At 38.5% G+C, this 144,179-nt stretch overlaps 10 protein-coding genes across 13 annotated transcripts in view; 6 read left to right on the forward strand and 4 right to left on the reverse strand.

The window, feature by feature from the left end:
* Positions 1–6,298: 6,298 nt before the first annotated feature.
* On the forward strand, positions 6,299–18,856 carry LOC114366295 (carcinine transporter). Of its 3 annotated transcripts, none has more exons than XM_028323126.1 (13): positions 6,299–6,389; positions 10,361–10,526; positions 11,565–11,784; positions 12,505–12,688; positions 13,274–13,403; positions 13,905–14,033; positions 14,511–14,703; positions 14,960–15,065; positions 15,828–16,075; positions 16,502–16,581; positions 17,566–17,741; positions 18,149–18,321; positions 18,822–18,856. In XM_028323126.1, exons 2-13 carry the CDS (start codon positions 10,442–10,444, stop codon positions 18,844–18,846), a joined length of 1,749 nt encoding a protein of 582 aa, XP_028178927.1. In that variant the 5' UTR covers positions 6,299–6,389; positions 10,361–10,441; the 3' UTR covers positions 18,847–18,856. The 3 variants fall into 3 exon arrangements, with proteins under 3 accessions (XP_028178927.1, XP_028178929.1, XP_028178928.1); XM_028323127.1 differs by lacking the exon at positions 6,299–6,389 and adding an exon at positions 9,451–9,482; XM_028323128.1 differs by lacking the exon at positions 18,822–18,856 and having other exon boundaries at positions 18,149–18,325.
* A 1,454-nt stretch (positions 18,857–20,310) lies between these two features.
* LOC114366301 (uncharacterized) lies at positions 20,311–26,600 on the forward strand. The gene is made up of 7 exons (XM_028323134.1): positions 20,311–20,620; positions 21,859–23,568; positions 24,027–24,131; positions 24,737–24,838; positions 25,457–25,519; positions 25,912–26,038; positions 26,452–26,600. Exons 1-7 carry the CDS (start codon positions 20,311–20,313, stop codon positions 26,489–26,491), a joined length of 2,457 nt encoding a protein of 818 aa, XP_028178935.1. The 3' UTR covers positions 26,492–26,600.
* A 16,152-nt stretch (positions 26,601–42,752) lies between these two features.
* On the forward strand, positions 42,753–50,188 carry LOC114366285 (uncharacterized). Its single transcript, XM_028323114.1, has 10 exons — positions 42,753–42,823; positions 44,462–44,524; positions 45,004–45,150; positions 46,376–46,459; positions 47,002–47,118; positions 48,557–48,622; positions 48,703–48,789; positions 49,112–49,150; positions 49,562–49,630; positions 50,126–50,188. The coding sequence occupies exons 1-10, from the start codon at positions 42,809–42,811 to the stop codon at positions 50,186–50,188; spliced, it is 750 nt and encodes a 249-aa protein (XP_028178915.1). The 5' UTR covers positions 42,753–42,808.
* Positions 50,189–50,945: 757 nt separating this feature from the next.
* On the forward strand, positions 50,946–60,904 carry LOC114366286 (nucleolin 2-like). Its single transcript, XM_028323115.1, has 9 exons — positions 50,946–51,061; positions 52,034–52,213; positions 54,847–54,903; positions 55,372–55,428; positions 55,595–55,660; positions 56,836–56,920; positions 57,972–58,175; positions 58,293–58,730; positions 60,897–60,904. The coding sequence occupies exons 2-9, from the start codon at positions 52,073–52,075 to the stop codon at positions 60,902–60,904; spliced, it is 1,056 nt and encodes a 351-aa protein (XP_028178916.1). The 5' UTR covers positions 50,946–51,061; positions 52,034–52,072.
* A 792-nt stretch (positions 60,905–61,696) lies between these two features.
* On the reverse strand, positions 61,697–96,265 carry GlyS (glycogen [starch] synthase). Its single transcript, XM_028323116.1, has 26 exons — positions 96,045–96,265; positions 88,510–88,654; positions 85,123–85,200; positions 84,333–84,439; positions 83,700–83,891; positions 82,627–82,721; positions 81,707–81,809; positions 81,134–81,242; positions 79,131–79,284; positions 76,834–76,840; positions 75,681–75,815; positions 75,015–75,149; positions 74,296–74,430; positions 73,712–73,873; positions 73,073–73,207; positions 72,376–72,510; positions 71,843–71,977; positions 71,286–71,420; positions 70,435–70,601; positions 68,266–68,380; positions 67,365–67,442; positions 66,550–66,724; positions 65,433–65,562; positions 64,614–64,695; positions 63,889–64,021; positions 61,697–62,194 (listed from the first exon to the last, which is right to left on the reverse strand). Exons 2-26 carry the CDS (start codon positions 88,646–88,648, stop codon positions 62,100–62,102), a joined length of 3,066 nt encoding a protein of 1,021 aa, XP_028178917.1. The 5' UTR covers positions 88,649–88,654; positions 96,045–96,265; the 3' UTR covers positions 61,697–62,099.
* Positions 96,266–97,329: 1,064 nt separating this feature from the next.
* Positions 97,330–108,952, reverse strand: LOC114366291 (BRCA2, DNA repair associated). The gene is made up of 9 exons (XM_028323122.1): positions 108,465–108,952; positions 103,099–108,023; positions 102,363–102,543; positions 101,232–101,439; positions 100,600–100,709; positions 99,657–99,716; positions 99,233–99,413; positions 98,653–98,749; positions 97,330–98,385 (listed from the first exon to the last, which is right to left on the reverse strand). The coding sequence occupies exons 1-9, from the start codon at positions 108,747–108,749 to the stop codon at positions 97,335–97,337; spliced, it is 7,098 nt and encodes a 2,365-aa protein (XP_028178923.1). The 5' UTR covers positions 108,750–108,952; the 3' UTR covers positions 97,330–97,334.
* Positions 108,953–109,430: 478 nt separating this feature from the next.
* On the forward strand, positions 109,431–110,888 carry e(r) (enhancer of rudimentary). The gene is made up of 3 exons (XM_028323121.1): positions 109,431–109,581; positions 109,664–109,849; positions 110,475–110,888. Exons 1-3 carry the CDS (start codon positions 109,579–109,581, stop codon positions 110,595–110,597), a joined length of 312 nt encoding a protein of 103 aa, XP_028178922.1. The 5' UTR covers positions 109,431–109,578; the 3' UTR covers positions 110,598–110,888.
* Positions 110,889–120,072: 9,184 nt separating this feature from the next.
* Positions 120,073–132,553, reverse strand: LOC114366299 (zinc finger protein 333). Its single transcript, XM_028323133.1, has 8 exons — positions 131,312–132,553; positions 130,889–131,033; positions 129,700–129,819; positions 128,269–128,443; positions 125,624–125,776; positions 124,370–124,468; positions 121,633–121,772; positions 120,073–120,268 (listed from the first exon to the last, which is right to left on the reverse strand). Exons 1-8 carry the CDS (start codon positions 132,441–132,443, stop codon positions 120,163–120,165), a joined length of 2,070 nt encoding a protein of 689 aa, XP_028178934.1. The 5' UTR covers positions 132,444–132,553; the 3' UTR covers positions 120,073–120,162.
* Positions 132,554–133,788: 1,235 nt separating this feature from the next.
* Positions 133,789–141,336, forward strand: LOC114366297 (uncharacterized protein C1orf198 homolog). Its single transcript, XM_028323131.1, has 4 exons — positions 133,789–134,067; positions 136,344–136,516; positions 137,769–138,169; positions 141,051–141,336. Exons 1-4 carry the CDS (start codon positions 133,936–133,938, stop codon positions 141,182–141,184), a joined length of 840 nt encoding a protein of 279 aa, XP_028178932.1. The 5' UTR covers positions 133,789–133,935; the 3' UTR covers positions 141,185–141,336.
* Positions 141,337–143,598: 2,262 nt separating this feature from the next.
* BmDJ-1beta (DJ-1 beta) overlaps positions 143,599–144,179 on the reverse strand; it is a 6,356-nt gene continuing 5,775 nt past the window's right edge. For both annotated transcript variants that reach the window (XM_028323119.1, XM_028323120.1), the window contains exon 6: positions 143,599–143,706. In XM_028323119.1, coding sequence (XP_028178920.1) covers positions 143,602–143,706 — 105 coding nt within the window. In that variant the 3' untranslated portion in view covers positions 143,599–143,601. The remainder of the gene's footprint in view (positions 143,707–144,179) is intronic.

Here is a 144,179-nt window from a genome sequence, read left to right on the forward strand (position 1 = left end):
AAAGGGCTTCTAACAAAAAGAGCATTTTTAAGGCACGCAACGTCACTGCTGAATTCGAGCTTGGCTTATAATTTTTGTTTCAATCGCGTCTCTTCCACTAGACGAATCTTTAAACCGTGTTGATCTAAACGTGCTCGTTCAATAAAAACCGATTGGATGTCTACCACAGATGCACATTTAATAAATGTGCGGTCATTTCAAAGCGAACCTCTGACCTAACAATTGCTTCGTATCATGGACATTTTTATTGCCTGTTCTATTTTTGGTACAGATCATAAATTGTGGTGTCAAGTCATTCTTTTGTTTATCTGACAGTACCTATATTTTTAATTGTTACTAAGTGTCACAACACACAAAAAATTGGTATGTCCAAATTGTAACTTTCTCGTGAGATTATTTTCAAGTTTAGGACTTAAATTAACTAAATTTCATCTTTTTGATTGGTGAATTCATCAAACATCTTTTTCGAAAAATCTAATGACGATGGGAAATAATTAAAATTGCAAATTCCAATGACATCTTCCTTGTAGAGAACACTTGAAAAAACTAGAATTTTGGCTAAATTGATAAAAATTGTGATAATAACGTAAAGTACAATTTGATGGTAGAATCGTCCTGCTTGAGTGAAGCAAAAATGCATAGTTAATGACATCATTAATCATTGCAATTACGAATTTGCATAATGACAAATTGCAATTGTTAATGATTTTAAATTAATAATGGACACGACCAGAGACAATTAATTGTAAGTGATAGTAATAGTAAGTTATTGTACTTAAGTTTTACTATATTTAATTATAAGTTACCTAATAATGTAAATATTTGAAAATTTTAAATTTGTAAAAAATTAAATTCAAGATTACAATTGCAAATGGGATTTGAATTATTATTAAATTTGTGTGCCTCACTTGAGAATCGAGTTCAGTACTTCATAGTCAAGATATTATTTTTAAATTCACCTTTATATGTTTTCAAAATCGTAGCGGTTTGCAATCTGAAACTGTGATATTATTACAAAAATTAATGATATTTATTTGTGTTGGTCCTTCATTAATTAAATCCCATAGTTGTAATTTTACATGTTACCATATTTTATATTATGGAAAATTCGTTTGAAAATTGTAAGTGTATTTTTGTATGTTGCCATTCTGCGAGAGCGTGTGCAAATTTAATATTAAATTATTATGTTGTGATCATTCCATTCTCTGTGATAGGTAATAATAAATATGTTCACTAATGTATATTTTTTTTAATTTCTTTGTCTATTTTTGTTTTTTTTTTCTAACTGTGCCCACAGTTCGTATTACTTCGTATACGCGTGAAAATAGTTTGAATATTTTTTCCCGTTTTTGCAACATTTTTCATTGCTGCTACCGATAAGAGGGGATCGGTTGTAGCGTGATAGTATAAATCGTTTCATCCGCGAAGACGCGCCCCACCATTCTTCCGCTAATGTTTGAGTGTCATTTATCGGTACACGCTAAATGATCCATGAGTGCACACGCCACACTATAATCATGATGCTCGGATTGCTCGGATCAAACTCCCCGCACCCCGCGCTTCCCTCAACCAAAAATTGGTGGGGCGCGTCTTCGTGCATAAAGCCTTCCTCGATAAATGAGTTAATAATAAGAGGGTTGTGAGTTCTGACATCATTACTACTTACGGGACTGTCATCCATCATCATCAAGTCATTTAGTCTCCACTGCAGGAGCACGACCCTCTCCAATTTACTAAAGACAAATGGACGATTTGGCCTACACTATTAGATAATTATAATATACTAGCTTTCCGCCCGCGGCTTCGCCCGCGTGGAATTTTGTCTGTCACAGAAAAACTTTATCGCGCGCGTCCCTGTTTCAAAATCCGGGATAAAAACTATCCCGGGACTCAAACTATCTCTATGCCAAATTTCATCAAAATCGGTTGCGAGGTTTAAGCGGGAAAGCGTAACAGACAGACAGATAGACAGACAGACAGACAGACAGACACACAGACAGACAGACAGACAGAGTTACTTTCGCATTTATAATATTAGTTGGGATGATGATTGTCATTAAAACTGTTTCATCATCATTGGTTCAAATCAGTAATCAAACCGGGACCGTTCTGCGGCATCTAGTTGGGGCAGGATCTCTCTCGAATGGGCTTGAGGCTAACAAGCTATAGGGACAATTTCATACAGTAGCCGTTTAAACAGTCATCAACAGTAGAATACATTTAACGAAAGTGGAACGTTCGCTAGCGCTAGAATGTATTATACATTTTAAACACCCCTGTATGTCTCTCTCTCTCTCTCTCTGTCTGTAGAGACGTTTAGTTTGCCAATGGTTAGGTCGGCTTCCGATTTGTACGAGGAATCGGCCGATACCAAATCGGTGTAATGTGCGCACTTCCATACATGTTCATACTGATCAACAGCCTGACTAAACTATCGGCCGATAAAAAATCTGTAGTCTGCGGGTAGGCTGATATTCTAATTAAGGTATGAACTTTCATATTACGTAGTACTGGAATTTGTAATTCATATTTCATAGTCCGGTATTGTGTGTTCACACGACAGTCCAGTTTTGTATTACTAGAACCCTAAAAACTGGATTGCTGTGGGAACAATCCCAGATTAGCCCTTCTCTCAAATTCAGAAACCGGGTCTGAGCATAGAATTTTTAAGCGTCCAATAATAAGTGTAGGTAGGTATGCCTAACGCTATTTTCTTAACGCAGTCATTCAACGGGTATGAATTCGCCCTTAATTATACAAGAACCATCTAGATAATTGCTGTCTGCACAGCGTCTGATTTAACTCAATCGTATTGTGACATCATACATTCTCTGCAATAGGGTGCTTGACACCACGAGTCAATTGATGTACTTTTTATTTTGGTACTAGAAACCGCCCGCGACTTTGTACGCGTGGATCCCGTTTTACAAAATCCCGTCTTAGTGAGCACCTAGGTACTTACGTTCTAAAAGAAATCCCATGCAAAATTTGAGATTCCTAGCACTTGTAGTTTCTGAGATTTCGTGATGAGGAGTGAGTCAGTCAATCAGTGACCTTTCGCTTTTATCCTAGATGTAACAGAGCGATATGCCTATGTCACTCAGAACCAGAACTAATACCAGTTTCAGGAGTTCCAGAAATCAATTTTCTATCCACAACGAGGGCTCTGGCCTGCATCTTACTTGATGGAAAGTGATGATCAAGCCAAAGGTTAGAAGCCACGATAGCCGAACGGTGAAGGGGTCGGACTGGCCAACTCGTGATCCGGGGAACGCGGGTTCGGTCCCCGCCGCCGCTCGACTATTGTGGTGAGCTCACTCGTGACACAAGCATATTTAGCTTAGTACGAGGGGCTAACGGGAATATTAGTAATTTGTGTAATAACAAATTACTAATAATCTTTAAAAAAAAAAAAAATAGGTGGAAGCGAGCTTCACCCGGAATCCTCAGCCACAGAGGAACTGGCTATCTTACCTCTAACTGCCGGAACACAACAATGCTGATAACATTGTTGTTATGACGACAGACTTAGGTAAGATGGTGGTAGCTACCTTTTTTTAGGTGGACTTAGAACATGACCTACAACCAATCCAAACCAAGCAAATACAAGTATAAGTGTAATATTAATAGGGTACTTCTCATTTACACTCAAATTTGATGGTCACACAATAATAGTTCATAAACGGTATAAGTTAGAACAATAACTTTGAAATCAGATGATAAAATATCTATTTAGCTACATATAAAATAAATTTTATCGTAATAGAAGCAAAACTAATACGAAAAAATCACATGAAACGATAAAAAACGGGGTCATTTTTCGCGTTCTCATCGTGTCACACCTTCGGTTGCAATGAAACATTTGGTTACTGCATTCACAATTTTCATTCAATTTGTGTGCAGCATATACTAAAATCATCGTAATTAAATATGCTTTCCACACAATAGTCAAAAAAATATCTTCTTATAATTATTTTGAATTGGGAAAGCGAAATACGTTGGTCACACGATTTTAGGTACCTAAAATTTTGAGTTATAATACAAGATTGCCGTTAAACCGAACACCAGCAACCAATCACAGCATTCTATTCGGTTAACGTAAGTCGCGCTTCGACCATTGGGGAGGTGAGATAGGTCGATCGTCGCTCCGCGAAAAAAATACGTAACTTTTTGTGATTATCCATAGACATACCGTCGCTTGCTTGAACAATATTTTCTACCTCTAAAATTTAAACAATTTAATTGAAACTTTGCCATTGAAAACTTAACATGTTAGACTTATTTGTGTAGTATTCAACTTGAACCGTTAAATTCAAATTTAAGGATAATTCATAAAAAACTAAAATTTTCGTCACCTTCGTGGCATCACCTTCGTGGTGTTTTATACACGAAGGTGATTTTAGGCCACGAAAGTGATTTCTTGCTTTGGTTTATTTTAAAATATAGTGACTGGTGTTTATGTTTTTACAATATTTTAATAACTAATAAATTATACGTGGTAAGTAGAGATCAGTACATCAATAAATAAATAAGGGCCTCGTATTTTTGTTGTCTGTTTGTCTGTGTGACTGTATGCATGTCTGTATATGTGACTGTGTGTGTATCTGTTTGTAAGATAAATTTAATCTGAAGTTTGACTTAAAAGTTGTATAACAAAAATACGAGGCCCTCTGGCCTAAATAAAAAATATATTTTTGTTGAGGGACTGATAATCAGTTAGAGTTCTTTTTTATTGAGGTACTGATAATCCGTTTTTTGCTTCTTTAGCATTTCAGAATGCCACCAGTGTCACCCTTAAAACCAATTGCGTAGAATCTTGTAACTTAGTAGGTGGCGTAATCGGTAAAATTTTATCTTGTATTTAAGTAGGTACCTATTTATATTATGTTATTACTATTTATCTATGAAAATAAGACAAAATATATGTTTTATAAACACTTAAGAGTCATTTACAGTAGTAAAGTTTGAAAAAATTATTGCTGTGAATCACTTTCGTGGCATCAAAAAATTCAAAACGTTAAAGCTTCCAAACGAGACTCACTATTTGCCTGATTTACTGAGAATACAATCTTCACATCAAGCGCTACAATTTTTGTTTACAAAAAGTTGAAATAAGTTAGAAATAAAATTCGCCACGAAGGTGACGATGAGAACCGTGGCGATGAGAAATAGCCAATAACAGTAGTGTCTTTTATCAACCAATGATTCACACCGAGAAGGTCGACTATTTTCGATAGCACAAATAGATAATGTGTCTCAGTAATATCAATATTTATTATGTCACTGGCGACGCTCTTTCCAACTTTAGTATTTAGCTATTTGTTGCTATCGTTGCAATTTTGGTTCATAAAACGAAGTCAAATTAAAAAGCTAGTATTCCATAAAACTCATTTATTTTTGCAAATAGGCGAAGCACTTTTATCGTCCCAGTATTAACCCTACCACTGCACTGCTTCGGGACAATAAATGGGCCAGTGCTGAGAAGAAGCAGCGCAAGAAACTCAGTCACTATTGTCATAACGAAAATGCATCGCGTTTGCATCAAAACTATTTACTTAATATCTTTCTGTGCTGTTGAATTATGGTGTATGTGTGTCAGTAAATAGAGTTCAACGTCCAATAACACGTGTAAATTAGTAGTGATGTGCTGAGATTCGAACTACAAGTACGAGTAGGTATATTTCGTAGTAAAGCGAGTTCTGATTTGAGTATCGTATTGATTCGAGTCGGCCTACAGTGGCAGGGTTGTATGCTATGACAATAATAAATTATTACCTTTACTTTAGTTGTTGATACAAAAATTAAGTAGGTAAGTACCTTTCGTACCCACCGCTGCAACTCCTGTGTAGCCATGATCTACAGCTTGACCGCCAATAACCCAACCAGTGAAAACTAAGTTTGTCCCTGGAAAAAGTTAAACTGTCATTGGACCCGCAACGAAATTAATCAGAAGACTATAAGAGAAGTTAAGGATCGACTTCCCTTTCTTGCGACTGGAGAATGCATTGAATTGCATACCCAATGGCCCGGGGTGACCAATGGATTATGTGGAGCTCTCCCTGTTAGGAGAACAGGGTCTACCCACTAAAAACAAGTCGTGTCCCTCTATTCAAAACAAGCGGTGACTCCGCGCGTACTTCGAACCTCAACATTAGGAGGTTTTCCTTCAGTAAGCGAGACAGCGAAGCAAAAATACTCGAGTATCGTACTCTACATCGCACATCACTATCGTATATTGTTAGTAATTGGTACATCACACATAATCAATGGATCGTATAAGAACACTTGTAGTATTTGTTCCGTACACAACGCACGCGCATCTGTTTAGTTACAATTTGCAGTGATATTTAAAGTCATAGAGTCTTTGGTGCAACAAACGGACAAACGAGGTAAGTAAATATATGTATACAGGGTGGAAACGATAAGTGATCTCTCACGTCCACTGCTGGACAAAGGCCTCCCCCAAGGATTTTCACAAAGACCGGTCCTGCGCCGCTCGCATCAATGCACCTCCCGCGACCTTCACCAGATCGTCGGTCCACCTTGTGAGAGGCCTACCCACGCTACGTCTTCCGGCTCGTGGTCGCCACTCGAGAACTTTTCTGCCCCAACGGCCATCGGTTCTACGAGCTATGTGCCCCGCCCACTGCCACTTGATTTTAGCAATTCTGCGAGCTTTGTCGGTAATTTTGTTTCTCCTGCCCTTTGATCTTACTCAATCATTTCTAAACTATACAAGATATCGAAAAACTGGTTACTGGTCCGGAAAGTGCTTCGCGAGCTTTTTTAAACGATATCAATAATAGCTTACAGAATAAACTAGACCTATCCGAAAAGTCAATGTTTCCAGCTTCCGAATAAGCTTTTTTTGTACTTTTGGCCAAATCGGAATGTTCCAAGCTTAGCACCACTTCTATGCACGTGTGCCATGGAGCTTATCTAGTATCAAGTGACTTAGGGTATTTTACGGTCCCCTCTCGTACAATGGAAGTACGCAAGTGACGTAGCCGACGTAGGGTATCTCTCGTACTATGTAAGTACGCACATTATACCGACCAAATCGGTATATTATATAATCGGCCGATTCCTCATACGAATTGGAAGTTGACCTAACTATCGCTTGATTAAAACGTCTGCGAGGAATCTGTACTAGCAGTCAATTGATACTTTTAGCACTTAAGGCTGGGTTGCACCATCTTACTTTAACAAACGTCAAAAATCTGTCAAACTCCATACAAAAACACCGGTTATCGGTAAAGTTTCCGTTAAATTTAGGCGGCGCAACTCAGCCTTAAGAACTGTCAAAACGTGACTTTCTCATGGATTTCTAGCAAATGGATCCTGTGTCGACGCTAATTTTAACACCACTCCAATCTTCCAGAGGATGTCGTAAGAGGCGATTAAGGGACAAACATGCGAACATCAGGCCTCCCCAGCCCGTCTGGCCAGCGTGGGGAGTGTAGGACAAATCCTCTTGCCTCTGGTCAATTAGAGACGTGCTCCTGCAGTGGAGACTAAATGATTTGATGATGATGATTAGAATGGTTATGATTTGAAGGTCCTGCATTACTGGATCCCGCAAAACTGGATTGGTAAGGCAAAGGGCATTAGATTGTGAATTAGAGATGCTAAAACATAACCCACCGATAAGCGCAGTTGGGTGAATTCGAGTACTAATTGGCACTGATGAAATAACTAATTATTTATCATCATAATTAAGTACGAGTTAAAAAATAACTAAAAACAGACCTTTCTTATCAATTACACAATGTTGCAAATACTGGTATTAACCAGTTAAAACCGGTTGACGTCAACAAGTGGGTAAATATTTACCTTGCTATTTGCTTATGTGCGCAAATGTCTTTTTGTGATATGACCAAGCCTTCTGCAAATATGGTTTTTCTAGACTACTGTAGAGAAGTTTTATTTTACAATCTCTTTATAAAAACACTTTATTCTATCTTCCATACTGACCTAGTTTCCAAATTGCTGTAAAAATAGGTTTTACATCGTCATCAGGTCATTTAGTCTCCACTGCAGGAACACGACTCTTTCTCATTGACCAGAGGCAAATGGAGGATTTGTCCTACACTCCCCACGCTGGCCAGACGGGTTGGGGAGGCCTGATGCTCGCATATTTGTCCCTCAGTCGCCTCTTACGACATCCACGGGAAGAGTGGGGGTGTTGTCTATTCTGCCGGAATTATACAACTATGTTTCTAATCTAATAAATAAATAGGATCCCCTTAACAAGCTCAGATAAATACCTAAATATGTACATAACAACCAATATGTTGATTTGGTAATGCGTGAAAAATTCCATGTTTTATTAACCTTGGATGTTTGGGTTTGTTAGCATGGTGGGCTTCCAAAAATAGTCCGAGTTGTTAGCAGAAAATTAACATTTCTAAAAATGGACGTGACTCCTTCAATAGTTTCAATTCGAACTATAGGACTAGCTTAAGTTAGTCAGTGCCTGAGGTATGTGAGCGGCACGGAAAGGTGTTTTTGAGAAGTCAGACATCAGCTAGACCTCAGATATACTTCAGATTTATGTTCAGAATTGTATTCTCTGTCACGTCATAATATGTCATTGTCGCTCATACCTCACAACTAGACCTATTTAATCCTGCCGTGTAGGGCAGGACGTCCGCGGAAGGCGCCTTGGTCGTTTCTAGTATCTACCCAAGGCGCCGACCACTATGCGGCAGAGGGAACACCCCAGGTTTTTAGTGGGTTCCAGCCCCACATAACCTGCCGTCTCCCGGTGGTAGATATGGATAGACATTTTCCTGGGCAAAAAAAAGGTGGACCTAATAATATATTGTAGTGTCTGGTCGAAGATCCGAGTTACTTCGGTTAAAAAGGACTGAAGTTTTAGCCGAAAAATGGAGTCAAAATTTTATACAAATAGGGTTTTAAAGGAGTAGAGTTAAAACTTATATGTTGACTCTACATAAGATGATGAATTTTCGTCTTGGCAATAATTTCCATGAAAATGTTTTTGGTAGGATAGGTTTATGAAGGAGGCATCTAATAATTTAAATTGACAATAGGCCAATGATGGCATGGCTTGTTGGACTGCCGATCCAAGGGTTGGTAGTTCGAACCCCATTAAAAATAAATTTGCTGTAGTAACAAAAAAATACCGGCCAACCTTTGTGGAAATCGTTGGGGGAGGCCTATGTTCAGCAGTGGACGTCCTATGGCTGAAATGATGATGATGAACAAAAAATTACACACTTGTCCTTGTCAGGATAAAATATTTATAAAAACAAATTAATAACAGAAGTTTATCATATCAAAATGGATCTCAATTATCTAAGCGCGTTAAACTAAAAGTCAAATAAAATTATCTGCCTCTATAACTCGGTAAATACTTAAGTAAATATACAGAACTTGTATAAAATGAACAGATGGTAACGTAGGACTCATTAACCAAATAGTTATTACGCGTTACTATACAACTGAAATTTCGACGTGTAAGTTTAAATTTAATATTTTTGAGAGAATACTAAATTAATAGTTTTATTTTTTATTTTAATCAAAAATGTTTTGTTTTAATCAATTCATTTAAATTTTTTTAGTTCCTTTTTCTGTACCTCTAGCATGAACAACTTTCGTCTTCGAATCGTTTGCGTATTCGATAAAATTCGATACTCAATCTTCGAATTAAACGATAACGTGACAATTTTAATTCTCAAAATAAGTTTCTTGCAACCACATCTCATACTAAGTTCACTTTACGATACGTTCACGAGGGCGCTGTTGTAGTTTTCTTACTAAGTAAATCTTTTGATGGCGATTCGAGTAGGTACGCAAACGATTTGAACTCGAAAGTATTTTGTGCTAGCCGTACTGGTATATCCTTCCTTATCACTTTTTTTTTAAATGATATGTTTTTTTAAGTCTCACTCTTTGCAAATTACGTCATTTAGAAAACATTTTTAGAACAGTTATTACTATGATAGTGCACATCAAATAAACACAGTTTCATTGATAAGTACCTACCTACAATGTCATAACTCTTAAAAACTATGCACATAGTTAAAATATTTGCTTAATTTTTATGAGTGAGTAGATAAGCTATAAGCCACCTTCGGCCATCAGGTGAGATGCAGGCCAAGAGCTTACTCGTGAATAAAATATGGTCATATTCCTAGAGCTTGTTCAACATCATCATCATCATCATTTCAGCCATGGGACGTCCACTGCTAACCAGAGGCCTCCCCCAATGATTACCACAATGACCAGTTGGTAGCGGCCTGCATCCAGCGCCTTCCTGCTACCTCTATAAGGTCGTCGGTCCACCTTATGGACTCTGAAGGGCTTGTTAATGATATTTATTTGTTTATTCCAGTCGACCACTCCCCACTTCCGTCTCCCGTAACCGGAAACACGTCGGAAAAAGTGTCTTTTAAAGGAAAGGCAGAGTTCGAGAATGGAATCACATGAGAAGAAGGCTGAGGTCGCTGGCGACGCCGGTGGCCATGGAAAGATCACTGTACTCTTTGGTGAACCCAAAGGTAAGGACATCTACTGTATAAAAGCGAAAGATGACCACACTATGACCTAATAAAAGTGTGTCAAAAAGCGAAAGGTGACTCACTCATCACGAAATCTCAAAAACTATAAGGAGTCTCAAATTTTGCATGGGGGTTCCTAGTGATTCTGTTCTTAGTGAGCACCTACGTTCTAATGAACGTAGGTGCTCACTAAGAACAGATTTACGAAACTCCGCCCCTATAAAACGGGATGCACGCGTACGCACGCAGCCGCTAGTAATTATAAAAAAAATAGCCTTTGCCCGCGGCTTCACCCGCGTGAAATTTAGTGTCACAGATCGGCATAAATTATAGCCTATATGTTATTCTGGGTTTTAAACAATAATGCTGTAAAGTTTCATCAAAATCCGTTCAGCAGTTTTTGCGTGAAAGAGTAACAAACATCCAGACATATAGACATCCAGCCTTTCGCATTTATTAGTAGGGTTAAAAAAAACGTATCGCCTAATGCGGGATTCGAAAGCGACTACTCTTCAATCTGAGGTACACACACACGGCCACACTGTTAACTATCCATTTCCGATTTTCTCTCGCTCTCATCAAATGGTGTTTCTTTGCGATAGAACGAGACGACATGACAGGCAATGGATAGTTAACACTGTTGCCGATGGTACTTAGACACTGGATGAACCCGTCGAAATTTTGAAGTGTAATACACTGTTACGAGACATAATAAGGACAGCGTTGCGAGTCCAATAACAGTTTAAAACTTACCCCCGGGACAATGAATGATACCTACATGAAGTGGCTGCAGTCTTTGACACCATACAGAGACTCGGTATATCCAGTGCTGTCCCGTCGGTAACAAAAGTGTCTACGTGTGCACAGATCTACAGCTTGACCGCCAATAACCCAACCAGTGAAGGCCAAGTTTGTCCCAAGGAAAGTTAAACTGTCATTTGACCCGCAACGAAAGTAATCAGAAGAACACAGGAAGAATTAGAAGTTATCGTTAAACTAAACTATTGACCAAAATATCTTTTCCAAATCTTTTTCCAGAGAACGGCAGCCCCGTACCCAAACGACGCCTGGAGAATCTCGACGACCTCTTCCCATACATCGGCCAGTTCGGCTGGTACCAACGAGCTCTGTTCCTACTGATGATACCCTATGCCTTCTTCTTCGCGTTTGTGTACTTCGCGCAGATCTTCATGACCGTGGTGCCTGAACAGCACTGGTGCTTTGTGGAGGAGCTGGCCAATTTGACGGTGGAGGAACGGTGAGCCATTCGATTCCTGACCTTTAAAAGGTTTAGATACCTGTTAACGATACGTTTTGATGAATGGTACAAAGAGACAGATTTGGTGGTAAAATACGTAAGAAATCAAAATACTTCAGAATTGAAGGTATACGAGTAGCAGCTGGAGCAGAATAACTAGAAAAAGACCGTTTTAAATACACCCAAAAGATGGCGCTGGATGCAGGCTGCTATCAGCCGGCCAATCTGGAAATCATTGGGGGATGCTTATGTTCAGCAGTGGACGTCCTGTGGCTGAAATGATTATGATGATGAATCAAAAGATTGTCCACTGGACCGGGACACAAGACTGATCTCAGTGGAAATCCTTGGGGGACCAAGGATTTTCACTGAGATCAGTCTTGTATTGCTCGCATCCAGACATCCACAACTCTCACCAAAATTGTCGGTCCATCTACGTTACATCTTCCGTGATAACTCGAGTACCTCTCTGTCTCAATAGCCATCAGTTCTTTGAGCCTAATACGTTTAGTGATTCTGTGTGCTCTAAGGCTGGGTTGCATCATCTTACTTTACTTTACATCAAACATCAAAAATAATGTCAAACTCCATACAAAAAACACATCTAGTTACGGTAAAAGGCTGCTGGTGCAACTCAGCCTTAAGTATCATTAAATTAAAATATCATTTAATGATATATGTAAGTAGGTAATTGTTTGTTTGTTTTTATTTTCGTTTTAGACGACACCTCTCCATACCCCTGTCTGCCAGCGGCTACGACAAATGCATCGTATACGACGTTGACTGGACAAAACTATTACAAGATGGCATCCGCGAGCCCAACGCAAAATGGCCGACGAGGAAGTGTGAGGAGAAATGGGAGTTCAACTTCACTGATGTGCCTTATGAGACTATTGCTTCACAGGTAATTTTAAATTAAAACAAGAAATAGTTCTCATGGACAAACACCTGTTTACACAAACGATGCTTGCTTAAGTGACCCAGCAAATCAAACGCACAGCGTTGATTAGAGCTCTGTGATTGGTTCGTGTGTGACCCTGTGCGTTCACGCGCACTGTGAAACCTGTGTGTGTATACGGGCGTAAGAGCCAGTGGACGCCAGACTTTACGTTATTTTATAAAAGCTGAAAGTTCGTCAGCGCATGCTCTCAATATAAGTAAGAACGTTGGACTAGGTCATCGTGGATTTGGCAGCTACACTAAAATGCTTGTTTGGCAAGGGGATGGATTGGTCAAAAACAAAACTGGATTCCGTAGGAAAGGGCCCTAAGCGTTACATTACATGAAAATGTTTTTGGTATTTTGATTTTTTTTAATGCATAAGGAGGCAGGTAGGTATTTGACCTCAATCGCACCTGGTGTTAAGAGAGATACTGTCTAGGATGATACATAATTATCTGCCTTGTCAGTGCCTATTCACTCTCGAAAAGGCCCGGATTATCCTGTAATAATATATCATCAAATAACTAAAGCCTATTTTCCTTTTCAGCTTGGCTGGGTTTGTGAAAGAGACAACTACGCGACCACAGCTCAGGCCGTCTTTTTCTGCGGCGCCATTGTGGGCGGACTCATCTTTGGATGGATCGCCGACAAATATGGACGAGTTCCAGCTCTGCTCGGTAAATAATTTCATTCTTACAGTCCAGTCGAGGATATACAGTTTGACCGCCAATAACCCAACCAGTAAAGGTCAAGTTTGTCTCATCATCATCATTATCATTTCAGTCACAGGACGTCCACTGCTGAACATAGGCCTCCTCCAATGATTTCCATATCGCCCGATTGGTAGCGGCCTGCATCCAGCACCTTCCTGTTACCTTATGAGGTAGACCACCTTGAACGTCCTACGCTGCGTTTCCCTCATAGATAGTTTCTTCATAGATCTTTGATAAAGGATTCAAATTAACTCTAAAGGTCATAGCAGACTTATCAACTCGGAAAGGGATCAACACCGTATCACTTTTCGCGCTGTCAACCGCGAGGCGAGGCGTTTACGTTACGGTGCGGAAAAGTGTGCGTTGCAGTATGGAGTTTCATACAAAAAATACTGCCTCGAGTTGATACGGTTACCATCCCTTTTCGGGTTGAAAGTGCTAACATCATTTAAACTTTTTCCTCAGGCACAAACATGGCGGGTTTTCTAGCTGGAGTTGGAACTGCCTTCTCCAATAGCTTCTGGTCATTCTGTCTCTGCCGGTTCCTGGTGGGATTGGCCTATGACAACTGCTTCGTCATCATGTACATCATTGGTAAGTAGGTGTAGTAGCTAGCTACTTTAATAACTGCAATAAAGCTAGGTTTCTCGTAGAGAACAATGTGTATAGTCGAATCTAATTTAAAAATTTTCGAGAAATGTAAAGTAAGTAGAGTTAGTGAAAAACTAATAAAATAAAATAAAACAATGTTAGCTGTCAATTATTTATTTACTTTGTTTTATTAAGCGACTTCAAAAATGGAGGAGGTTTTGTTTTTCAGCTAAGAACTCCGTCATTTTTACATCGCTTAGAATTTTGAAATTGTCGAATGGAGATATTTGTACCCTGATTCCAGATTAACCTATAAAAATCTTATCAATATCGGTTCACTAGCCTATTAAAATTAAAACCAACTTCAATGTAACTTTATGTATGTACACAAATAAAAGGTACAATGACTGTATGGCCGTCTCACTTTTAGAAAGTTGAAGTATAATTCATGGCCTATCTAAACAATCCTCTTCTTTCCAGTGCTAGAATACGTGGGCCCCAAATGGCGAACGTTCGTCGCGAACATGTCCATCGCCGTATACTTCACGTTCGCCGCATGTCTTCTACCCTGGATAGCCTTAGGCGTGGCTGATTGGAAGGTCTACACATTGATCACCAGCGTGCCTCTAGCCTTGTCAATCCTGACGCCTTGGGTAGTTCCAGAAAGTGCTAGGTGAGTTCCCACCTCTCGTTCCCACCGCTGCAACTCCTGTGTAGCCAGGATCTACAGCTTGACCGCCAATAACCTAACCAGTGAAGGTCAAGTTCGTCCCGGGGGTTTAAACTGTCATTGGACCCGCAACGAAATTAATCAGAAGAACATAGGAGGAGTTCGAAATTAAGGATCGACTTCCTTCCAGTGCAAAGGCTACTAGTGATTTGCATTCTTTTTTTGCTTTCGCATTTAAAGTTAACCTTTTTTTTTACAGATGGCTGATTTCACAAGGCCGCATTGATGAAGCAATGAAGATTCTGTCCAAGTTTGAGAGGATCAATGGGAATAAGATACCGGATGACGTCGCTAAGGAATTCAGGGTGAGCATCCTTATTTCACCATTATTTTGAGACTCCAATTATTTAAAACTGAATTTCATAACTTGAAACAATCTACTACCTCAGATAGACCCACGTCCTTTTGTTTGAAGAGAGACCACTCTGACCAAAGCATTGGGTTGTTGAAATTTTGAAGTCTGGTGATGCCAAACTTAATAGTGACAGTATCCAGGGCACATGGTTCGTAGAACTGATGGCCGTTTTGGCCGAAAGTTATCGAGACCCAGAATGACTGTAGGCAGGCCACCCATACAGTGGACCGACGACCTGGTAAAGGCCACCGGCAGGACTGATCACTGTGGAAATCCTTGAGGGATGCCTTAGACTTGAACGTCTTTGTCGCGTCAGCCCATAACTCTGCTTCAAGAGTGGCGTTGTCAGTAGCATTTATTAAATCTTCCTGCGTGCAGTTGTTGTACCATAAAGTATGTTCTGTCCATTGAAGTAATATTACCGTACACAGTACATTAAATAAATAAATAAATCATTTATTGCTTTACATCATATTTATTTTTTTCATCCTCAACGAGGAAGCTTTTGGCCTGTATCTCACCTGATGGTAAGTGATGATCAGGCCGAAGGTGGAAGCGAGCTTCATCCGGAATCCTCAACCACGGATGAACTGGCTATCTTACCTCTAACTGCCGGAACACAACAATTCTATTAACATTGTTGTTATGGCGACAGACTTAGATACGAGTATCTCAATGGTTCTATCTATATTTCTATCTATCTTTGTACCAGGACACAGCAACAGAACTGGCAAGGCTCGACCAGGAAACGAAGAACTACTCCATCGCTGACCTCTTCAAGACGCCACGCCTCCGTCGTCACAGCATCCTCCTGCTGTTCATCTGGGCTTCCATTGCTATGGTCTTCGACGGCCACGTCAGGAACGTAGGGTCTTTGGGACTTGACATGTTTTTGACGTTTACCGTGGCTACATTCACAGAGTTCCCTGCTGATCTGCTGCTGGTACTGTTGCTGGACAGGTGAGCTGATGTTTTTTTTCTGCCACTTCTTCTCAGAATTAGCCCATAAGATGTCCCGGTCATAAGGCAAGCTATATTGGAACGAGTATAAGCGCCCTGAAAAGGGCAGGACTCGTTGGCTAAGTCGATTGCCTGAGACACAATTTAAATAAAGATTTATTAACTGTAATTTAATTATGGAAAAAACACTATCGTCATAATTATTGTCGAACTCGGTTAAAATGTAACCTGGTTACCTGGGCCATAATAAAGAATTGATTGACACCATATTCATCAAAATTTGATGAATAGTTCAGGCGCTTTTGAGGAACATACATACTCGTAGGTAATTACAAATGCATAGAATACTAAAATCATAACCCTTGACCGTAGTCGGGTAAAAATTAGTTTTTAATAGTTCCCAATTTATAAACTTTTATATTTCAGAGTTGGAAGACGATGGCTTGCGTTCGGGTCCATGACAGTTAGTGGGATCTTCAGTTTCTTGGCTACGACTGTGCCGATAGGTAAGAAAAACAATCGTCATAATCATCAGGTCATATAGTCTCCACTTCAGGAGCACGACCGTCTCTAAGTAATTGACCAGAGACTAATGGAGTAGGCCTACACCCTGCATATTAAGGACGTAGCACATTTATCAATCTGGAAAGGGATCGTAACGGTATCAACTCGAAGCGGTCAGTATTCTTTGTATGAAACTCCATACTGCAACTTATCCGCACCGTAACGTAAACGCCTCGCCTCGCGGTTGACAGCGCGTGAAAAGTGATGACAGCTCGCGAAAGGCGATACGGTGTTGATCCCTTCCCCAGTTGATAAGTCTGCTATGACCTTTAGAGCGCTTTCACATTAGGGCGTTAGTAGCGCGACTGCAGCGGCGTTTTTATATTGTGAAGGCAGGCATCCGCTCTCACATAGTATGAAATTTTCGGCAGCGCGTCTGTCGCGCGTTTGTCGCGCTGCTAAATCGCCTAAATGTGAAAACGCTCACTATCTTTTATGATATCCATGATTGCGAATGAAAATGCGGGCCCCATAGCTTGTTTTGAATCTCCATCTCCCGAATGCTAGAAGTCAGAACAACCAATGAAACAGAGTCTACTGGACAAAGGGCTCTCTTAAGGATTTTCACAACGACCGATCCTTCCCTGCCCGCATCCAGGTGCTTCTCACCACTCAGTAAATGAGCCAAAAGCATGCTACTAAAACTTTGAACTTGTTTGAAAACACTCTTGTGGCGGAGTTTTGACACTGTGTATGTTTGTTGTCGACACGAGAAGAAGAAGAAACTTTGAACTTCTCCTATTTTCTACTGAACAATTTCGTTGACAGTTTAACTTTCCCCGGTGCAAACTTTATCTTCACTAGTTGGGTTTCTATTGGCAGTCAAGCTGTAGATCCTGGCTACCCACGAGTTGCAGCAGTGGGAACGAGAAGTAGGAATAGTAGTAGTCTCGTAGCATATTAAAATTTATTTTATTTTCTTCCAGGCATTCCCTCAGCCTCGCTAGCTATTGTAGGACGATTTGCCGTCAATATCTCATACAACATCGGCATGCAGTACGCAGCAGAGATTTTACCAACAGTGGTACGCGCCCAAGGATTGGCTCTTATCCATATAATTGGATATGTCGCTACTATACTCGTCCCGTATATTGTGTACTTGGTAAGTGTTTCTCTTTAATTGATTTATTTATTACTACGTAATCATTCGCAAATAAGGTCTCCGAGTCAATCATGATATGGCATTCACTTTGCTTCAATTGAGTACATTTCACTTCACTTCCCTTCTCTTCACTGTGCTTCACTTCACTTCGCTTCGCTTCACTTTGCTTCACTTCACTTCGCTTCTCTTTTCTTCACTGCGCTTCACTTCACTTTACTGTACTTCGCTTCACATCAGTTCAATACTCTTTAGACTTTATTATTTCATTTGATTTTGCAAGTTATGTCTTGATTTTTATCAATAAACATCAATGCATTCAATTTACTTCAGTTAATTTCACTTCACTCTGCTTGGGTAGATTTGGGCAAATAAAATGCAAAATTCTTAAAGTTTTTTCTATCTTCCAGGCAAAAATAGCTGTAGAAATTCCTCTACTGATCCTGGGTGCTCTCGGAGTGTTCGGCGGTTGTCTATGCATGTTCCTCCCCGAGTCTATGGGCAAGAGGATGCCAACTACAATCCAAGATGGCGAGGACTTCGGCAAAGGGCAGAGATTCTGGGACATACCTTGCTGCTCTAGGTAAATATTCATGAGAAATAGCCCAAATAAGAAGTAGCTATAATGAGAAGTAATCCAATAGCGAGTCGGTTGCCTTAATGAGAATTAGCCCTAATACGCCTAAAGGATATTATTATGTCAGCCATAGGGCGTCCACTGCTGAACATGGGCCTCCCCCAATGATTACCATAATGACCGGTTGGTAGCGGCCTGCATCCAGCGCCTTCCTGCTACCTTTATGAGGTCGTCGGTAGTAAGGTCTCATGGGATTCAAACCCATACCTCTGTCAAACTCTAACCACTAGACCAAATATACGTTGCATTATCTAAAGGTCACTGATTGACTGACTCACTCATCACGAAATCTCAGAAACTACAAGTGTTAGGAGTCTAAAATTTTGCATGGGGGTTCCTTTTAGAACGTAGGTGCTTACTAAGACGGGATTTTGCAAAATTCCACTCCTAAGGGGGTAAAACGGGTTCGCGTACGATAATTATAGTAACATATTGTTTTGTTACAGAACTGTGGAGGACGTCGAAAAATGAACAAACTGGAGAAAAAATCTCAAAGAGAATGTATTTACTTAATAATGAAAATAAATTGGTTATTATTACTACAGTAGTTTTTCTTGTAAGTTAACTTTCAGACAATGTTCCTAAATAACTCAATAAAACTCATTTATTTTTGCAAGTAGGCTTTTAAAAAGCACTTTCACACGTCCCACTATTAAAGCTACTACTGCTTCGGGACAATAAATGGGCCAGTGCTGAGAAGAAGCAGCGCAAGAAACTCAGTCACTATTATACCTACCTATTGACCTAATACAAATACAATTCTTCAGCCGTGAAACCGGAGCGTAGCGCTAGTGTTAATGTAGGTAGGTATGAATGAAATTTTATCAATTGAGTTACTAGGCCAGTGTGCAAAACCATCTAAAGAAAAAACCTCAAAAAAGGAGGATCTATCTGTCGGTACTGAACAATAGAAAATGCAGTTAATCTTGTATAAAAATAAAAGTTCACGCTGTTTACAGTTTGACTCACAGCGGACGACCAACGTAAACATTAGTGATGGGAGCTACAGTTATCGATACAGCACATATAGATCGTTTCATCCACGAAGACGCGCCTCACCATTCTTCCGCTAATGTTTGAGTGTTATCGGTACACGCTAAATCATCCATGAGTGCACACGCACACTACAATAATGACGCTCGGATTGCTCGGATCAAACTCCCCGCACCCCGCGCGACCGAGACCAAACATTGGTGGGACGCGTCCGAGTGGATGAAACGATCTATGACAGCGCATCAAATATTTACACTCGAAGTCTTTTTCTAAGGACTCGTTCCCATGGCAATTCAGTTTTCCGGAATCCAGTAATGCAGGATCCCACAAAACTAGACTGTCGTAAAAACACATTACGGCTGAGTTGCACCATCTCGCTGTAACTTTCACAACCGTCAGAAATCTACGGTTAAAATTAGGTGGTGCAAGTCAGCCTTGGTGTTTGAAATTCGAATTACAAATTCGAAAGGATCGGTATTTTGCGGGACACTGCAAACAGGATGTTCGTGAGGGATTCTTCTACAAGAATTTTCTTTCAAACTTAGGTTTAACATCATTCTGGGAATCACGAAAACTTGCAATTATATCTTGTTAAACATTACTCTGGAGTACACATACCAAAATTATTTTTACTGCACAAATTACTAATAGTCCCGTGTTAAGCTAAATAAGCTTGTGTTACGAGTGGGCTCACCACAATAGCGGCGGTGGGATTCGAACCCGCGTTCCTCGAATCTTGAGTTGACCAATCCGACCACTTCACCGTTGGGCTATAGTGGCTATCGGTATCATAAATGAAAACATCGATATCGACATTTCTCACAACTAACATCACCACGCCAGCTTACAAACAAACCAAAAGCATTTTCGGATAACATTTCAAATACATCCTAAATTCCTGCACTCTCGATTCAGTCGCGGCATCAATGTGACGCTATAGTGATGTCCTTAACAATATTACTATCGATATTCCTAAATTTTAATTTAATTTATGCAACTTATCTAAATGCAGAGTCAAACTTTCTCAGGCCACAGTTGGAAAGAAATAATATTATTAATAAGGGTGTATGGGTGAGGGATCCTAAAGATAGGTTGTTTGAGAAATCCAATGCAGGGGAGTTCATTTTTAGGGCAAATTCCTTGGATGTGGACAGCTTACTGCAGAACAATTTTGATGCGTTCGGTGACAATGGCATGCAGGACTCTCCGGGGATTTCGAGTTACGTTGAAAGGACGAAGCGGTCTGCGAACAGTAAGTGATACTTCAATGGATTGTTTAATTATATTTATAACCGCCTCTGTGGTCTAGTGGTAAGACCACCTGCTTCAGACGCAGAGGTCCCGGGTTCGATTCCCAGTAAGGGCAGATTTTAAAGTTCGGTTTGTTTGGTGGTAGGGCTTATTCTAAGTCCGCCTGGCTAGCTACCACCATCTTACCTAAGTCTGTCGTCATAACAACAATGTTAACAGCATTGTTGTGTTCCGGCAGTTAGAGGTAATATAGCCAGTTCCTCCGTGGTTGAGGATTCCGGGTGAAGCTCGCTTCCACCTTCGGCCTGATCATCACTTACCATCACGTGAGATACAGGCCAAGAGATACCTTGTTGCGAATTAAAAAAAAATGTTTTTACTATTGTGTAGTTGACTACAGAAGACCCCGAAGATACCACAACAAGTATCGTTCTGAAAGTGTCTTTCTCACAATTAAAATTTAAGTAGGTACTATCGGCAACAGTATTAACATTGCCGGTCATGTCGTCTCGTTCTATCGCAAAGAATTGATGAGAGCGAGAGCAAAAACGGAAATGGATAGTTAACACTGTGGCCGTGTGTACATACTTAAGGTACATACTCGTATCCATTTCGTTTTCAATAACCTAGCTGTCCAACTAGTACTTTGGAAATAGTACCTATCAATCATGTTAGTAGACGAACCAAGTAACTGTGAGATAGTATCTTGATAGAATATTCATAAAGGTTAACATTTGGGGCCCACTGAAAACCAGCGTCGTGGCCTTCCCCACCGTGGGCCACGGCATATGCTGAGTGGAGTCGCATTGCGATGGGCATCGCTGTTGCGACAGGATAGCACTGCTCAGTCACTTTTTATTTCCTTGTAATATTTATGTGCTGTTTCTGTCTTTTTTTCTGTATACGTTCTCTGTCATGTATAAGTGATGTTCATCGTAATAAATGTTTCTTTCTTACTTCTTTCATTTTTGTGGGAGATATTAAATCCTGACACCATTAGCCCTAGGATCCGCGCCGCGATAAACTTTTAATCATTACGAAAAATACATATGATACGCCCATACATTTACCGTCTAAAATCGTCGATGAGAGTTTATCACGACGCACGTATCCTTTTTCGGCAGGGCAGGGTTGTACTCTCAGCTGTTCTATCCTACACTAAAAGAGAAGGTGAAGCAGCTGGAAAAGACTAGTCTATTTCTCTCGATTTCCCCATGACTAACACTTTTACATCCTCAGATGAAAGAAAAAGAATTCTACGTGAAAGTATGAAAGAATGCAAAGGCGATAAGGACTGCGTTCTTCATAATATAGACGATAAATTCGTGAAATCTAAACTTATATCAAAACTTAAACCAACATCCGTCTTTAATGATTATCCTTACGAAGTTGCTATTCTATTAGAAGATAATAAACTAGATGACAACAGTAGCAACAATATAAAGAGAGTTAAAGAGAGCACAGATGACAATTCAGTCATTCCTTTATATACGAATAAAGAATCACCTCAAGTGAACATAGAATCACTCGTCAAAACTGAATCTAAGGTCGAAACAGCTATCAATAATACCATAACACCTAAGCGTAGCATGAAAAACGAATACGAGAGCGAAGTGATAAAAAAAATCGAAATCAACGAAGAAATTGACAGTGACAATAGCACTAAAGTTGACCGTAACATATTTGACAAAGAAGAACGAGTATGGCATCAAAATATGCCGATGTCTGACGCAAATGCCTACAAAATTTTGCCTAAATATCCGAGCTCGAAGAATAAGCCAATAAATGAAAGAGGACTTATCAAAGTACTCTCAATGCTTACAAAAACGTTCAAAAAGATAATGAGACAGCACAGCGACATCAAGAAAATACACAGCAAACTGCACTTAATAAACGATGAAGTTAAAAGAAATATTGCTGATATGAACAAAAAATTCAAAGATATCGAAGAGAAATACTCTCACATTGTAACTTTAAGCGACAAGATGAAAATTTTCGAAACTAGCATGAATTTAAAGGAAGAATACTTTAAAGTTAAGGACACTGAGATGTCCAAAAATTTGCTAGAATTTGAGAACCAACAAAAGAAGTTTTTGACGCAGCAACGACAATTTTATAACATACAGAAATTGATGCTGGCACAGAACGAAAAGATTAACATGAAGCAAAATCTAATAGCCAAGACTCAGAGCGAGATTTCACATAGACAGAACAATTTTGCTCGGATTCTTAAAAAAGCAAAACAAATCTACATAGACAATAAACAGACATCCAAGATTTCAACCACAACCAAACCAAACGTCATTAATGATACTGATGAACCTGCTAGAATAACTCATACAACAACACAGGCCCCAATAGCTACAGAATCAATTAAAATCAACCTTTTTTCTATACCTTCTCTAAACAAATTAGTCAATCAAGATACTTTGCTGCTAAAAGATAAAGATGAGCAGCCAGTTGATGATTTAGTTTACAAATACTACTTTAACAACACTTTTATAGATAACCTCATGAAGAGCAAAGTTCTATCAACTTTTATGACTACAGCTGAGAACGCGGAGATTGCAAGAAACGCCAAAAACAAAAGGAATAAAGACGAATTAGAAACTACGATCTTATTACCGATAAATAAGATTGAAAATGGAGGTGCATTAAACAGAGAGAGAAGGTGGATTCACCATATGTCTAAAGCGAAACTGAAAAAGATATCTAGAGGCAAATCTAGTATTACCAATTCAGATATAAAAGATGAGAAACCACTAAAAACTAGAGCAGAACGTAATGCCTCTAACAATGGTATTAAAACAACAAAGCTATTCGCAAAGGACAAAGCAAATCCGTACCAAATAATGGCCAAAAACTTTTGTACGGAAATCGGTCAGAATAAAAATGTCCAGATGCTGAGCTGGTGTATAGAGAAAGCGTTAAGACGATTGCAGTATATGGGTAAGTTATTAAATAGAATATTATCATCGTCTTATTGCAAGAACTCATTGATTAGAAACTTATAGACATCGGTTAGCAAACTTTATCAATCATGAACATAATTATCGACTATGGACTACTTCAGACTTATACCATAGGCATAGGAAATAACGTTTTTTGTAAAGGTAGAAGATAGTGAAATTTTGGTCCATCTGTACCAGGTGAATTCATTGTTAAAACTGAGTTCTTACAAAAAGCCGACGAAATCTAAATAATGCACAATATTATAAAGGTGATGAAACTATTAATAATAAAACTAGTACGTTTAAATTTAATAGATTAAGCACTTAATTATAACTTTGCATCTACTTATTGAAGTCTGATTTTTTTTATTGCCATTTATTTTTAAATAAGTTGACCTCCAACTTTATCCGAAAATACGAAGTTTAATAATACTAAACACATATTCCACTTTATAGATTTCCCAGCACCGGCCCCACCGCCAGAGAATACCAAAGTAACAACCCAACAAGTAACCACCGCTGCAACTACTAAGATCTTACCACTCCCTAAAAGTTCTAAAGGTATGTATAAAAATATTACGTATGAGACGTGTAAAATGCCTTGAAAAGGACAAGAGGTATTAAAGAAGTAGAATTTGACTTAACTTAATTATTTCTCTATTTAACTATAGCCTCATGTGGTTTGCACATTATTATAAATGCAGTTCGTTCGTTTCAACCGAATGACGTCCACTACTCCGAAGGATCCAAGGCCTCCCCGAAGGATTTCCACAAAGACTGGTCTTGCGCCGCATCCATTCCCTGGTCAAATCAGAAATGAGGAGATCCGCAGGAGAATTAAAGTGATTGACATAGCCCGCAAAATCGCTAAAATCAACGGACACATAGCTCGCAGAGCTGATGGCCACTGGGGCAGAAAAGTTCTCGAGTGGCCTTGGGGGAGGCCTTTGTCCAGCTGTGGACGTCATTTGGCTGAAACGAACGAATGAACCTACTTGATGACTATCCTTTTGCCTCTAGTAAATTAGAGAGTCGTGGTCCTGCAGTGGAGACTAAATGACCTGATGATGTTGCCGCTTCTATTCAAATATTTTCTTTGTTTAAATTAAATCATTCATTCGGAATATGATATTTTTAGCTTTTTACAAGAAATGTTCTTCTCTCAGGATCATCAGCAGTCCCACGTGTCTTTACATCGACTCCTTCATTGCCAACATCAGTTACTACTTCAAAACCACTAGCAAATAGTAACTTGATATATTTTCCAGGTAAATTAATATTTAATGTATGTAAACTGTTTTTAGCTTTGCGCAAAATCTCTTCAATTTAATTAAAACCTATGATAAATTCTTCAAAAATATGTTTGGTCAGGTGATTTTGTTTAGCCCTTTAAGTACTTATCAGCGAAACGAAATACAATAATTGAAATCAATCGTTACCGCGGTCTCATGCGATCACTTAGGCCTAGAACAGACGGTGAAACGCAACTGCAACGAAACTGCAACTTTCTGATGATTCTGATGAATGAAACTGAAACTGAAAGTTTCAAACTGGTCGCGTCATGTGTGGTCTCTCAACGGACGCTATGGCAGAAACTTAGATGCAACTCAAAAGTAACTAGCAGTTGCAGTTTCGTTGCAGTTGCGTTTCACCGTCTGTTCTGGGCCTTAGAGTCCCACGAGATATCTGATAATTCAAATGTTTGTATTGTTCAGATAATGAAGAATTGGAGTCAAACTTGAAACAATACGGTAAGATCTAATAATAACACACTTTATTGGTCTAATCTAAATATTGAATTGCAACAACAAAAGCTTCAAGTTATAACAGGTAATCTAGTTTCGAATTTCATTCTGTACGACTTCATGTGCTTTGTATTCTTTCAGATCTTAAACCTGACACTGAGGGCAACGTATACTATGATGGAAGCTTACATTCAAGCGATATTGGTAAGTAACAATAAGGAGAAAAAATAGAAAAGAAAATAGTAACTTAGTATGAAAGAAACAGCGTAGGACCCACAAGGACAGACGACCTTATAAAGGTAACAGGAAGGCGCTGAATGCAGGCCGCTATCAACCGGGTGATGTGGAAATCATTGGGGGTGACCTATGTTCAGCAGTGGACGTCCTGTAGCTGTATGATGATGACAGAAAGCACGAAAAAAAGAAAATTAGTCATATTGAAATAGAAAAGAGATTCCAAAAAAGTCAATGGGCTATAAATGAATCTAAAAATTCAAATTAATTATTGCATATCAGGGTTGAAAAACATAGATAGTTAGGCACATGTGAGTGGAATATGTATGTTTTCTAACTAATATTTGTGTGTTTATTTCTAGTTGGACTTGGGATGCCAGATAGCGAAGGCTTGTCAGACATCATGCCGGGCTTTGAGAGCAATTCCAGAATAGATGTAGACCCTTACGTCTTCGATCTTCAGGCCAGGAGACGGGAAACTGTTAGAAGGTACTTAATTATATTCTTCTAGAACATCATCATTTCAGCCACAGGACGTCCACTGCTGAACATAGGCCTCCCCCAATGATTTCCATAGTGACCGGTTGGTAGCGGCCTGCATCCAGCGCCTTCCTGCTACCTTATGATGTCGTCGGTCCACCTTGTGGGTGAGCGTCTACTATGTGCCCTGCCATTTCCACTTCAGCTTGCTAATCCGTCGTGTCATTCCTCTAGAACTTGATTTTTATTTTATTTTTAATTTAGTCTCCACTGCAGGAGCCTGACTCTCTTTAATTTACCAGAGGCAAATGGAGGATTTGGTCAAACTCCCCACGGTGGCCAGACGGGTTGGGGAGGCCTGATGTTCGCTTATTTTGTTGTTTCTGAACTGTTTTCCTAAAAATATTATTTTTCTTTTTCAGAATAAACGAAAACATAATGAAGAAAGTAATGTATGGATAAAATACGTTAATGAATTAGACTTAAATGTATGGTAAAGGCTCTCACACATTTGGTTGAAACGGAAACGGAAGCGCATGACATTGCATCAGTACCTATTGGAAACATAGTATTAAACCTCAGATCATTCTATGATCTGAGTATTAAATAAACGTGTACTGTAGGATCACTAATAAAAATAAATAAATAGGTCGCATTTCAAATAAAAATTATTTATTGCTAAAGTTACGGTTGCTGAAAAGTGGAGGTTTTTTTATCTGATTTGAATTTAGTTAAGTAGTAACAAGTACCTAAAGTGCATAACATGCAGTCAGCGTCAAATAGTCAAATGGTCAAAAAGATGACAACACAACCTTATTCCAATGAGGGCTATCGTTTTTATACTTAACAGTTGGCACCCCTGGCGATTGACAGGACCTTACTCTACAGAGGCGCCATCTTGACGAGTGGAAATGCGATAGTCCTCCTACCACTTAGCGCTCACCAGTTTGCGCCACTGTCTTCGCTACTAGCAAGTGACAGGACCTTACCGCCAACTGGTGAGCGCTAAAACGATAGCCCTCATTGTAACAAAGACGTGTTGCGAACTTTTGGCTACTTTGGGTGTCACTATTTGTCGATGTTTTATCTGGTTTTACTGAACAATGACAGTCAGTGGCAGATATTTTGTAAAAATAATTTTGTGTTTCTCCAAGAATTATTAACTTGAGTGTGTGAGATCCTTTATGTTGAACAAAATGCAATTTTTATGTACTAAATTGGATAATAAATATTAAAGCAAATATTGTAAACCAACCGATTATTTATTACATTTTTCCCTTTTAACTTAAGATTATTTTAAATTCTGAGACGACTACAACGATATCAATGGACTAGCAATTCGAGGGTCGCTAGTTCGATTTCCGCCAAGGTCTGAGGTGGAATTGTGTAAAGCAATCGTTATCATTTGACAGTTCATAACGTACGATTATTCTGTCAAACGCTTTGTTATCTGACTTTATCGTACGTTATGAACTGTCAAATGATTACGATTGCTTTACACAATTCCACCTGTCTGAACTGGTGGTAAAGCCACTCTTAACACAAAAATTTAGCTTAGCTGGACGATAAACCTTGGCTTATTTAGGTTCGATTCCTGTAGCAAGGAAATTAATTAGTTATTATATTATCCATACCAATTTTCATCCAAAATGAAAACTACTAAGGCTGCATGAGTTGCACCATCTTACTTTAACTTTGACAAACGTCAAAAATCTGACAAACTCCATACAAATAGCACCGGTTATTGTTATGGCTACGGTTAAATAAAATAAGGTGGTGCAACTCAGCCTTTAATAAGGTAGGGTAAAAAGATTATGAGACATGTAGATGCTCCTTTAACCGACGAGGTGCGGTCTCACAGACCGCTCCGGTTTTTTAAATTTCTGGATTGCAATGTTCTACTTACTCCCGTGTCCCGAGCGTCTCAGTACCTTCGAGTTTAGTTGCCCAAACGCCATTACAGGTAATGGTTACATCGACGAGGGCAGTTTTAATAAGATAATTCGATTTAAAGTTCAACAGCGGTCTGTGGGACCGCACGTCGCAGACTACGTGACATTTTTGTACCATACTGAAACTGGCGTTTTTGTTTTAGACGACTAATATTTCGTAAAAATGATGGATCCTGGGCCACCACAACCTAGGAAAAGACATTTCCTAATGATATATTGATATTTGAACATAATATTATGTAAAAGATGGTAGTCTGTAAAAAAATACCGCGAAACGGGTGGTAAAGCAAACAGTGACATGTATTCTAAGCTCTGACATGCCAAATCAGCCTGATGTCATTGCACCAGCTGCAAAAAAGACGTGGGTGAATATCCCAAACACGTTTTTTACGCGGCGGAGCTGATAATCGATGGGAGAAATGTAACTAGAGCGATGATTTTTTTTCTGTATATAGTTTATACAGCGTTTTACACGATAGCAAAGTCTTCAGGACAATAGGTAGTTATTTTATGTACTAAAAAATTTTTCAAAGACCCAAAATCTAATAGCGGTGGCGCGTCCTAACTCTATTTCTACTCATAAATTGTGTTATTCCTTCTTTCTCGGGGATTCTAGTAATTTAAAAATAGTATAGCCATAAAATACATTAAATAAGACTTCCAAATGATATGAAAGAAATGTGATATTTCATATTTTAAGTGTTTTTAATAGCCTTTCAAAACTGTCCCACGAAAAAAAGCAATTACAGTGGCTCAATTTCGACACTCTCTTACTTCTCCAAAGAAGCTTTGAGAGACGTAGAGTTCTTCTTCCCTGCATCACTCAACTGTGTCCTCCTGATCGGGCTATAAAGACTTGCGACTTGTGGTATTGTTTTTCCAGCAGACCCGTAAATATTAGTATCAGCGGCACAGGAATACAAAATTTTTCAATTTCGCTGGCAAGTGTATGAGTGAAAGCTACTTACTTAGATGCTAAACGATTCTTTAACATGATTAAAGTTTGGTGTTTTGTTGTATCTGCATACAGAAATTATTGATCAGAATTATAGTTTTCTTTATAATTTGAATTTTGTAACAGTTTTTCAATTCCGGTGGCGCAATTTCGGTGGCTCCGGTGGCGAATCTATTGCCGGAATTGGTCTTATTGGCTCTGGAGCATTGTACCTAGGTCTACTAAGGTCTCAGTCATAACTACAATATCGTCAGTGAATCGAAGTTGTGTGATGTACTCGCCGTATCTTGATACTGAGCTCGGTCTAGCTCAGAAGCTTGAAAACCTCTAAGTGGGAGGTAGTGAAGACTTTAAGAGATTATGGTGTCTCCAACTCTGAACCCTCGCAGCAATCAGATAAGTTTCGAGTTCTGATCTTGGGGGAGGGCTGATATGATGAAGTTTTCATACAAATACTTCAGAAGTTGCATGTATCGACAGTCAATTTGACGCCATTAAAGAGACTGTAGCACAGCCCAGGTCTTGACCGAATCGAAGAAGGTACAAAAAGGCCAATAATAATGACTGATTATAGTCCTCAGTCTTCTGCATAATTTGACGCAGCATTAAATATGTACGTAGTATTACAAACGTCTTTTCGAAAATGAGGTTGTCTGGGAGACTGGATGTTTCAGGAAAAAGCTGCCTCATCTGACTCTGGACCATCGCCAACGTCCATTCCATTCCAGTCTCTAGCACCACCACCATGTCTTATTTTTTGGTTTATCGACCATTAAACATGGTGGTATTTAAGAGAACTTTAGTACTAGCATTCCATCTGATTTCATAAGCTCAGTTGTGATTTCATTATCTTCTGGTACATCGTTCGTTCGTTTCAGCCAAATGACGTCCACTGCTGGACAAAGGCCTCCCCCAAGGTTTTCCACAATGAACGGTCCTGCGCTGCCCGCATCCAGGCTCTTCCCGCGACCTTTACCAGATCGTCGGTCCACCTAGTAGGAGGCCTGCCCACGCTACGTTTTCCAGCCCGTGGTCGCCACTCTTCTGGTACATACCTTGTTGTTTTTAATAGGGCATTCTAATCTCACTCAAGCTAAAGTCTAGGATATCTTCGCTAAAGTGTCGGAATAGTCTCGATTTTCAGCCTAATTACTAGTAGTGCTTCTTAATCTCTCCTAGCAGCTTAGGCATTTACCAAAATGGTTATGATATCCTCGTTATTCATGTTGGTATATTCAATTTGGTCCTCGCAAATACATACTTTCGATTTATTACAAAAAAATCGTCTCTATAATACACTTTGTATCNTACATTTTAGTCCATCTAAATTGAAAACGAAATTATCTTACAGGTGTTACCTATGCATTCCGAAAATGCTTAACATGCAGTAAAAAAATGACCTGATTTTGACTGATGTTTACCCTATGTCAATTTTTTTTGTGCATGTAATATACGTGTCATTTATTTTTATTTTATTCATTATGTTCACTATATTTAAGAAGGAGTGTAGTTTTTCTTGCTTTGATTAAAATTTACAAGTTATATAAGTATTATTAAGGGTCAAAAAAGTTTTAGCCATATTTAAATAAAAAATATACATTGATTCCTCGCAAATTATACGTATGTTTATTTGTAATACTATAATGTTCTCAAAAAATATAAAACCAATATACTTTTATACAAAAAAATATTACTTTTCGAGTAAACAGTATAGCGGTCCCACAGACCGCACGTCGCAGTCATTGTAATGTTTGTGATGAGAAAATAAATACTATTAAATACTATTTATACTTACCTTGTTAAGGACGCAGTGTAGCCATGACAAAAAATATCTGGAGGACAATGGGAGGGATTGGAGGGAATATACTAAGGATTCCAAAGCAGGCATGTTTGAATCGCTTGAGGAAAATGGTACTCCAGCTCTGTTTTCAGAAAGAGCTGGCAGGCTTTAATAATAATGAGATTTAGTTCCTAAAAACTTGTTCTATTTTAAATCATCGAAATGACCATAATTTGAGTAAGAATTGAAGAAAAGCAGCAAGAGATAAACTCCCATATTCACAAACATTACTATGAGGTCTCACAGTGCGCGTGAACGCACAGGACATATGAACCAGTTCTCTGTTCAATGCTGTGCGTTCGATTTTCTGCTTCACTTAAGCAAGGGTGAAAGAGTTCTAGTGGGGACTATGCTTTGGCAAACGTACCCAGAACGCGCTTTTAGCTCGATAGACGACGACTTCAAGAAGGATGGTTACAAAACTGGATATCACGCTTATGAGGCTTTTCTTTCCTTTCACCAGAAATATTGAAGTCAAAAATGTTTACCGCCTCTGTGCTCTGGTGGTAAACCACTTCAGACCCAGAAACCCCGGGTTCGATTCCCAGTGATGGCAACTGCTTGGTATGGTAAGTGATACTGATAGGGCAAAAATATTGGAGTCAAAAAATTTTACCGCCTCTGTGCTCTGCTAGTAAAACCACCTACTTTAGACCCAGAAGTCCCGGGTTCGATTCCCAGTGATGGCAAAATTTCTGCTTGGTATGGTGGGTGGTATAGTTGTAGTAATTCCACCAAGGTACCACCTTACCTAAGTCTGTCGCCATAAAAGCATTGTTCAGTTCTTTGGTTGTGGATTCTGCATGAAGGTCGCTTTCACCTTCGGCCTGATCATCACTTTCCAACAGGTGAGATACAATCCAAGAGCTTCCAAGTTCCCCACGCTTGGCAGGCGGGTTGGAGGTCGCAGTTTAAAAGATTGATGTTTTTCAGAGAGCGCAGCTGCCCGTTCTCTGTTTGATGTGTAGTCCCTAAGTCGCCTCTTACGACACCCGTGGGAAGAGTAGTGGTTGGTGACAAATGTTCTACTCTGCCGTCACCACACGGCTTACTCAAACTACCCAAACCACCTCCATACCAAATTCCTAGTCCAAGATAGAATCCAAGTCATATACCAACGTGTGACGTCGACATTAATAGGTGAAAAGTACATCCTCCCAACCTTGAAAGAAAAACAAAAGAAAACTAACCACTATCGCAAATCACTGATGAGTTTCTAAAAAACAATTAAAAAGACCGAAGCTATGAAACGCTTGTTTAACAAACACCAGTCTTCTTGGTTAGTTAGTGTGGTTGAGACGATAGATTAGCAAGCATTATTACTTTTAGATCTTTAGTTATAGTTCTTGTCAAGTATTCAGTCAAAGGACACTTTGGTGAGTTTTTAACCATAATTTTGTCTAATTCGCAGCATATAGGTAAAAATAACGATCACGAGAACTCCAATTCTTCAAAACTTCAACTCTACTAAAGTGTATTTTATTTGATTCAGTGACAATTTTACCATAATAATTAATTTAATTCAACAAAAAGTATAATAATATTTTAAATTCGAGGATGCTGGCTGCATTTTCTTACTGAATAGCTGTACTTAGCCCTTTTGCAAAGTTGATTATCTTTGGGCCAGAAAAGTTTTCGAGTGGCGACCACGGACCGGGTTAACTTGCAAACCTCCTCGATGGAAAATGTCGAGGGAATTACCTGGATGCATGCAGCACAGAAAAGGTCGTTGTGGAAGTCCTTAGGGGAAATCGTTTCAGCCAAAGGACGTCCACAGCTGGACAAAGGCCTCCCCTAAGGATGTCTACAATGATCGATCCTGCGCTGCCCACATCCCGGTGCTTTCTATCTTTCTAAAGTGTGTTTTATCTATCTATTTATTCCACAGGTTATCCCAAACCTTCAAAAGACCAGCAAACTATCACATGTCACGATGCGACTACGACACAATCTTCCAGCGGGTGTTCTGCGTCACGCTCGTGGCTATAGCCCTGACGTTCACCGTCATTTTGACGAGCGTGTTCGTTGACATTGACGGTCTACTCTCAGGGAAGAACAAACGTAAGATATTATCTCGCTTTCGCATTCTATCACTGTCGTTCCTTTCCTTAGTAATGACAGTTTTTTAACCAAAGGTCATAGCAGACTTATCAACCCGGAAAGGGATTCAAAATCAAAAATATTTATTCAGTTTAGACCACAAGTGGCACTTATGAACGTCAATAGAAAATAATAAAAAAAGAAAAAGGTAGCCCTTATGGGGCACTTTACATGTCTCCTTATCTTTTGGGCCCTACCAGCGCTTCGAGACAAACATATGGCAAGTGCTGAGAAGAAACGCCGGAACAAACTCAGTCACCACTTATTGCCAGGAATTATCTAACGGTAAGAGGGTACTTCTCATCGCCACGGTTCTCATCGTCACCTTCGTGGCGAATTTTATTTCTAACTTATTTCAACTTTTTGTAAACAAAAATTGTAGCGCTTGATGTGAAGATTGTAGTCTCAGTAAATCAGTCAAATAGCGAGTCTCGTTTGGAAGCTTTAACGTTTTGAATTTTTTGATGCCACGAAAGTGATTCTGTACTTCACAGCAATAATTTTTTCAAACTTTACTACTGTAAATGACTCTTAAGTGTTTATAAAACATATATTTTGTCTTATTTTCATAGATAAATAGCAATAACATAATAAAAATAGGTACCTACCTACTTTAATCTATATATGTATATAAAAATGAAACCCGTTTTCCGTTGTCACGACATAACATGAAAACGGCTTGACCGATTTGGCTGATTTTTTTTTATAGTTTTCTAATACTCTGTACAAGGTTTTTACGGAAAAAAATATAAAGAAAATCTCTACGCTAAGGCGGTACGAAGTTCGCCGGGTCAGCTAGTACAAGATAAAATTTTACCGATTACGTCACCTACTAAGTTACAAGATTCTACGCAATTGGTTTTAAGGATGACACTGGTGGCATTCTGAAATGCTAAAGAAGCAAAAAACGGATTATCAGTACCTCAATAAAAAAAGAACAACAAGAAGAAAAAGTCCTTCAACAAAAATATATTTTTTATTTAGGCCAGAGGGCCTCGTATTTTTGTTGTACAACTTTTAACTCAAACTTCAGATTAAATTTATCTTACAATCAGATACACAGTCACATATACAGACTAACATACAGTCATACAGACAGACAACAAAAATACGAGGCCCTTATTTTTTTATTGATGTACTGAACTCTACTTAGGCACCACGTATAATTTATTAGTTATTAAAATATTATAAAAATATGAACACCAGTCACTATATTTTAAAATAAACCAAAGCAAGAAATCACTTTCGTGGCCTAAAATCACCTTCGTGTATAAAACACCACGAAGGTGATGCCACGAAGGTGACGAAAATTTTAGTTTTTTATGAATTATTCTTAAATTTGAATTTAACGGTTCAAATCGAATACTACACAAATAAGTCTAACATGTTAAGTTTTCAATGGCAAAGTTTCAATTAAATTGTTTAAATTTTAGAGGTAGAAAATATTGTTCAAGCAAGCGACGGCATGTCTATGGATAATCACAAAAATTTACGTATTTTTTTCGCGGAGCGACGATCGACCTATCTCACCTTCCCAATGGTCGAAGCGCGACTGACGTTAACCGAATAGAACGTATATTGCCCGAACAGCTCTTTTCTGTAAAATGAAAATTGATTCTATGTCTGCTGCTGAGCCCCACAGTAAAAGACCATAAGACATAATACTATGAAAATAACTAAAATATACAAGCCTTGCTGTTTCAACATCAGTCAAGTTTCTGATCTTTCTCACCGCAAAGGCAGCTGAACTAAGTCTTCCCGCCAAGGCAGCAATATGGGGGCCCCATTGTAATTTACAGTCTAGGGTAATACCTAGAAAGACAGTAGAGTTTATCAGTTCAATGCGTTCATTATTTACTGTAATATTAGTATTAACTTGTTTGACATTAGGCATAGTGAATTTTAAACATTTGTTTTTTTTTGCGATTGTAACCGTATCAACTCAAGGCGGTTAGTATTCTTTGTTTCGAGTTTGTCTCTATAAGGAATCGCTAGTGAAACTTTTGTGTGAACTAAACTTAAACTTAAATAGGTACCTACTTATGAAACACTAGCTGACGAATTTAATGCCGCCTATTTTCATCAGGAATATTGTAGAATTCTAATGGTGAAAAATTTTACAAATTGGTCATGTAGTTTCGGAGGCTCCTGTACTTTATAACATTACTAGCGGCCGCCTGCTTCGTACGCGTGGATCCCGTTTTGCCCTCTTTGGGGTTGAATTTTGCAAAATCCCGTCTTAGTGAGCACCTACGTTCTAAAAGGAACCCCCATGCAAAATTTGAGACTCCTAGCACTTGCAGTTTCTGAGATTTCGTGATGAGTGAGAATCACCTGTCGCTTATGAAACTTTTCTTCATTTTTCAGAAAAACACTTCAATGTGCCAGTGGTGGAGAGCGATATCCAGGAAGTCCAAATATCGAATCTAAGACCAGATGCATTCTTCAAAGAAGAAAGGAACTACGATGATGAAGATGAGAACTATAGGAGTAAACGATCTTTGGGTTAGTATTTTGCTTATTATCAAGTGGTGCGGAATTTTGAACTTTATGCAGATGGTTTAAGGTATTGAGCTGCATATCCTCTGACTTTCGCGAAGTCTTCTAACACAGACCCACTTTACGCAGTCATTATCATCATCAGGTCACTTAGTCTCCACTGCAGCAGCACGACCCTCTCTAATTTACCAGATACATATTTCCTTCACTCCTGACCCTGGCTAGACGGGTTGAGGAGGCCTGTGTTTGGATTTTTGGCCCTTTACGATATCCACGAGAAGAATGAGATTGGTTCTATTATACCAACTCTGCCAGAATCGACTGACACAGTACAGTCAGCGTCAAATAGTTCGTGACACCCAAAGTGACCAAAAAGTTAACGCAACCTTATTCAATTCCAATTCCTTTCAAAAACCTTCCAATTGTAACAAAGACGTGTTGCGAACGTATATGTTGTCCCGAAGTGGTGGTAGGGCAAGCTATATTTGGGACGTGTATAAGTGCCCTAGAAAGGGCCTATGTACCTACTGAATAAACTATTTGAATTTGAACTTTTTGGCTACTTTGGGTGTCACAAACTATTTGACGCTGACTGTACATGAAACACAATACATAATATTAAGTGTGTTTTCTTCACAGAATCCCCAAACTTCCTATTCCACGTCAAGAACCCTAAAATGAAAAGCATCCTCACAAACCGCTTAGCAACTCTTTTAGAAGAACTAGACGCAGAAGAAACAGTGCCTGAAAGCAGGAATCCCAATGGAGACAATATCAAATCCGTTGACAAGCCAAAGATTTTCGAAGAAGACACAAATAAAGATGGAATTTTCGCTGCAATCAAAAACGGACTTAAAAATGATAGAGATGATAAGAGATCAGAAGATAAGAGATCGGAAGATGATATGCTACATTTAGCTATGCACAATATTCTGCTACAAGGTATCATAGGGCATATGGATTTGAATGACGTGTATAAGAAAGTACACTCTTTGGTCAAGAATTTTAAGGACATCGATGAAGATACGCCTAAAGGTAAGAAGGTTGATGACATTGAGTTATTATTGTACTACGTTTGATGATGGTTAAATTCTGTAGCTGTAGGGTAGTAGGTCTCCTTAATTGATGTTTATTATCTTATACCTAATAGGTTACTAAACCTTTGTTTGTTACCTGTCATCCGCTTCGCAATGGAGGGAAGTCGAACCCTAACTTCGAACTCCTCCATGTTCTTCTGATTGATTTCGATGCGGGTACAATGACAGTTTAACTTTCCCCCGGGACAAATTTGACCTTCACTGGTTGAGTTTTTACTGGCGGTCAAGCTGTAGATCCTGGCTACACAGGAATTGCAGCGGTGGAAACGAGAGGTGGCAGTGGAGTCCGTAATTAAATTCTTCTTGTAGATAAAATAGTTCTTTCTAAATAATTTCTTGTGAACTACGTTTTATAGACGCCATTGTATAATATTTACAGAAAATCGAGTTCAAGACGTCGAAAGAACATCAGAGAAAGAGCCTTCCTTCACCAGAAAAGAATATACGTATCCTAAACTATCAAAAGATAGTAAACGATCTAGCAAAATACTACACAACCCTTCAATAGAAGAGAACAAGTTCTTTGAGGAGTTAGTCAAATGTGACAAACTCCAAAATGATATCACAAACACGAACCAAATCAAAACTATTGAGCCTAAGGACTTTAAACTGCTTACACAAAAAGGTATGTTCACTGAATCACAACTTTCTGGTATTACTATAAGTCTAGCGGTTAAACCAGTCAGTGCCTAAGGTTTGAGAGTGGCACGGGAGCGTGTTTTTGTAACGTCAAACGTCATTGAGACTTTCGATTTGATTCAGATTTATATGCTCTGTCATTATGTCAATGTCACCGCTCCCGTGCCAATCCCATACCTCAGGCACCGAGTGAGTTAAGCGCTAGACCTATAGTCGTTTCATCCAAATGATGCCCACTGCGGAAAAAACACCTCCCCTAAGGATTTCCACACGACCAGTCCTGATCTGCCTGCATCCAGGTGCTTTCCGCGGCCTTCACTAGATCGTCGGTCCACTAAGTGAGAAGCAGGTTATACGTTACACTACATCTTCCTGTAAACATTACAAATGAAGCATAGGATGATGAATAATGTTGTGTTTTAATTTCTTTTCAGCACCCAACTTGTTGATAAAAACAATTATTGATATCACATCAAAAGCTAGGCCAGAAATGAATGCGTAAGTTAAACATTTTTAAAATTTTAATCTACCAAATTACATTGTAATAAATATGTTCAAATATACCATTGATCTATTTTTATTTGTATTGCAGAAATTCAAGGGAGACCATAAAAGGTATAATAAAGCTCATTTACAATGGGAAATCAGTAAAATTCAGTAGACTAGAAGACGATGAAAATCAACGTAAGAAAGAACGTAACGTTAATGAAAGACAAGTTTTACTTGACGAAGCGATTCCCAAAGACATCGATGAGAAAAAGAACGATGATATCAAAGATATTGATCCCCCTGAGCCAGTAAAAACAAAGCCAGAAAGACGAAACTCAAATGCTTATTTGAACAAAATCATTGATGATTATTTCAAGAAATATCCACAGAAAGTTGACGATGATATTGATGATAAATACAATGAGAAAATGGAAACCAAACGGCTTAAGAGACACATCAAAATTAGATACGAAGATGATGACGTAACAACTGTCAGTCCACCGAAAACACGCGATAAAAATGATGATGATGAATTGTTCGTGGAAATTGAAACGCATTTTGATAGCAAAGGCATGAAAGGCGATAAAAAGAAGAAACTAATCAAAAGCATCATCGAAAAAATACAAAAAGCAATCCACTCGGATCTCGATAAGTTTAACGACGGAAAGAAAAAGAAACACAAACGGATACAATTCAAAAAGAGAATACAAAACCCGTTGGAGAAAGATAAGAAGTTGTTTACAAACAAAATCATGCTCCCTTTTGATACAGTGGAACAAAGACATTCTGATCCTATAAGCAAAACTGTGCCATTGCCGAACCCGCTGCCGTATGTAGCGGATAAATCTGGGGAAAATTGGAAAAAGACTTACTTCGGCCCTGGGTTTTTGACTGTATCAAAATCCCTTAATTCTGCAGAAATGGGAGAAGTTGATGTTGACTACAATAAAATTATGGGAGTCAATGGCATTCCGCAGAGACTACAGAAACCTTTGAACACTGATATCAGTGAGGAAATGCTAAATGGCAATACGTACTTCGATATGGGCAATCTGAAATTCTTCATCAAAAACATTGATGGTACTGGACTGTCTATAGGTTTTAATCAGTACACTGACGAGCCACCAGACCCAGAAACCATCAAACTGTTCACTGGAATAGAGCACTTAGTTAAAACTTACAATCAAAAAGATGCAACTGAAAAAGCACCCTTATTCACTGGAGATAAAGATAAATCATCTGAAGAAAGATACCACCAGATCTCTAAAAGAGACGTACATAGTAATAGAAATGAACATTTAATCATAAGACGATCGGTCAAAGAAATGCACGAAAAGGACTACCATTCAAACGAATATAAAATCATTTTTGATAGCAACTTCTTACCCTACAATAGTTACCAAGACATATATGAGGGCAACAAGAAAAGTGTGGCTTTAACGATAAACAAACAAACAGAAAATATTAACACCTTTGACCATGGTTTAGATAACATGGAAATTATTAGAAATAACATTGAAATCAAAGAATTGCCAGCATTGATGGATGAAAAAAATAACATATTCCAAAAGAAATTGAAGCCTTCAGATATATTGAATATAGCAAGCATGTTGGATAGAAAAAAGAGATCACTAAACGTGCACAAAATCACCAATCTGAAGAAGAAGATGAAAATGAATAAATATCTAAACACACGCGCTGTGGGCAGAAAGAAAATCATTTTAAACAAGAAACGTAGCAAACGGCAAATAGATAAAATTAGAATTATAGCTTCTGATACTATACCTAGTAGAAATAGACATGCAGCAGATAACATATTTTTAGTTAACGACGAAGATTTGCTGGCAGATAGAGCTATTATTAGAGAAGTTGAAACGCCAGACGTAGTAGACTTAGATGAAAGAATGGGAGTAGATGAAAGAATAGGAGAACAGTACGATATGGTTCCAGTTATGTATGAAGATCCACCGTACACTACAAATGTATTCGATGGCAGATCTAGGCATAACCAACTGATGTCTAAATACCCTCACATATTTATGGAAGAGGTCGCCAGATCTAAAGAAGATTACACTCCTTTTCTTTACAACAAATTTGAAATCAAAACCACCAGAACTCCAGTTTATAAACATGTTACTACAGAAAAGCCTACAACCATCGTTGATATTGCACCAAGATTGGAAGAAATAGTCAACGCTATTGAACCAAAACCTAACTACAAATTGACAGTGAAGATACTTCCCAAAAATATGACCAGTCTCAATACAGGATTCAAGGAAATCCACGCGAGTATCAATAAGAGTTTCAACAAAGATGGACTAACGTATTCCTCTTTGGTTAACGTTTCGGAAATTTCCAAAATAGAGAAGCTTCATAACTCTACGCTACCTACAACAGTACCAAAGTTCACTACGCCTTCAACTTTCATTCAAAAGATCCAAGACCAGCAAACCAGAATGGACATTCTACTAAAACAGCACAAAAAGAGAATCGACGAACAATTGGAACATTTAAAGAAAGAGCGCGTTAATTTAGACTCGATAGCCTTGAAGAATTTAGAAGAAAATACTACAGAAAAATCTGAGGTTACAACTTTAAAACCTGACTCGTTACTGCACATGTCGAATGACGATGTTACCAAACTGCTAGCATCAGCTCTATTTCAATTACAATCTCAAAACGAATTTTCAACAACCGTAACAACTACTACTAGAACCACAACTACTAAACCAACAACGCCAGCACCAAAACAAGACAATATAACCCACGAAATTTTGCAGCAAATAAACAGAAACACCGAAATGCTGCAGACGTTTCTACAGAAGCTGACTGACAAATTGTCAAAAGAAAAAGCGCCTTTAAGGCACAACAGCGAAGAGCTACGACCTGCGAAATTTGACTACAATATCCCGAATTACTGGAAGCCTTTTCATGAACGTGCCCCGTACCAGCCACCACTGGAAGGCAAGAATGAGACACATCTATCTATACCACTCGTATACTCATTCCAATCGCCGTACCCAGTGAATAATCAGCCTCAACACATACCTATAGCAAGTGTAGTCTACCACGGGCATATCCACACAGATTCGCTAAAACATCTAAATCAAAAATCTAAAGATGCAAGGATAGATACTAAAGTAGACGCTAAGAATAAAACCAAATATTTTATTGACGAAATGGAAGATTTCAAAGTTATTCCAGTGAAGAAAGAAATCAAAACTGAAGTTAAGAGCACTACTCCGAAGGTTTAAGTGATGCTGAGAAGTTGTATTGATAGTTACATTTTATAAAACGTTTTGTAAATAAATGAGTTACGAATTGATTATGAAGTTATTTAAATTGAACAATTTGACCTTAATCTTACACTTTCGCACCTAAGTACCTAGGTGCTTAGGTAAATACTTCTTTTCATGGCATGACGATAATGTTATGCTTTTAAAATAAATTAGGTAATTTACTCCATCATCATTAACTGGACGATACAAAGTTCGCCGCGCCAGCTAGTCATTCATAAACATCTTGGCATTCCGTGACTCTTGCCTAATTGTTTTAATAATTAACTGCCTATCCGAATCCAGAGTAATTAAAACCACAGATTAACGTGAACTCGATACGGATATTTGATATGACGTAATTCCGTTAACGATGGTGTGGTGATTAAAAGATTTAGTATCAAAAGTACTGGGTACTGGGTTCAATTATCAGTTAAAAAGCTAAAAATTTTATATTGTTTGCTTGTGGGGTTCCCGTATACGCAATTCCAGATAAAAATAAGGGCCCCTTCCCACGGCACACGTGTAAATGTTCAATTAAAACACGTAAGTAGTTAAACTACTGTACGGCTAGCATGAAAAACTTTTGAGTTCAAATCGTTTGCTTACTCGAATCGCCATCAAAAGATTTAGTAAGAAAATTACAACAGCGCCCTTGTGAACGTGTCTTAAAGTGAACTTAGTATGAGATGTGGTTGCACGAAAATTATTTTGAGAGTCAAAATTGTCACGTTATCGTTTAATTCGAAGATTGAGTATCGAATTTTATCGAATACGCAAACGATTCGAAGACGAAAGTTGTTCATGCTAGAGGTACTGAACAAGATCCTGTAAAAAACAAGCCCGAAAAGATAATTATGAAAGAAACTAGAAATGCTTTGTGTCCAATTGAGACAATGGATTGTCTCAATGAATTGTCAGGTATTAACCTGACTTTTTACATCTATGTCGGCGCGCGGGGCGCAATAAATTAAATAACTTAATGTTATAGTTCTCACAACACTTTCAATGTGTTAGCTAGTTTATTGCTATGGAATTTTAAGCAGCGCCAAAGCTCTTATGCCAGAGTTAAGTGCGCGCCTGGGAACGAAGGTGACATAAATCTCCATGTTGCCTGACGTAGTTGTGGACCCGTTCAAGTGCAGTATTGATGGATTAATAGCTTTACAAAAACTTCAGGTACAGAGCCCTGGAACGTAGAGATTTTGGGACTCACTGTTAGAGGCATTGCACATTCGGGTTTTGGACGTGGTGGTGACTGGGCGTGGTTCACAAATTCGTCAATCGCTCCCAATTTATTAAGTCTAGGCGTCTCTAGCTTTGTTAAAGTAATTCAGTAACTTTGATCTTTCTGTTAAATTTAACTGTGGACAATATTGATTAAATTACGAACCAGTCTTTACATTCTAGTCTAGTAAAGTTAGTCGTTTATAATCAGTGATTACAATTAGTGTTAGTATCCACTCGCACGTGTTCCCTATATGCCCACATAGGTAGATAGTATGAATTCAATGAGAGACCCTTCTGGTGCCGTCCGAGAGCCCGACGCTCCGACATCTATTTTGAGAGTAAAGTATGGTGAAGACACGATATATGGTGGAGTGGACATCGGGCCTCCCCAACCCGTCTGGCCAGCGGTGGATTGTAGGCTAAATCCATTTCTCTGGTAAATTAGATAGGGTCGTGCTCCTGCAGTGGAGACTAAATGACCTGATGATGATCAACATACCAAACCATTTAAGCAAGATGAAGATGAGACAGATAATAGAACTGATAAAGTTAATGTTACCACTCGTTAGAGTTTCCTTTAAGTAAGATAAGATCCTCAAGATAGTCCCGATAAAATAACTATTAACAGTTATATTTAAACGGAAAATATAAAATTTTCGATCAATTTGTTCCGTTATTGTGCAGTGACAGTGTCTGTGTTGAAATGAAGTGTTTATTGGTGAGTTATTTATATTTAGTAAAAAGAAAGGTAATCTTTAGATGTTAGATTTCTAATTTAAATCTAATGTAAGCTAATTCAATCTATTTATATAAAAATAACTAGCTCTGCCCGCGACTTCGTACGCGTGAAAACCCGTTTTCGCAATATTTTTCATTGTTGCTCTGCTCCTATTAACCCTTATCTTGGCATGACCAAAAATTCACTACGATTTTAATTTTTTTGATATTTATGAGTTAAGTATTATCATAATAGGCCAATAAAAATGTTTAAAAAAATACATTGTTTTCAGTTTTTCAGAAACCAGGTGTATCATATATGATACACTGCCAAGATTAGGGTATAAAAAATTAAAAAGCTAAAATATTCAAAAAATAATTTTGAATGAACAAAAACATACATAAATAATTTAAAAAGGTAATTTTTAAACTCCCTTATCAAAACAGAAACTCAGAGTGAAAAGAATATGCCAAATCAAATTATAGCAAATAAATAATTACTCAGACTCTTGCTTTTTATACCTACCAATAATGATAAAAGTCATAAAATCGAATAACTTTTTACCACATAAAAGTTGATTATATTTTGTGCATTTTATATTTATCTGCCCAATTTTCTAGTTTTATATTTTCCACAAGAAGCGAAAATAGGCCCACATTTTCATACTTGACGGCATCAGAAGGTAGGGTGGGTGGAGTTTAATTGATTTTTATGAACTAATTGCACTCCACAAGCTTGTTCACTCTAATTACTGTATTTCCTACTAATGTAACACTAAAATCTTTTAAAAATACGCATTTTTTCTTAAATTTGGATTTAAAAATACATCACGAAGCACTTGGCAATGTAACATATATGATACACAGGCAAATGGACGGTTATAAAATCGGCAAATAGCAATACACACCATCCAAACTAAACGAAAAACACAGAGTAATCCTTTTTCTGTAAATTACATACAGAAAATAACACAAATATTTTGTGATATCGCCAATAAACAATTAAACTTACCACGCGTTTGAAGCCAACATGCTTAGGTTATCCAATTTCGAAAATAACTGACAGCCAAATGCATTTTTGTGAGAATAGTTTTTTTTAATCTCATTCTATGATATATCAGGAACGTGTTATGTATAAAATAAATTATTTATAATGCTTTCGCTGCCCTCAGGATTTTTTAAATTATGATGTATCACCCGTGTTACGATGCCAAGAAAAGGGTTAATCGCAGTGTGATGTTGAATAGCTTATAGCCTTCCTCGATAAATGGACTATCTAACACTGAAATAATTTTTCAAATCGGATAAGTAGTTCTGGAGATTAGCGCGTTCAAGTAAACAAACAAACTCTTTAGCTTTATAATATTAGTATAGATAAAGATGATTTTGTTTTTGAATATTATCATCGATCAATAAAAAATGTTACAAAAATTTTCACGTTTACAATGTTACGGGCAAAGTTACGCCCGTATTCACAAACGTTGCTTTCTTAAGTGAAGCAGCAAACCGACCGCACAGCGTTGAATAGTGCTCTGTGATTGGTTTGTGTGTCACCCTGAGCTGCACTGTGAAACCTCATACTAATGTTTGGTTTCTGAAGCACAAATCAATAAACCAATTGTTTATAATTTCGTTTCAGATATTATCAGCGCTGCTGATTGGGATGAAAGGCATCCTAGGTCATTCAATCATGAAATTGGGGGTAAGTTTTATCTAATTTCGTTCATCATCATCATTTCAGCCATAGCACGTCCACTGCTGAACATAGGCCTCCCCCAATGCTTTCCATGTTGATCGATTGGTAGCGGCCTGCGTCCAGCGCTTCCCTGCTACCTTTACGATGTCGTCGGTCCACCTTGTAGGTGGACGTCCCACGCTGCGTTTTCCGGTATGGTTTCTAATTTCGTTACTTGTTACGAATATTTTATTTCATGGATGAAGATTAAGCAACCTATCATAGAATTTCAGTTTTATTTAAAACTTTTCATCAACATCATCATCATCATTTCTGGCATATTTAAATACGGCTGAGTTGCACGATCTTACTTTAACTGTAAAAACAGTTTCAAACTCCATACAAAAACACTGGTTATCGATATAGTTACGGTTAAAATTAGGTCGTGCCTTTATTTGGCCTTAGTAGCTTTAGGTCAAAAATTAATCAATGAAAATAAATTGCAGATCCAAAACGAAACGAAAGGAGATATCTACGAAATAAAAGAGGATAAAGAAACCAACACCATAACGTTTGCGAACCCCAAAGTTGAGAAGCCAACGCTCAGGGAGATCGTGTACTACCACATGATAGAGCGACCTTATGGACAAGAGGTAAACTGTTCAAATTCAAATAGTTTATTCAGTACCTACTATTAAAGGCCGGTAGATCTATTCTCATAAATAAAACACTGGATACTCATCTTTCACATTGTATTGCCTTATTTTAGATCCAATTTATTACTTAGCACAAAATCGTCTTAGCGGAGTCGTCTCCGCGCGTCCCTCTATTCTGACGTTTGATTCTCGTGTGACATTGACGTATTGTCAATGTAACTATGACAGCATCTCATTGGCCACAACGATACCGTTATTTTAACGTTTTAGATTTTTCATAATTAACAGTACATAGGCCCTTTCTAGGGCACTTATACACGTCCCAAATATAGCTTGCCCTACCACCACTTCGGGACAACATATGGGCTGTTGCTGAGAAGCGGCGGAAGAAACTCAGTCACCTTTGTCAGCCTCTTTTTCAATAAAATACAGTCATTTATAGCTTACAGCGCTTATACTCATGTTTGTTATAAGGTTATATCCGTTGTCTAGTACGCGTATGACAAACTTCGTTTAGTTTGGGACTATAGCGCTTAACCTAGTGCCTTGACAATATTATGACGTGACAGAACGGTTCGACCAAATGATACCAAGTCAATGTGATCACACGCGATCATCTTGCGTGCAGCGATGGCGACCAGACTTAAATGCATTGATCGCCACCGCTGCACGCCGGCTGATCGCGTGTGATCGCGTTGGCTTGGCCGAACCAGATCTGAAGGAGATTTGAAGTCTCGCTGACGTTTGACTTTACAAAAACTTTTTAACCGCCTCTGTGGTCTAGTGGTAAGACCACCTGCTTCAGACGCAGAGGTCCCGGGTTCGATTCCCAGTGGGGGCAGATTTTTCTGTTCGGTTTGGTTGGTGGTAGGGCTTGTTCTAAGTCTGCCTGGCTAGCTACCACCATCTTACCTAAGTCTGTCGCCATAACAACAATGTTAACACCATTATTGTGTTCCGGCAGTAGAGGTAAGATAGCCAGTTCGTCCGTTGTTGAGGATTCCGGGTGAAGCTCGCTTCCACCTTCGGCCTGATCGTCACTTACCATCAGGTGAGATACAGGCCAAGAGTTTCCTCGTTGTGGATAAAAAAAACACCCTCCCATGACGCTTCCATACCTCAGGCTCTGAGTTAAGAGTGGACTTTTAAATGGCGCAGTACAGTGTTGTGTCCAAGGGTAACTATATTACATTAATAATTTATTCTATTTATGAATTTTCAGGACAAGGAAAGTCCAGAATTCGATGACACAATGAGACCTTTTACTAACAGCCACGGGTTCCCGTTTTTGGAGTCGGTGGAAAAGGTAACTTCATTCAACATAATAAATTTATCATCATCATCATTGGAAACCTAATACATGACATCCAGATTGAGAAAGTCTATTGAAGTCTACTTATTTGACCTACTAATAACTCCCACTTCATTTACCCACTTTAAAGGTACTTCTTAAAGGTGTTTAAGAAGAACACCACCTTACCAAGTGTTCCATGTTTTCTTGAAATGTTTTTTTTATTTTTTTTTTTCATTGTTACGCTGCTTCCTTAGTGACTAGTACTTAGTTCTCTTAATATGTAGTTCAGCTATTTTTAATGAGTTTTTCACATACTATTATGATATTATCTCATTAAAAGCCATACGACATTGAAAAGAAATACTAAATAGTCCTGGTCTAAGGTCTATCATCATCATCATTTCAGCCACAGGACAGGACGTCCACTGCTGAATAGAAGGCCCAATGATTTCCACATCGCCCGGTTGGTAGCAGCCTGCATGCAGCTGCATGAGTAAACTTATGAGAAATAAATTGATAAACTTTATTAATTTTTTCCACTATTTTCACCCTAGGAAGCAGATGTCATTGAGGACGCTAATAAAGAAGACTCTACAGAAATGAAAGACGTGATAGTAGATGAAACACCAATTGAAGACGATGCTGTGGAAGTGATATATTACTATGACGAGGTAAATAGCTGGTCATAATTATTTTTGTGTTAGCTAAGTATAACTACAGTGTCTCTAGTCTCCAGAGCTACAGGCTAGTCTCAAGCGCTACGGTCACTTTGTAAGTGATTCTTAACTAAGTAGTAATAAGTAAACGATCTAATCTAACTTAAAAATATCTGATATAATACAGTGTGAGTCACGTTAAAGTGTACATATGAAAATAGATGAAACTAGACCTATTTTTATCGACAAAAAAGAGGTCAAAAAATTTTTGAGATTTTTTTTTAATTTTTTATAGAATTTTTTTTCTTCCAATTACTTATTGTAAAGAAAACGTAATAACTTTTAAACTAAGCGGTATATCCTGATAAAATAAAAACAGTAATAATGCTAAATAACAGGCGATACTAAAAAATACATAAAATACACAAAAAATGGCAACAAATAATAAAAAATGATACTTTTTGAAAAAAATCTGCTTTAAAATTCGTGTTTTTTTGGTTATTTGATAAATTTCTCCAAAAAATGCCCCTATAACCGGTGGTTTTTATTACTTTGTATTATTCTCTATCGTATTACCTTCGTAAAACCAAAAATCGCATGTCTCTATCCCTATCACAACGTTTGCAATGATCGTTTGAACTAAGCCTCTCCGGGCGCGCCATTCAACGCTTCGTTAACAACGAAACTGAAAATGGCTCTAGATTTGTAATTTTGATAAAGACAAGTTAGATTTCAAATAAAAACAAAAGATTTCGAAGTAAAATAAGCATTTTAGTTAAAATTAAAATTGTCTCTACCTGTAGCGGAGAATAATGTTGTGGCAGGCCTTTGTTCAAACGATCATAGCAAATGTTGTGATAGGGATAGAGACATGCGATTTTTGGTTTTACAAAGATAATACGATAGAGAATAATACAAAGTAATAAAAACCACCTGTTATAGGGGCATTTTTTGGAGAAATTTATCAAATAACCAAAAAAACACGAATTTAAAAGCAGATTTTTTTTAAAAAGTATCATTTTTTATTATTTGTTGGCATATTTTGTGTATTCTATGTATTTTTTTAGTATCTCCTGTTATTTAGCATTATTACTGTTTTTATTTTATCAGGATATACCGCTTAGTTTAAAAGTTATTACGTTTTCTTTACAATAAGTAATTGGAAGAAAAAAAATTCTATAAAAAATTAAAAAAAAATCTCAAAAAATTTTTGACCTCTTTTTTGTCGATAAAAATAGGTCTAGTTTCATCTATTTTCATATGTACACTTTAACGTGACTCACACTGTATAATATAATAATGCGAACGCGTATATGAAGATTTAGTTATCAAGACTCAAGTCCAAATCCAGCTCAAGTATTTGTTTCTAAATTGAAACTTTTGAAGTGAATTGAAGTTTCAGCATGATCATTTTCTACGTAAGTTTGAAATCACTTGAATAATTATGTTTCAGGATGAAGCTTTTAAAAATCCAATTGAATTCGAAGAAAGGGAAATACCGACAACTCATGCCCCGGAGGTCAGTTAAATTTTCCCTAATTAAAAATCATTGTAATATGAGTCTAAGGAATCAATCTGAATGATGATGATGTTTTTCAGGAAGTAACTAAGTTCGATGCTTTCAAAACAACAGTCCTACAAAAAATATCTGAAGAAGAAAACGAAGAAACAACGACGCAAGTGCCTGTGAGTTCAAAATTTATTTGACTCCCCAACCCGTCTGCCCAGTGGGGAGTTTAGGCCAAATCCTCCATTTGCCTCTGGTAGAAAGAGAGGGTAACCAGGGCAAAGTGGACCGACGACATCATAAAGGTTGCTAGGCGCTGGACGCAGGCCGCTACCAACCGGGCAACATGGAATGCATTGGGGGAGGCCTATGTTCAGCAGTGGACGTCCTATGGCTGAGATGATGATGATGATGAGTCGTGCTCCTGCAGTGGAGACTAAATGACCTGATGATGATAGTGATTTTGTAATTAAATCTTATTCTGAATTTTGCTTTAAACAGGTTACTACTGTCACTGCAGAGCCTGTCTTTGAAAAGAAGGTAAGTCAACCACAGAACACGAGATAATGATACGGGACTATTCCCACCTCTCGTTCCCACCGCTGCAACTCCTGTGTAGCCAGGATCTACAGCTTGACCGCCAATAACCCAACCGGTGAAGGGAGATAATTATAAAGTTATTACTTTATCAATGTTATAACTCATAACTCCTCCTATGTTCTTCTGATTAATTTCGTTGCGGGTCCAATGACAGTTTAACTTTCCCCGACAAACTTGGCCTTCACTGGTTGGGTTATTGGCGGTCAAGCCGTAGATCCTGGCTACACAGGAGTTGCGGTGGGAACGAGAGGCGGGAACAGTCCCGTCGTTACTTTATGCATAGGTATGTATGTATGTAGGCATTAGATAATAATTTAATTAATAGTCTTAAATAATTTATGATAATTTCAGGCGAAATCTACGAGAAAACTACTATTTGATCGAGTAAAAGAGAAATATTATTCAAAGAATGAAACGCAGGTATTTTAATGTTACTTACTCTAAATCCTTGCCATTTTGTTATAGGTCTAGCGCTTAAATCAGTCAGTGCCTGAGGTATGGGAGCGGCACGGGAGGGTGTTCTTTAAACGTCAAACGTCAGCGAGACTTCAGATTTCCTTCAGATTTATATGATCTGTCAAAAACTTTCAAGTTCAAATCGTTTGCGTGCTCGAATCGCCATCAAAAGATTTAGTACGAAAACTACAACAGCGCCCTTGTGAACGTGTCGTAAAGTGAACTTAGTATGAGAAATGGTTGAACGAAACTTATTTTGAGAATCAAAATTGTCACGTTATCGTTTAATTCGAAGGTTGAGTATCGAATTTTGTCGAATACGCAAACGATTCGAAGACGAAAGTTGTTCATGCTAGAGGTACAGGCACTGACTCAGTTAAGCGCTATGCTAGTAACCAATTTTATATACATTTTCGAATACTTACTTATTTACTAATATTACATTTTTATCTTTTACAGAGTTCCCCACCATCGGAGCGAAGAAAAAGAGAAATAAGCATGGTAAGTTCTTCAACCAAGTAGAGCATAATTTTTATGTAATGTAATTGTATGTTTAAAAAAACACCCGTATCTGCAACACGGTCAAGTTAACTTCGCACCTGGCAGCCGTGACGTCACATCGACGCTCTGACGGCTTAGTGCGAGTTTACATTAAACGTCTTCACCAGTGAGCGTGTAAAAAAGTGACATTAAAATGTATGACGGATTGTACAGCGCCCCTAGCGGAAACTTTCTAGAACTAAAATTTTCATGTAAAATATTTTTTAGACGCGCTCACTAATGAGGACGTTTAATGTTAAATCACACTCAGCCCTCTGGTACGGACGGGGCGACGGGTGGTGTGCGCGTGAGTGGGATAGACAGTCGCATTCCAGCGAGGTACGCAGTTAACTTGATCGGGTTATAACTAGCAATTTTACTGTACTTTTCAGTATTATTGTAATTACCTACTCATTAATTGCGGCCATGCATGTTCTTTGCTCATGCGGCCCGATTATGAGCAAAAGAAGTATCCATCTCGGGCGACACATCATGCACCCGGATGAGATAGCAGATATCACGCTCCAAAGAATCTGGAAATTTATAGACTCAACGGGACTAAGTGAACTCTAAAGACAAGGGCTGCCACAATAGATCAAACCTGGTCGAGATGGCGCAAATGAAGGCCCAAAACCAATAATAATAATAATACTCATTAAATAATTTTAAGTATTGTTGTAAATGTATTGTCGATGATACTGAATAAATATTTTTCTTTCTTTCTTCCTTTCTATTGGCACAGAATTAAATGTTTATGTATTCTAGGACGACATCCCAGAAGCACCTAAACTTGGTGAATTGAACTACGACAGTCTACCTCCATACCTACGCAACCTGCTTTCTAGAGAAGAACCTGTAAGTTTTACTCTTCAAATATGTTATTACCTCCCTCAGATTATTACACCCAAAGTGGCCAAAATGATGACAACACAACTTTATTCCAATTCCACAACTTTGGGTGTCACGAAATATTCGATGCTGACTGTACCTGCCTATTCTTAAATTCAAAGAATTATTAAAAGTACTTGCTACCGAAAAAGAGCTACTATGGTATATTGATAAGACCAACTTCAGACCCACAGGTCCCGGGTTCGATTCCCAGCAGTGGCAGATTTTTCTGCTCGGTTTAGTTGGTGGTAGGGCTTGTTCTAAGTCCGCCTGGCTAGCACCATCTTACCTAAGTCTGTCGCCATAACAACAATGTTAACAGCATTGTTACATTGTGTTCAGCATTTAGAGGTAAGAGAGCCAGTTCCTCTGTGGTTGAAGATTTTTGGTAAAGCTCGCTTCCACCTACAGCCTGATCATCACTTTCCAGGTGAGATTCTACATTTCACATGATGGAAATTGATGATCAAGAACTTCCTCGTTATGGATAAACAAATTTATCATTACCAACCAAATTCTACTTCTTATCTTCTTCGTATAAGAGGACCGACGACCTCATAAAAGTAGCAGGAAGGCGCTGGATGCAGGCCGCTACCAACCAGTCATTATCAAATCATTAGAAAGAAAGAAAGAAACATTTATTGCCATGGACATCACAAAAGACAAAAATGGTAAAACAAACAAGACAGAGGTAACACATAAAACATACAATTGAAGAGAAAGTAAACTGAACAGTGCCACCCTGTCGCACAGCGATGCCCATCGCAATGGGACCCCACTCAGCATATGCCGTGGCCCCCGGTAAGGAAGGCCACGACGCTGGTTTTCTGTGTGCCCCATGTCAAGTGGGGAGGGGAGGTCTATGTTCAGCAGTGGACGTCCTATGGCTGAAATGATGATGATGATGATGATGATGAGGATTCTTCTTTCTACTTCCAGCAAGCCAGAAAAGCTATCGTCCCTGATGATGAAGAGGATATGCTGGATGACATCATACGTCGCATGGAGAAGATGATGGCCAGGCTGAAGACTGATGACAGCTCTGAGGAGAAACCACGAGGGATGAAACCCAGGACGTATGGGATGAACCTGACTGAGGACAGTGGATATGTGTGGAATGTGAGTATTATTTAAATTCATTGTTGTGTTCCGGCAGTTAGAGGTAAGATAGCCAGTTCCTCTGTGGTTGAGGATTCCGGATGAAGCTCGCTTCCACCTTCGCCTGATCATCACTTACCATCAGGTGAGATACAGGCCAAGAGCTTCACCGTTGCATTGGGGATAAAAAAATTTTAGTAATTTGTTTTTGCACAAATTACTAATAGCCCCTTTAACCCCTCGTATTAATCCTTCAAGGCCGACACAATAGATAATCAATTGTTATGACATTAATTAATGCCGTCTGGGACTCAAGCGGTTAAGCTAAATATGATTGGGTCACGAGTGGGCTCACCACAATGAGGGCTATCGTTTTTATACTTAACAGTTGGCACCCCTGGCAATTGACATGACCTTACTCTACAGTGGCGCCATCTTGATGAGTGCAAATGCGATAGTCCTCCTACCACTTTCGCGCTCACCAGTTGGTGCCACTGTCTTCGCTACTAGCAAGTGACAGGACCTTACTCTACAGTGGCGCTAACTGGTGAGCGCTAAAACGATAGCCCTCATTAAATAGTCGAGCGTCAGCGGGGTTCGAACCCTCGGATGATGAGTCGGCCAGTCCGATCTCATCACCATTTGGCTATCATGATTTGAAAATTGTGATTCATTAATAGGTATACAAAATACCTATACATTAAATCCTTTTGGGGTAAAGGACAAATTAATTAAAATTTGATTTAACTCGTGGAACTCTGTGGTCGCATGAGACCGCGGTAACAATTTTATTGATTTGCGACAATTTTTATGACAATTGATCGCTGGTACTTGAAGAGTGTGTGTACTTGTTTAAAACCTTGGAGGAGGCCTTTGTCCAGCAGTGGACGTCATTTGGCTGAAACGAACGAACGAAACGAACTTGAAGAGTGTTTATAATAAAGGAAGTTGATCACCTACACTCGCGAGCAAAAGTATGGAATCACTTACATGAAATTGTTTCCACGCGAACTTGTGTACTAACGAATTTGTTAGTAACAAAAAAAGTGGCACCATTTTAAAGATTAAACTTTTATCTTTAAATTGATACCAAATTCATTTAAATCACACCGGTATTTAAAAAGATATCCCGGCTGATGTGAAGAAGTAACGAAAAATACACGTATGAACTGTTTGATACGTCGCGAGTTGCGGCTTATTAACCCCCTATAAAAGCACACGTTTTCGGATTTTTGCTTTCACACGTTGATTCATACACATCTCCGCTTCTTTTGAAACTTTACCTGGGATTCTACACCTTCAGAAGCAGCACAAATCGTTGCACTATTGCAAGAAGGGCTCAGCCAGCGGGCTGTCGCACGTCAGCGCCACATAAGCCAGTCCTGGGTTTCGAAAGTTTTAAGACGCTTTCGGGAGACTGGTGGCTTTATCCCGAGACCAAGTTTTGAACAGCGCCGGCGCACATCGCAGAGGGAAGACCGTTTTTCATGTCAACCTCTCTATGAAATCATCATTTGACTGGAATGGACGTCCAGTAAGAGCTCAAAAATGTTCGAAGGATAGCTGTTAGCGAGTAGACAGTTTGTCTAAGACATAAGCAATAGCATTTAACTCCAAAAAGGCCTGCCACAGGCTCGAAACTGACGGCAGGTCACCGATAAGCACGCTTTCAATTTGCTCGTACACATCTCGATGTTAAGTCGAGCAAGCCACCCCCATAAGCCACTGTTTCAGCGAACCAGCACTGCACAAATCGCTCCTCAGGCCGCCTATAAACCCGACCTCTTCGACTGCTGCCCTGCAAACACAGTTTGCATTCATCGGAGAACAGAACTCGCCTCCATTACTCGCCTTCCCATCGAGATGTGTACGAGCAAATTGAAAGGGTGCTTATCGGTGACCTGCCGTCAGTTTCGAGCCTGTGGCAGGCCTTTTTGGAGTCAAATTCTATTGCTTATATCTTAGACGAACTGTCCACTCGCTAACAGCTATCTTACGAACATTTCTGAGCTCTTGATGGACATCGATTCCAGTCAAATGACGATTTCATAGAGAGGTTGACATGAAAAAACGGTCTTCCCTCTGCGATGTGCACCGGCGCTGTTCAGAACTTGGTCTCGGGATAAAGCCACTAGTCTCCCGAAAGCGTCTTGAAACTTTCGAAACCCAGGACTGGCTTATGTGGCGCTGACGTGCGACAGCCCGCTGGCTGAGCCTTTCTTGCAATAGTGCAACGATTTTTGCTGCTTCTGAAGGTGTAGAATCCCAGGTAAAGTGTCAAAAGAAGCGGAGATGTGTATGAATCAACGTGTGAAAGCAAAAATCCGAAAACGCGTGCTTTTATAGGGTCTAAATAGGCCGCAACTCGCGACGTATCAAACAGTTCATACATGTCTTTCTCGTTACTTCTTCACATCAGCCGGGATATCTTTTTAAATACCGGTGTGATTTAAATGAATTTGGTATCAATTTAAAGATAAAAGTTTAATCTTTAAAATGGTGCCACTTTTTTTGTTACTAACAAATTCGTTAGTACACAAGTTCGCGTGGAAACAACTTCATGTAAGTGATTCCATAGTTTTGCTCGCGAGTGTATATTGAGTTCAAAATTTAAAGACTCCATAAAGAGTTTACCTATTGTTTTTTATTTTCAGGACTTGACAAAACCCAGCATCCATTACAACGTAGAAGCTTCAGAATCAACAGAAGAGGTAAGTGCTATTTAATCCACTATCCTGTACAACCAGATCGAGTTAACTGCGCATCTGGCGGCCGTGACGTCACAACGATCTGGTACAGACGGGGAGACGCGGGGAGGTGTGCTAGCAGAGTAAATACAAATGAGTAGGTCATCTTCATAGAAACGCACCGAGTGCGGTTCGATGTGAGCGCGCGCCAATACGTATGCGGCGCGCGCGCACACACTGACAAAATTCGGCGCAACTCCCCGCTAAATTTTATCAGTGCGTGCGTGCGCGCCGCATACGTATTGGCGCTTTGTTTGCCGCGCACGGTGCGTTTCTATGAAGATGACCTACTCATTTGTATTTACTCTGGTGCCAGTGAGTGCGAAGAAGTCGCATTCCAGCGAGGTACGCAGTTACCACGATTGGGTTGTAGTTTGCAACAGAAATAGTGTCCAGATTTTCAATAGATTTAATTATCTCAATATTTTTCAGACAATACCCGATGATAGGTCAGAAGAAAAAGATGTCAAGCATGAAAAAGAAGACAAAGTAAGTAAAAGAAGATCCTACACAAGATTGATAAATACAACCCTTGCACGAAATAACGAAATTCTTCAATTGATTTTAAATCTTTACTTACCTACTTACTTACGTTTAAAATCCGTATTCCGTAATGATTAAATATTAATTTGATTTTGATTTTAACTACTTTCAGGCTAGAATTTTGAAAGAAGACGTGGAAGAAGAAAAAGATGATAAACAGGAACCTAAAGAAGATTATGTGAGTAACTACAATATTTTATTGTTTATAGCAAAACCTTTGATTAATGGCACTGTCAGCATCAAATAGTACGTGACATCCAAAGTGGCCAAAAAGTTGACAACACAAGCTTTCCAATGAGGGTTTTCGCGAATTAAAGATCCGCTAGATGGCGAGACGTGGATGTGGGGTCTGACTGCTGCGTGATTGGTGGATTTTGACATATCTGTCAATGTCATGTCAAAAATAACCAATCATGCAGCATTTGGACCTCCCGTCTACGTATTGCCATCTGGCGGATTTTTCAATCGCAAAAACCCTCATTGATTTTAAATCTTTACTTACCTACTTACTTACGTTTAAAATCCGTAATGAATAGATATTAATTTGATTTTGATTTTAACTACTTTCAGGCTAGTATTTTGAAAGATGACGTGGAAGAACAAAAAGAAGATAAACAGGAACCTAAAGAAAATGTGAGTAACTATAATTATTTATTGTTTACTAGCTTTCCGCCCGCGGCTTCGCCCGCGTGAAATTTTGTCTGTTTTGTTACAGAAAAACTTTATCGCGTGCGTCCCTGTTTCAAAAACCGGGATAAAAACTATCCTATGTCCTTTCCCGGGACTCAAACTATCTCTATGCCAAATTTCATCAAAATCGGTTCAGTGGTTTAGGCGTGAAAGCGAGACAGACAGACTAGACAGACAGATAGGCAGACAGACAGAGTTACTTTCGCATTTATAATATGTATTAGTATAGAATATAGATAGCAAAACCATTGATTTATGGCACAAGTCAGCATCAAATAGTACGTGACACCCAAAGTGGCCAAAAAGTCGACAACACAACCTTATTCCAATAGTAACAAAGACGTGTTGCGAACTTTTTGGCTACTTTGGGTGTCACGAACTATTTGACTATGACTGTACAATAGACGAAGTTAGGCTGGTTATAGTCACGCTGACGCACGCTGACCGTCAGCGCTGACAGCCGAAATGTATGGAGCGTCGGCGCCGAGCGATCAGCGTCACTCAGGAACGTTCCCTTCAATTACATACATATTGATCTGTCAGCGCAGACGATCAACGAGCGGTCAACGCGATTCTAAAACCCGCCATAATGACATAATTATAGGGAGGTTGATTCGTCCAAGCATAGGGATTAATCAGTTACTGAATTTATATTTATTTCAGAATGTCAGCAATGAAGAGAAGGGCAGAAAAAGGCACGAACACAATGATGCGGAAGATGTAATTGATCAATTAATGGGGAATGTAAGTTTATTAAATTTTAAAAACAAATTGTCGGCCGTTTGGTGTAGTGGTTCGAAACGGACTACTATTCCGGAGGTTGCGGGTTCGATTCCCGCACAGTAGGTACAAACATTTGTGTGCATGAACATATTATTATTTTTTTATTGGACTGGGTGTTTTCTATGTATAATATGTATGTATTTACAAAACAAAAGTATTTAAGTATGTTTATATCCGTTGTCTAGTACCCATAGACTAGTACAAACTTTGCTTAGTTTGGGACTAGAAGTGCAGTGTAAAATGTCCAAGGATATTTATTTTATTTATTTAAATCATGTTTATGATTACTTTTTTAATCGTGATTATTTCAATCAAGATTAATAATCATGATTAATTAATCTTTTGAATATCTATTGCACTGAGAAATATGACAGTGTATTTTATTTATTTATTCCAGAAGAAGTTTCGGAACTGGCTCGCTGAATGGACTTCTGTGTACATGGAATTACTAACTGATGTAAGTTTAGTTAATTTAAGACTAATTACTTCGGATTAAGACTTATTTTTAACTGTCTCAAAAGCTTTAATATTGCATGCTATAGCTGTCTTTACTGAACACTATAATCCGGGCTTCTTCAAGGCGAGAGTGAATGCACTTACATGGCAGATATGTACCATCCTAGACTGCATCTCACTTAACACTAGGTGCGATGGCAGTCGAATACCTGCTTTGTTCTGCATAAAAAAACTTCTAAGATTGTGTAGTATTTTAACCGAATTGTATTACTGTCAGGATCACACAATTTTTGTATTTAAATTAGTATGAAAGACCTTTTCGGAGCACTTATGAGTATACACGTCCCAATATAGCTTGACTACCACATATACATAAATACCATGCCAAACTTAAGAAGATGACTAATGGATGACCGTCTAGAAAAAAAATGCATTCGAAAAAGTATCATCTTTTCAGAGATGACTATTATGTGACACTCTGTATGTAAGTTACATTAAAAATGTCTTAAATACCCTTTTTTTTCTTTTATAGCACATAAATGGAGCCATTAAAGGCGTAGAGGAAAAAGTCAAGAAACAAGTAGAAAAACTATTCGAAGAATTAAAGAAAGAAATCAGAAAACCTAAAGAAGATGATAGGTTAGAACCTTTCAAAGACAACGATTCGAAGAAAACTAGTAAAGATGATAAAGAAAAGAAAGATGTTAAAACAAAAGATAGTGATAAAACAATTGACGATGTTAAAGAAAAAGAAAAACATGAAAGTTTAGATGAAAAAACAAAAGACGATCAAGAGGAAAAGAAAAAAGTGGAGGAATTAAATAACAATAAAGATAAAGAAGAAGAAAGCAAACCAAAACACGGTGTGTCAAATTTTGAAGCTAAAAATGTGTACGGAAATACTGTAGGAGAGAAAGTGACAAATATATTCATTTTCTACTCGAACGACGACCCCGATAAGGTTTTAAAGGATGTTTCTAAATTAAAAGACTCTGAAGACCTTAATGTTGATATTAAACTTAACATAAATAAAAATAAGGATGAAGATCCAAAGAAAGATGAATCAACTCAAGTCCCAACTGAAGCAAAGAAAGATGCTATCGATTTAACTACTAAAGCCCCTGAAAAAGATACTAGTACTACTGAAACTCCTAAAGATAAAGAAGAAAAATCAACAACTATTACAGAATCCACGACTACGGAAACCACAAAACGGCCAGATGCAGAGACAACTAAAAATGAACGTACAACGGAAAGCAGTAAGGTTGAGACTACTGAACGCCCGACAAAGGAAGGCAAAGATGATCCCGAAGACAAAAGTAAGAATGATGAGAAAGAAAATAAATCTGGTGAATTAAAAAAAGAAGAAAAACAAGAAACAAATGAAAAAGAAAAACCATCTGACAAATTAGATAAAGAAGAAAAACAAGAAACAAATAAAAAAGACGATAATTCTACAGAATCAAAAAAAGACTAAAGAGAACTTAATGGTTTCACTAAAATAATAACAAAAATGTTAATAGGTATAACAAATTGAAATTAGTATTTATGTATTAGTTAAAATAAAAGATCCAATATTTAGTAACACAATTTATTTCTAAACCTATATAACAAGTCCGTATTATATGGCACTTAAAAACAATTTATATACCGACCGCTGCGTTGAGCATTATAATATACAGAATATAATATACTGTTTTATGATACATTAGCTTTCCGCCCGTGGCTTCGCCCGGAATTTTGTATGTCACAGAAAACCTTTATCGCGCGCGTCCCTGTTTCAAAAACCGGGATAAAAACTATCCTATGTCCTTTGCCGGGACTCAAACTATCTCTATGCCAAATTTCATCAAAATCGCTTCAGTGGTTTAGGCGTGAAAGCGAGACAGACCGACTGACAGACCCGGTCCTAACACAAGCATATATAGCGTTCGAAAGCATTTGTCACAATGGATACGTTCTGCGATCTGCGGTCAGTTCAAATGAACGCACCACCCGCACTTGTCAGTTTCCGTTCTTTGCTCGTGCCCGCACGGTCAGATCGTATCAATACAAAATGTAATAGGGATTGACAAAGTTGTTTACACATTGTATTTTTTTCTCAAAAATCTGACTATTTTTGTATAGCTCAACGCAGCGGAGGGCTTACAATCAACCAAACGTCATGCCTTTTTAAAATGTCCATAATTTCCTTTTTCGAGACATAGTCAGAAAGACGACGAATTCAACAGATTTAAAACTAAACTACAGTTAATATTGACTGGAAAACCGCGTTGGTATAGTATCAGTGACAATTAAGAAGTAGATCACGTCAAGATTATTACGAACTAGCTTTCCGCCCGCGGCTTCGGCCGCGTGTAATTTTTCTGTCACAGAAAAACTTTATCGCGTTTTAAAAACCGGGATAAAAACTATCCTATGTCCTTTCCCGGGATCTCTATGCCAAATTTCATCAAAATCGGTTCAGTGGTTTAGGCGTGAAAGCAAGACAGACAGACAGAGTTACTTTCGCATTTATAATATCAGTATAGATTTACTTATCCCCCTTTTTTACTAATAAGGCTTTAAAATCTGATACTACACCAACGCTCGATAAAATGGCAGTAAAGAAGCTTCAATAGTATAAGTATAACCTATACAGAAATATAATTCATGCAAAATACATAATACATGTAATTTTTTCAATTATAACAACTTACAATTCATTTTTAATTTATATTTTGTTATAATATATAAATTATACATACAATATGTAAATATTATTGAAATTACACATTTCTGTCCAGGTCAAGACATAAAATTTGACAGGCTCTTAAGTTATAACTATATTATCTTTAATTACACTATATTACATCTACACCGACTTATAATAATGACCAAAACAATTAAAATTAATATTGTTACCGTCTCATTTCGATTGTTATGATCTATAAATTTATATAAAACAGCTAACACTCGCACAGACAAATTATTATACTTATGCAATAATTTATACTGTAACTTGAACATTTTTGACACGTTTTTTTTTGTATATTTTTTTTTATTTTTCAGCCATTTATTAAACTAAATTATGCCTCTATTTTGATCTCTATAAGTGTGATTCTATTAAGCGTGTTGAACTATTATACTGCATAGTTAAACTTATTTATATGTATAAATATACTATGTATTCTATGCGCTAAAATGTTTAAGATTGACTTTCACAGGTAAATATTTTTTAAATCAATTTAATGGTCATAACAATAAAATAAAATCCATTATATTTTACCTGTTTTACTTTAAAAGTATATTTTATATATAACTAAATTTCAATTATTTCCGATTAGTTAACAAGAAAACACAAAAAAAACATCAAATAAAAATATACTTATAGTAAATTCCTAGCTTAAAATGCGCAGACTATGTTACTTTAACCAAACCCTGACTATCTCTAAAATTATTTACTTTAAGGAAATATCTTATATTTAGAACCCTTCTTTCCGTAGACGGGTAAAAATACAAGGTTATTCTAAAAATATTCAAAGTAATAGTTGTTGTATTTAAACACCAAAAAAATAAAATGAAGATTTTTCGAGAATAACCCTCTATTTTATATATTTTTTTAAACTTAACTTATATTATATAGGGTGTAAATAATATATAAATTCATTTTGACTTATATATTTCATAAATATAATAGGAATAAAAACCAAACAATGAAGTGACACACGAAATACATTATGAATCAACACTGTTTTGATAAACTAAGAACAGAGTAAATAAAATTATATAAAAATATAAATCCTCTGAGGCAAGATGGTTTTATAAAGATTCTGAATATAAAAATATGTACAAGTATAATAAAAATGTTGTATAACAAAATGATTGATTTAAAGTTCAATAAGTTAAATAAATAAAATGATGAATCAATCAAGTATTTTTTCTTTGATTTTCGGAATTCGAAGAACCAAATTGAATCTTCAGTAGTATAAATATTATAAATACAGGGTGTATATATTGTAATATGTGCAGACAAATACTATGTTTTAGTACACTATTGAAAACATTTCACACTTTTGATATACCGAAATAAAATATACAGAATGCTGGAAAAATATAAATCAAAAAAGTGTTACAAGTAAAAAAAATATACCAACCGAATTGAGAACCTCCTCCTTTTGTTGAAGTTGGTTAAAAATATAAAATTTCACACATTTAATCTCGGATGTAGTCTGTTATGTGATGTAATAATAAACTTCAGCATAATGTTAAAACAAAACGAAAGAAATAAAATTATTTCTTCTTCTTCTCCTCTATGGCTATAGTGTTTCCACGTTTGCCAAAAACAATTTTATTTCTTACAAACAGCTTCAAAAATATCTAGAGTACAAGACAGATCTGTCACAATGACAGCTGCCATTCTATTATTTGTGATACTCGTGCCAAATCGTTTGGGACAAAATACAAGGTATGTTCAAAGATAACATTTACATTTTATGGTTTTTAAAGTTTTCATAACAACTCCTCAATGATTTCTAACAAAACATTATTTAAGGAATAATCATAGACAACTTACAGGTTTATAGTTTATGGTTTTTTATAACAACTCCTTATTCACACTTCAATTTGTAAATCGTGCCAGCTTTCTCCAAAAAAACCTATAAAGGATGTTCATAGATAAAGACAACGTACCGGTATAGTCTATGGTTTTAGTCAGCGATCCTCAATTCGGCGAGTTCCTTCTCCTCATCAACTTCGTCTTCGTCATCCGAGCCGTGGACTGACGCTGCCGGTGTGGTCGCTCCTGTTGAGCGAAATGAATATTATAATACATCATCAGTGGCTTAATTCACATATTTTGACACAGTCAAAATCTCGTTGACTTTTAGAAGTCGTCCTATTGAAAAACAGTCTTAAATCCGTATTTACGTGTCATTTCGATAGAACAATTACTCGATAGGATCGCAACTCAGCGATTTGTCATTTGACGTATAATTGAACCAAACTTCAAAATAGGTTAATACTGCGGAGGCAACGATTGAATACGAAATCGAAACAAAATCGGGCGATTAACACGTGAATACGAAAAGTGACTCTAGCGATAAAATCGCTTGCAGGTCCTTTTGTTACGTGAATACGGCTATAGGTCATTTAGTCTCCACTGCAGGAGCACGACCCTCTAATTGACCAGAGGCAAGAGGATTTGTCCTACACTCCCCACGCTGGCCAGACGGGTTGGGGAGGCCTGATGTTCGCATATTTGTCCCTTAGTCGCCTCTTACGACATCCACGGGAAGAGTGGGTCTTATGTGACGGAGTTACACGGCTGACATTTATATTACATACTTATGCTGATATCATTTTGTCTTCTTTTGACGTAGTCTGGTAAATCTAACGCTACAAAATCGAATCTAAATGAAGTGCAAATTAATCACTTTAAACTACATCTTTTATTTTCTACACTCATTTATATTAATAACAACTTATTGAACTTACAGTGCTAGTGGAACAAAAAAGAAAAACTTTTAAAAAAAATCAGTGGTCGCTAAGTGACAAAAAAATACACGGTTGTTAATAAATAAGTCACAAAATAACCATAACCTAAAATGATACTTTATACGGATCAAAAAACACTAAACTAAAAAAGGTACGAAAAAACCCTAAACCAAAAAAAAACAGTGTCACTCAAAAAAAAAAACAAAAAAAGTGCGACAAAACAAAAACAGAACCTATTCATCCTTCTCATTTTCAACACAATCGTTCAACTTTGCGATCAATTGGTCGATTTGTTCGGCGACCGCTTCGTTCAGCGGCTCGAGAAAATCGCTCGGCGTTCGGTAATTCTCGCCCTCCGATTCGGTAAACGTCGGTTTCTCGAAAGAGACATCCGCTTCCGTCTCGTTCTCATCGTCGTCTATGTCAAGTATTTCGAGGGACTTTTGCACGTTGATCATGTTTTTGCGTTGCACGTCTACTATATGCTCTTCTATGGTTTGGACCTGCTCATCTTTCGTCTCTTTCGGTATCTCCTTGATGAATGAGGTGGATATACGCATCGGGTGGTCGTGGCGACGCACTATTTGGAAAAATATTCCTAGTTTATTGATATAAATTACTAATATTTCTAATAACACCTAAAAAACACTAATTTTGGGCAACTTTAGCAATATTGCCAGCAACTTAAAGGATATTCCAAAATCTTCCTCGAAATTAATTTCCTATGGTAATATTCCCAATATTGGGTAAATTAAGCAACATTGATTCTACTACTCAAATACAACTACTTGTCCTACAAGACCAATATGAAATGAGTAGTATAATGAACCCCTTTTTTATCAAGTAAAAAAATTACATCCTGTATATACAGTATTTCCGCCGTCTCAACCAAACCAACCGTGCGATGTGGAAGTCATTGAGGGAGGCCTATGTTCAGCAGTGGACGTCCTGTGGCTGAAATGATGATGATGAACCAAACTAAATACGACAAAAACTACTTACTAGAGTGCGTAGGGCTTGGCGGCTCAGATATGGGCCGGGGGTAGTTGAATCTCTTGCCCAGTTGTATGTCCATATGGTCTACGTAGTCTGGGTATACTATCTTCAACGCTTGCGCTCTGGCTTGCCTGTAGTACTGTAATACATAAAGTTATATAAATAAATAGAATATAATAATATATAAATAAATATTCTTGGAAATTGTACACAGCGCCATCTAAAGCCCGGTCTGTGAGCACGTAGAATTTTGTCCCCAAGCTACCCATCCTTATCGCGCGTAATTATATTGCTGTCGCGACTGTGCGAAGGGCGCCCGCTGAGTGTGCGAGCGCGACAGCAATATAATTACGCGCGAGCGATTAGGATGGGTAGCTTGGGGTCATTGGACGAAATTCTACGTGCGCGCAGACCAGACTATAGTCACAAATTAAGCGTAGCTTTTATAGGTCGCGCAGCAAGAGTTAAAGTGATCACGGGACTATTCCCACCTCTCGTTCCCACCGCTGCAACTCCTGTGTAGCCAGGATCTACAGCTTGACCGCCAATAACCCAACCAGTGAAGGTCAAGTTTGTCCCGGGGGAAAGTTAAACTGTCATTGGACCCGCAACGAACTTAATCAGAAGAACATAGGAGGAGTTCGAAGTTAAAGCATATTAATTGCTTCCTTTGGGGTTAGATGGCGCTGTGTGAGATTTTCCAAAGATATTTATTGTTATAATGTACTTACAATCCCAAGATTCCTCCAGTCCATGAGGTCTGACAACCTCTCGGTTCTGTTTCTTTGAATAATACGCTGCCTTCTCGTTAACCTGAAAGAAATACGAGTTACAAGATTTAGTGCTTACTCAGTGAGTGCCTGAGGTATGGGAGCGACGCGGGAATGTGTTTTTGTAACGTCAAATGTCAGCGAGACTTCAGACGTGCTCTAGATTATATGCTCTGTTACGTCATACGTCAAGTTGGAATCCCCAAGGAAAACGCAAACGTGGTCGACCCAGGCAAACTTGGCGGCGCACTGTAGCGGACGAGGCGAAGAAGATCGGCAAGACGATCGGAGCGAGATCAAGCGAGAAGCTCAAGACCGAACGAGATGGAGGACTGTTGTGGACGCCCTCTGCCCCATCTAGGGGACATAGGACCATAAGTCACGTCATACGTCACCTCTCCCGTATAGTCAGCTTCAAATAGTTCGTGACACCCAAAGTGACCAAAAAGTTGACAATACAACCTTATTCCAATGAGGGCTATCGTTTTAGCGCTCACCAGTTAGCGCCACTGTAGAGTAAGGTCCTGTCACTTGCTAGTAGCGAAGACAGTGGCACCAACTGGTGAGCGCTAAAGTGGTAGGAGGACTATCGCATTTGCACTCATCAAGATGGCGCCACTATAGAGTAAGGTCCTGTCATTCGCCAGGGGTGCCAACTGTTAAGTATAAAAACGATAGCCCTCATTGTAACAAAGACGTGTTGCGAACTTTTGCCTACTTTGGGTATCACGATCTATTTGAAGCTGACTGTACATCATAATACCCATTTAGTCCACTTACTTGGTAAAATCGAACATATACTGGGCCAGTTGTTGAACAGAGCCCTCCAACGATATGTAACGGCGGTCCACCACGTATATACCGTAAGACATGGGATCCGCTATGTGTTCCTGCATGAAGCAGCCGAAACCTGGAAACAAACGTAGCTATAAAGTAAATAGAATTTTAGTGGGGAAATGAAGCATCATGTTTTTCAATTAAGCATAGAATTTAAGAATCTTCCCCTTTCACTCGTAATAAGTTTTTTTTCCACAATAACTTTTAACTACGCTTTTCATTTTAAGGGCTGGGTATTGAGTATTAAATTCTGATGACTGGCAACTGATTAATAAATTCTGATTGCTGAGTATTGAGTACAGAGTATTGAATAGTGAATACTGAGTATTCAACACAGAGTATTGAATAGTGAGTATATTGAGTATTCAGTACAGAGTATTGAATACTGATTAGTGGGTATTTAGTAGGATATAGTATCAAATACTGAGTATTGAGAATTGAATACTGACTACAGAGTATTAAATACTGATTAGTGAGTATTGAGTACAGAGTATTAAGCACTGATTAATGAGTATTGAGTACAGAGCATTGAATACTGATTAGTGAGTATTGAGTACAGTGCATTAAATACTGAATAGTGAGTATTGAGTACAGAGTATTTAATACTGATTAGCGAGTATTGAATAATGATTAGTGAGTATTGAATACTGAATATTGAATACTCATTATCGAGTATTGAATACTGATTAGTGAGTATTAGTGAGTATTGAATACTGAATAGTGAATATTGAGTACAAAGTATTGAATACCAAATAGTGAGTATTGAGTACAGAGTATTGAATACTGATTAGCGAGTATTGAATATTGATTAGCGAGTATTGAATATTAATTAGTGAGTATTGAATACTGATTAGGGAGTATTGAGTACAAAGTATTGAATACTGATTAGCGAGTATTGAATATTGATTAGCGAGTATTGAATATTAATTAGTGAATATTGAATACTGATTAGGGAGTATTGAGTACAAAGTATTGAATACTGATTACTGAGTATTGAGAACAGAGAGAGCACAGAGTACACAATACATAGTACGGATTACAGATTACAGAGAGCACCCACCCGATAAGTTAGTGGTAACACTAGGTATTCCCATGACCGTGCATTCTGCGGGCGTGTAGCCCCATGGCTCGTAGTACGAAGGGAAGACTCCAAGATGGCAGCCGCGGACGAACTCCTCGTAGTCCAGCCCGAAGAGCGGGTTGGTGGAGGTTAGGAACTCGGGGTGGAAGATTACCTGGGAAGTGAACGCATAATTTACAAACACAACAAATTTACAGAGTACCAGAGCGACGATGTAACGTCACCGTCACCAAATGCGCAGTTAACTCGGCTATACTAGAAAATGCTACTCCGACAAACGTTACTTCGACATTACGGTACTCCGACACTACTGAATATCGACATGACTTTACTTCGACACGACACTACTTAGAAAAAGGCGAATATCCTTTCGAAGTAACGTAATGTCGAAGTAACGTTTGTCGTTAGTTTACTTAGGTAGCCAGTTAACTCAACATTGAGGGTTTTCGCGAATGAAAGATCCGCTAGATGGCGGGACGTGAATGTGGGGTCTGACTGCGTGATTGGTGGATTTTAACATATCTGTCAATGTCATGTGAAAAATAACCAATCGTGCAGCATTTGGACCTCGCGTCTACGTATTGCCATCTGGCGAATTTTTCATTCGCGAAAACCCTCATTGGCTCAATAAAAACATACTGACATTATGTTCTGTAAATACATTAATGATAGTGAGTTCTGTTCTGTCAAGCCTACGTCCAGCAGTGGACTTCTACAAGCCAGTGCCTCCGTCTTCGTTGGAAGCTGATGAAATGATGATAAATAAGTAACGCACACAGCTACTAAACACATACCTTCACATTATCGTTAACTGTGTTGAATAGTTGGCATCTTCTGACGCCATTCAATACTGGGTCGCTCCAATCGTCCACCTAAAAACAAATAAAACATTGGTGAGCAGATGACCACCGGATGGAAGACGTAGCGTGGGCAGGCCTCCTACTAGGTGGACCGACGATCTGCGGAAGGCCGCGAGAAGAGCCTGGATGCGGGCAGCGCAGGACCGCTCATTGTGGAAAACCTTGGGGGAGGCCTTTGTCCAGCAGTAGACTTTGGTTAAAACGATCAACCGTGTAGTGCCGGCAGAGTAGAATAGAAACACCCCCACTCTTACTGTGGATGTCGTAAGTAATACTAGCATAGTACCACCCCCAGTTGTTCCGTGGATATTGTCAAAGGCGACTAAGTGAACTGCTTAAGTGAAGCAGCAAATCGAACGCACAGCGTTGAATGAGATCTGTGATTGGTTCGTGTGTCACCTGTGCGTCCACGCGCACTGTGAGACCTCATAGTAATGTTTGTGAATTCAGACTAAATGACCTGATGATGATACTGGTCCGCACTTACAATGTTGTTGTCCTGTTATTGAATAGGCTAGTTTCCTAAAAAAATTTTTTTAGTCCGTAATGTTTAATATCAAAAAATATTGGACACATATATTTTTATTTGTCAATCTAACAAATAATTACATAGTTATGGTGCGTTGAAGTTCCGCACGACCACACAACGTGCGCCACTTTTATGCACGCATTGACGTCACGGGCCTCTTCTTATGAACTTTGGCGCGCTTTATCTCTTTCAATTTTCATTAGTTTGAAAAAGTGAAAAATACGTGTAGAGTATTTTTTGATAAGTTAACTGACGGACTAATTAAAACTCTTGCTTTTTGACCCAGGAAACATCCCCATTACTTACAATGTTATGCGTGGTGACCGGCGGCAACCCATCTCTTTGTAGCGCGTAGATACAACGCTTGAGGCGGACTGTATCGTCCTTGTGGAGTAAGTCTGAAGCCTCGGGCAAGTGGCCTCTGTGGAGACAAATGGCTATTAGTAGATTCTAGTGGCTTTTTTAACACTTCTATAGTCTGGTCTGCGAGCATGTAAAATTTTGTCCAATCACCCCAAGCTACCCATCCTTATCGCTCGCGCATAACGAGGGCTATCGTTTTTATACTTAACAGTTGGCACCCCTGGCGATTGACAGGACCTTACTCTACAGTGGCGCCATCTTGATGAGTGCAAATGCGATAGTCCTCCTACCACTTTAGCGCTCACCAGTTGGTGCCACTGTCTTCGCTACTAGCAAGTGACAGGACCTTACTCTACAGTGGCGCTAACTGGTGAGCGCTAAAACGATAGCCCTCATTATGTTGCTGTCGCGCTCGCACACTCACTGCGCGCGCCCGTCGCACAGTCGCGACAGCAACATAATTAATTACGCGCGAGCGATAAGGATGGGTAGCTTGGGGTCATTGGGCAGAAAATTCTACGTGCTCCCGGACCAGACTATAGTAGATTCTAGTAGTTTTTTAACACTTCCAGTAGTTTTTTGGTAGGTTTTTATTTAATTGTAATATTTAAGTGCTATTTCTGTCCTTTTCCGTATACCTTATTTGTCCTTAACTAAGTGATGTTCATCGTAATACATTTTTCTTTCTTTGTTTGTTTTAGAACACCCATTTTGACATCGCGGTTTTTGGTAGGTGTCAATAGTCGTTTTGGTGGTTTATTGAGGCATCAATTTAAAGCATGATAGATTTGGTAGTTTTTTGAAACAGTCATTTTCGACGAGATAGTTTTTGGTAGGATTCAATAGTAGTTTTGGTGGTTTTTTGGGGCATCAATGTAAAGCATGCTAGTTTTGGTGGTTTTTTTGGCAGATTGTGGTAGTTTTTTGGAACCGCCATTTTTGATGTAGTAGTTTTTGGTGTATTTTAGTAGTTTTTAGCAATTTTGGTAGTTTTTGCGACAATCCTTTTTGACGTGGTAGTTTTTGGTAGTTTCTTACCTCAAGCAGATATCATACATCCTCGCACGGACCTTCTGCTGTATGTCGTGTATGGTGTCCCTAAGCGACTTGGTGACCGCGTGGCCTCTCAGACTCTCCACGTTGAAGTTGTTCGTCTTGGCGGGGAAGATCAGGAACGCTACCACTGTCATCTCATTTGGTAGATTCTAGTAGTTTTTGGTAGAAGTTGCTCGCTGTTTAGGAGTTTTTGGAACACCCATTTTGACATCGCGGTTTTTTGTAGGTTTCAATAGTAGTTTTGGTGGTTTTTTGGGGAATCAATTTTCAGCATGGTAGTTTTTTTAAAGTCATTTTCGACATGTTAGTTTTTGGTAGGATTCAATAGTAGTTTTAGTGGTTTATCGGGACATCAATTTAAAGCATGGTAGTTTTGGTGGTTTTTTTGGCAGATTGTGGTAGTTTTTTTGGAACCGCCATTTTTGATGTAGTAGTTTTTGGTGGATTTTAGTAGATTTTAGCAATTTTGGTAGTTTTTTGCGACAATCCTTTTTGACGTGGTAGTTTTTGGTAGGTTTTAGTAATTACCTCAGGCAGATGTCACACATCCTCGCGCCGACCTTCTGCTGTATGTCGTGTATGGTGTCCCTAAGCGACTTGGTGACCGCGTGGCCTCTCAGACTCTCCACGTTGAAGTTGTTCGTCTTGGCGGGGAAGATCAGGAACGCTACCACTGTCATCTCATTTGGTAGATTCTAGTAGTTTTTGGTAGAAGTTGCTCGCTTTTTAGGAGTTTTTGGAACACTCATTTTGACATCGTGGTTTTTGGTAGGTTTCAATAGTAGTTTTGGTGGTTTTTTGGGATATCAATTTAAAGCATGGTAGTTTTGGTAGTTTTTTGAAACAGTCATTTTCGACATGTCAGTTTTTGGTAGGATTCAATAGTAGTTTTGGTGGTTTTTTTGGGCACCAATTTTTAGCATGGTAGTTTTTTTGGAACCTCCATTATAGATGCGGTAGTTTTTGGTGGGCTTTAGTAGATTTTTGGCAGATTTTGGTAGTTTTTTGAGACAATCCTTTTAGACGTGGTAGTTTTTGGTAGGTTTTAGTAATTACCTCAGGCAGATGTCATACATCCTCGCGCCGACCTTCTGCTGTATGTCGTGTATGGTGTCCCTAAGCGACTTGGTGACCGCGTGGCCTCTCAGACTCTCCACGTTGAAGTTGTTCGTCTTGGCGGGGAAGATCAGGAACGCTACCACTGTCATCTCATTTGGTAGATTCTAGTAGTTTTTGGTAGACGTTGCTCGCTTTTTGGGAGTTTTTGGAACACCAATGACATCGCGGTTTTTAGTAGGTTTCAATAGTAGTTTTGGTAGTTTTTTGGCAGATTGTGGTAGTTTTTTTGGAACCGCCATTTTTGATGTAGTAGTTTTTGGTGTATTTTAGTAGTTTTTAGCAATTTTGGTAGTTTTTTGCGACAATCCTTTTTGACGTGGTAGTTTTTGGTAGGTTTTAGTAACTTCCTGTAGTAGTTTTGATAGTTTTTTACCTCAGGCAGATATCATACATGGTAGTTTTGGTAGTTTTTTGCGACAATCCTTTTTGGTAGTTTTTTGGTTCATCAATTTTAAGAATGGTAGTTTTGGTAGTTTTTGAAACACCCATTTTGATATAGTGGTTTTTGGTAGGTTTCAACAGTAGTTTTGGTGGTTTTTTGGGGCATCATTTTTTAGCATGGTAGTTTTGGTGGTTTTTTTTGGCAGATTGTGGTAGTTTTTTTGGAACCGCCATTTTTGATGTGTTAGTTTTGGTGGTTTATTGGAGCATCAATTTAAAGCATGGTAGTTTTGGTAGTTTTTTTGGCAGATTGTGGTAGTTTTTTTGGAACCGCCATTTTTGACGTGGTAGTTTTTGGTAGGTTTTAGTAATTACCTCAGGCAGATGTCACACATCCTCGCGCCGACCTTCTGCTGTATGTCGTGTATGGTGTCCCTAAGCGACTTGGTGACCGCGTGGCCTCTCAGACTCTCCACGTTGAAGTTGTTCGTCTTGGCGGGGAAGATCAGGAACGCTACCACTGTCATCTCATTTGGTAGATTCTAGTAGTTTTTGGTAGAAGATGGTCGCTTTTTAGGAGTTTTTGGAACACCCATTTTGACATGTAGGTTTCATTAGTAGTTTTGGTGGTTTTTTGGGGCATCAATTTAGATTTGATAGTTTTTTGGTAGATTGTGGTAGTTTTTTTGGAACAGCCATTTTTTATGTAGTAGTTTTGGTGGTTTTTTGGGGCATCAATTTAAAGCATGGTAGTTTTGGTAGTTTTTTGCAGCAATTCTTTTTGACGTGGTAGTTTTTGGTAGGTTTTAGTAATTTCCTGTAGTAGTTTTGATAGTTTCTTACCTCAGGCAGATATCATACATGGTAGTTTTGGTAGTTTTTTGCGACAATCCTTTTTGACGTGGTAGTTTTTGGTAGGTTTTAGTAATTACCTCAGGCAGATGTCACACATCCTCGCGCCGACCTTCTGCTGTATGTCGTGTATGGTGTCCCTAAGCGACTTGGTGACCGCGTGGCCTCTCAGACTCTCCACGTTGAAGTTGTTCGTCTTGGCGGGGAAGATCAGGAACGCTACCACTGTCATCTCATTTGGTAGATTCTAGTAGTTTTTGGTAGAAGTTGCTCGCTTTTTAGGAGTTTTTGGAACACCAATGACATCGTGGTTTTTGGTAGGTTTCAACAGTAGTTTTGGTGGTTTTTTGGGGAATCAATTTTCAGCATGGTAGTTTTGGTAGTTTTTTGGAACAGTCATCTTTGATATGGTAGTTTTTGGTAGGATTCAATAGTAGTTTTAGTAGTTTACTGGGGCATCAATTTTTAGCATGGTAGTTTTGGTAGTTTTTTGGAACATCCATTATAGATGTGGTAGTTTTTGGTGGGCTTTAGTAGATTTTTGGGAGATTTTGGTAGTTTTTTGAGACAATCCTTTTTGACGTGGTAGTTTTTGGTAGGTTTTAGTAATTACCTCAGGCAGATGTCACACATCCTCGCGCCGACCTTCTGCTGTATGTCGTGTATGGTGTCCCTAAGCGACTTGGTGACCGCGTGGCCTCTCAGACTCTCCACGTTGAAGTTGTTCGTCTTGGCGGGGAAGATCAGGAACGCTACCACTGTCATCTCATTTGGTAGATTCTAGTAGTTTTTGGTAGAAGTTGCTCGCTTTTTAGGAGTTTTTGGAACACCCATTTTGACATGTAAGTTTCAATAGTAGTTTTGGTGGTTTTTTGGGGCATCAATTTAAAGCATGGTAGTTTTGGTGGTTTTTTTGGCAGATTGTGGTAGTTTTTTTGGAACCGCCATTTTTGATGTAGTACTTTTTGGTGGAGTTTTAGTAGTTTTTAGCAATTTTGGTAGTTTTTTGCGACAATCCTTTTTGGTAGTTTTTTGGTTCGTCAATTTTTAGAATGGTAGTTTTGGTAGTTTTTTGGAAAAGTCATTTTCGATATGGTAGTTTTTGGTAGGATTCAATAGTAGTTTTAGTGGTTTACTGGGTCATCAATTTAAAGCATGGTTGTTTTGGTAGTTTTTTGGTAGTTTTTTTGGAACATCCATTATAGATGCGGAAGTTTTTGGTGGGCTTTAGTAGATATTTGGCAGATTTTGGTAGTTTTTTGAGACAATCCTTTTTGACGTAGTAGTTTTTGGTAGGTTTTAGTAATTACCTCAGGCAGATGTCACACATCCTCGCGCCGACCTTCTGCTGTATGTCGTGTATGGTGTCCCTAAGCGACTTGGTGACCGCGTGGCCTCTCAGACTCTCCACGTTGAAGTTGTTCGTCTTGGCGGGGAAGATCAGGAACGCTACCACTGTCATCTCATTTGGTAGATTCTAGTAGTTTTTGGTAGAAGTTGATCACTTTTTAGGAGTTTTTGGAACACCCATTTTGACATGTAAGTTTCAATAGTAGTTTTGGTGGTTTTTGGGGCATCAATTTAAAGCATGGTAGTTTTGGTAGTTTTTTGAAAAAATCATTTTCGATATGGTAGTTTTTGGTAGGATTCAATAGTAGTTTTGGTGGTTTATTGGAGCATCAATTTAAAGCATGGTAGTTTTGGTAGTTTTTTGGCAGACTGGTTGTTTTTTGGAACAGCCATTTTAGATGTAGTAGTTTTGGTGGTTTATTGGGGCATCAATTTAAAGCATGGTAGTTTTTTGGCAGACTTTAGTTGGAACAGCCATTTTAGATGCGGTAGTTTTTAGTGGATTTTAGTACTTTTTTAGCAATTTTGGTAGTTTTTTGTGACAACCCCATTTGACGTGGTAGTTTTCGGTAGGTTTTAGTAATTTCCTGTAGTAGTTTTGATAGTTTCTTACCTCAGGCAGATATCATACATGGTAGTTTTGGTAGTTTTTTGCGACAATATGCTGTATGTCGTGTATGGTGTCCCTAAGCGACTTGGTGACCGCGTGGCCTCTCAGACTCTCCACGTTGAAGTTGTTCGTCTTGGCGGGGAAGATCAGGAACGCTACCACTGTCATCTCATTTGGTAGATTCTAGTAGTTTTTGGTACAAGTTGCTCGCTTTTTAGGAGTTTTTGGAACACCCATTTTGACATGTAAGTTTCAATAGTAGTGTTGGTGGTTTTTTGGGGCATCAATTTGTAGCATAGTAGTTTTGGTAGTTTTTTGGTAGTTTTTGGTTGTTTTTAGGAACATCAATTTTAAATGTGGTAGTTTTTAGTGGGCTTTAGTAGATATTTGACAGATTTTGGTAGTTTTTTGCGACAATCCTTTTTGACGTGGTAGTTTATGGTAGGTTTTAGTAATTTCCTGTAGTAGTTTTGGCAGTTTCTTACCTCAGGCAGATATCACACATGGTAGTTTTGGTAGTTTTTTGCGACAATCATTTTGACGTGGTAGTTTTTGGTAGGTTTTAGTAATTACCTCAGGCAGATGTCACACATCCTCGCGCCGACCTTCTGCTGTATGTCGTGTATGGTGTCCCTAAGCGACTTGGTGACCGCGTGGCCTCTCAGACTCTCCACGTTGAAGTTGTTCGTCTTGGCGGGGAAGATCAGGAACGCTACCACTGTCATCTCATTTGGTAGATTCTAGTAGTTTTTGGTAGAAGTTGCTCGCTTTTTAGGAGTTTTTGGAACACCCATTTTGACATGTAAGTTTCAATAGTAGTTTTGGTGGTTTTTTGGGGCATCAATTTAAAGCATGGTAGTTTTGGTGGGTTTTTTGGCAGATTGTAGTAGTTTTTTTGGAACAGCCATTTTTTATGTAGTAGTTTTGGTGGTTTATTAGGGTATTTTTGGTAGTTTTTTGGCAGACTGGTTGTTTTTTGGAACAGCCATTTTTGATGTAGTAGTTTTGGTAGTTTATTGGGGCATCAATTTAAAGCATGGTAGTTTTGGTAGTTTTTTGGCAGACTGGTTGTTTTTTGAAACATCCATTATAGATGTAGTAGTTTTTGGTGTATTTTAGTAGTTTTTAGCAATTTTGGTAGTTTATTGTGACAATCCTTTTTGACGTGGTAGTTTTTGGTAGGTTTTAGTAATTTCCTGTAGTAGCCTGAGCAGATATCATGCATGGTAGTTTTATACTTTTTTGCGACAATCATTTTGACGTGGTAGTTTTTGGTAGGTTTTAGTAATTACCTCAGGCAGATGTCACACATCCTCGCGCCGACCTTCTGCTGTATGTCGTGTATGGTGTCCCTAAGCGACTTGGTGACCGCGTGGCCTCTCAGACTCTCCACGTTGAAGTTGTTCGTCTTGGCGGGGAAGATCAGGAACGCTACCACTGTCATCTCATTTGGTAGATTCTAGTAGTTTTTGGTACAAGTTGGTCGCTTTTTAGGAGTTTTTGGAACACCAATGACATCGTGGTTTTTGGTAGGTGTCAATAGTAGTTTTGGTGGTTTTTTGGGGCATCAATTTAAAGCATGGTAGTTTTGGTAATTTTTTGATAGACTTTGGTTGTTTTTTGGAACAGCCATTTTTGATGTAGTAGTTTTGGTGGTTTACTGGGGCATCAATTTAAACCATGGTAGTTTTGGTGGTTTTTTTGACAGATTGTGGTAGTTTTTTTGGAACCGCCATTTTTGATGTAGTAGTTTATGGTGTATTTTAGTAGTTTTTTAGCAATTTTGGTAGTTTTTTGCGACAATCCTTTTTGACGTGGTAGTTTTTGGTAGGTTTTAGTTTTTCCTGTAGTAGTTTTGATAGTTTCTTACCTCAGGCAGATATCATACAAGGTAGTTTTGGTAGTTTTTTGCGACAATAATTTTTACGTAGTAGTTTTTGGTAGGTTTTAGTAATTACCTCAGGCAGATGTCACACATCCTCGCGCCGACCTTCTGCTGTATGTCGTGTATGGTGTCCCTAAGCGACTTGGTGACCGCGTGGCCTCTCAGACTCTCCACGTTGAAGTTGTTCGTCTTGGCGGGGAAGATCAGGAACGCTACCACTGTCATCTCCGAGCCGGATGACTGAAATACAAAAACATCATCATCATTAGTTGTACTTCCATTGTGAGTCGGGTAAAATGTAGATTCTTTAAGTCTGGTAAATGTCAATGATGTAAAATTCGATTAAAATGTATGTCAATATTGTAAAAGGCTGGTAAAAAGTTTGTCAATGATATAAAATTCGGTTGAAAAGTATGTCAATATTGTAAAAGGCTGGTAAAAAGTATGTCAAAATGTAAAATTCGGTTAAAAAGTATGTCAATATTGTAAAAGGCTGGTAATAACTTTTAAAAAAAATAAAACCGACTTCAAATGCGTGAACNTATTATTATTCTGTGGTAATAGTAGGTGTGTTACTGTAGACATTGATCTACTTATCTAATAAGTGTGCTTGACGCCTAAATGGCAATGCCAGGTTTTGTATGGAAGGTGGCGTCTTTTTTTTTTCGCGCGGCCATCGACCATACTTTGTTTTTTGATTACAAAATAGTGTAATAAACCAAACTTACTATGGCATGTATACCTCTAAACTCAGTCTGAACTGAGTTACGAGCATTAGAAGTTTGAATTTGAATTTGAATGATTTTCATACTAGATTTGCTTTTTGCGCGCAAGTTTTGTAAGAAATTGTAACAAAATATTGCGCTATTTTTTTTATTGCGCTGATTCCGCTGCATACTGATGTCTGGATCCTTTAATGGATGGTATTGTTTGTTTACACATACAATGTCATTATTTTGTTGCAATTTCTTATAAAACTTGCGCGCAAACAGCAAATCTAGTATGAAAATCATCAAACTTCTGATGCTCGTAACTCAGTTCAGACTGAGTTTAGAGGTATACATGTCATAGTAAGTTTGGTTTATTACACTATTTTGTAATCAAAAAACAAGGTTTGGTCGATGGCCGCGCGAAAAAAAGAAGACGCCAATTTCCGGCATTGTCTTTTATTAATCGACATGCCAAATAAGTCTAGTTCAGTGCTGTACTCATTATACAATTTACAGAGTCTAGATATTGGGGAGTAGGATCCAGATACCGTTTTTCTGAAGGGCGGACACAGGATTTTGATTGGATATCTAGGATATTTGTAGGGAACTTTGTAGGGATTATGTTGCTGTCACACAGCTGTACTGCGGGCGCCCGTCGCACAGTCGCGACAGCAATTTATTTACGCGCGAGCGATAAGGATGGGTAGCTTGGGGTCATTGGACAAAATTCTACGTGCTCGCAGACCAGACTATAGTAACCAACTAACACCCGTATTCACAAACATTACTATGAGGTCTCACAGTGCGCGTGGACGCACAGAGTATCAAAAACGTATTCATAAACAAAACTTGAGTGGCGGAGTGACACACACGAACCAATCACAGAGGTCTTTCAACGCTGTGCGTTCGATTTAGCATAGCGTTTCTGCTTCACTTAAGCAATCATCGTTTGTGAATACGGGTGTAAGTAAGACTTTTGCAATGGGCAGTCTTTGTCACTGTTATTTTTGGCAGATTTTATGAAAATACTAGCTGTGCCCGCGACTTCGTCCGCGTGGAATAATGACTTTGGGTAGGCACTTTTAATAATTTAGTCTAATTATTTTACAAATAGCTTTTGCCCGCGACTTCGTCGGTGGAGAAGTCGAAAACGTTCTCATACGATTATTTTTAAATGTTTTAACGTTATTATCTAAATGTTTGAATACTTTTAAAATATAAAAATCAGTTTAAATAAACATGAAAATATTTTTTTCTTATATTTTATGAATATGCAGCTCGGCCTTTGATCCGGTGAAAGTTACTCGATGGTATTATTTCTTTACAACGAAATCGAAAACTACACCTACCGCAGTATTATTGGTAAACTTTTTTTTATATTTTCTTACGGGTGCTAGAATCACCAAGCTTCCAGCATGCCACTGGCCGTGGGAGAAGGAGCTTTTCCTCAAGACTACTCCCACTACCTCAAGGGCCTCCGCCAAAACTCGCGCAAAAATGAGTTTATGTATACAGCGCAAGCAGGTGCCCGCGGCATGACTTTCATGCATTTACTATGCATTGTTGGGCGAGCGCACGCAGCGGGCAGTACTCCGAGGTTTAGTGGAGGCCCCTAGAGTATGGTAGTCGTTAACATGACGTCATGATTGTAAAAAAATGCACTAATGAGTAATTAATATCAACTTTGAAGCAAATCACCACTAAAATAACTTTCTACCCCTTTTTAACATAGTTAGGGGGTGCATTTCACTAAAATACGAAACACGTCTTCCATTAATTCTGTTATAGAATGCTTATGCAAAATTTTAAGTAGATTGGACGAAGGAATCTCGTTATTTCATACAAACTTTGCCCCTCCTTTTTACCTCCTTAGGGGTAGAATTTTGGAAAATCCTTTCTTATCAGATGCTTACGTCATACAAAGAACACACCGTCCAAGTTTCAGGTCTTTACGATCAGCGGTTTAGGCTGTGCATTGATCCATCAGTAGCGCGCGTAGTACTTGATCATTATTTTGCTGCGATGTGATTTTAAAACTGCGATATCTCCTAAGATATTTATTGAAATCGAATGGTGTAAAGGGCAAGAATGTTTAAAATTAAATACTTGTGGTGAATAATTTATTTATTTGGATAAGGATTAATATCATGTTTATAAAAACACCTTCGCAAATAATGCATTATTTTAAAACAGATTTTTTTTGCATAAAAATGGTTACTATGAGCCAACCTTAAAAGATAGACATATGCTACCGCGGACTTTTTTAAAGAACTTTTAAAGGGGAACAATCCTGTCATACATGATTTTTGCGAAACTTTAACCGTTTACGCAGCGTCAGCTCTCAAAAGGAAAAAAATCACTGATTTGAAATATTCTTGATTGGTGCTCCGCTCCTATTGGTCTTAGCGTGATGATAAATAGCCTAAAGCCTTCAGGAACTAACGGGCTATCCAACACAAAAAGAATTTTTCAAATCGGTCCAGTAGTTCCTGAGATTAGCGCGTTCAACCAAACAAACAAACAAACAAACAAACTCTTCAGCTTTATAATATTAGTATAGATGGTAGCCATTTTAGATAGACTATGGTAGTTTTTGACTATTTTAGCAGACTACTAAGCTTTAAAATGGTAGCTTTCAGTACATTTGGTAGATTTGCCACTTAACAGACTATGGTAGTTATTTGAAACTTTCAGTTCAGATAGTTTTAGTAGCAAATAATAATGCATCTTACTGGTAGTTTTCGGAACACATTAGTAGATTCTGCTATTTATTAAAATTAGGCAAGTTTTTGACTAATTTTAGGATTTTATGGTAGTTTTTGGTAGTAAAAATAGTGCGTCTTACCCGTAAAAGTGTCCTCTAGTGAACTCATTGATCTTTTCTTTGGCCAAAGCGTGCAAATTCTGGAATTCGTGTAGCGCCGAGAACTTCTTAACATTCAGTCCGTTTGGTGTGATTATGTCTGGTTTCCTCTTTAGAAGGTGCTCTGCTTCGTAACCTACGGGTAGTATTACAAAATAGGGATTAGGTATACAGTTTCAAAAGTCATCATCATCAGTAGAGTCACAGGACGTCCACTGCTGAACATAGGCCTCCCCCAATGCTTTCCATAATGGCCGGTTGGTGGCGGCCTGCATCCAGCGCCTTCCTGCTACATTCATGATGTTTTTGCGGCATAAACGGCCGTATCTTTTTTTACGTTAACTTAAGCCCGTTTTTACCATCAATCCCTAATTTTTAAGTGACCCCTAAGTAAACAAAATGTCTATCGTGTTACTATAGGGGTCACTTAAAAATTATGGATTGATGGTGAAAACGGGCGTGAGTTTCTTCCGCCACTTTTCAGCACCAGCCCATATGTTGTCCCGAAGTGGTGGTAGAGCAAGCTATATTTGGAATGTGTATAAGTGCCCTGGACAGAGCCTTCATACTATAATAGTTCCGCGCATTTTTTTACGTCAAATGACTTCAGATATGTAACCGTAAAATTGTGAAAATTCCATCAGTTTATAATATAACGTAGTCAAGTTAGATTATACACTCGACAGCAAATAAATCGAACCACCCGCGACGCGAACTTTAAAGATTTTCTTTTGACACAATAATGGTGCCCCAACAATATTGGTGTTATTTGAAAGCCCAATAAATATCCTTAAAGAAAAACACATTTAATTTCTTAATAAATGATTAACATATACCATAAATGTGACTTGAAAAAAGACCTCACTTTGGGCTCACCTCTGGGATCAATTAGACCAAATTTTATGGTTATAAAACCAAATAATGATCACACGTGTCCTCTTTAACAGATGGATAGCGATTAATCCCAACTTAACAGTTTTATAGCCATAAAAGTTGGCTCAAGCGTAACTATCTATTTTTTGAAGAAGTGACTCTAGATCCTTCTAAAGAAACATTTTTGGGGTAAAAACCTTTCCTATAATGAAATGAAGTTTAGAACTAGGCTTTTGAATGGTACCAATATTGGTGTGAAGTGGGGATGCATACGTTTGAAAGTGCTTGTCGCGGGTGGNAACAGATGGATAGCGATTAATCCCAACTTAACAGTTTTATAGCCATAAAAGTTGGCTCAAGCGTAACTATCTATTTTTTGAAGAAGTGACTCTAGATCCTTCTAAAGAAACATTTTTGGGGTAAAAACCTTTCCTATAATGAAATGAAGTTTAGAACTAGGCTTTTGAATGGTACCAATATTGGTGTGAAGTGGGGATGCATACGTTTGAAAGTGCTTGTCGCAGGTGGTGCGATTTATTTGCTGTCTAGTGTAGTTCGTTTCATCCACTCGGACGCGTCTCAGCAATGTTTGGTCTCGGTCGCGCGGGGTGCGGGGAGTGTGGTCCGAGCAAGCCGTAAGGCATTACTGTAGTGTGTGTGTGCACTCATGGATCATAACGTGTACCGATAACACTCCTGTCACATAAAAGAAAAACATTATACAGGGTGTTCCAGAATGGGTGAATCAAACTGATAGGGGAGGTAGCTCTACTAATGTACTATCCCTAAAAAATATGAAAAAAAAATAAAGCGCATAAGGAAACAAAAAAAATGTTTTTGAAAAAGTGTAAATAAATCAGCTATGCCTAAGTATCTGGCTATAATTGCTGCATTTGGAGTTTATTTGTACTTTTTTCTCACTAACATGATCGCTTCGTTTATCTGTAAACAAACTTTTGAAAATAATGTCTAGATTTCGAGTTTAGAACACTTTATTTAAAATAAAATTCGAGCTCAAAAAATTTTTTTCATATTTTTTGGGATAGTACATTAGTAGAGCTACCTTCCCTATCAGTTTGATTCACCCATTCTGGGACACCCTGTATACTCACCAGTAATATCAGAAACGGTGGTAAATATGTGCGTCATATGGGCAGCCGCTCGCTCCATGCAGTACCGGTGGTATATCTGTCTCTTTCCCGCTTCCTCATCCACTGAGAACTAGAAAGAGATAAATAGATACTATAGGCTCGGTTCTTTCAAAAAAACATTTAGTTCGTCGATTATTATATCATTATTATTAAAAACATTGGACACGTTGTTTTTATTTGTCAAACAAATGATTGCGAAGCTATGGTGTTAAAGTTCCACGTGACGTCACACTGTGCTACACATTTAACCACGCCTTGACGTCACAAGCTTATCTGTAAATCATTAGTTTTAAGAAGTAAAAAAATCCGTGTCGAGTATTTTTTGATAACAAAATCAAAAATCAAAATCCTTCGGGCCTATTCCCACCTCTCGTTCCCACCGCAACTCCTGTGTAGCCAGGATCTACAGCTTGACCGCCAACAACCCAACCGGTGAAGGTCAAGTTAGTCCCGGGGGAAAGTTAAACTGTCATTGGACCCGCAACGAAATTAATCAGAAGAACATATTAGGAGGAGTTCAAAGTTAAGTGTTACCTTATCTAAATTGTTGTAAAAGTCTGTGTTGCCAGCACACAGGTATCTTCCCAATAGAGTGGCGTGCGTCGTGAAGACCGTAGCGACATCTACATGGCGGACTCTGAAACATAAATTCAAGTTAGAGGTCCATCGCTTAGTTTAGTCAGTGCATGTGACAGTGCATTCTGTGCAGTGTGAGATGTAACCAGAGTAAATACAAATGAGTAGGTCATCTTCATACAAACGCCCGAGCGCGGTTTGTATGTGAGCGCGACACTGACAAAATTCAGCGCACCTCCCCGCTAATCCCCGCTAAATTTTGTCAGTGTGTGCGTGTGCGCCGCATACGTATTGGCGCGCTCACATACAAACCGCACTCGGTGCGTTTCTATGAAGATGACCTACTCACTTGCATAGGGTGACACACGGACCAATCACATAGCACTATTCAACGCTGTGCTGCTTCACTTAAGCAAGCATCGTTCGTGAATACGGGCGTAAGCTCCCTGAAATCTCGCTGACGTTTGCGGATTGACATCACAGAGAAGTATAGTTAATGTAAGTAACGTAAGTGAGATAAGTGAAGTAAATGGTGGAAGTCAATTAAGTTAGGTAAATTATATAAGTGGAGTAAGTGAGATAAGTAAAGTAAGTACCTAAGTATAGTATTTTTGAAGTCAAGTTAAGGAGTCTGCGGTTTGTATCTGAGCATTTAGTAAATGATGTAAGTAAGTGAGATAAGTGATGTAAGTGACTTAAGTGAAGTAAGTGGTGTAAGTGAAATAAGTGAAGTAAGTTTATTTATTAAGTAACCACAGCATGTTTGGATATACATATAGCATTCCACGGTGTTTCGTTCGTTCGTTCGTTCGTTCGTCTCAGCCGAAACACGTCCACTGCTGGACAAAGGCCTCCCCCAAGGATTCCACGGTGTTTACCTGAGCATAATAAGTCCGATGCCGGCCTGCCACTCGTGGAAATGAGCCACTACCCTTGGAGGAGTATCGCTGTAGTCCTCCGCCGCTTTGCGGAACTGTGGGAGAAAAGTTGAGTTAGAATAGTGCTAAGAAAACGATTATAGTCTGGTCTGTGAGCACGTAGAATTTTGTCCAATGACCCCAAGCTACCCATCCTTATCGCTGGCGCGTAATTATGTTTCTGTCGCGCTCGCACACTCACTGCGGGCGCCCGTCGCACAGTCGCGACAGCAATATAATTACGCGCGAGCGATAAGGATGGGAGCTTGTGGTCATGGACAAAATTCTACGTGCTCACGGACCGGGCTTTAGCAACCTTAATTCTACTAAATAGTATTGCTGTATTAATAAACTTTAGTTATTTAGACCCATCTATGGTTTCATATGCTAGCTATACTTTGGGACAAGCGAGTTCGCACATAAAATCATAGATGGCGCTGTATATGTGTGCTGTTTCACAGTCAATTTAGCATTCACTCTCTCACGTTTTCAACTCCTGCGTGAAAAGCAAACACATAATCTACCAACTTTGTAACTTATCTAAAAATAAAAAACCTCCATTAGACTTTTGTCGAGAGAGTTCTAAACTATCTTCTCACTCTCTCACACACACGCACACACACAGCGATGAACTGCGTCATAAACCCAAGTATCACCGAGTCGTTTGTCTCTATTTATTTATTTAGTTATTTATAGGTACAACAACAGAATACAATCTGAATCATTTCGAATGAGGGCTATCGTTTTAGCGTTTACCAGTTAGCGCCACTGTAGAGTAAGGTCCTGTCACTTGCTAGTAGCGAAGACAGTGGCGCCAACTGGTGAGCGCTAAAGTGGTAGGAGGACTATCGCATTTGCACTCATCAAGATGGCGCCACTGTAGAGTAAGGTCCTGTCAATCGCCAGGGGTGCCAACTGTTAAGTATAAAAACGATAGCCCTCATTCCAATAAATGTTGCACACAAAGTTTATACCTCTATGGCTAGATTTGAAAAAATTTCTCTCTCTCTCTCTCATTCTCTCTTTCTACTCACTTCAGTGATGAACTGCGCCACCATAAACCCAAGTATGACCGCGTCGTTCGCTTCAATGTCCAAATGTGGGATGCCAACAGAGGTTGTATCCCATAGTTCCTGCTTGAACCCGTCCAGTTGCCACGCGCCTGAGCCAATGTCGAAGAGAATGATTTGAGGGTTGCCATCTACAAGCCAAGTTCCAGTGTGGAGCTGTGAAAAAAAGATAAAATTAATAGACTTGAGTGGCGACCACGAGCCAGAAGACGTAGCGTGGGCAGGCCTCCCACTAAGTGGACCGACGATCTGGTGAAGGTCGCGGGAAGTGCCTGGATGCGAGCGGCGCAGGACCGGTCTTTGTGGAAATACTTGGGGGAGGCCTTTGTCCAGCAGTGGACGTCTTTCCGCTAAAACGAACGAACGAATAGACTTCGCGGACCAAAACCTTATGCAGAATGTAACAAATACTTGTCTGGAAACTGAATCAAAATTGGTTCACATGGTGTGACTAAGGGACAAATATGCGAACATCAGGCCTCCCCAACCCGTCTGGCCAGCGTGGGGAGTGTAGGACAAATCCTCTTGCCTCTGGTCAATTAGAGAGGGTCGAGGGCCTGCAGTGGAGACTAAATGACCTGATGATGGTGAACTTACCTTGTACCCCTTGCTCCTCATGGCATTCACGGCGGTTGTAAGCGGTGAGTTCGGAGGGAAGTCTGCCTCCTCAACCTCTGTACGGGCATGTTGCTCCTTGTATGGACCTGTTCATATAATAATTCATAATGTAATGTTCATACTAACCATAGTTTATAAAACCTTTGTTACTAACACTTTTATGGGCTATGCCTGAAATAAATACCTTTTATTTTATTTTATAACAATAATAAAACATTTTGTCGGAAAAAGAGCTTAAAAAACAATATTATAACAACATTTCTTGAAATAGACTAGTTTCCTAAAAAAATTTTTTTAGTCCACATATATTTTTATTTGTCAATCTAACAAATAATTACATAGTTATGGTGCGTTGAAGTTCCGCACGACGTCACAACGTGCGGCACTTTTATGCAAGCAATGACGTCACGGGCCTCTTCTTATGAACTTTGGCGCGCTTTATCTCTTTAAATTTTCATTAGTTTGAAAAATACGTGTAGAGTATTTTTTGATAACTTAACTGACGGACTAATTAAAACTCTTGCTTTTTGACCCAGGAAACATCCCTATTAGACAGTCGAATAGCTGATTAGTTTGCGTTCTGGATTACTAAGCAAAAAAAAAGATTTTAAGCAAAAAATTCAAAGGACAAAAATGCTCTTCCAAAGTCGGATGAAAAATAAGTTTAATCCTTCGCTATTGTGGACCAATATCTTAATCTGATGAAGTCCCTAGTAGGTTAAATACGCCCTTACACTTGTTACAGCTGAATATAATGTGCCATACTCACCAAGGAGGCAATAATTGTCCCCCATCTCTTCAGTGGACACATAGGCCTTCGATCTGATCACCGTATAGATTCCACCAACTGGAACAAGACAATAACTTTACTCACTTGTGGGTAATGGACATTATCACCAGGTCATTTATGCGTGTTCTCACCATCAATTCCTAATTTTTAAGTGACCCCTATGGTAACAAATAACAGGATTTTTATTTACGGAGGGGTTACTTAACGTTAGGGATCGATGGTGAAAACGGGCATTAGTCTCCTCCACTATAAGAGCACTTTCCAAGTATGCCCGTGCATAGTTTCAGTGATAGCGGTAAATTGAAAAATGGGACCTTCAAACTTGATAATATTCAATCCTAATCAGTCCAAACAAAGTTACGAAGTCAAAAAATGTGTTCTAAGCATTTCTCTCTATACCTTTTCGTTAATTGGCATACAAATAGACTACTAGCACCTACCAGCGTGAAATGTCTGTCACAGATAAACTTTGTAGCGCGGGTCCCTGTTTCCAAAACCGGTATAAAAACTATCCTATGTTCTTTCCCGGGACTCAAACTATCTCTATGCCAAATTTCATCAAAATCGGTTGCGAGGTTTAAGCGAGAAAGCGTAACAGACAGACAGACAGACAGACAGAGTTACTTTCGCATTTCGCGGTTAATATTGGGACGTGTAAAAGCGCTTTTTTAAAGCCTATTTGCAAAAATAAATGAATTTTATGAATTTTATTTTATTTATAATATTAGTTGGGATTTAAACTTTAATGCCAAAATAAATTTGTACATAAGGCGAACTTAATGCACTAAAGCATTCTCGACCAGTTTACCTTTGGGTTGAGCAGAAAAGAAATTTGTTTGGCGGTACTTCTAGTGCAGTATAATAATATATATAATATTCAATCCTAATCAGTCCAAACAAAGTTACGAAGTCAAAAAATGTTTTCTAAGCATTTCCCTCTATACCTTTTCGTTAACGAGGGCTATCGTTTTTATACTTAACAGTTGGCACCCCTGGCGATTGACAAGACCTTACTCTACAGTGGCGCCATCTTTATGAGTGCAAATGCGATAGTCCTCCTACCATTTTAGCGCTCACAAGTTGGTGCCGCCACTGTCTTCGATACTAGCAAGTGACAGGACCTTACTCTACAGTGGCGCTAACTGGTGAGCGCTAAAACGATAGCCCTCATTGGCATACAAATAGACTACTAGCACATACCAGCGTGAAATGTCTGTCACAGATAAACTTTGTAGCGCGGGTGTCCCTGTTTCCAAAACTATCAAACTATCCTATGTCCTTTCCCAGGGCTCAAACTATCCCTATACCACAGTCCATAGTTACTGTTTCATCATCATCATCATCTCAGCCATAGGACGTCCACTGCTGAACATAGGCCTCCCCTAATGCTGTCCATGTTACCCGTTACTGTTTAGGCCAAGTTAAATATTAGTTTATCATTTAATTTACGTTTTGTAACAAAAGGGTATGAGTTCTTCTTCTTATTCGTTACGCTCGATTGAGGCGTTGTTCACATCGGGTGAGTTCTAATCTCAAGAAATTCTGGTTCTAATTGTAAAAATATGTTTGTGTTGTACAGTCATTAATTTATCGGATTTTTCTTGCAAAATCGGAAAAAAATACTCAACTATTTTCAAGCGAACGAAGTGGCTAAATATCGGTTACTTACATAGAATCTTAAAGCCTTAGGCGCCTACGCATGGCTACATTCTAGTCTAGACAAGTAACCCGATCCCTACGGTCAGTGCCTCCCCACAATGGGCCCGGTTTGAACAATAAGACAAGTGCACAGCAGTCTTAGACGTTTATTGGGTTATGCGAAAGATTATAAGACAGTACGCAGTTATTGTTTACTACATTTTGCCGCGGTTTCGTACGCATGAAATTCAATTTGTTACAGACCGTTATAAAATAGGGATATGTTATTCTGGTGTACCATACACAATAACTCTGATTTTAAAAACTGGGATAATTCGTCTCAAACTATCTCTATTATCTATTTAAGATCCAAATGCACCAACATGATGCAATAAACATTTATGACTATGACTATGACTATTACCATTAAAATCGATCCAGTAGTTTCGGAGCCTATTAACAATCAAATATTTCCTCTTTAAAATATTATATGTACGATTGTGGTCAAATACCTTCCTTGTTATGTATAAAGGTTCAGTCAAACCAACACGATCAGCCGGCGTGCAGCGATGGCGACCAAAATGCATTGATCGCCATTGCTGCACGCCAGCTGATCGCGATCGCGTTGGTTTGGCTGAACCTTAAAAACTCATAAAACTCATTTATTTCTGTAAATAGGCTTAAGGCGATTAGAGTCCTCAATGACCTTGGGCGTTTGACCTTCACGCCGCGAGCAACACCCGCGTACCCCGCACCAAAAACTCCGATTTGACACCGATCAAAAATACACGGGCATAGGTAGATACAGAATAGAAGCTCTTTCTTCATACATTACTGCCTATTATTTTAAACTTTAATTGATGAACCTTGATGTCGGTGTCATTTAACTCAGGCGTAAAGGTATTTACCTAATAAAAATAAAAAAATCCATGAACATTTTGTACGGGATAAAATTTTATTTTATTTTTCGTAAATTTTCTAATGCTTTTGTCGGTTCAGTCGTTCTCGAAATTTGAACAAACCCGACTTTATTACAAGCTTTTATTTAGCTTGCAATTTATGATGTATGTAGGTAATTACATAAATGTTTGTTCGGGTGGAATCTTGCAAGCTGAATTAGTTGCAAGCTGAATTAGTTAGACCAACTTCCTGATTTTTTAATCCAAAACAAAGAGACGTAGCGAAAATTCAAACGTCACAAATGTAGTCCTTGAACTGTTGTATAACATATATTTTTTCAACTATTTCTGTCCAGCAGTAAAAGAGGAGTAGGCTTTACAAAATGCCCATTTGGCGCGGATTGAGGACACTAATGGCGATTAAAAGAGGACGTGTAAAAGTGCTTTTTTAAGGCGTTAAAAAAGCACTTTTACACGTCCCAGTATTAACCCTACCACTGCTTCAGGACAATAAATGGGTCAGTGCTGAGAAGAAGCAGCGCAAGAAACTCAGTCACTAAATTGTCAGCCTCTTTTTCAAAGGTTTACAGGCTTTAAAAATACATAGTTATAAAAATATTTATGCGAGCTAGACAGTTACGCATCCAAACATTTTTATCTTTTAAATAATCATCGACTTTATAGTAGCCCTTTTTCATTAAGGTACTTTTCATAATATGTGCTTTGAATTTATGAATGGGTAGTACTACAACAGTTTGTGGTAATAATAATTTAATACATTTCCCCATAAAAAAATTGTAATAGAAAAAAAACTGATTGTTCGCCTCACCTTTGTTAGCAGCCTCCCAAGCCGTTTCAAAAGTCCATCTGTTCTCATCGCTGGCCGCCTGCCCTCGGTCCATGAAGGAGAGCAGATCATGAGTGGAATCTGAGCGGTAGAACCGCCTGGAGGTACGGTCGCGCGACATTGTGCTCTGTGGAAGAGAGAATAAGGTTCAATATTGTTCAAGATGGAGGAAAAAATGGAATCATCATGAATGGAACCCCTTGGAGGTGCGGTCACGCAACATTGTGGTCTGTAGGAGAGAGAATAAAGTTGAATTTGGTGTGCAGAGCAAGCTAAAGATGGAGGACAGCAGTTCATGCATGAGCGGTAGAATCGCCCGGAGATATGAGCACGCGACATTGTGTCCTATTTGGGAGAAGATATGGTTTAATTTGGCGTACAGAATTAGACGGTATTCGACAGGCTAAAGCTGAACAGCCTAGATAAGCGGTCGCACGACGTTGTGCTCTGTAGAAAAGAGAATAGGGTTTAATTTAGTGTGCAGACTGCGGCAGAGCCAGCTAAAGATGGAACAGAGGAAATTGTTCCCTGCTGGAGAGGATAGGGTTCAATCTGCTGTACAGATAATGGGTAAAGATGAAGGTGAGCAGATCATGAGTGGAATCTGAGCGGTAGAACCGCCTGGAGGTACGGTCGCGCGACATTGTGCCCTGTGGGAGAGAGAACAGGGTTTAATTTGCTGTGCAGATGACCATCTAGCTATTGACTAAAGTCTGGTCGCGGAGCACGTAGAATTTAGTCCAATGACCCCAAGCTACCTATCCTTATCGCTCGCGCGTATTTATATTGCTGTCACGACTGTGCGATGGGCGGCAGCAGAGTGTGCGAGCGCAACAGCAATATAATTACGCGCGAACGATAAGGATGGGTAGCTTGGGGTCATTGGATAAAATTCTAAGTGCTCAGGGACCGGCCTATAGCAGAACGATACTTATTGGCATCGAATGACTAAGGAAGAGGAGTGAAGTCGATCCTTAACTTCGAACTCCTCCTATGTTCATCTGATAAACGTTACCGGTCCAATAACAGTTTAACTTTCCCCCTGGACAAACTTGACCATTACTGGTTGGGTTATTGGCGGTCAAGTTGTAGATCCCGGCTACACAGGAGTTGCAGCGGTGGGAACGAGAGGTGGTAATACTCCCGTTTATAAGGAAGAGGAAATGCGATCTTAAGTTTGGATAATTTCAACCAAACCCATGCCTACTCCCGAGGCATTGTGTCATCATCAGCATCACCAGAACATTTAGTCTCCATTGCAGGAGCACGACCCTCTCTAATGTAACAGAGGCAAATGGAGGATTTGGCCTACACTCCCCACGCTGCACGTTGGCCAGACGGGTTGGGGAGGCCGGAACCACACGGATGTATCGTATTTGTAGATCATCACATAAGAAAACTACAATTTTGTCCTGTATTACAACAAGATAAGACGTCACTTTGTTTAGCTTGGTGTGTTGTCGTTCATCATCATCATCATCGTTTCAGCCACTGGACGTCCACTGCTGAACATAGGCCTCCCCCAATGATTTCCACATCGCTCGGTTGGTAGCGGCCTGCATCCAGCGCCTTCCTGCTATCTTTATGAGGTACGCGGCCTCCACTCCAGAACCTTGCTGCCCCGTCGGCCGTCAGTTCTGCGTACAATGTGACCTGCCCATTGCCACTTCAGCTTGCTAATCCGTCGGGCTACGTCAGCGACTTTAGTCGTTTACAGATCTAATAATTTCTGAATATGTAGTCTGATTTGCTTATTTACATAATAACAACAGACTTATTTCGAGCCAAAATACATGGCATTCTTAAATACCATGCAAGAGTATGAATGAGTTTGGATGAGATCCAATTACGTGTGATTGCGTTCGCTGACGTCATTGTAGGCGTGACTGTGGAGGTACTTATGTAGTAATTAGCTATGCTCATTTGTTTTTACGGTTTTAACCGAGTCTATGAACTATTGCTTGTATGTAAATGTATTCAAATATAAATGAAATTGCTAAAAGCAAAAGTTGTGAACGGCTAGACGAATTCGACATTTTTCGAAGTCATGGAAACATTTTAAACACACTTTGAACTCCTTAGAAGATAGTTAAAGGTTAATGTTAGTTATCCGGGCAATAAACTCTATTAGACTACCTACAACAGCGTTGCCAGACGTCCCGATTTTTAAATCAAATTTAAATGTCCCGCGCGGGACAGGCTCGGTCCCGCTTTTCGGAGAGAGACACTCACTTCACCAGACTATTGTTTGAAACGCCATATTATTCTAAAGACGAATTTAACGATAGAGTAAATCTGATTTAAAATGTTATTTTTTTGTTAAAATACATTTTCTATGGCTACTTTTGCTATATATTGTCACGTAAACGTAATTTTAAGTCAAATAAAAAGATAAATATTTGAAAACCTTTGATTGTATTACGTTTTTTTACTATGTCCCGCTTCTGACGGAAGAGTCCCGCTATTTTCACTCAAAAAGTACCAAAGTCCCGACTTGGCGAAAAAAAAAAACTGGCAACGCTGCGCTGGATGCAAGCCGCCACCAACCGGCCATTGTGGAAGTCATTGGGGGAGGCCTATGTTCAGCAGTGGACGTCCTATGGCTGAAATGATGATGATGACTGAGTTTTTTGCGCTGCTTCTTCTCAGCACGTCCATATTACTGTCCCGAAGCAGTGGTAGGCTTGGGACGTGTAAAAATACTCTTAGGCCCAGAACAGACGGTGAAACGCAACTGCTAGTTACTTTTGAGTTGCATCTAAGTTTCTGCCATAACGTCCGTTGAGAGACCACACATGACGCGACCAGTTTGAAACTTTCAGTTTCAGTTTCATTCATCAGAATCATTAGAAAGTTGCAGTTTCGTTGCAGTTGCATTTCACCGTCTGTTCTGGGCCTTAGGGAGCCTACTTGCATAGATAAATTATTTGATTTTGATTTGATTTGAGATGTATGTTAGTCAGCTAGTACGGACTTTATTGTAAAGACGGCACTGAATATACCTACTCGTACTATAAGATAGTACTCGTACAAAACATGTGTACGCAAACATTTGATAAAACCAAGATAAACAACCAAATATTTGGAATAAATGAGATATTCAAACTACCACTTGAGACTTGGTTGTTTTGATAAGCCTACACAAACGATATTGACATAGTAACATCAAAAAAGATACAGTAACTTTACCGCGCCTCTGTAAATGAAGCGAATCTATTGGTTCTTTACAAACACATCCCTCGCTACGCATCCTCGCACATCTCTGGTGGAAACGCAGTAGAGTAGGAATGGTTCAATTCCCAGTGTGGACAGATTTTATTGATCGGTTTGGTTGACTAAGCCCGATTTCACCATCAATCCTAAATTTTATGTGGCCCCTATGAAAACAAAATTCCTATTATTTGTTACCATAAGTGTCACTTAAAAATTAGGGATTGATGGTGAAAACGGGCATAAGGCATGTTTTATAACCGCCTGGCTAGCCACCATTTACCTAAGTCTGTCGTCAGTTGGAGGTAGGATAGCCAGTTCCTCCGTGGTTGAGCATTCCGGGTGAAGCTTGCTTCCACCTTCGGCCTGATCGTCACTTTTCATTAGGTGATATGCTGGCCAAGAGCTTCCTTGTTGTGGATAACAAAAAACATTCGTCCGAGGCTTGGTAATACTTATCCTACTGAGCCTAACTGTACTATGTTAAAGAGGTATAAAAATTGATCAATGAATAATTTATTTCCATAACTGATAGCATTATCAACATGTTGTTATTCTGTTTTGTCTTATAAGTTGCAAAAATATGAAAAGAATCTTTCAATGCCTATTTCAGTTACAACGGTCTCAATTGACTTGATCATTCTGATTTAGATTGCTGTAGGCACTTGTCCCATCGACGAGAAAACTACTATTATAGCTAGCCTAGGCGCAGACCACCGATTTTTAGTTGGCCGATAGTTGGGTCGGGCTGTTAATCGGTATGGAGGTGTATGAAAGTGCGCACATTAGGTACACCGATTTGCTATCGGCCGGTTCTTCATAGAAATTAAAATCGGGTCAACTATCGGCCAACTAAAAGTCGGTGGTCTGCGCCTAGGCTAAGAAACGTACAATAGATGAAGCAGTTGCGGATTTATCAGCAGCTAAATAAAGCCTAAGGCGGCAAAATTTTAAGGAGCGGCAGATTTACCTAGTTGGTAATTTTTTTATTTCGACTTCCTTCACAAAAAATCATATAGATCGTGCCATCTAGGAAGACGCGCCCCACCAATTTTTGGTCGAGGGAATCGCGGGGTGCGGGGAGTTAGATCCGAGCAATCCAAGCGTCATTATTGTAGGTGTTCGTGTGCACTCATGGATAATTTAGCGTGTACCGGTAAGTAAGTCCGGTAACACTCAAACATTAGCGGAAGAATGGTGGGGCGCGTCTTCGTGGATGAAACGATATACAATTTCCACATGTTTACAGGAAAACAATACGAAGTAGTATAACATGAGATCATAGTAGTATTGTGATATAAATTATCTTATCAAAACGTTGCGTAACGTAAGAGTTCAAGATTACTGTGCCGTGGAAAAATGGCCTAATATTAAGGGGGTTAAGGTCGACTATCGTATTTAGAAGACCGTATTATCGATAGATAGTTACATGGTTAGTGAAGTACATAATTATTATGTACATAAACAATAACTAATTCGTTCTGCTTTTTTGTACCACAACAGTCAGTCGGTTTTAAGTCTAGCTGCCTAGACCGGGACAAACTTGACCTTCACTGGTTGGGTTTTTATTGGCCTAGACCAGGAATACCAGGATCTTAGTCTAGGCAAAATCGGGACTATTATTCCCACCTCTCGTTCCTACCGCTGCAACTCCTGTGTAGCCAGGATCTACAGCTTGATCGCCAATAAGAACCCAACCAGTGAAGGTCATGTTTGTCCCAGGGTCAAATTGTAGATAGATCCTGGGTACTCATCAGTTGCGTTGATACAAGAAAGAATATATCTAACTGAGTTTCTTCCGTCACTTCTTCTCAGCACCAGCCTATATGTTGTCCCGAAGTGGTGGTAGGGCTATTTGGGACGTATGTTAGCACCCTGGAAAGGGCTTAGTACTGAATAAAGGATTTTTATTTGTGATAAAAACCGTTGACAACCGATTGAATAACGTTCCTTGACTCCACTGATAAGCGTTATCAGTCGCATGTTATGGACGTATTGTCACGCAATCGCAACACGCACGCGTAGTGACGTGATCATCATAGTTCTTCATCACGCCATCATGGAACTGTCGAGTCTTGACATGTTCCCTACGTGATAAATAATCATCATCGGATTACCAAGCCGAAATTCCGATCGATCAGCAGATCAAGCGCCGCAAGTGGAACTGGATTGGTCACACTCTCCGAAGGGATCTGGGTTCAAGCAGGCTCTGGATTGGAACCCCCAAGGAAAACGCAAACATGGTCGCCCCAAGCAAACTTGGCGGCGCACTGTGACAGACGAGGCGAAGAAGATCGGCAAGACTTGGAGCGGATCAAACGCGTAACTCAAGACTGAACGCGATGGAGGACTGTTGTGGACGCCCTCTGCCCCGTCTAGGGGACATAGGACCATAAGTCAAGTCAAGGATTAGCGAGCTGAAGTGGCAATGGGCAGGGCACATAGTACGCAGAACTGACGGCCGATGGGGCAGCAAGTTTCTGGAGTGGAGGCCACGTACCGGAAAACGCAGTGTACGACGTCCACCCACAAGATGGATCGAAGACCTCATAAAGGTAGCGGGAAGGCGCTGGATGCAGGCCGCTACCAACCGGCCGTTGTGGAAATCATTGAGGAAGGCCATTGTCCAGCAGTGGACGTCTTTCGAATAAGAAAAGGAGGGCATAATTGAGTCTTAAGATTATCAGGTTGATTCGTCAAGAATTGTCCGTATTTTATCAATTAATTTGCGATTCACTTTCACAAACACTTCTTTGATAAGAATAACTGTTATTTAATAACTCTTCTTTTCATTAATAAATTAAGATGACGTCTGAGTATATCTTATGGTTTGGATATAAGTTACATATTTCTAGGCAATAGGTATCAAATCAAATAGTTTATTCAGTACATAGGCCCTTTCCAGGCCACTTATGTAACACGTTCCAAATATAGCTTGCCCTACCACCACTTCAGGACAACATATGGGCTGGTGTTGAGAAGAAGTGGCAGAAGAAACTCAGTCAATTTTGTCAGCCATCATTAGTATAACAAGATTTTTGGCTAATTTAATTAATAATTGAAATAACTGTTACCATGAACAGTCAATAGCACATCAATCTATACAATTTTATTGCAAATTGATGCTTGTTACAACTGCTAAAGATATCACAATGTATAGCTTATTTTGCCCATCATTCTGGTTGATAAAAATTATATTGAACTGCTCAAATTACCTATATGTATTAATAATTTAAATGGGATTGACACCATATGATATTTGTTGAACTTACATAAAAAAAGATAATTTATAATGTTCTTAAAACAGAGCAGAATATTAATTGATTTTATATTAACAAACTGATAAAAACTTTTGCAATGTTTACAATGTTTTGAATTCTTAACCAGTACCTAAATGAAGTACCTACCACACAAATATTTTTCTTCTTTCTTTCTTTACAGTCTTTATTGATATTCTAATTTACTGTAATTTAATATGTATGTAGCAAATGTATGTAAAAGTTTTTTATCAAAAATCGAAACTCTCTTATTCATATAAATTTTATGTAAGTGTAACTGTAAATAATTTCATTTCATTTCACATTCCAAAAGTGAAAGTAGAATTTTATTGTAAAAATCAAGTTTTGGTCAGTTTCAGAATGAAGCATGCAATAAAAATGTTTACACTTTAAACCAATTTAAAACTAAAGTAAATCCTCCATTGGTCCCCATCTTGATAAAATATTTTAGGTTTATCTTTTAGTTTTACCTTTTTATAAATCTTTTGCATTTATCCATTGAAACACTATCTAATAAAAAAATGTTACAATGTTCCATGAAAGCCAGTAGTAAGTAGGAACAGTTTAATTTATAATTTTAAGTTACAAAGATTATAATTCATTAATTAATAGTAAACTTTATTCAAATAAATTTTTTCCTTCCTTTTTACAATATTGAGTATTTAACAGGAAGGATGTTTTAGAACATTTTAGAAAATCTATTTACCAAGTTTTATTCTTGTTTTTAAATTAACTTACAAGTTTTCAATATGTCCTAAGAAGGCATATTAAAAACGTCGTAATTTAAGTCCCAATTTAAAATTCAAATTAGTAAATACGCGACATTCCAACAGTTGTAGGAACAGGAAAATAGTAAAACAGGGCTGGGTTACGGCGAAACTGTATCGAAAATATAGTACATTCGCACTACGAAGATAATGCGAATTTACGACAACAAACATTAGGTAATGCGAGCTATATTTATCCACGACGCCGGATGAATGGTGCGACACGTCGTGAGCCATTGAAAAGTAATGAAAAATAACTTACCAATAAATTAAAAAAGAAACTTTCGCACTGGAACGGGCGGTTGAAAACCACTGAATTATCACTGAAATGTCCACAGTACACGTGTTAAATCGATGTTTTATTCACGATTGTGAGGTTTGACGAGTTATTTACGTGCATTCGACGCAAAATACATGTCTGCGCGGGTAGGAAATTCAAACAGAAATAGGTTTGGAGGTTAGAAGACGTCAAACACGACCGATTTTGAAGGTCACCTTGAGTTGACAGCTCGCTCAGCTGGTTTGAAAGATGTTTACGGAGCTAGTAAAACTTTACATTTCGTATTTCAGAAATGAAATAATAGTTTTATCCGACACAAGAATTAATTCCGTAGCATATTAGGGCATATTATTCCCATGTAATATTTCGGGAATTACTAAATAAGAGAAAAAGTTCTCAAATTCCGTTTTCACAGAGAAGCTTTCTAACTTCTTCTTTTAGCCAAAAATTATCTAGCTTTATTAAAGGGACTTATGGGCATGCTTGCTTATTGTTCAAACTAGACAAAATAAATCTACTCATTTAATACAAGTGACAAAAATACTACCCGTTCGCGCTAAGTTTGACGGTCCGTGGAATGCGCGTCCCCTCCCCCAACCGCGATTAAACGCAATTAGTTAGTGATTAAAGGCAATTAATGTGTCTTATTTTACAATAATAATAAATAAAAAATATTTTAAATCCAGTTTGATAACGTTATAGACGCTTCCTTTCGAGTGACGTCATATCGCCAGCGGCAAACTTAAAGCGAACGGATAGTAGTTTACCTACCTGCAAGTGAGCAATATGGTGAGCAGACAAGTTTAGGAGCCTCTGATTTCTATTGATAGGGATAAAAAACAAGCCAAAGTAATAAGTAAAAATTTTGTATTAACAATTTACATCAAATCAACATTAATACTTACATAATTACAAATTAAAACTTAACCATAATACAAAACTAAATTTCTTATGTTTTTCACTTCTAGAAAATGTAAATTTTAACACATTTTACTGTTATAAAAAAACTTAAAAAGCATCTAAAATTATAATTTACAGTTTTTAATACGAGATAAAATCATCACAGTCATTGTAAAAGGCACAATATTCCACTACTAACAATATTAACAAAAGAATCAGTACAACACGAGTTAACTGCGCACCCGGCGGCCGTGACGTCACATCGACGCTCTGGTACAAACGGGGCTAACGAGTGCGAGGAAGAGTCGCATTCCAGCGAGGTGCGCAGTTAGCTTAATCGAGCTGTAGATTAACTTTTTACATTATATCTCTCTATTCTAAACTCAAAGGTGGGCTGCCATCGAATTCCTCGGCAAATTGGTCCTCCTCTTCCAAAGAATTATCTTGTACGTTAGAAAAGTTTAACTTAACAGGGTGAACATTTTTTACATAAGTTCTATTCATTGAAATAATCGGACTTGACTGAATATAATTTTTATTACTATTTTCAGTGGATTTTTTCGCACTGGCAACACTGGTCTGAGCCAGCGGACTTTTGTACGAATTGAACGCGTTCTTTGACTTGTTTATAATGTTCATCGGACTCAAAGGAGGTGGTTCTCCAATCATTTTTAATCTGGAAATCTTTTCGTTCACCTTTCTCTTTCTTTCCTTGCTCTTTGGAGATAGTTCTTGCGTGTCTGCTTGGCGGAATGTGGACTCAAAATCTAGGCCGGTAAGGTTTAAATTGTCTTCACATTTGGCTGCTAAGGGACTGTCGATAAAAACTTTGTTTTTCGTCAAATTCAGTTCGTGAAATCGATAGGGCGATACGTTTTCTGCACAATGTTTATTGGAGTAATTATTTTTCTTATTTACACACTCCTCGCAAAACTTTTTTCTATCTACACCGCACATTTTCTTCTCAAATTCAATAATCATGTTCCTAGCTTCTAAACTTTTTGGAGTTTTGGTAAAAAACGAAAATTCTGTAACCCTGAACTGTGGGATGCTTTTTCTAGTGTTGCCAGCGCGTTTCTGCAGATTCGTACACGAGATTATTTGTCCTGTATCTAGTAAATTTTGGAAGCCGAACTTCCTGAGGCCTCCCCAAAAGTTGACGCAAATAATGTTCTTCTCACAGTCAGATAGATACACATTTTGGAATGATTGTTTCGAACATTCTACGTCGATTTGAAATATGAAACCAACAGTATCAATTTCATTGAAGTCCGTCATCATGGAAGGGTTTTGTGCGAGGTCTCTCACAGGGTAGCACTTTCGGGCCAGCGTTTTAAAATGTGGTTTCAATTTGTCGGGCACTTTGTACTTGCTTTGACTGAAGATAGACTGACGTCCGGCTGACAGGTGTATTTCTGAGCACCTGAAAATATAAGATATTAATGATATTACTGTCATTATTACATAAAACTTAAGCCAAAATTATTTATCTAGTACTTAAATTCAGAAATAAATAATTATTGATTTTAAGACGTAGGACGTCCACCCACGAGGTGGACCGACGACCTCATAGAGGCTAGCAAGAAGGCGCTGAATGCAGGCCGTTACCAACCGGTCATTATGGAAATCATTGGAGGAGGCCTATGTTCTGCAGTGGACGTCCTATGGCTGAAATGATGATGATGCTTACCTGATAGCAGTCGGAACTACATTCATAATTTCGATCCACGAATCCTCTTTGATTATTTCTGTCAGCATAACATTCGGTTTCCATATCGACATGAAACCTGGAAAAAATAAGATTAAAGAGTAAATTAATATACTATGTTCTATGGGATTACTATGGGCCTCATTCTTATTAGGCCCATAATAGGGTCAATGTAACCCAAAGGGCGATTGAACATGCTATGCTCGGATATTTCTATCCACGAATCTGAAATGACGAGATCAGCAGGAAAACCAAAGTGACCGATATAGCCCGCAGCATTAAGTACTAAAATCAAGTGGCAGTGGGCGGGGACAATAACTCGTAATGTTAATGGCCGCTGGGGCAGAAACATTCATATAAGAAAGTTGTCTTTTGATTTTTCTATTGTAAAAAGTTTAGTCTATAGAAAGCTACTCTGCATTTCATTTTATGTATATTTTGTACGATTTAACTGAAAATGTATCTTCTAACCGCGCGATATGGAAGTCATTGGGGGAGGCCTATGTCCAGCAATAGATGTCCTGTGGCTGAAATGATGATGGTGATGGTATTCTAAGCTAACCTTTAGTAACCCCACTATTCTCCACTCCAGCGACCCGTATCTTCAACAATCCAACGACGTTCCTGCCGACATCTAAGCCTCGTTCTTCTAGCTTCTTTCTCACTCTCTCTTGGATGTTCTGCAAAAGCTTCTCTCTTTTCTTGCTGGATTTCGCTTCTAAGGATTTGGTTTGAGATTCCGTCTGCAACAAAGTGTTTTTAAATGAGTGCTAATAAAGTTCTTCATAAATTGAAAACTACTAGTCTTATGAGGGTTCTGTCCCATGTACTGCCACCATAAATTGAACTAGGTTCACAAACTTGACCTTCACTGGTTGGGTTTTTGTTGGCGGTCAAGCTGTAAATCCTGGCTACACAGAAGTTGCAGCGGTGGGAACGAGAGGTGGGAATAGTCCCGTTTATCAAGTTCGAAAACTAGTACTCACCATAAATTCAGCTGAAAGTTTTCGATGTTTCAATTGAGATCCAATCGAGTCTTGAGATTCCTATAAAAAGATTTTTTTCATTAGAAAAATCTTCCATTTATGCATAAATATATTATGTACAATCCGATCGAGCTAACTGGGCACCTCACCACAGAATAAGTAATAGTACAGGTACAGAAGGATTACTCCGCAAGACGATTTAAATAAATGCGAGTCTTGCTGCGACGCGATACAGTGGAATTCAGCTCGCACAGCACTACGTACCTACAATTTTATTCACCTACAAGTTTTGTCTCTTTCTATCGCGTGCCTCTGAACTCTTCTTACGCTGTTAGGGTTGCTGTCTAGTGAAAAAAATAATTAATCTAGGTACTTATTTGTAATGAGGTACGTATGTAGGTAAGTATGCATTCATTATGGAAAACCTTGGGAGAGGCCTTTGTCCAGCAGTGGACGTCATTTGGCTGAAACGAACGAACGAATTCTGAGCAGTAGTCATGGTAGGTTAGGTTCCTATACTATCCTAAGAATTATTGATTACCTACATGGCCAACATACCTTTCAGCATCTTTGGGAAGCGAAAAAAAAAGATAAATCCGGTAGAGTTCTTTTCGAATTTTAACACCCGAACGCCGCACAATATTTATTTCTCTTTATGTCCATTTTTAAATAATACTTCGATCATAGAATTATAATCATACTACAACGCACGCCAGCGTCCTGAGGGGCGCGCGCGTGACACTCGACTGATATAATACCCGCCGGCGGGGCGCTTCGCTGTAGGTAAATATCGGATGTACCGCGCGGAGTGAGCCAGGCCTGACCTCACTTCAATTCGCCCCGTCCGTACCAGAGCGGCAATGTGACGTCACGGCTGCCAGATGCGCAGTGAACTCTATCGGGCGGGTTGTACATTTTTATTTTCAGTACACAGTTATTTCACCTGATCCGACAATTCTTTCTCCACTTCTTCGTACAGTTTCTCCATTGCTGTCTGCCTGTCTGACTCGTATTTGATCTGGTGTATATTCTCCAAGCGTTCTGAACGGGTCACTGAAAAAATATTATTTCAGATTAAATATAAAGATTTTACTGACTTCGTAAATGATGCGGCTGCTCGATACCGGAAATTACGTCACAAATGACAGCTAGGATAAGATGGCCGCGTTGCCATAGCAACATGTCTTTGACCGCTTCTATGATGACCCAGAAGTAACGGGTTCGAATCCCAGTTAGGGCAAAATTTCTGCTTGTGTTGGGGCTTGTTCTAAATCCGGCAAGTAGTCTTTTATTATTGTTATGTCGATTAATACTACTACGTATACATAATAATAATATACTCGCTATTGCCCGCGGCTTCACCCGCATGAAAATTTGTCTGTCACAGATAAACTTTATCGCGCGCGTTCCTATTTCAAAAACCGGGATAAAAACTAACCTTTGTCCTTTCCCGGGACTCAAACTATCTCTATGCCAGATTTCATCAAAATCGGTTCAGTGGTTTAGGCGTGCAAGCGCGACAGACGGAAAGAGTTACTTTCGCATTTATAATATTAGTAGGGATTATTCCCTTACCAGTGCTCCCGTCTTCAAACTTCTCAACATACAGCATCGGATACACCCTTGTCACGTACAGACGGAGCTTCGAAACTTTCCCGCCTTCCGGCTTGACAGATGACAGCTCGGTCAAGATGGCCGCGTTGCCATGGAGACCGAGGCGGGCGTCCCACCGCGCCCGGCGCGTGGAGTTGCCGAAGATTTTTAGACGGACTGATGATGTGTCCTGAAATTAAGATATAGATCATTATCAGGTCATTTAGGCCCGGTTTCCATCTAGCGGAGTGGAGCGGAGCTGTAAGGATCGTAGCGGAGAAGTGGAAATATTGAAATCTGATTGGTTATCCAGTGGTTCCCAAACTTATTTAGTGTAATGCCCACTTTGAGAATAAATTATTTTTTAGCGCCCCCCATTTTTGTAGTCAAGAGTCGAGCTCAGTCGATGTCTAAGAGTCCTCCTAGTAGATGACGCCTCCCAAGCCTCTACACAACATCCCGATTTTTTTTCTGGGTCTCTTACCGCCCCTCTTTAAGCCTGCAGCGCCCACAAGGGGGCGTTATCGCCCACTTTGGGAAAGACTGGGTTATACAAAACACTTCTTCGCTATGCTTCGCCTTAGTGGAAACCGGGCCTTACGCCCGTATTCTATGAGGTCTCACAGTGCATGTGGACGCACAGGGTGACACGCGAACCAATCACAGAGCTCTATTCAACGCTGTGCTGTGCTGGATGCAGGCTGCTACCAACCGGGTGATGTGGAAATCTTTTTTTTTTATATCCACAACGAGGAAGCTCTTGGCCTGTATCTCACCTGATGGTAAGTGATGATCAGGCCGAAGGTGGAAGCGAGCTTCACCCGGAATCCTCAACAACGGAGGAACTGGCTATCTTACCTCAAACATTGTTGTTATGGCGACAAACTTAGGTAAGATGGTGGTATCTAGCCAGGCGGACTTAGAACAAGCCCTACCACCAACCAAACCGAACAGAAAAATCTGTCCCCACTGGGAATCGAACCCGGGACCTCTGCGTCTGAAGCAGATGGTCTTACCACTAGACCACAGAGGCGGTTGCCTCATTGGGGGAGACCTATTGTCAGCAGTGGACGTCCTGAGGCTGAAATGATGATGAAGATTACCTATACGTACCTCCCAAGGAGCAACCCCTTGTTCACAATTCACTAACTCGGCTCCATTTGTCATAATTTTGCTTCCAACCGTTATTTTCTCTTCATAGACAAGTTTCGTCAGCATTTTGTCTATGACCGCCTTTACGCAGTACCAACCGTCTGTGAGGAGCAGTTCCACGTTTGATATTGGGTTGGCAACACTGGAATTGATGATATTAGATTTTAATAAGTTGCTGATGATATGAAGTAAATAAATAAACATTTTTGGACATTTTACACTGCGCCATTAAGTCCCAAACTAAGCACCCTATGGATACCAGACAGTGGATAATTATGAACCATTACACCGAACGGCCGACAGAGCAGAGTAATGATAATAAAGGCGCGAGCGCAGTGCGCGCACATGTTACTTTTCTCACCGTGACAGTATCTCTCCTTAAATAAGAATAACTACTAAAGCCCGGTCGCCGAGCATGTAGAATTTCGTTCAATGACCCCAAGCTACCTAGTATTGCTGTCGCGCTCACACACTCACTGCGGCCGCCCGTCGCACAGTCGCGACAGCAATGTAATTACGCGCGAGCGATAAGGATAGGTAGCTTGGGGTCATTGGACGAATTTCTACGTGCTCGGCGCCCGGACTATACGTTGTCTCTCTTTTTCTCTTTATAAAAATGTAAAATATAGGCACAGTCACGGTGACAAAAAGTAACCCGTGAGCGCATAGCCTAAGTAATCATAAAATATAACCTTACCTGGTAACACTGACACCATCCACAAAAATCCCGGCAACACACAACACCATGCTTTTGGATGCGACGTCATCTTTCTCCAAAATCTTCCTTAGCACTGGCCTTTCAACATTGTACAGTTCTTTATCAAATCTATACTTCAACTGTGCTAGAACATTTTTCGCTGTACACACTCTATTCAATGTTTGAGTGAATTTCACTTCGTATGATATTAGCTTCCATAATATCAATTTCAAATGATTGTCCAACCACCCGTTAGGTATTAATTTCTTGTTAACAGCTTTTAGAAAATATTCTTTTAGATCTTCTATAGAAAATTTGCCTTTGGTTATATCATTTCTAAGCCCAGAAAATTCGAAATCCAATAACGTTTCCATACTAAAATTCAAAATGTATGGATCGGTATTCAATTTGTCTTTCTTTTCAACATTGGCTAGGTCTTTAAGAGTGTACCTTTTGTTCTTTTTGTAGTCTTCGTTAAATATTAAATTTTCATCTATTTTTGGAGTAACTTTAGTATCAACTGTAGTTGTTTTATTATCATTTCTGTAGGGAGTGTTAAATTTACGCCTTTTGGCTCTAGGGCAAGAGAGAATAGGACTGCCCGATCTCTTAGATTTAATTGGCGTAGAATCTTTGCAAAAATCTTCTGTATAAAGAGTCTGATCAAAATTGCTAATCACTTGTGTGTTTATTAGTTTTTCTAAATTGTCTGTAACTCTTTGATCTAGTTTTTCTTCAATTTTTGCTGTTTTTACATCTGTTAGAAGCTTTCGTGGGTCTTTAAAAGCATTCTCTGAGACTTTAACATCATTTTTACCAAGCTTCGAACTTGCATCTGCATTTCTTAAGTGTGTTTGATCTTTAATAGCGTTATCTAAGTTTTCTTTGCACTCGTCATCACTAAAATGTTTGCTTTGTAATATTTCTCGCGATTTCGCTAAAGCTTCTTCAGATATTTTGACTTTCTTCTTATTTGCTGTTTCGAAGCCTTTAAATGGGAGTACATTTTCCATACTTTCACTTCTGTAAAATTCATCGAATATTCTTTTGCTTTTAGCCAAGGCATCTTCTGAGACCTTCACAGATTTGTTATTAGCCGTTTGGAATCCTTGAAAATTACTTGATTTTGTAGTTATTTGATTCAAATCATCGTTATCAATATCCTTAAATAATGCTTTACTTTTAGCAAGTGCTTCTTTAGATATTTGTACTGGTTTCTTGCTGGCAGTTTCAAACCCTCTAAACGTGGGTAAATCATCTATTTTTGTTGGACTATCTACAAGATTCTCTTCGTTAATATCTTGGAATATCGCCCTACTTTTGGCCAAAGCTTCAGATGAGATTTTGACGGGTTTCTTACTTGCTGTTTGGAATCCTTCGAACTTAGATTCACTGACTTTATTTGCTAGTCCACTCTCAGTAGCATCAATGTCTTTAAATATTTCTTTACTTCTTGCTAGAGCTGTGTCTGTAATTTGTACAGGTTTGTTGCTAGCAGTTTTGAAACCTTTGAATTTAGATGCAGATTCTAATGTTGTTGATTTTAAAGGATTAGTAGGAAAGTCTTCATTATCTATGTCTTTGAATAAGTCTTTACTTTTAGCTAAGGCTTCAGCTGATATTTTAACAGCTTTATTGCTCGCAGTTTGAAAACCTTTAAAAGCGATAGTACCTCTATTTTCAGTATTTTCATTAGGATCTTTTTTGCCGTCAATATCTTTAAATATTTGCTTGCTTTTAGCTAAAGCCTTTTCGGAAACATTAACAGGTTTCTTACTAGAAGTTTGGAATCCTGCAAACTTAGTGACGTCATTCGTTTCAAGTCCATCAATGTCTTTGAAAATATATTTTGTTTTAATCAAAGCTTCAGCAGATATTTGAACAGGCTTCTTACTTGCCGTTTGAAATCCTTGAAATGTTATAATACCATCTTTTACACTACAATTATCATCAATATCTTTGAATAACTCTTTAGTTTGAGCTAAGGCTTTGGCTGAGACTTCTATTGACTTATTATTAGCTGTCTGAATCCCTTTGAAAGGTTTTTCATTTAAATCTTTACTAACATAGTCCTCATCCAAGTCTTTGAATATTTCTTTACTCTTAGATAATGCGTTAGCAGAAATAGTTATAGGTTTATTACTGCCTGTTTGAAATCCTTTAAATTCAGGAACTTTTTCGTTTCTATTTACGGCATTTTTGTTTGAAATATCAACATTTTCGTCTTCTATTTCTTTAAAAATTGCTTTGCTTTTAGCTAAAGCTTCAGCTGATATATTTATTGGTTTTTTACTTGCTGTGTGAAAGCCAGCATAAGATGTTTTGTTACTATTATTATATTCAGTTTCAGTCGCAGCAATTTCTGTATCTAGCATTGCATTTCCAAAACTCTTACTTCCTATTAAAACGTCGCTATGTGTTGTATTTGCTTTACCTTCAGTTTTAGATTTCTTTAGAAGTTTCGGAAAGACATCTCTATCATTTTCCTTATCAAAATTCAAATCATCATCGAGTCTCAAATCTTTAAACACGTTTTTGCTCTGAGCTAAGGCTTTGTCAGAAATATTAACAGGCTTATTGCTGGCAGTTTTGAAGCCACAAAGATCTGGAATATGTACTTTTTCTAGATCTAACAGCTGAGTGTCAAACGCTTCATTGAATTCGTCATCGAAATCTTTAATTTGATCTGAATCTATTGCTGACTTTCTGTTGCTTGTTTTCTCTTCACTATTCGTATTATCTTGTGCGTCAGAAGCATTATCGACGTAAATATCTTTAAAGACATCTTTAGTGCTTGTTTTCTCTGATCTATTCATATTATCTCGAATTTCAGAAGTATTTTCAAATTGAATAACTTTGAAAATTTCTTTAGTTTTTAAATAGGCCTCATTAGAAATTCTAATAGCTTTATTATTGGCAGTTTTGAAACCAAGAGATGGACTTTTATGTATTTCTATAGGTCTCAGTTCAGATTCACATGGTTCAGTAATAATATCTTGAAAAATGCTTTTGCTTCTAACTAAAGCTTCATTGGATACTTTGATATTCTTATTGCTTGCTGTCTTAAATCCCCCAAAACCTTTACTGGTAGATGGCTGATTAAGATCTTCCATTTCAAAAGCAGCAGTAGTAGTTTTCTTAATATTAGCTGAAGTAAAATCAGCACTATCATCATCCTTTATATCTTCAAATAGATTTTTGGCCTTTTCCAAGGCTTTTGATGATATATTTATCTCATTGTTACTAGCAGTTTTGAATCCCATGAAAACTGTGTGTGAATCTACTTCTTTTATATGCTTATCCTTACAAGATGAAGGTTCTTTCGTGGCAATTTCATCTTCTAACTTGCTTTCAAGAACACGGTCGCTAAAATCGATGCGATCAAAGAACTTTATCTTTGTATTAACATCAGCACCAGATTTTTTAATCACTTCGTCGTTTTCGTCATTAATTAGAGACATATCATGAGCAAATTCATTCAGTATATCATCATCTATCTGTGGGTTTGTCTCTATTTTGTCATTATTAACTTTATCTTCTATTTTCAAGTCTTGTTTTTCTGAAACATTGCTACTATCTTCCACATCGAAATTTTCTTCAATATCAATATCTTGAAATACCCTTTTGCATCTAGCTAATGCCATATCTGATAGTTTGATTTTTTTCCTATTAGCTGTCATAAAACCTTCGAATTTCCGCTTATCTGGTCGCTTCAGATTGTCTATTTCTTTTTCAATCAAGTCACTTCTGTTTTCTTGAACTGCTGCATCGAAATTCAATTTTATATCACTCGTTTTAGAGTTTATTTTTGACTGTGGTGTCATATCATGTTTTGCTGTGAAACTGTCTACCAAATCAGTTAATGTTACTTTAGATTCTTTATCTACATCGTCTAGTATACTTTTTGCTTTCGAAAAAGATTCTGCAGATATTTGTATAGACCTATTGCTGGCTGTTTGAAACCCAACATACATTGTTTTGTCCAGCATATCCGGTTGTTCGTAAAATGACGTCTCTAGTGCACAAGTGAGGGGTATATCATGGAATTCTTTATGTAAATACTCATTTTCTTCATCACTGCTAAATAGAATTTCATCCTTTAAGAACACATCATCAGATTCTTTACTAATCTCAACAGGATTATGAGCTTTGGTGCTATGTTCTTCAAAATGTAATTTAGCTTGCACAGTTTTGGTGATTTTAAGCCTTTCTGCACTGATTTTGAGGACGGGGCTTACTTCCTCGTTCAAGCTTACTTCGTGTGGTATTTCACTCTGTATAAACAGTTCCTTTCCTATTATTTGCGAGTTTATCAGTTTTTTAGCGGATTTAAAGTCTGCGCTCTCTTCTACGATTGGAACTGCTATTTTTTCGAAACTTTCAAATTTACTTAAATCAAACACTAAAGGCGATGGTGTTTTAGACTTCTTAGTTTCAAATACAAGACTAAGTTGGATTTCTTCATCGTCTTTATCATCTGTGTCTAGTTCGTTTATATTTGTCTCGATTTCTAGACATTTGTTGAGCATTTCTGTGCAGTTATCATTTAGCTGTGTATCATTTTGTGTTTTATTACTACAAATAAGTATTTCATCATCACCAACAGTTGATTTATTGTCAGCTGTTTCCATTTCTTGATTATTATCCTTAACTACAGGACTATCAACTTCTTTATTAATAATCTCAATATCATTATTAGAAATGCTAGAACCGTCATCGTTAAGTTTATTGTTAATTTCTTTATCGTGGCTATCGTTGTGTTCGGTTAGAACATGTTTCTGTAGATCCGTCTGAGAGAATGTACAATCAAATTCTTGTGTGATACCATTATTGGCCAGGGCTTCTGCATTGTCGATTATATGAATGAGTTGACTGTCGGAGACCAACTGGGTCTCGAATTTGGCTGCGGGTGGCTTGTGTGGTTCCTAAAATATTTTCTTATTGTTAGTATTATCATTGATGATTTTAATAGTTAAATGTATGTACTTGAATCATCAGTGTGCAAACATGGAAAAAAATAGTTTTATTAAATTAATAATTTGATAAACACTATCAAGAATAATAGCTACTAAAATAATTATTGAAGGCACAAGTTGTTAACAGTAAATGTACATATTAAACCTTAACTAGCTGACCCAGCGAACTTCGTACCGCCGTATAAGAAATAATATAGGATTCTAATGGTGAAATAAATTTTCAAATCGGTCCAGTAATTTTGGATCTTATTCAATACAAAGAAACAAATAATCTAATCTTTCCTCTATGTATATAATATTAGTGTAGAAGTGTAGATGTAGATAATATGATGACATACACATTCTATGGTGGTTATTTATCCCAAAATTTAAAAAATGATGCTAACTTACCTCAAAATGTTGTGACAAAATATTCACAGTTAAAAATGTAGATTTCTTGTACTTATCCAATTTATATCTGTTCTGTTTACTGGGAACAAGACTGTCTGCATGTTGAAAGGCTTTGATTTGGTGGGAAACACTTGAAATCACATCTTGAATTAAGTTAGAAGAATGACCTTGAGTATTTGGTCTATCCTTGTTTTTTTGGTCTCTGTATAATGCCAATGGTTGCTTCTTGGTGTTGTTCTTCAAGATCTCTTCGAAATCACTAATAACATCGGCAGAATCATTCATTCTTTTTAGAATAGCGTTAATTTTACTTAGTGTTCAATGCGCGTTTGTGTTTGTTAGATTACATAAAAAGAAATGGTTTTCTTGTAACAAATCACTAGGTTATTATACAAGTTGAATTGTAGTTTGCACAGCATTAAATTGTGAATTGAATTTATGCTATTTTGTAAAGAATACAAAGCGCGAAATATTTTTATTTTCGTATCCTTTTGTTGACAACAAATTGACATTTTCAATTTCATTACACGCATTCAAACCCAACACTAAAATCATTATTTTGTTATTTTAAAAAAATCATTAATTTTCTATTAAACAATCTCTTTAAGTGTGGCGAAATTTATAATTTAATATTATTAAGAGTATATTTATTATTTAAAGAAGTATTTTTGTAAATTTTGGGAGTAATACAAACATTTTGAAATTATTATTTCTTGCGTGTAATGAATAACACCGACTTAATTTCGTTCAGAAATAAATAATTTCTATCAATGAAGTCCCTGTCTCATCTGTGATGAAGTTTATCAAAGATTTCAAATTGAGTTTAAAATATCATTGTTGCATTATTTTCAATAAGACTGACTTAATAATACAAAATAATTATTAATTTGACCATTTTAAAACATTCTCCCGTACAAAATAAAACGATTAAAATTGCTTCTGTGACTGTGTAGAACTAAAATTCAGTTAGTCCAAGTTAGTCAACATTTCAGAACGTTTAAAAAGCTTCAGCACGATTGGATCGAGCGGCGATATTTCTCGAAACAAATTGTTTTACCTTTTGTTTCAACCTAAATTTAAGATTAAAGTCTAAAATTTTCATTTACAATCAAAAATGGTAAGTAATTCCTTTCAACACTTCTTTGAATTACGACACTTCAAAAATATGGCGGCAATGTTGAGGTTATGTTGCTTTTCAGTCTCACACAATTTTGCTGGTCCAACCTGGCCCAAGGCCTGAAACTAGGACCTATTCAGACTACGAGAGTGTAAACGACTGTATGGAAGGCGTTTGCAAGATCTATGAGGAGCATCTGAAGAGGCGAAACCCGAATACGCCTACAATCACCTACGACATCTCGCAGTTGTTTGATTTTGTCGATCAGGTACCAAAATATTGTATTTATAGCCGTAATTTTACATTGAAACACTGCGAAAGATGTAGTAATTAGGTGATCATTGGAATATAAACTTAGCAGCAACATATAAACTCACTTTTGGCTGAAATAATCTTAATTTGTTATGAACAAAATTTTCATAGTGAAGTCTATACCAAACATTTCATGTAAAATTACATGGAAAAGTATCATGCACAGTGCTACTGATTGATGTAACCTGATACAGCTCACAAATAACCATTGTGTGTTTATGTGTTACTGTGTAAGCATTTTATTTAACAGTTAGTGCTTTGATAACTTAATTCTTGCGGGTCCAATGACAGTTTAACTTTCATTGAGGACAAACTTGGCCTTCTGGTTGGGTTTTTATTGGCAATCAAGCTATAGATCCTGGCTATACAGGAGTTGCAGCAGTGGGAACGAGAGATGGGAGTAGTCCCGTAAACACATTTTATGTCCTCGAAGATATACATTGGTGTTTTTTAAAGTGCTGAAGCATAATAAGTACCTATCTTTGGACATTTTACACTGCGTCATCTTAGCCCAAACAAAGAAATGTTGTAATAATGATCTGAAATATAATATTAAAACTTGTATTATCTCCAAATTCCAGCTTGCGGATCTCAGCTGTCTCGTATACCAGAAATCCACGAACACATACGCACCATACAACAAGGACTGGATAAAGGAAAAAATATATGTTTTGCTACGTCAAGCGGCAGGGCAGAGTGACTAGATGTAAGTTCTTTAGTTTACGGTAACATATACTGTGTGGGGGCAACAAGTGTTTGGTAACGTTTGAAACGTTTCTTTAGTCGTGAAAAGTTTTGGTCACTGGGAGATTTTGTAAATTATACCTGAAGGTACAGGATACATTGCTACAACTTAGTTTTTGAATTAATTTACTGGTTGTATTACATTTTATGCCCAATGGCACTCCTATTTGTATGGTCTCTACTACAATACTTCCAGATATTTTATGTAAGAAAATATTTTGACGTTACATTCACTTACTTAGTCCAAGATCCTCTATTCACAGTATGCGTGCCAGTGATAATGACAAATTGTAAAAACTATTTTAAGAACACCATTTCTGACTTTTTTTGATCTGGAGAGCCTTATTACGCTGGAAGTAGGACACAACAGGATGATTGTTTACGTCTTTAGACATTTAGATAGGAAAAAGAAAATCTATGTATGGTCACCCATTGCTGGATCAAACTAGCAGTTGCAGTTGTAATAGAGGCTAGAATACTTAAATCACAGTACATGTTTGTAGCCATACTAAAGAATTGATGGCATTTAAGCTTCAACCACACCAACGCGTGCAGTTCGCCATCGCCGGAGCGATCATAGGCCCATGACAGTCCGCGCGACCTGTCATTGGCGTATGATCGCGCCGGCGCACAGTGGTCTGAAAATGAAGCTCCCATACCATAGAAACTTAATGTCAGAAATTAACAAATAAAAATATGTATTGTGTTTAGTATACCTCCCTTTGTTTTACTAATATAGTATGAAGGGTATGAGTAGCTCCATGTGTGAGAAAAAAAATATTTTAATTTTTTTTGTATGGAAAAAATCACTTAAAGTGGATTTTTTTTAAACTGAATAGAACTGAAGGGCTGGTACTCACATGAGCTATTGCACCATACACGGCGATCAAGATGACATACAATTCTTGTGCCTTTGGGTGCCGCTTTGCATGTACCAAGTTTTGGAAATTTTGAATTTTCGGTAGGTGATTTTTCAAGTCTTTGATGTTATTTTATGAAGTTATTAACCGCTTTCAATACGAGAATAGTATGTAAATTAATACTCATATAACTAGGAATATACTAGGGATATTTTTAAATATTTTTTATTTTGAAAATATAAAAAAATAAAACGTTTAATCATTGAATGAAGTAACCAACCAGTTGGTAACTGACATTGTTAGTAGTTACTAACCTGCTAATGACTTTTAAAGAAAATAATAGAAATCAATATTGATTAAATAAACAACTTAAAAAATCGAACTGCCTAATAGGCCAGTAGAATTACATTTGAAATCGGAAATAATTCCTACAAAAGATTTTATTGTTTTAATGGCTTCATTTGTTACTCATTAAGACTATCCTAAATTTTCGACTTCGACGGAGTTGTGCTTAAGTGGTGGGGGCCCCCGAAAGGGGCGTTTTTCGGTTTTACGGTTATATCGCGTAAAGGACTTACCCTATCGAAAACTGGTCTTCATGACGGATGAAGAGCATTTAATCCTGCATTGAATAAGACCAAATTCATATGTTTTGGACAAACTGTTCTCGTGCTTATCTTCGAAAAAGTACAAAATGTACGTATAATTAATGATCCTCTCCACGTCCAATGGCTCGATACCCGCAGGATTCCAAGTTTTGAAAAGGACCGCCTCAACCGAGGAAGAGGTGCAGTAACCGCAGTTAAGGAACGGCTAGGACGAACAAGGATAGGTGCATCCAGCTCTTAAGCCTTGACAGGGTTAAACTGGTTGAGTCGGCCCTTTACAAGGCTTGGGAGCCTGCGAGTGACGAGTCATTGGACGTAGAGAGGGTCAATAATTATACGTACATTTTGTACTTTTACGAAGATAAGCACGAGAACGGTTTGTCCAATACATAATATGATATGTATTATGAATTATTATTTATTTATTATTTATTAGTTTTCGATAGGGTAAGTCCTTTACACGATATAACCGTAAAACCGAAAAAACGCCCCTTTCGGGGGCCCCCACCACTTAAGCACAACTCCGTCGAAGTCGAAAATTTAGGATAGTCTTAATGGGTAACAAATGAAGCTATTAAAACAATAAAATCTTTTGTAGGAATTATTTCCGATTTCAAATGTAATTCTACTGGCCTATTAGGCAGTTCGATTTTTTAAATTCTTTATTTAATCAATATTGATTTCTATTATTTTCATTAAAACGTCATTAGCAGGTTAGTAACTAATAACACTCCTGGAATGGAAAGGATTCGGCATAAACATTAATGGCGAGTACATCACTCACCTTCGGTTTGCCGACGATATTGTGGATATGGCAGAATCGTTGGAAGATCTTGGCACAATGCTCGAAGACCTTAATCGAGTTTCCCAACAGGTAGGTCTGAGGATGAACATGGACAAAACGAAGCTTATGTCGAATGTCCATGTTGCGCCTTACCCAGTTTCAGTTGGGAGCTCAATTCTCGAGATTGTCGACAAGTATGTCTACCTCGGACAAACGATCCAGCTAGGTAGGTCCAATTTGAGAAGGAGGTCAATCGTCGAATCCAACTCGGCTGGGCAGCGTTCGGGAAACTACGCAACATCTTTTCGTCCAAAATACGTCAATGCCTGAAGACTAGAGTGTATAACCAATGTGTTTTACCAGTGATAACTTATGGCTCGGAAACGTGGCCTCTCACTATAGGCCTTATACAGAAGCTCAAAGTTGCACAGCGTGCTATGGAGAGGGCTATGCTTGGTGTTTCTTTGCGAAATCGAATCAGAAATGAGGAGATCCGTAAACGAATCAAAGTCGCTGACATAGCCCGACGGATTAGCAAGCTGAAGTGGCAATGGGCAGGGCACATAGTACGCAGAACTAACGGCCGATGGGGCAGAAAGGTTCTGGAATGGAGACCGCGTACCGGAAAACGCAGCGTGGGACGTCCACCTACAAGGTGGACCGACGACATCGTAAAGGTAGCAGGGAAGCGCTGGACGCAGGCCGCTGCCAATCGATCAACATGGAAAGCATTGGGGGAGGCCTATGTTCAGCAGTGGACGTCCTATGGCTGAAATGATGAACTAATAACAATGTCAGTTACCAACTGGTTGGTTACTTCATTCAATGATTAAACGTTTTATTTTTTTATATTTTCAAAATAAAAAATATTTAAAAATATCCCTAGTATATTCCTAGTTATATGAGTATTAATTTACATACTATTCTCGTATTGAAAGCGGTTAATAACTTCATAAAATAACATCAAAGACTTGAAAAATCACCTACCGAAAATTCAAAACTTCCAAAGCTTGGTACATGCAAAGCGGCACCCAAAGGCACAAGAATTGTATGTCATCTTGATCGCCGTGTATGGTGCAATAGCTCATGTGAGTACCAGCCCTTCAGTTCTATTCAGTTTAAAAAAAATCCACTTTAAGTGTTTTTTTCCATACAAAAAAAATTAAAATATTTTTTTTCTCACACATGGAGCTACTCATACCCTTCATACTATATTAGTAAAACAAAGGGAGGTATACTAAACACAATGCATATTTTTATTTATTAATTTCTGACATTAAGTTTCTATGGTATGGGAGCTTCATTTTCAGACCACCGTGCGGCGTTGGCGATATTATGTACGCGTTGGTGTGGTTGACGCTTTAGTCGATGCAATAATAAAAATTAACGTAAAAATGTGTATAGAATGACTCCAAGAAAGGAAACTTCACTCACAAGCTACTCCTACCACCTTACGTTTCTCTGTGACCAATATTTCTATAATTATAGTTATTGCAACTCTGCTATGTCCTACGTCTCCTGTAAACAACTAAAATAATTTTGATTCCTGAAGAACTTTATATTTTTGTTTTTCAACAAAAAAAGCACTACTCGGGTACTAATTTTTGACTTTTAAGTAAATAGATTGTGCTATTCATGCTTCACTATACGATCCACCGTCTCTGTGGTACAATAGAACTAAGTGTGATTTATTTAAGGTACAATTTCATGTGAGCTGTCTTAAGTTTGCTATGTTGGCGTATTCATACAAAATTATACCTAAATTCGTTACTCTTGGTGAAGTTTATGCCCGTTTTCACCATCAATCCCTAAGTTTTAGTGACTTCTATTGTAACACTTAACAGGCATTTTGTTTTCATAGGGGTCACTTAAAAATTAGGGATTGATGGTGCAAACGGCCATTAACCTCGCTTCATGCCACTTCTTGGGTAGTTTCAATCAATGTGAAGTATTTTTTTTTATTGATTTCTTTATGCCATTGCTTTTTTTAAAAAAATATTATGCTTCGATTGTCAAATCGGCGAAAATACAGATTGTATTATTACCATTTAAAAGTATTTTGTTAATGGTAACATCCTTTAGTATTGCCATGCGAAAATGAACCTTTTTGGTAGCTTTTTCATTTTGATTTCATCTGTCTTGAAATCACTTCAATTTTACTACATTTATTAATGGCCATTGTCACCATCAATGCCTAATTTTTAAGTGACCCTTTTGAAAACAAAATTCCTGTTGTGTTACCATAGGGGTCACTTAAAAATTAGGGATTGAAGGTGAAAACGGGCGTGAATGTCTTTAATATTTAAGTTGTGTTCTAAATGTTCATTTATTACTACACAGTACAATTTAATTATTCGCTTGCCAGTTTTTAAAACTGTTCTTCATAACTTAATACACCAAAAGATATTGAAAAACAACTTAAATGTTAATATTTGACTCTCTCAGTGTCTCTCTTTCTCTCTTACTAGTATCAGAGTAAATACAAATGAGTAGGTCATCTTCATAGAAACGCATGGGCGCGGTTTGTATGTGAGCGCGCCAATACGTATGCGGCGCGCACGCACACACTGACAAAATTTAGCGGGGATTAGCGGGGAGCCAGTCATGGTTGCGCCGAATTTTGTATATTGGCGCGCTCACATACAAACCGCGCTCGGTGCGTTTCTATGAAGATGACCTACTCATTTGTATTTACTCTGCTAGTATTCTGGGCTGAGAGAGCGAGACAACACGACGCGGGTTTACATGTAAAAATAATGCTTAAATTCCTCTAGTATTTGTTAAAGATTGACCAATACTGATGTTAATTTGTTTCGTACTTTGGAAGCTCAAAGTTTTTTCTTTTCTTTTTGTTACGTATTAATTATAAGATAATGTAAGTATTAGAGTAAGAATAAAGTTTAAATTCTAATTCACCGTCTCTTATTTCAAATCCTTAAAGTTTTTTAAAATAACGACTGGTTTTAGTAGATAAATACAAATAAATCCAAATACTCATAATTTATTCTATAAATTATACAGAAAAGTCTATTATTTACATTTAAAATTGCTAGAAAATAACTATGTATACTAATCAAACAATAACTAACAAAAACAATGTATAAACAATAATATTTTAATATATTCTTACCAATCTACAATATTAGTCAGAAAATTGACATTTGAGCCACACCCACACAATCATAGAAAACCAATGACAGTAGGATAGTTGTCAAATGTCAAAATATCGACTCAAACTTTAAAAAATGTGGTATCGCCTATTTATTTTTTGCATAAAAATGGTTAAATCCACAATATTATACATTATTATCTCACTTTCTTTCACCTTGAGGTTGGGATAGCCATATTTAGAGCAGGTAAAGTCCGATCGCCGAGCACATAGAATTTCGTCCAATGACCCTAAGCTACCCATCCTTATCGCTCGCGCGTAAACATATTGCTTTCGCGCTCGCACAGTCGCGACCGCGCGAGCAACAAGGATGGGTAGCTTGGGGTCATTGGACGAAATTATATCTGCTCGGCGACCGGTCCTTATTTATAAACTTGAAAATGCTAAAAATGTGGTATATTAATATAATGTAATTTAGTTAATCCTAATTCGATATGATTTATGCATCTGCCGTAATTATTATAGGTCCAACGCATAAGTGAGTTAGTGCCCGAGTTATGGGAGCGGCACGGGAGGTGTGACATTTACATATTATGACGTGTTAGTTAGTTAGTTTTGCAGGGCAATCGAATACCGCACTTAGCCTCCTGATTGGGCCATTGTGCGCGATTTGTGGTTTATCTTCCTACTCCAACCACCCCAGATCCCCCCAGAAGGCGAGCAGCCCGTCTAGGCTGCTGCAGGCCTCCCGTAGCGACGACGGTGATCGAAGAAATTGAGCCCGTTGTTCTTCCACGCTACTGCACTCCATGAGCACATGCTGCGGTGTTTCCTCTGCCTCCATGCACCCCCTGCACAGTGGGCTGTCTGTGACACCTATGTTGTATAGGTGCTTGTTTAGCATACAGTGTCCGGTTATGACACTTAGGACCTTGCGGATGCTGTCCCTGTTTAGTCTGATGAGGCTGCGGGAGAACTTTTTATGACGTGACAGAGCATACAAATCTGAAGTCTCGCTCACGTTTGACGTCACAAAAACACCCTCCGTACCGCTTCATACCTCAGGCACTGACTGGGTAAGCGCTAGAGCTACAGTGACCTAGATAGACCTGAAAAACAATCTTTCTTTACCTAATGAGGGCTATCGTTTTAGGGCTCACCAGTTAGCGCCACTGTAGAGTAAGGTCCTGTCACTTGCTAGTAGCGAAGAAAGTGGCACCAACTGGTGAGCGCTAAAGTGGTAGGAGGACTATCGCATTTGCACTCATCAAGATGGCGCCACTGTAGAGTAAGGTCCTGTCAATCGCCAGGGGTGCCAACTGTTAAGTATAAAAACGATAGCCCTCATTACAAACATGTTTTCCTAATTTTAACATACCTTTTTTATTTAACCTTTTAACTAGATTTGTGCAAACTCCATTTCGCCAAAAACTACACAAAACATACCTCAGTACCAACAAATTTTCAACTTTACAATGACAATAATGGCCTAAAAACATTTACAAATACAACAAAATTAAAAAAATAATTGCAAAATTCGCCATAAAAAAACCATTAACCCTTCCCACGCCACAGTGAGGGCTATTTCAAATAAGATATTATAAACAGCTATTAAAACAACAGCTAGCTAATAATATGACCGTCATTGCTCTGTCAGTGTTAAAATGTACATTTCAAAAATCTTAATAAAAATATTCACAATAGTATTTACATTTAATATCTTATTTACATATTTAAAAAACATTTGGATAAAAAAGATAGTTGACACCATTAACCGATAATTTGACAATCGTTTTCAATTTGTTGATATAGCTTCTTCTTGTCGTGACGACAAGCAATAATTATTGAAACCTACAGTGTTAGCCCAAAACTCCGCCATAATAGTGGCGTTGTCAGTTAAAATAGCGATTTAATAGAAATACATCTGTGAAATTTTAAACTGTCTAAAGTCCGGTCTGTGAGCACGTAGAATTTTGTCCAATGACCCCAAGCTACCCATCCTTATCGCTCGCGCGTAATTATATTGCTGTCGCGACTGTGCGACGGGCGCCCGCAGTCAGCTTGGGGTCATTGGACAAAATTTTACGTGCTCGCAGACCAGACTATAGCTATCGCGGTTCATGAGATACAGCCTGGTGACAGACGGACAGTAGTCTTAGTAATAGAGTCCCGCTTTTACCCTTTGGGTACGGAACCCTAAAAAGTATGCCAATTGGACTAGTGGTGCCAACTACCTTTGGTGCCTTGTGACTCGAACTGAAGGAAGAAGGACTACTGATCGGATTTGTATTTTATTTACAATGTTTTAGAGCACATTATCGTATATCCTTTAAAATATTTAAAATAAATTAACACTATTTATATTAATCGAGAACCATTTAACATTTTACAATAATTTTATTTACAGTATTTATAAAATTATACACCTTTAAAACAAATTCTTATTTATAAATATGAAAACAGACCCTTAACACAGAACCTATAATATTATGACCTTTTACTTTTATTACTTTGTCTTATGTCCAAAAACAATAAAAATGTTGTCCAAATAAGGGTTAACAACTGTGGTCTCTTCTCTTTTCATCACAGCAAAATCATCATTTGAAAGAAAGTGACAAAGCATTCTTTAACTCAAAACGTGATTTTGAAATTTATGAAAAGAGTTCTAATCCTTTTATACATAAAAATAAATAGTAAAATCTTTTTCGTAGTGAGATATGTAGACCAATTTTTTTTATGCAGTACAAAGCAGGTATTTCACCGCAATCGCACATGATGTTAAGTGAGATGCTGTCTAAAAATGGTACCATAAAGTTATTATACCTAGCGGAATAGAGCAACAAAGAACTGAGCGAGCGAGATGTCACTAGCAGCAACACTGTGTGATAAAAAGAGATGCGTGATGCAGTCGCTGTCACATCAAACAGAACCATTTTTGCATCTAATTGACAGCACTCATTGGCACGCTGAAAATATAAGCTCTGAATTTTTTTTCAGATTTTGCGTAAGTGAAATGGTGGATGAAATAGTGCTTCAGAAACGTCACCCTGGTTCAGTGATTAAATTGGTACAAAACAGTGAAATAATCTTGACAACTGACACACAAATAACATCCAGTGTCATCTAAAATCGGTTTCGTTTGAGAGCTCGTGGTTGTTGCTCTATTCCGATGGAATATGAACTTTATGGGTGGAACATACCTGCCCAGTAAGTACCTATCCTGTTATATGCGCACGCGCACCTAAGAAACTACCACTATATTCACCTAAAACATGCCGTCTCATTCTATAGCGAATGTCCATTTCTTTGTCTACGTAATTTATACCATACAAAATTGTCAGTTAGCAATAAAGATTTTGAATTTGAATTTCGTCACTTCAACCCTAAGCTAACTGCGCACCTGACACCTCCCCGCGTTCACCCCGTCCGTACCAGAGCGCCGATGTGACGTCACGGCTGCCAAATGCTCAGTTATTTCGACCGGGTTGTACTCAAACGTCTATGTGACGTCACGGCCACGAGGTACGCAGTTAATGAGGGTTTTCGCGAATGAAAGATACGCTAGATGGCGGGACGTGGATATGGGGTCTGACTGCTGCGTGATTGGTGGATTTTGACATATCTGTCAATAATGTCATGTCAAAAATAACCAATCATGCAGCATTTGAACCTCGCATCTACGTATTGCCATCTGACGGATTTTTCATTCGCAAAAACCTCATTCGACCGGGTAGTACTTATTTCTTCATCGTGATAATTTCAGCCACAGGACGTCCACTACTAAACATAAGTCCCTAATGATTTCCACATCGCCCGGTTGGTGTAGTCTGGTCCGTGAGCACGTAGAATTTTGTCCAATGACCCCAAGCTACCCATCCTTATCGCTCGCGCGTAATTATGTTGCTATCGCGCTCGCACACTCACTGCGGGCGCCCGTCGCACAGTCGCGACAGCAATATAATTACGCGCGAGCGATAAGGATGAGTAGCTTGGGGTCATTGGACAAAATTCTACGTGCTCACGGACCGGGCTTTAGCGTCCTGCATCTTCCTACTACCTTTACGAGGTCGTCTGTCCACCATGTGCTTGGCTTACACTCCCCACGCTGGCCAGACGGGTTGGGGAGCCTTTATTAAGTTGTAAAACAAACCTATCAGCACAGAATCACTTAGCTTCGTCATCTTCATCGTCATCATCGGCCATCTTCTTACTTCTCGACTTTGGGTGACATTTGTATGTGTGTTTCTTAAGTTCGTTGAGTTTCATGTATCTGCGAATGAATTTTCATACATTTGAGTACTATAACGCAAGTTACATGTGTTATTCTGAATAAGTTACATTGTAATCTGACTATGTTACATTGTAATCTGACTACGTTACCTTGGCTTGCTGAGTACGTTACCTTATAATCTGACTACGTTACATTGTAATCTAACTACGCTACAACAATCTGACTACGTTACATTATTATAACTAACCTGCTAGGGCACTGCTTGCACGCGTATTTGAAGTCCTCTGGGTCTCCATGCATCCTTAACTCGTGGCGGTCGCGGATGCCCTCCGATGTGAAGGAGCGATGGCAAATATATTCTGACTCTACGTTACATTGTATTTTAACTACCTAACTTACTGAATACGTTACATTGTATTCTAACTACCATAACTTGCTGACTATGATACATTGTAATCTGACTACGTTACCTTGGCTTGCTGAGTACGTTACCTTATAATCCGACTACGTTACCTTATAACTTAACTATTTTACATTATAACTAACCTCCTACCTACGTTACATTGTTATCTGACTGCGTTACATTGTATTCTATCATAACTTGCTGACTATGATACATTGTAATCTGACTACGTTACCTTGGCTTGCTGAGTACGTTACCTTATAATCCGACTACGTTACCTTATAACTTAACTATCTTACATTATAACTAACTTCCTACCTACGTTACATTGTTATCTGACTGCGTTACATTGTATTCTATCATAACTTGCTGACTATGATACATTGTAATCTGACTACGTTACCTTGGCTTGCTGATTACGTTACCTTATAATCTGACAACGTAACCTTGTAATCTTACCACGTAACCTTGTAATCTGACTACCAACCTGCTAGGGCACTGCTTGCACGCGTATTTGAAGTCCTCCGGGTCTCCATGCATCCTTAACTCGTGGCGGTCGCGGATGCCTTCGGATGTGAAGGAGCGATGGCAAATGTATTCTGACTCTATGTTACATTGTATTTTACTACCTAGCTTGCTGAATAAGTTACATTGTATTCTAACTACCATAACTTGCTGACTATGATACATTGTAATCTGACTACGTTACCTCGGCTTGCTGAGTACGTTACCGTATAATCCGACTACGTTACCTTATAACTTAACTATCTTACATTATAACTAACCTCCTACCTACGTTACATTGTTATCTGACTGTGTTACATTGTATTCTATCATAACTTGCTGACTATGATACATTGTAATCTGACCACGTTACAATGTAATGACTACGTCACCTTAAAATCTAACTCCATTACCTTGTAATCTGACCACGTAACCTTGTAATCTGACTACGTTACCTTATAATCTGACCACGTAACCTTGTAATCTGACTACCAACCTGCTAGGGCACTGCTTGCACGCGTATTTGAAGTCCTCCGGGTCTCCGTGCATCCTTAACTCGTGGCGGTCGCGGATGCCTTCGGATGTGAAGGAGCGATGGCAAGTGGAACACTCGTAGGGCTTGGTAGAACTGTGCGACTGGTGGGAAAACATACATTTATATTAATATTATAAATGCGAAAGTTACTCTGTCTGTCTGTCTTGCTTTCACGCCTAAACCACTGAACCGATTTTGATGAAATTTGGCATAGAGATAGTTTGAGTCCCGGGAAAGGACATAGGACAGTTTTTATCCCGGTTTTTGAAACAGGGACGCGCGTGATTAAGTTTTTCTGTGACACAAAATTCCACGCGGGCAAAGCCGCGTGCGGAAAGCTAGTTGTCTATAACCCAGAATAACATAATTATAGGCTATAATTCATGACGATCTGTGACAAACTAAATTTCACGCGGGTGAAGCCGCGGGCAAAAGCTAGTATGACGTAAAATTGTTAAAAGTCATAGTTTGACATGTTTTTTTCACTCTACTCACTGGGTGCGTTTGTCGGAAAAAGGCTAACTTTTGTTACCTTCAACAGGGACGTATTTCAATCATTTTATTAGCAGTGACACCGCTTACCGCTTAACGATCGCCATTTTGGTAATAAGCGCTTCCAAGTGCAATTTTCCGCCAAAACGCACTCATTGTATATGGACTTACTAGCGGCCGCCCGCGACTTCGTACTAGCAGGCCTGTTCATCTCCGCGAGTTTACATCGAAAACAAAACACGCACGATGGCCCACCTACAGGATACTAATCGACAAGGCCTCACATACGAGCGAACATTGACTCACGCACGCGTATTCTTGTGTATGATGGAAGAAAATGGTGTACTAAATACTGTGCAGTATTTAACTGCCTAAATAATAATAAAAACACAGAATGTAATTTTTTAAGTTGCCTCAAGACACTGAGAGGTAAATAAGTAGTTAAAATATTATTCATGATAATTCATGCTAAATCATGTATTTCCTCTGCCATTTTCCGCAGTTTGGCACCTCACGTCACATCATTTTACCGAAGTCAGCCCTATAGCTTCGGCGCAGTGCCGATCACTGACGTTTGTCAACAAAATAGTGCTTGACTCTTGAGACAGGCTAAATTACGCCATATTGTTAATGACATTGAGCATACATTTTTTTAAATACCTTCGCGAACTAAAACTTCTGTACGTAGTACTTATTATTATTCTGTGGTACTAGTGGACATCGTTTTACCCCCGTTAGATACAATGTTGATAGATGGCGTTTCACGGCTTCCCCCGCATGAATATTTACGAACGTCAAAAACAGTAGTTTGTCCAGCGCTGTAGATTTTAACCAATGACGATAGATGGCTCTTTTTAGACACGTCTTATTTATTTATTGAAATTTATTTGTCACATATCGTCATAAATTATAGCCTATAATAAAATATGTTAATCTGGGTAACTGGGTTATAAGCAATAATACTGTAAAGTTTCAAAAAAATCCGTTCAGTAATTTTTGCGTGAAAGAGTAACAAACATTCAGACATCATGACATCCAGACATCCAAACTTTCGCCTTTATAATATTAGTAGGATTAAGTATGTCTGAAATAGTTTTTTAATTTGATAACAGAGTCAGTGCCTGAGGTATGAGATCGGCAGGGGAAACTGACATATGACGTGACCGAGCATACAAGTCTGAAGCACATCTGAAGTCTCGCTGACGTTTGACGTCACAAAAACACCCTCCCGTGCCGCTACCATGCCTCAGGCACTGACTCAGTTAAGCGCTATACCACAGAATAATAATAAGTACTACGTACAGAAGTTTTACTTCGCGAAGGTATTTAAAAAAAAATATGCTCAATGTCATTAACAATATGGTGTAATTTAGACTGTCTCAAGAGTCAAGCACCATTTTGTTGACAAACGTCAGTGATCGGCACTGCGCCGAAGCTATAGGGCTGACTTCGGTAAAATGATGTGACGTGAGGTGCCAAACTGCGGAAAATGGCGGAGGAAATACATGATTTAGCATGAATTATCATGAATAATATTAACTACTTATTTACCTCTCAGTGTCTTGAGGCAACTTAAAAAAGTACATTCTGTGTTTTTATTATTATTTAGGCAGTTAAATACTGCACAGTATTTAGTACACCATTTTCTTTTTTTTCCTCCATCATATACAAGAATACGCGTGCGTGAGTCAATGTTCGCTCGTATGTGAGGCCTTGTCGAATAGTATCCTGTAGGTGGGCCATCGTGCGTGTTTTGTTTTCGATGTAAACTCGCGGAGATGAACAGGCCTGGCTATACTATGTTTCCCCCCCCCCCTCCTCCAGTCAAGATAATTTATTGGTCGTATCGAGCAGTCTGGAATGCATTCTCTCAGCGGTCGCAGGTTTTTTATACTTAAGTACACAGATGGACCCCCCTTTAAAGGTCTTTGTGCCTCCCAAGGGGGGCGTGCCCCACACTTGAACCAATGAGGGCCATCGTTTTTATACTTAACACTTGGCACCCCTGGCGATTGACAGGACCTTACTCTACAGTGGCGCCATCTTGATGAGAGCAAATGCGATAGTCCTCCTACCACTTCAGCGCTCACAAGTTGGTGCCACTGTCTTCGCTACTAGCAAGTGACAGGACCTTACTCTACAGTGGCGCTAACTGGTGAGCGCTAAAACGATAGCCCTCATTGAACCAATGCAGACCTATACTTACCACTTTCATATGCCGACTGAGATTCGAGTTGCAACCGAACGACGCGTTGCAAATCTCGCATATAAAAGGTCGCTCGTTGGTGTGAGTCCTTTCGTGAATCTGGAAATAGTAGATAAAATAATAAATATCCATACGCTCGTATTCTCAAACATTAACATTCGTTGGTTGTCATCTATCTATACAGGGTGTTAGGTAAATGGGTATATGAGCCGACACTAACCCATGTTAACATGGGCATACAAATGGTATGGTGATGTCAGAAATTTGATATCATCATTTAATTTTTTTTAATTTTCATACAAAATAAATTTTATAAAATCCGATTTGTATGAAAATAAAAAATAATTAAAATGAAGATATCAATTTTCTGACTTCACCATACCATTTATATGACCATGTTAACATGGGCTAGTGTCGGCTCATATACCCATTTACCTAACACCCTGTATATATAAAAGAAAGTCGTATTAGTTACTTCGCTTATAACTCAAGAACGGCTGAACCGATTTAGCTGAAAATTGTCAGGGAGGTAGTTTAGAGCCAGGAGAAGGACATAGGATACTTTTTATCCCTTTCGAAATTAAAAAAAAGTCTGCTTATTTATTGCCATTAAGGCGGAACAAAGTTCGCCGGGTCAGCTAGTATTAAATAAATAAAATTACTATGAGGTCTCACAGTGCGCGTGAACTCACAGATCTGGACAAGAACCAATCACAGAGCTCTATTTAACGTGCGTTCGATTTGCTGCTTCACTTAAACAAGCATCGTTTGGGCCGTTTTAGCCCGTATGAGTTTCAGGTAAGGGAAAGTATACAGGGTGTATTTTTTATACGTGATCAATCAAAAATGGTTGATTGATTCTACTACTGAAATACAACTACTTTTAAGGAAAGGTTTTTTGTCCTTTGGGGAAAGTTAGTGCATTTATTAAAGAATTATTATTGCACAAATTACTAATAGTCCCGTTAGCCCCTCGTGGTAAGCTAAATAAGCTTGTGTTACGAGTGGGCTCACCACAATAGTCGAGCGGCGGTGGGATTCGAACCCGCGTTCCTCGGATCTCGAGTCGGCCAGTCCGACCCCTTCACCGTTCGGCTATCGTGGCTTTTGAGCAGTAGAATCAACCCATTTCATCAAGTATATTTACATTATAAGCATTTTGTATAAAAATAGGCAATAAATAATCTAATCGCCTACTCGTCAGCTGTTGGTCAAGGTGATTTAAGCTCTATAACAATACCATAAAGTCCTCACCTGCAAATTGAATTTGTCGAAGAAAGCCTTCCCGCAAAAACTGCAGTGGAACGAAGCGCCTTTCTGCAGCCGCTCGTGAGATTTACTGTGCACCTTTAAGAGCGCTGGTGACCCAAACATCTTCGGGCAGTCCGGACAGGCGTGGGTTTTTTCCTGGGGTAAGAAAAAACACTGGTTAGACAAAAAACAATTTATTTGACAGCAAAAAAAAAAATTTTTTTCACCTATACAATTTATCCTTAGACTTACAGACCTAAAATTTATTCATTATTAATTAATTACAATATTTGTTGCCGCTGTTTAGATTAACTGGAGCAAAAAGACAGACACATTTATACATATTGGCAAAAAAGTGTCAAGACACTGATTTTAAGTATACAAGGCACCCTGTACGTACACAGGGTGGAATTTTGTAATGCCACCTAAAGGGAGTGTACCTACTCTTAATACTGATAGAAAAAATTACTCAAAGAAAACAGCTTTTTTTTTTAATAAATAGAACTGCATTCAAAGATTGCCAAAAATTCTCCACCAGAACCATTTGTTGGGAAAAAAATCCCATCCAATAGATGGCGCTGACACATGAGTTACTATGCCATACTCCACGGCGCCTACAATCCTGCATCGCGGTATCGAAATTGTGAGTATGGATCTACTTACCAAGTGCGTGTCCTTATGCTTCGTCAGCGAGTGGGAATATTTAAACCGTTTAGGGCAGTGTGTACACTGATAGCCAAGTTCCGACTTATGGGTCGCTATGTGAGTCTTTTTCTCTCTCTTTGGGTCTGCTTATTAGAGATGTAAAATGACTGAATCTGACCAGTCACGATTGTCATAAACCATAAATGACCCGTCATTTATTGTCAAATTCAGTCAAATTGACTCTAATATTATGTAGTCCCCACCAAAAAATCATCTAAGAAAAACTACTAAACTATTACTGAAATCAAACCGACTGAAAATGTCCATTTTTGACCGTTGATGTCTGGTTTTTGACCAATTTGACCGTAAATGACAGTCAAATTCAATCATTTTCATAAGTTTCATAACTACTACTTACCAAGTGCGTGTCCTTGTGTTTCGTCAGCGAGTGCGAATATTTAAACCGTTTCGGGCAGTGTGTACATTGATAGCCAAGTTCCGACTTATGGGTCGCTATGTGAGTCTTTTTCTCTCTCTTTGGGTCTACTTATTAGAGATGTAAAATGACTGAATATGACCAGTCACGATTGTCATAAACCATAAATGACCCGTCATTTATTGTCAAATTCAGTCAAATTGACTCTAATATTATGTAGTCCCCACCAAAAAATCATCTAAGAAAAAGTACTAAACTATTACTGAAATCAAACCGACTGAAAATGTCCATTTTTGACCGTTAATGACTGGTTTTTGACCAATTTGACCGTAAATGACAGTCAAATTCAATCATCTTCATAAGTTTCATAACTACTACTTACCAAGTGCGTGTCCTTGTGTTTCGTCAGCGAGTGGGAATATTTAAATCGTTTCGGGCAGTGTGTACACTGATAGCCAAGTTCCGACTTATGGGTCGCTATGTGAGTCTTTTTCTCTCTCTTTGGGTCTACTTATTAGAGATATAAAATGACTGAATCTGACCAGTCACGATTGTCATAAACCATAAATGACCCGTCATTTATTGTCAAATTCAGTCAATTTGTAATTCAGTAGTCCCCTACCAAACAATCATCTAAGAAAAACTACTAAACTATTACTGAAATCAAACTGACTGAAAATGACCATTTTTGACCGTTAATGACTGGTTGTTGACCAATTTGACCGTAAATGACAGTCAAATTCAATCATTTTCATAAGTTTCATAACTACTACTTACCAAGTGCGTGTCCTTGTGTTTCGTCAGCGAGTGGGAATATTTAAACCGTTTCGGGCAGTGTGTACACTGATAGCCAAGTTCCGACTTATGGGTCGCTATGTGAGTCTTTTTCTCTCTCTTTGCGTCTACTTATTAGGGATGTCAATGACTGAATCTGACCAGTCACGATTGTCATAAACCATAAATGACCCGTCATTTCTTGTCAAATTCAGTCAATTTGACTCTAATATTATGTAGTCCCCACCAAAAAATCATCTAAGAAAAAGTACTAAACTATTACTGAAATCAAACTGACTGAAAATGACCATTTTTGACCGTTGATGTTTGGTTTTTGACCAATTTGACCGTAAATGACAGTCAAATTCAGTCATTTTCATAACTACTACTTACCAAATGCGTGTCCTTATGCTTCGTCAGCGAGTGCGAATATTTAAATCGTTTAGGGCAGTGTGTACATTGATAGCCAAGTTCCGACTTATGGGTCGCTATGTGAGTCTTTTTCTCTCTCTTTGGGTCTACTTATTAGGGATGTAAAATGACTGAATCTGACCAGTCACGATTGTCATAAACCATAAATGACCCGTCATTTATTGTCAAATTCAGTCAAATTGACTCTAATATTATGTAGTCCCCACCAAACAATCATCTAAGAAAAAGTACTAAACTATTACTGAAATCAAACTGACTGAAAATGTCCATTTTTGACCGTTAATGACTGGTTGTTGACCAATTTGACCGTAAATGACAGTCAAATTCAATCATTTTCATAAGTTTCATAACTACTACTTACCAAGTGCGTGTCCTTGTGTTTCGTCAGCGAGTGCGAATATTTAAATCGTTTCGGGCAGTGTGTACATTGATAGCCAAGTTCCGACTTATGGGTCGCTATATGCGCCTTCCAAGCCGTCCAACCGTCGACGGACTTGGAACACATCTTGCATTCGCGTATCCTGTTTGAGTGGAACCTGTAAAATCATAAATGTAGTTTATTTTTTATTTTGAGAACCTGTAAACCTTTGAAAAAGAGGCTGACAATAGTGATTGAATAGTGTCTGAGTTTCTTGCGCTGCTTCTTCTCAGCACTGGCGCATTTATTGTCCTGAAGCAGTGGTAGGGTTAATACTGGGACGTGTAGAAGTGCTTTTTTAAAGCCTACTTACAGAAATAAATGAGTTTTACTGAGTTTACTGAGTTTTTTACTGTATTACATTAACCCTATCTCTGCTTCTTAACAATAAGGCTGGGCCCAGACCACCGATTTTTTGTCGGCCGATAGTTTAGTCGGGCAGTTAATATGGAAATGTATGAAAGCGCGCACATTACACCGATTTGGTATCGGCTGATCCTTCATACAAATTAGAATCGGGCCTAATTATCGGCCAACTAAAAGTCGGTGGTCGGCGCCTAGGCTTAGTGTTTATGAGGAAACATAAGGTTTTACAGTTGTATAAAAACCTTTTATTTAAAAAATCTCCTGTATAAAATCCAATAAATTTTGGAGTGCTAAAAGAGTGTAAAACATAGTTATCCTGTCATCTTGCCTTCATAATTGTAAGCCAACTATTGTAGACTGATTAATCTATTGACGCACAGCTCAAATCACTGAACTTTCCACCTACCATCACTTCGGGAATGGGCTAAAGCAACCCCGCGCACTAGGCAGCCAAGTGTTCATAAAGTCCGGTCGCCGAGCAGATAGAATTTCGTACAATGACCCCAAGCTACTTATCATTATCGCTCGCGCGTAATAAGGGCTATCGTTTTAGCGCTCACCAGTTAGCGCCACTGTAGAGTAAGGTCCTGTCACTTGCTAGTAGCGAAGACAGTGGCGCCAACTGGTGAGCGCTAAAGTGGTAGGAGGACTATCGCATTTGCACTCATCAAGATAGAGTAAGGTCCTGTCAATCGCCAGGGGTGACAACTGTTAAGTATAAAAACGATAGCCCTCATTATATTGCTGTCGCGCTCGCAGACCCACTGTGCGACAGGCGGCCGTAGTGCGCCGTAGCTTGGGGTCATTGTACGAAATTCTATCTGCTCGGCAACCGGACTTTACACGGATTACTGAATAAATTATTGAATTAGATAAGTAAAAGAAGGTAGCAGGAAGGCGCTGGACTCAGGCCACAGCCAACCGGACAACATGGAAGGCATTGGGGGAGGCCTATGTTCAGCAGTGGACGTCCTATGGCTGAGATGATGATGATGATGAAAAGCTTACCTCTTCCGATGGCTCTCGAGGCCTCCTTTCGCGTGAAACACCTTGTCGCAGTCCTTGCAAGGCCACGGCTTGCGTGCCGCGCCTGCGCCTTTCTGGCGGGTCTCTTTGCGTTGGTTTCTTCTGTAATACGATACGATAAACTCATAAAAAACACATTTAAAAAATCACTTCCCCCCTGTTATAATTGAAGTTGGGTATACTTAAAGCCTCATGGGCCTCATAAGAAGGCTCAAGGTCACATAAAAGGCGATGGAGCGGGCTATGCTCGGAATTTCCCTGCGTGATCGAATCAGAAATGAGAAAATCCGCAGTAGAACCAAAGTAACCGACATAGCTCGCAGAATTGCTAACATCAAGTGGCAGTGGGCGGGGCACATAGCTCGTAGAGACGATGGCCTTTGGGGCAGGAAAGTTCTCGAGTGGCGACCACGGGCTGGAAGACGTAGCGTGAGCAGGCCTCCTACTAGGTGGACCGACGATCTGGTAAAGGTCGCGGGAAGAGCCTGGATGCGGCGTAGGACCGTTCATTATAGAAAACCTTGGGGGAGGAATTTGTCCAGCAGTGGACGTCATTTGGCTGATACAAACGAACGATACTTAAAGCAGGGGGTTAAGGCAATGGTCTAATGCCCCCGACATATCATGACCGTCCTTATCATGTAGATGCGCCAGTGAATACTAATCTGCGCGACTGTTGTCACCCCCTGATGCTTGGCACCCGGGGCGGACCGACTGACTGACATAGTGATCTATCAACGCACAGCCCAAACCACTGGACGGATCGGGCTGAAATTTGGCATGCAGGTAGATGTTATGACGTAGGCATCCGCTAAGAAAGGATTTTACGAAACTCAACCCTTAAGGGGGTGGAACGGGATCCACGCGTACGAAGTCGCGGGCGGCCACTAGTTCTTTAATATGACTTCAATTATTCATTTGGCCAATTACAAAAGGCTTCCTTAACCAATTATATTACTTAAAGCCTGGTCCGTGAGCACGTAGAATTTTGTCCAATGACCCAAGGCTACCCATCCTTATCGCTCGCGCGTAATATTGCTATCGCGACTGTGCGACGCGCGCCCGCTGTGAGATTGCGAGCGCGACAGCAACATAATTACGCGCGAGCGATAAGGATGGGTAGCTTGGGGTCATTGGACAAAATTCTACGTGCTCACGGACCAGGCTTTACCTTGATTCCTTCTCTTTGGCTAACTCGAGCCTCTGTTCGTTGATGAGACCGAACAAATGCCATTTGGTGTGTATTAAGAACCTCTTCGGATGTTTGAAGATCAGACAACAGTACGGGCATTCAAAATAGTTGTCTGACGTCTCCTCTGAAAAAGTATAAACATTTGATCATCATCAGGTCATTTAGTCTCCATAAATGTGTGTATCTAATGTAGTAGAGGCATATAGATAATTTGGCCTACACTCTCCAAGCTGGTCTGGTCACAGATGGATTGGTGAAAATACAGTAAATAAATAAATTAATATCCTTGGACATTTTACACTGCACCAAGTCCCAAACAAAGCAAAGCTTGTACAGTATATGGTAGCTCTTAAAATGATACAATCCAGCAAGGTATCTTTACAATTTTGTAACATTACTTACTATTTACAATAATTTTTGTAGCTTCTAACACACTATTCTCGCTGTCAATGACATTTTCACGTCCAATATCCTCTTGTAACACACCGTGTACGTCCCTATGGAACGGTGCAGTGTGTTCTGTGTCCGTCCAACTTGTTATCGGTTCAATTTTAACTTCTACCTCTCTTATTTCCTCTACGTCATCATTGTCTTCTGGTTCTAGCTTTATACTTATTTCTAATTCCTGACGGTTTTCCGTATTTGTTATTTCTTTATTTTCGACAATTTTAACGTCACATTCTTTTTGTGAACTTCTATCAGAGCTGTTTGAATCCTCGTCAGTTTTAGATTCTCTTGAACGCTCCTCAGTTTTTTCTTTTTCTAATTCTTTAGATAGTGTATCAGTATTATTTAATTTTGTGTTCATATTTTTACTATCTGTTTCAACATTTTTGGTGCAACTTGATTGACTTTCTAGTTGCATTTCTCTATTTTTGGTTGTATTTACAAGTATATTCTCTATTAATCTTACCGTGTTTTCTAGATTCTTTCGTCTTGGATTGTCTTTAAGTAGTGACCCGAAGGGTTTTTCGCTGAAACTGCTGCTTAGATCGTTTTCTACAGGTTTGATATGGTTTGGTAAAGTTTGTCTGTCATTTTCGTCCTCGAAATGTCTGAGGAAGAAGTTATTAGGTACCTGAGGCACATTTAAGGGTACTTTTGGGGTGTATATTTGCTCCTTATAGCTATTGACACTGCTTGATGCTCTAGTGCTACTTGTAGTGTAATTCGACACATTATGAACAGCCTCGTTGTGAAAATTGAAGTTCATGGGCAACATACCATTCTGCCAGCTCATATTTGGCAACGCAGGCGAGTTGTGATGCATATAACTTGACTGGAGACCCAAAGACTGATAGTTAGGAAACGTATGCATTTGTGAGCCCATGTTTGGGTTTGCTGCCATGTATGATGCGTAGTTGGGTAGGCTGAAGTGCCCTCCCGCTGCCTGGGGAGGATGCTGTGGCGTTTTACCCAAATTACTCAAGTTTTGGGCAACATTCAACGGAGCACCCAATTGGGACACATTTACAGGCGCTCCCATGTTCACCGGCGCTTCGTTAGGCCCGTAAGACCCAGTATTGTGCAACATTATTGGCTGTAACACTCCCTGTGAATCGTTATTCGATTTTTAACTACGTTTCTTTAGTGAAATTCAGTTTATAAACAAGGGCGAGGATAGCCATTTTGACATTTTTCCACTCACCCAAAAACCGATTACAAAAACTGCACAGATGAAAAACTTACCACAAATTAAGCTTATTACACACAGATGGAATATTCGATTCACTATTCAAATACAAATATTAGTGAAATTAATACGTTTTTGGCTAACTTTGTTGACAATTTTATGAATTGATTGTGCATTTTCTAAATGTTTTGAGCCGTTAAACTAAAAATTTTAATCCCATCAAAAACAATACTTGTCAAAAAAACCAAGTCTCGCAACTCAGTTGTTCTACGGTAAAAAGTTGTGAGATCCATGTAATACCAAGTCCAGGCCAGGAAATCTTTAACGTTTTACATAAATATATTGACTTGGCCATCGCACTAAATAATTTAATTTACACGTGTTTTCATGCGATGGCCAAGTCAATATATTTATGTAAAACTTTTTTTGACAAGTATTGTTTTTGATGGGATCTCATTTCTTTTTGTATTTTGTAGACAGCAGTTATGTATCTAGAAAACTGGACCGAAATTGAAAAATTTTACTCGACTTGGCGGTTGCACTACCGTGCCCCCAAATATTTTAGTTTTTCCTTGATTCATACACCAAACACTACTTATATTCCAAATTAGAAGCTTCTAGGTCTGCTAGAAGTGCCTTAGAATTTTGATGATCGGTGAGTCAGTGAGTCAGTGAGTCAGTCAGTGAGTGACAAAATTAAGTAACTTTGACCCGTTATAATTCCTAAACTACTGGTTCAAATTGAATGAAATTTTAAATATACCGTGTCTTTACAATGCCTGCATAGCTAATGAAAATTCAGCCTTCTAGTTTTATCCACAACGAAGTTACAGGCAGTGAGGCAGTCGAAAATGGCCTGAATTGCTTCGAGAAAAGGATGGTACGGCCGTGCCGCTTTTTTGCTCGACTTGGTGGGGGCACTGCCGTGCCCCCAGATTATTTTCGATTAAGAAAACCGGTAAACGGAAAGTATTACATGAAATTATGTTTGTAAAATACAGATGGCGCTAAATGCTAATATCGGATATACAATCATTTGATTAGTTTTCGAAAATAAATCTTATATCTATCACTATAAAGTTTATATTGCTTTGTGTTCTATGCGCATGACACTTCTCGCCTAATCATTAGATAATTCTTGTAACATTTGCTAATAAGTAGAACTCTATTAGGTAAGCGATTAGTGCTAAATTTGCTTGCATCAATTTACTAAATTTTTGACGTTTCCTTTCATTATTTATTTATTTATTTTCTGTCGTCCATTCAATAGAAATAGACGTGCGAGTGAGTCATGTGTAAATAATTAATTTTACTCACGAATCTCATTTGATTTCATAGTTTAACATCTAAGAATATTCAGTGCGATCGTGTGGTTGTTGTACGAGTGACGAAAATGGCGTTGACCGCCGTAGCGGAAGAGTATTTTCGTACGTTGAACCCACTTGCAAGCAAAATTCACGAAGACATTGTTGAGGCAAAAAGTGCATATGAAAATATGTGGGATACGTTAACTGAAAAAGAAAAGGTATGTGTCTTTATACATTACACAAACTATAGCAGCTAATATCCCGATCTTTCTAAAAATAGATATTGTTCCAAATGGTTCCAAAGTTCCTCCTTCCTGGTTCAAATCACAACTACACATTTCTATTAAAAACAATCTCGCATGTCTCAATTACATTTAGACACAAATAAAGACATTATAGAAGTAAACAATGCAGTATATGTAATAGAATACTTAAATAAGATTTATGAATACCTATTAAACATTATTTTACATGTTAATATTTCATTTATTACAAAACTTTATCACTAATATTAGCAGATTACTTTATTTAATGATTTGATTAATTGTTAATAATGCCTAATGATTGTTTATGTCTTTATCTAATGATAAAAAATTACAAAATTGAGTGGGCTTAAAAAAACTCACAGGCATAGCTAGGTTTTTCTATGTAGCCTGTCTACTAAACTTTTTATTTTTAGTAAAAAATGTTTTTACAAATTGTAATTAATGAAACTAAAGTTAAAGTAAAAGAAAATTAACATTAAAAACAAGACAATTGATTCGTTAAAAATGTATCATTCATCGTAAAAGAATTAATTTTTAACTATTTTGTTGTATTATTGTTGTCATACCAATCATTTTGCTTTCACGTTAACGAAAGTCAAAGTCAAAGTCAAAATTTTCTTTATTTGTTTGGACTAATAAATAGTTCTTCAAATCGTCATTTTGCTCTTAAGAGACTCACTCGAAAGAACAGGTTCAAGTTTGTTGTTTGCAATCATTGAAATAAGAAATCGTGTTACCTTTTTTATTAGCCTAATTTCAAACGGCCTTCATGTTGTAAAATGTTCGTAACAGTTATTTATGATCATAGTTATGAAATTCTGGAATCCAGTATTGTTTATCAAAAAATATTACTAAAAACAGTCTTTTTTTCTACATTCTGACTGAAAATTTTTGCTGATGCCGATTTAAATGATTACTTTTTGATAAAAGGAGTCTTCCCCAACCCGTCTGGCCAGCGTGGGGAGTGTAGGACAAATCCTCCATTTGCCTCCCGTAAATTAGAGGGTCGTGCTCATGTAGTGGGACTAAAAGACCTGAATGATGATAGAAGAAGATAGTACTGTTGTTTAATGCATTTTTTTTGTCAGTTTAAAATTTGATTTGAATTGGTCATAGTTATTTTTTATTTTTTTCATTTATTATCATTTTACAAAGGAAGTTCTAAAACATTATTACAATTAAATGCATTGGCATAAACCACTGAGGTTTGTTTGCAATGCTAGATGCGGTAATGTGTTAAAATTAAATTGTTTAGTGATTTTAATTTAACAAAATTATGAATCAAGGCATTAGTGGCTATAACAGCTATTATTAAGAAATTATTATAATAAGTGAGCTCATTCATAATCATTGAGTAAATAAAATTTATTATAAATTCTATTTACTTTATTAAGTGTTACTTCTGTAACTTTAAATCTAATTAATTAAATATCTTTACATCATGTAGAGTGGTATTGTCTGTCTGTTTGCTAATGAATGAAAAGGAAATAAAATTAAATACAAGAAAAGAAGGAAGGAAGTCTGAATGAAAGTAATTAAAAACAAATAGTACTACTAGTACAAGGTATTCAATCTATTGAAGCATGAAAAACTTAGGCATTTTTATTTTTTCTATACCCTAGGCCACACACGTCGCGGTAACCCGAAGATTCGCGCCATCGCAATGTGTGTAACCAAATATTCGCGTATACTTCGGTGCTTTTTTGCATAGTCGCAAGACTGCTCCGCTGTCACCCAAATGTTTAAAGACGAAGCACACTTATCAATCCGAAAACGGATCGTAACCGTATCAACTCGAGGCGGTCAGTATTCTTTGACTCTTTGCATGAATCTCCGTTCTGCGACACACACTTATCCGCACCGCACCGAAAGGTGATGTGGTGTTGATCACTTTCCTGGTTGATAAGTGTGCTATGACCTTTAGGTAGGCACGTAGCATAACTACAAGATGCGCTTCGAGAAATACCTTGAAAAACTTCGTATTACCGTCACCGTTTAGCCTAGGCGCAGATCACCGACTTTTAGTTGGCCGATAGTTGGACCCGATTCTAATTTCTAAAGCCTGGTCCGTGAGCACGTAGAATTTTGTCCAATGACCCACAATGGCTCACGGTCCAATGGTCCAATGGCTTACGGACCAGGCTTTACAAGATGCGCTTCGAGAAATACCTCGAAAAACTTCGCATTGCCGTCACCGTTTACAATATCATGCTCAATCATTATTCCAGGTTGAAATAATAAACGAATCGATCATCAAGCCGGAGATTGCTCTCAAGTATGCGCTTCTGGACACGCTTGAGTTTGATATCAACGACCCTCCGGTCCGGAGGGATGACCTCATGTCTTTCTTTGGGAGAGAACACGCGCAAAGAGTGATACAAGATGAGAATACATCTTACAAGTAAGTTTTATTATTCTAACTCTTTTTTTTACCTTAACTGGTTAGGATTTTATTGACCTTCAGGCTGATCGCCTGCACCGCGCTCCGCCGCGGTACACGGGACGACAGATTTAATCATTATATGCAAGTACCTCAGTTTGTATAGAAAACACGCGCGGCACAACGCGTTTGAGCGCGGGATTTGTTATAATGTCGCCACACGGACCGCGCGGTGCAGTATGTGATAATCGCCTAACTGCTTGGGTTTTTATTGACCTTCACTGTGGGTTATTGACGGTCCAGCTGTAGATCCTGGGTACACAGGATTTGCAGCGGTGGGAACGAGAAGTGGGAATGACAGATATGAAGACAGTGATTGTCGTAAATAAGCTAGGGGAGGCCCAAGTCCGGCCAGCCTAGAAAGTCGTAAAAATTAGAGAGGGTCGTGCTCCTGCAGTGCAGACTATTATGAACTAATGATAATGTGGCTGCAGCATCGTTACACATGATTTAAATCAAACATGACCTCCCATTCATGTTGATTTGTAGCGTTCGTTCTGTGAGCTGCTGATTGAGGAAAATAGCGAAGTACCATACCATATTTACTTAAAAACTGGATGACCCCGCGATCTTCGTATCTATCAGTCAATTAATATCATCATGGCCAAAAAGGGCACCATCGATTTACCACATGACCACATCAAGGGCCAAATCCTGACCCATCATACATCATAACTACTTACGATTCTTCTGATTAAATTCGCTGCGGGTCCAATGACAGTTTAACTTTCCCCGGGACAAACTTGACCTTCACTGGTTGGGTTGGCGGTCAAGCTGTAGATCCTGGCTACACAGGAGTTGAAGTGGGAACGAGAGGTGGAAATAGTCCCGTACTCTTCCAAACGACTTATGCGCATGTGCTAACTAAACGTAAATGTGCAATAGGCTAGTAACACGCAACTTCCGACTACCGGTCAATTCCGATAACTTCCGTTGTAAATAACAAAAATAACAATGTAATCGATTGTTGGATGGGTTCGATTCACAATTTTATTTTTCTATCGTGTGTTTTAACATCGGAGGTCAAAACTCGTGTTCCACTAGTGTTAGCATGAATATACCCTTACTTAACGCAATTTACAGTCACGTTTGTAATGACAACAATGACGCTCGGATTGCTCGGATCAAACTCCCCGCGCTTCCCTCGACCAAAAATTGGTGGGGCGCGTCTTCGTGGATGGCACGATCTATAAACCTTTTTATTACTTTTCAGGGATGAACACTCGGCCCCGTTCCTCTACCAAACGAAAAGCCAGCTCAACCTCTGCATATTATCCGAACATCGAAACCAGAAGGACACCAAACCGACCTCCCCTCTCCCTGTCATGACAGAACTGGCCATATCCCATTCAAAAGTTGTCTCAGAGTTGAAGAACGCTTTAAAAACGCACGAGAAACTAAAAAGTTATCGCGAAGAGAGTGAGGTGACGTCACCTGGGTTTATATCGAAGTTTATTAATAATTTCAAGAGCAAAGACGAAGAAAGGGAGTGTTTAGTTGTGACAGAACCAGCTCATATTGTGGCGTCGTCGGATAATTTCTTCAGAACGAACTTTAAAAGCCCTCAGAATGAGAAGTATGAATATAGGAACAGCGTCGTGAAGTCTAGCAGTGGTAAGTTATTTGTTCTGATTAATTTCGTTGCGGGTCCAATGACAGTAACTATCCCCCGGGACAAACTTGACCTTCACTGGTTGGGTTATTGGCGGTCAAGCTGTAGATCCTGGCTACACAGGAGTTGCAGCGGTGGGAACGAGAGGTGGGAATAGCCCCGAATTCTTACTATTGAAAATACTAATATGTACCATTATAAATGCGAAATTATGTCTGTCTGTTACGCTTTCACGGTACCACTGAACCTGAATTGATTTTGATGAAAATATAAATAGTTTGAGTCCCAGAAAAGGAGATAGGATAATTTTTATCCCAATTTTTGTAACTAGGACGCGCGCGATAAAGTATTCGTGACAGACAAAATTTCACGCGGGCGAAGCTGTGGGCAAAAGCTAGTTAACCATATTTACTATTTTTAAGTACATTTTTAGAATGCATAGACCAAAATGTAGATACAACACAAAGAAAGTGCCAACCGACCTAGTATATATGTATACTGAATAACAATTATAAATGTTATCAAACCTATGACACAAACTAAACATTACTAGCTCGAATCAAAACAAATATTCGTGTTGAAATAGATTGTGTCACACAGCACATCGGGCTAAATGCCGCTGTATACAGGGTGTTAGGTAAATGAGTATATGAGCCGACACTAGCCCATGTTAACATGGACATATAAATGGTATGGTGAAGTCAGAAAATTGATATCTTCATTTTAATTATTTTAATTTTCATACAAATCGGATTTTATAAAATTTATTTTGCAGAGTCACGCTGACCGTCAGCGCTGACAGCGGAATTGTATGAAGCGTCGGCGCCGAGCGATCAGCTTCACTCAGGAACGTTCCCTTCAATTACATACATATTGATCTGTCAGCGCCGACGATCAGCGAGCGGTCAGCGCTATTCTAGATATGAACTACACTGAAATGTCCCTCCGACGACATTGACAGAAGGGCGCCACCATATTCGTTCAACTACATGGTTTCCACCGTGGCAAAAGTCGGAACTAGCGATCCTCTATTGACGGTGGCCCCACTGTCAGTGTCAAAAAAGGACATTTCAGTGTAGTTCATTAAAAAAAGCAGCCAAAGTGTTGATTACGTTTGTCGTCTCAAAAACACTCCCGTGCGACTCAGTTAATCGCTAAACCTATAGTGGGATGTTTTGTAACAGTATTTGTAGACTGATGAATGTGCCTGGCCTACAATAACATTGTTAATTATACATTGATAACGCACGTTCAAGATGACTAATTGTTAATTGTGCGATTAGTCAGTGACACAGATGTGGCTAAATCATTTGTTATCTCTCAACCAGCTTCGTAATTGAGTGGTCGACATTATAACAGAGTTAGGCACGGTTTCCACCACAGATCACAGAAACTAAAGGGAGATGTGACAAGGGGGCGGGGCCGGTGTCGCAGCAATATGCCCAAAAACAGAACACATTGCTCGTGAAATCAATGATGACAGAAGCGACGTCATAATGTAAAAATTTTACATTGCGTAGTACTAAAGATTATTCGAACGTTGAGTACTGATACCGCAGTGGATAATGAGCATATAATATTTTGATTACTTTGTGTGTGTGAATTTCTAATGCGATACTGAGTTTCGAAATCAGCTCATTAGTTGGCAATGTTGGCATCTCTCTATATCCCTATGGTTTCCACCAAAGCGATTTAAAAGAATAAAGGACGTGGCACACTAATCAAACTGGAAAGGGATCGCAACCGTATCAACTCGAGGCGGTCAGTATTCTTTGCATGAAACACTATACTGCAACGCACACTTATCCGCACCGTAACGTAAACGTCTCGCCTTGCTGACAGCTCGCAAAAGGCGATACGATGTTGATCTTTTTCCGAGTTTTAAACAAATTAAAAACATGAGTACAAATTCGCTATATTAGTTAGTTTTAAAAGCCAAAATATGGAAAATTATACAGGTTGTCAACTCCAAATCAAATTAAAAAACAATTTATACAGCATGTCAACTTATATCACAAAAAACAGACATTGAAATCTTAATAATATAGCTTGATAAATTATTTAATATAGGTATATAGTTTATTAACATGTTACGCATATAATTACGCATTACTTTTTAAATGCCTAAATTGGCTTCTGGTGAAAGTAGTTTGGCAGATTTGTAGTAAATATTTCATACAACAAATGTAACTAAAAAGTGTGTAACTAATAGGTATTGCTAAATATTTATAAATCAATGCGTTAACGAGGAAGATACGTGTAAAGAATATTGATGATAATAAATTACTTATTAATAAATGCGTAAGGCCCTTTTCACATGTCCCGGTTGCCGGCTAACCGGCTCCGGGTAACCGGTGGTGAAGTGTATGGGCATGCCGGATTCATTACGCCGGAACATGTGAAAGCAATGTACCATGCCCATACACTTCACCACCGGGTACCCGGCGGCGGTTAGCCGGCAACCGGGACATGTGAAAAGGGCCTAACGTTGGGATTACAATGAAGCGTGGTTTTGAATATTAATACCAGACTAGCTTGTGCTCGTGACTTTGTTTGCTTAGATAAAATATTGTCATAAATAGCATTATACTAATTGTATTTAGTTCTAAACTTGGCAATGAATCAATAATTATAATAATATTGACTTTGTTAAAACGGTGTATCATGGCCACTAGTTTCTAAGAATAAGCATACTTATCTATCTGACTTCAACTATGAACCCCGCTGTAATGAGGGTTCCCTAGTTTTTATGTACATGTTTTGGCTACAAAGATTACATAACATTATAGCACAGTACAACAGAAACTAACTAGCATGTTCATGCAAACAACTATGCAATACAACAATATCATCCATGTAAACTATCTCACCTTTCTATTCCAGATATCTCCGAAGAGAACCGAGGCCTTCTCTCCTCAAGCCAGGCCTCGTCAGGAACCGACTTCCAGTCCACCGAGACGCTGACAGAATCCACCACTCTACCAAAGACAGGGTACGACTTCCTGGATAACTGGTAACGGGGATCTGATAGTATCCTGTCCTTAAGTCATATGCACATTTTATGGTAACTAATCGATTCTAAGGCCCATAATTACATAGTTAAAATAAGCAATGATTACCAGGTCCAATAGTTAAATATTAACAAAATGTAAACTAATAGTTAAAAATTGTACTAAGCCTCAATAAAACTCATTTTATTTTTGCAAGTAGGCTTTTAAAAACCACTTTTACACGTCCCAGTATTAACCCTGCTTCGGAACAATACATGGGCCAGTGTGCTGAGAAGAAGCAGCGCAAGAAACTCAGTCACTAGTCAGCCTCAAGCTTATTTTGTTGATATTTAGCCACATGTCATTAAACTTGACAGTTATTTTTAACTATGGATAAAAAAACTGGGCCTAAGATTTTTCTTAAATTACAAAGGTAAAGAAAATTCGGCTTAATGAAAGAACTTCAAGGTAACTCAATTTAGAAACTAAAAATAGTCTTGTATTCTCTAAAATAAGGTTGAAATTGCCATGGGATTAAACTAAAAAGGCATAGACACAATCGCATACTTATATGTATGGTTTGAAAATGTGTCTAGTTTTTCAAGTGTGTGTGTAGGTATACGACAACCGTATTAATATTAATGCAAATGTATGGTATAATGGGCAAAAATCCTCAGTTGATATTTAACTTTATTACTAAAGAAATAAGGCTTAAATTGTGGAAATAATTGTGTTGTATGTTTGCAATTATAGTTTGTGCTTGTGATTAATTTATACCATATTTTCTAGTGATATTTATATGCTTACCGTGTTTACACTTACGACTCATCAATGTAGGAAGAATATTAGAACAATGCTATTTAAAATATTACTGCTAGTACTGAGGCACCATGTTCATAAAATGTCATGCTTATATTAACAAGCGTGGTCGAACAACTCGAAATAAGCATGCTTATTATTAGCAATGTTTCAACACATGCTACTAAGTAGCAATTTCCCAAAAGTGGCATGCTTTCGTGCTAAAGTCCGGTCGTCGAGCACGTAGAATTTCGTCCAATGACCCCAAGCTACCCATCCTTATCGCTCTCGCGTAATTATATTGCTGTCGCGACTGTGCGACGGGCGGCCGCAGTGAGTGCGAGTGATAAGGATGGGTAGCTCGGGGTCATTGGACGAAATTCTACGTGCTCGGCGACCGGACTTTAGTAATGAGAAATATGTGTAACTGTACCTTTATTACACTCTGATTTTAGTTAAATCTATCAGCCTGTATGTTAGTGCTCATAGTATTAATATTTTGCCAAAAATACGTAGAAAAGCTTCGTAATCTCATTTTGTAAGACTGTGACAGTTGTATTTAAGTTTATTTATACGTATACAGGGTGTCGCTACTGTGTGTACTTTTTTATGGAAAAGATTTTTCAATAATGTCAGCTTTAATTATGCCAGGCACCGTCTTGTGTCAAGATGTTTGCCGAACAACAATGTTTTTGTAAAAAAAAATAGTATTCTAAAGTTTGTCATATTTTGTATAGAAATGGCTCAGTCAGTAAGACCGTTATATCTTTCAGATAGAAGTTATCTGGCAGTTAAACAATATCCCCAAATGATATTAGTATGTAATAAAGACTGCACGTCAAGTTATCACTGTAGTAGCATCTTACTTATTCGTTAAGCGCTGTTTTGCATTAAAAATGTGCTGTCACTGTACATTAAACACCCTGTATTAAAACTATAATTTAATACTCTGTACTGAACTGCAATTTTTTGAACAAAATTGTATTAATTGGTGTGTTACTCTCTCAAAATGCATTTACTCTGTGTAATTTATTTAATTTTGTATTTATTACTAGAGTTATGCCCGTTTTCACCATCAATCCCTAATTTTTAAGTGACCCCTATGTAAACAAAATTCCTGTTAATTGTTACCACAGGGGTCACATAAAAAATAGGGATTGATGGTGAAAACAGGCATTAGTATTACTTATTGCAATATCAAATATACGTCTTGCTTAGGAAATCGATTTTTATTTTATTATACGATTTTTCTTCTATACAATTCTGTGCCTTAAAAATGAACTTTTTATCAATTTTTAATAACAAAAAGTATGCTTAGTCAAGTTATTATGGGTCCCATATTCTATTAATTTAGTCTGTGCTAGAGGTAGCGAGGGGGCACTTTAAAAATGGGGGAAAAGCTAAATGAAAATCAAATTAACAATTTAAAACAAATTATATTTTAGACTTAAAATCAAAACGAAAACCAATCCTGGATATTTTAGTAACAAAAAAAACGAACCAAATTCTAAAAATATGGATACTAATTTTGAATTATCACTTTTTTGCTTAATTATTACTATTATTACATAACATACAAATATTATACTTACACCATTGCTTGTTATAAGCTTATACAGGGTGTAATTTTTAGACTTAATTACTAATTAATAGCCAGTAATGATCATTCCCTTCTCCACTTGGGCAGCTGTGTCCTTGTCTGCCAATAGCTCGATGAGCGAGAGACCGAACCAATATGCAGTGCCGGGTCCCTGGAAGTTAAAGGGTTAAATTGTGGCTGGTTGCACTAGAGTCTTATGACAATGAAATAGGGCTTCTTTTTGAGTAGTTCGACGCGCGGGTGGCCGGATCAAGTCGTTTTGTAATTAGTTACACTGTGTTTTGGGTCTTATAAAAAGGAAATAGGGTTTCTTTTTCAGTAGTTCGACGCGTGGGAGGCCGGATCAAGTTAAATTGTGATTGGTTGCATTGTATTTTGAGTCTTATAAATAGGAAGTAAGGTTTATTTAGTAGTTTGGTAAGTGACAGGACGAACCAATATGCAGTTCCGGGTCCCTGGAGGTGATTTGCATTGTATTTTGAGTTTTATGACAAAGAATTAAAGCTCAAAATTAATTAAACATAATTTTTGTTTATTGTTTCGTACGTAACATAAATAACGTTTATTGATTTACAAAGCATTGAGCGATTTAATAGTAATTAAAATTTCTTATCGATTCGTGGG

The sequence above is a fragment of the Ostrinia furnacalis genome, unplaced genomic scaffold (assembly GCF_004193835.3).
Source record: "Ostrinia furnacalis isolate ACB-3 unplaced genomic scaffold, ASM419383v2 OfSCF0611, whole genome shotgun sequence".
In the NCBI taxonomy this organism is placed as follows: domain Eukaryota; kingdom Metazoa; phylum Arthropoda; class Insecta; order Lepidoptera; family Crambidae; genus Ostrinia; species Ostrinia furnacalis.

Excerpts from the sequence above, each read along its gene's own strand:
- LOC114366295 (XM_028323126.1), top strand. The coding sequence starts at position 10,442 with ATGGAATCACATGAGAAGAAGGCTGAGGTCGCTGGCGACGCCGGTGGC. Across the intron at positions 14,034-14,510 it reads CGTCATCATGTACATCATTG|TGCTAGAATACGTGGGCCCC; the intron begins GTAAGTAGGTGT and ends TCTTCTTTCCAG. Across the intron at positions 18,322-18,821 it reads GACATACCTTGCTGCTCTAG|AACTGTGGAGGACGTCGAAA; the intron begins GTAAATATTCAT and ends GTTTTGTTACAG.
- LOC114366301 (XM_028323134.1), top strand. The coding sequence starts at position 20,311 with ATGTCCTTAACAATATTACTATCGATATTCCTAAATTTTAATTTAATT. Across the intron at positions 24,132-24,736 it reads ACTCCCTAAAAGTTCTAAAG|GATCATCAGCAGTCCCACGT; the intron begins GTATGTATAAAA and ends TTCTTCTCTCAG. Across the intron at positions 24,839-25,456 it reads TAACTTGATATATTTTCCAG|ATCTTAAACCTGACACTGAG; the intron begins GTAAATTAATAT and ends GTATTCTTTCAG.
- LOC114366285 (XM_028323114.1), top strand. Across the intron at positions 46,460-47,001 it reads TTTTGGAGTCGGTGGAAAAG|GAAGCAGATGTCATTGAGGA; the intron begins GTAACTTCATTC and ends TTTTCACCCTAG. Across the intron at positions 49,151-49,561 it reads AGCCTGTCTTTGAAAAGAAG|GCGAAATCTACGAGAAAACT; the intron begins GTAAGTCAACCA and ends TGATAATTTCAG.
- LOC114366286 (XM_028323115.1), top strand. The coding sequence starts at position 52,073 with ATGCTGGATGACATCATACGTCGCATGGAGAAGATGATGGCCAGGCTG. Across the intron at positions 54,904-55,371 it reads CTTCAGAATCAACAGAAGAG|ACAATACCCGATGATAGGTC; the intron begins GTAAGTGCTATT and ends AATATTTTTCAG. Across the intron at positions 58,176-58,292 it reads AGAAAAAGAAAAACATGAAA|CTAAAAATGTGTACGGAAAT; the intron begins GTTTAGATGAAA and ends CAAATTTTGAAG.
- GlyS (XM_028323116.1), bottom strand. The coding sequence starts at position 88,648 with ATGTCGCGCGACCGTACCTCCAGGCGGTTCTACCGCTCAGATTCCACT. Across the intron at positions 82,722-83,699 it reads TGGCGCAGTTCATCACTGAA|TTCCGCAAAGCGGCGGAGGA; the intron begins GTGAGTAGAAAG and ends TTTCTCCCACAG. Across the intron at positions 66,725-67,364 it reads CAGTTAACGATAATGTGAAG|GTAATCTTCCACCCCGAGTT; the intron begins GTATGTGTTTAG and ends TTCACTTCCCAG.
- LOC114366291 (XM_028323122.1), bottom strand. The coding sequence starts at position 108,749 with ATGAATGATTCTGCCGATGTTATTAGTGATTTCGAAGAGATCTTGAAG. Across the intron at positions 102,544-103,098 it reads GATGGTGTCAGTGTTACCAG|TGTTGCCAACCCAATATCAA; the intron begins GTAAGGTTATAT and ends CATCAATTCCAG. Across the intron at positions 99,414-99,656 it reads AACTTTCAGCTGAATTTATG|ACGGAATCTCAAACCAAATC; the intron begins GTGAGTACTAGT and ends ACTTTGTTGCAG.
- LOC114366299 (XM_028323133.1), bottom strand. The coding sequence starts at position 132,443 with ATGTTGCACAATACTGGGTCTTACGGGCCTAACGAAGCGCCGGTGAAC. Across the intron at positions 129,820-130,888 it reads GCCAAAGAGAAGGAATCAAG|AAGAAACCAACGCAAAGAGA; the intron begins GTAAAGCCTGGT and ends ATCGTATTACAG. Across the intron at positions 124,469-125,623 it reads TCGACAAATTCAATTTGCAG|ATTCACGAAAGGACTCACAC; the intron begins GTGAGGACTTTA and ends TACTATTTCCAG.
- LOC114366297 (XM_028323131.1), top strand. The coding sequence starts at position 133,936 with ATGGCGTTGACCGCCGTAGCGGAAGAGTATTTTCGTACGTTGAACCCA. Across the intron at positions 134,068-136,343 it reads CGTTAACTGAAAAAGAAAAG|GTTGAAATAATAAACGAATC; the intron begins GTATGTGTCTTT and ends TCATTATTCCAG. Across the intron at positions 136,517-137,768 it reads GATGAGAATACATCTTACAA|GGATGAACACTCGGCCCCGT; the intron begins GTAAGTTTTATT and ends ATTACTTTTCAG.